The 140,971-nt window shown below is 44.0% G+C and overlaps 2 protein-coding genes across 3 annotated transcripts in view; both read right to left on the reverse strand.

Moving 5' to 3' along the window:
* Positions 1–30,489: 30,489 nt before the first annotated feature.
* On the reverse strand, positions 30,490–98,871 carry LOC134339260 (C-type lectin domain family 10 member A-like). Of its 2 annotated transcripts, none has more exons than XM_063035625.1 (12): positions 98,015–98,871; positions 97,516–97,629; positions 91,375–91,449; positions 86,134–86,190; positions 81,280–81,354; positions 63,166–63,231; positions 54,896–54,967; positions 51,284–51,340; positions 44,817–44,888; positions 42,562–42,707; positions 35,749–35,858; positions 30,490–30,852 (listed from the first exon to the last, which is right to left on the reverse strand). In XM_063035625.1, exons 1-12 carry the CDS (start codon positions 98,103–98,105, stop codon positions 30,711–30,713), a joined length of 1,077 nt encoding a protein of 358 aa, XP_062891695.1. In that variant the 5' UTR covers positions 98,106–98,871; the 3' UTR covers positions 30,490–30,710. The 2 variants fall into 2 exon arrangements, with proteins under 2 accessions (XP_062891695.1, XP_062891694.1); XM_063035624.1 differs by having other exon boundaries at positions 63,166–63,237; positions 98,015–98,869.
* Positions 98,872–135,627: 36,756 nt separating this feature from the next.
* The window catches only part of LOC134339286 (asialoglycoprotein receptor 2-like), a 9,356-nt gene continuing 4,012 nt past the window's right edge, over positions 135,628–140,971 (reverse strand). The window contains exons 2-4 of the mRNA XM_063035662.1: positions 139,809–139,960; positions 136,786–136,895; positions 135,628–135,748 (exon numbers count right to left, since the gene is read on the reverse strand). Coding sequence (XP_062891732.1) covers positions 135,628–135,748; positions 136,786–136,895; positions 139,809–139,960 — 383 coding nt within the window. The remainder of the gene's footprint in view (positions 135,749–136,785; positions 136,896–139,808; positions 139,961–140,971) is intronic.

Raw genomic sequence — 140,971 nt, forward strand, 5'->3', positions numbered from 1 at the left:
CCTATATTGTTCTGAACCAGGCTCCAGCAGAGCCAGCGTCCAGTGGGAGAGGGATCTTATGATGCGAAGGTGACTTACTGTATCAGACGGTCCCGGGCATGATGTTAGGTTGAGTCTGGATGCACTGATGTCGTCTCAGTACGGAACTAAAAAACTGCAGGAGCTAGAAATGCAAACCAAAGGCAAGGAATGCTGCAAATTCTATGCAGCTCAGGCATCTTCTGTGGCGAGAAACACAGAAGTAATAATTCATATGGAATTACTTGTGCTTCCGTTTTGATAGAAGAGGGCTACTGTGATTTGCCTTATACTTTATATAATTATAATTGAGCACAATTTCAGCATTTATCCAGTTATTATCTTCTGTGCGGTGGTGTGCTGGGGCAATAGCATCAACAGTGCTATGCCAACAGGCTCAATAAACTGATTAAAAAAGCTGGCTCTGTCACAGGAGTCAAACTGGACACACTAGAGGTTATGGCAAAATAAAGGACCCTCCGGAAAATGCTGGCAATTCTGGACAATATTTCTCACCCTCTGCATGCCACCTTTTCTGAAGAGAGGATCACTTTCAGTGGTAGACAAAGAGAACTGAGCTCTTCCAAAGAACATTATATGAGGTCATTCTTACCCTCGGCCGTCAGGCTCTATTATAAATCACCCTAAGGCCAGGGAAGTGATCTGGTAATCTTTGACTTGTAAATTTTGTATATCTCATTTTAAGCTAACATTTTCATTCTTTCTTACTTTTTTCCAATACTTGTATATCTGTACTTGTAACGCTGCCGTGACACTGTAATTTCCTTTGGGAACAAGAAAGTATACATTTATCGTGTTATCTGTCGATTAGTCCCCTATTAGGATAAGATAGGCACTTTACAGAAATTTCCTCCAACTCTGATTTGGTCTCATGCCTTTTTTGGGCTCCATTTGTTTTCCTCCTTGTCGCCCTTCTTTCCACCTTCTCACACGTTCATCTGTTCTATCCCTGTCCACGCAAGTGCCCTGGTTGTTGTCTGTCATATTCTTTTATTCGTCTGATTTAAATTACCTCATTTATCTATCCCGATAAGTTTCCCTCCCCTCAGAAGTGCTCGGCATTCCCCTGAATTTGTCAGATCTGGAGCATCGACAGCCTCACGGACAGACCTAAAGTTTCATATCGTCCGATTCTGTGGTATGTCACATGGAATGTCCGTTTAATACGACAGAGCCCAATCTGATCGTTTTACCCGAATTTTCACGGCCTACCGCATTCTTGGAAAAAAAAAGTAGTATTTACGTTGTGGAAGGTAAGGTTTCTGCCTGCCTCCGTTCTCATTATATCCTACCCTAATGCACACAGTAATTTCCACAACAGAAGACAGTACAAGTGTTAAGGATGCATGCAACCATGACGTTACTGATGTCTGTGAACTAGCTGATGGATAGGTCACGTAGAGCTCATATCTGTTGAATGTCGTAACGACCAACAAGTATTTAGCTAAAGCTGTACATCTAGAAAATTGCCCCTGTGTTCAGTTGTTCTTATTCACGGATCTGTCACTTCCTGCTACGTTGCATGGCTGCAATCTATATTGCTGTCTTCCAGTTAAGTTGAAAAGCATGCACTATAATGGAACTCTGGACTGTTGACGTGAAATGTAAACCAACCTTCACGATTATTTTAATGTATATATTCGACAGAGAGTGAGACTAATGGTAGCGCTAATGAAGACCGCAGTGGTGAACTTTAACACTCACTGCTTTAACCCTTACATATCCTCCGACTAATTTTGACCTTTGACCGCGGTGAAAACTCCCTAAACACCGTTTTTCCAGCCGAAATTTTATGACTTTTCCTAAAGTGACCCAAAATGCTCAAAAAATAAAAGATGTTAAAAAAATTAAACTTCTGTACAGGTGCTACAATTTTTGCAACACTGAAGCTGTTCCGAGTCAAATTTTACCCGTACCGGTTGCAAGCCAGTGAAATATGGGATAAAGGTATGGGCAGCCTGTTATGCTTGGAATATACAAGTGTATACTGAGAAGCCAGCTGTGGGAGACCAGGAGAGAAAGCAAGGCATGCGCGTCGTGTTGGACATGACAGAAGGGGCTGAAAGGACACAACGTGATCTGTGACAACTTCTTCACCTCACATGAGCTTGGTCAGGCGCTTCTGAAAAAGAAAATCACGATGGTGGGTACTGTGAGGCAGAAGAAGCCGAAGCGGCCACCTGCTCTGACGAAAAGAAGGGGGAGAGACGTCTTGTCTTCTAAGTTTGCGTTCACCCATGACAGCAAAGTTGTGTCGTATATGGCAAAGAAGAACAAGAATGTAATCCTCCTGAGCACTTTACATAAGGCTGCTGAGGTAAGCGATCAGGGGGACAGAAAACCAGCCATCATCCTGGACTACAATGTCAACAAAGGGTCGGGCGGGGGGGGGGGCGGCTGACAACCTTGACAAAGTCGCAGGCACATACAGGTGCAAGAGGCGAACAGCCCGCTGGCCTCTCGCTATATTTCCTAACAACATTGACATTTCCACATACAATGCTTTTGTCAGCTGGAGTGCCCTGAGCCCTACCTGGAGGGCAAGCAAGAGGAACAGGAGGAGGTTCTTTTTGGAGGAGCTTGGAAAGGCCCTTGTGACTCCTTCTGTGCGAAGGCGAGAACACCTTCCCTGCGCGGCATTCTCAGCAGCACTGGTAAGGGCAGTGCAGCAACCTGAACCTGGCCCTGCTCAACAAGTCCCCAAGAGGCCAAAACAGGGGTAGAAAAGAGAAGGAGATGCAACTTCTGTCCTGCAAAACATCGGCTACTTGCAATAAATGTGCAAGAACTATATACAAGGGCCACACACACAAAGTTTCCCACTACTGTTTTGAATGCAAAGACTAGTTTGCAAATAGCAACTACTTTTTTGTTTAGTTTGTTGGTTAAATATTATTCAATGTTAAATTAATAGTTAATAGTTATAATTAGATAGTAGGCAGTAGGATGTTTTATGTTATAGCAGTGAGGATAGTGTTTGCTGATTGTAATGTTTACAAATAGTTATATAATAATGGTTACATAATTTACCCCACAGTTCCAGAATGTTCTGGCCATTTTCAGTTTCAATAAAATACATTTAATTCTTTTTGGCTATTTTTTTTCACGTCTTAGATACAATAGGATATTATATTGTGTGATAGTGTATGTTTTTCTCCAACGATGAGTGATGTAAAACCTAACAAATCTCTGATACATTAATTAAGGATTAATCACACTTTTATTAATGTCAGATAGGCTATTTTGACATTGTAAATAGATAAGTGGCTCAAAATTTGGTATAGACACTTGTTACAGGGGGACTATTGGGCCAGGGTCAAAATTGACCCTGACCATACTGGGAAGGTATAAAATCTGCACAGTGTGTAAGGGCTGATGTCTCAATAAGCTGTGGATATTCAGTAACAGAATGCGGTCATGGTTGAGAATGGTTGGTCAGATCGTTCAGTGGAAGAGTGCAGGTGTGCAAATGGAAATAATACCCCCTTTACAAACAAGTTCCCCTGAGAATGCCGACACCTAGCAGCCCACGGGCTCTGCACGGCAAATGACCCAACAGCTGTACATGTGGTAAATGCTTGCTCTAAACAGCTCAAGTTTTCGATCCTGAAGTCTGGCAGAAGTAAAGACTAAGTGCACTTTAAATGCTATTTTCCACATAAAATCTTCCAACTAGGTGTTGCCGAGCGCTTTGCCACCTATGAATACATTCGTTTTTTTTTGAATGAAAAGAGAAAAGTCATCAATGTGCGCGAGACCCCCATTACTTACCAATCACAGATCGCAAATATACTGCACCACAAAAAATATATATATTTTTTTCAGAACTGTTAACCTCGGTTTCACCGAGTCCTCCTACCTGTTCAAGCACAAGATCATCCACCACCAGCGAGCTGCCCTCCACCTGCCCCAAATGCAACATGGACTGCAACCGCTCCTGCAGCGTCCCTCATCGGAAACGAGCAGTTTTAGTTATTTAATTTGTTTTATTTAGATATTCAATCCAGTTATTTAAAAACAGCAATGTTCTCTTAACCCCCTAAATAGTATCAAACCCCAGACAGTTTGGCAAGTTTAACGACGTTACAATGTGGGATAGGAAGTGAGATCTGGCTCGCTTCCAGGTCTCAACGACGGTGAAACAGTTTGCACTTTTTATAGAAAAAAAACTTATTCTATTAATAAGGCGCATCCTTTGACTTGTAAGATCTTACCGTTCGAGATGAGGCCTTGCCTCGTAATATCCCTCACATTCTATGTGCTGAAATGCATAATTTCACCACCTGATCACTGCAGCGTCGGCAGTGGAGCCAAATCACAAATAATTGACCCAATTAATTTTTTGCCAGGGAATGACAGACCGGAGTCAGGCGGGGAGCCCTCCAAAAGCAGTTTAGCCTTCTGATTCCACTCGGCAGTAACATTCTCAGTCCGTTTCCAGCTGACACATAATCTTTCTAATTAATCAATGCGAGAATATCGCGTTAGCTATTGATACGACCGCGGTCACGTCCAAATGATAGGAATGCAGAAACACTTAATTCATTTGCACCTTACACATAAGTAGGAAACTCAGTGACCCGCATTCGTACCGGTCCCTGTCACCAAAATGTCAGCACCAATTACAGCCTTCAGTGAGAATCTATTGCACTCTAAGAAAAGTTACGGTGATTGACTCTGACTTTTTTTTTAATACACGTAGTGGCCGCTTTGTTAGGTACGCTTAATAAAGTTACCACTGAGGGTTTCGTCGTCTTCTGCTCCTGTAGATGATTCTCTTCAAGGTTCCACGTGCTGTTGTTCAGAAATACTATTCTATACACCGCTGTTGTAATTCCTGTGTATTAGAATTACTGTCGCCATCCCGCCAGCTTGAAACAGTCTGGTCATTCTCCTCTGACCTCTCCATTAACAGGAAGTTTCCGTCCACAAAGCTCCCGCTTACTGGATGTTTACCATTCTCTGCAAACTCGGGAGACGGTTGTAGGTGACAGCTTCTGAAGTACTCAAACCACCCTGTCCAATGTTAGGTCTGAACAACAATCGAACCTGTTGACAATGTCTGTATGGTTTTATGCATCATGTTGCTGCCATATGATTAGCTGATTAGATATTTGCACTTACAAGCCTGTATATTGGGGTACCTAATAACGTGGCCACTAACTGTATATTGTGAATACATATTGTTCATCTACTTATGCATGGACGTAGAGAAATACGCAAGGCACCGTGCATTGTTATCAGACAAAACTTGACAGTTCCACAGAAGGAGATATGGGTACAAATGACGAATACTTGAGCAGTGGTCTGGAGGTAATTTCAGACTTTTAGTAACGAGCTAAATATATACAGTATCAGCCAATCTTCTGCCAATCGGAATTGAAGAAGCATAAGTATGTCAAAATCTTACTTGCAGGAGGATATTACTCGGGAAGAGCTGGGTTTGGGAGGGTCATGAGAGGTGCTGTCCGTTGTAACAGATAATGCATTGGAAATGCGGGTGCTGCAATCTATAAAACATCACCTTCATAAATGACGACTAAACATTTCTTGGTTCTATTGGAACACGTTCTCAACCGGATCTCTATTGGGTGTCTACTTGTGTTAAAGTTCCTGTCTGTGATATTGAGGCTTACACCTTCTAACTACAATACTTATAATCTTAATATTAATGAATGCAGAATTTCAGATTAATCAGAGACCTAAAAATGAAACCAACAAATCTGTCTTTCCGAGCAATTTAAAATGACTCTCGCTAAAACGAGAGAGCAGTCCCAATGTAACATGAAATCACATATAATATAATTACCGTTAATTTGGAAAAGAATGGAACACACAATCAAAAGGAAGAGTTTAAAATTTTGCACACTATCCGGCATATTATCCAATAAATTTCTGACTATTGGCTAACAAATTTTCGAAAAGACCATAAAGCATGCAAAAGAAATATACCTTCATCATAATGATTATTGCTTCCAACTCAACATCCAGAGATCAATGCTTGAATATTTCCAAATCTCTCATAAATGCATGGTTCAAAATCAAAAATATTTCACACCTACTCATGTTAGACTCTGAAGCTACTTTGCAAAATATCTATGTTCCCATCTTGGTTATCGAGGAAAACACAGTGGAAAAGAGAGAACAATTACGTCTCATAACCATCAGACGTCCGATGTTTATTGGGTAGTTTCTTATGTTTCATTTATTCAGCTGAATAAAGACGAATTAACGTCAATGGAAGAGTTAGTACTTGTTGGATGAGAGAATCAATATCAAAAATTTCTGACGGCGGAAATGAAATAATGACCGGCAGAGCTGAATGCGAAATTAAATACCGAAGATGAAAAATGTCACCTGATCATCTCTTTAACGCACGAAATAACGCGGTACTTCCTGAAATCTCGAAACTAAGCGTATTAAAGTCTCAGCATAGAAACAGGCGAGAACAATTTCAAGTAAAGGAATGGCTAGGTATGAGGAGAGATGTAGTCTAATGAAACTTTTAACATAATTTAGTATTAATGGTGAATGCCATTTATTCTTTATTACTTGAATTAATAAACTGTCCATATCTGCAACAACACGTCCCCTGCCCAGCTTAGTTGAATATGTTATGGGCGATTCTATTTTTAACATTACACACTGCGCTCATCATCAGGAGCATAAGGCCTGTGCGCCATCGCAAGTGTGTAGCATGTTCTCTCACTGCACTGTTGATCAAATAAGTGGGAGGACCCTGGGTTAATGACGAATATAGAGCAAAAAAAAAATATTGGATGAAAAATTCATCTGTAAATCTGGGGAAAATTGGTCATGTGAAAAATTAGTGAACAATAGGCAGGGCGAAGTATCCTATAAATAACATACGAGTTCAACGCTCTGCGTTCATATACCTAACTTGCTATATCTCATTTGTATGGACAATTGCATAGATAGCTGGAGGAACACTCGATAAACACATCTCTATCCTCACCCCAATGGGCAATGCGTACGTCTCTGAATCAGTTGACTGAAATATTTGCAAACACGTACAACAGCCAGAAATAGCAAGTGGAAAATCTCCTCTCCGAGTCCTTGTCGGATCCACGTCATCAGAGAATCAGTGTTTCTTCAATTTGATTCATGAGATGTGAAATAAAAATGATGAGGCTGTTGTGTCAGGACAGAACATTGCAGGGGCGGATATCCCAACTGTAGTAGTGGTGCTGCCATTGGTCTGGAGAGCAAATGTTACTCACTTCCTCAAGAAAGAGGAAAAATTTGCATCCAACAACTTCAAGTCTTAGATTTGCTCGATGATGAGAAACAAATTTGGACACAATGACCTGTGGCAGGATAAATCGGGCAAAATAAATTAATTAGGGAACTTCAATGTGGAATTAGGGAACTTAAATTCTGTTTAACCGATATGAAGGAAGTGATTTGGTGATGTAATAGTGAGAGTGAAAGAGGGAATTGCGGCCAGCAGTCATTTTCGGAGATTATGATGAATTGTGCACTTCAGGCCTACCAGAAATGTTGAAACATGTGCAATGAAAAGGACCCTGCTAGAATGAAATATGGTCAGGTAACAGATACTGCAGGGTCATCGTGATTTTTTAAATAGAGATGGGCCGATAACTGTGTTCAAGAACGATTGCTCTTCGGGCTGCTGTCTTTCTCCACCATTGACCTTGTGCGCGCAGCCAGGTTTACTAAATTTATAGATGACTAAAAACGGCTGTTTTCTTGATGAAGTTCATAGATTGTGGTGTGATTAAAACAGACTCCTGAAATCTGCAGCTATATGGCAGGTCATATTCATGAAGGTTCATACTGAGAAATGTGACGCAGTGCAATTTTTGTGGGTAGGATAAGCAGGAACAATATTGAATAGTGGATATATTTCAAGTATATATTAGAGCAGAAGGATTTGGGAGTTCATGGACGCAGGTGATTGGAAATGACTGGATAGGTTGAAAATATTGTGAAGACACAGCATATAAAAGCAATGAATTTAAATCCAAAATTTTGTTTCAACTGGAAAAGACAATGTTGGTCCTCACGTTATGGAAGAACAATGAAAGCATTGGAGAAGTTCAGGGCGGATTTATGAGAATGATTCACAGACGAGGACCACCGTTACAACGACAGATAAGCAAAAGTGAAACCGCTTTCTTTGCAAAAAGAAATACTAAATTGATATTCCGAAGATGATAGAATGCACTGAAGTCATACTGTAAAAGCGTACAGATCGAGCAGGCGGACTTCATACCTGATTTAATATATACCACAATGTTTATTGTAATTAAGTACTCTATTAACGTATTAAACAATCTAAACCCGGGGTCATTAATTTATAAGCAACACACACAAAAGCCTGGAGGAACTCAGCAGGCCTGGCAGCATCTATACGACCTCCAGGTTGCCTTGCGCCAGCTGTCGTAAGGAGGATCCCAGAATCGCTCGTGTCAGGTTGTCGTCGCACTACTGAGTAACTCCATCTTCCGACCCTGGAGAGATGTGGTCATGGACCGAGTTCTTGCCGCGGCTGCTTCACAAATTATTCGTTAGTGTTTAAACTCCAGATGTTCCGGTTTCCTATGGAGCGCGGAAAGATTGCCTACATGTCCTCTCCCCTGACCGGGAGAGCTTTGGCTTAGGCGACTGTGCATTGGGAGCGGAGGGCGGAGATTTGCTCTGTTTCAGAATAATTCAAGAACGCCATGAAGAGGGTGTTCCATCATACCGGCGGGGCTAACAGATCCTCGGACCCTTTGATGAAGAAGCGTCAAGGTAATCGGTAGGTAGCCGGATACGGAATTGAGTTTCGGACTTTGGCCGAAGCTAGTGGCTGGAACGGGCAAGCCTTGGCCACTCGTACTGCCACTGGATCCGAGGCGAATTAAAGGATGCCCTTGCTGTGGGAAAGTCGGTAGAAGACTTGGAGGCTCTGATATATCAGTTCATCTGCCTCGATAACCACCTGGCGGAGGGCAAGTGGCACAATCCCAAGAAGTCGAACAGGACTCCGCTAGCCCATGTCCGGTATTATCGTATCGTAGTTCCACTTGCCCACCACAGACAATGACCAGCCCATATCCTGCACAAGATCCTGTGCAGCCAAGGCAATTCGACTTCAGATGACTCCCCGCCGATAGGAGATCGCGGCGTCGGAGTCAATGTTTCTTCTGCTAGTGCAGGGAAGCAAGTCACCTGCGGGCCGAATGCGCGAAGCTGCAGCCGTTGGAAACTGATCAGACAGTCCAGTGTCTCTAGGACTGCGACAGAAGTTGCTATTACTCCCAACTTGACAACTTACCCTGTCATGTTGAAGACGGAGATTTCCAGGGAAAACAACCAGCGAAAGGTAAATGCTTTTGGGGACTCTGGGGCAGCTGGTAATTTCCTGGACTTGGGTACAGAGCGTCGGCGCAACATGCCTCCGCAAGAGGTGAACAAGCACTGGCCAACAACTGGCCTGGACAGACTACCACCTGGGTCCGGGCTGGTCCTGCAGCAGACATCGGTATTGCAAATTAGGATAGGGTGACATGCGGATGAGATTTGTTTAAATATCATAGATTCTGCTCACTTACACTGATCCTTGTACACCCTAAGCTGTCCAAGCCTTCCGTGAAATGGGAGGAAGGGAGAATTATCATATAGTCAAACCTTTACAAGAAGGAACATTTTCGGTTTGGTCGACTGGGTCCCAGACTCTGCGGAGACCAACGGTACACAAAAAGGTATCGTTTTGTTCGGGGTTAGCCGATGCCTTCGGGAAATCCAGACCCTGTCTTGAAAGGCGGACAAGCTGGGCGCAGTCAATAGGACCGAGTATCGTTGCTGTCTAGTCGGTGGTAAGCTGGAACGGGAGAAAAAGGGTCTCCAGCTCAGAAACAAGCTAAGAAGCCCGCCAAGGAGTTGTCTGACTCTTTCTGCAGCCGTAGCAGCCAAGTCTAAGGTAAACAGCCGCAGCATACCGTCTGAGTGAGGCCCCAAAACGTAGATACTCGGAGCCTAATCTCAGGAGGACAAAGATTATTCTGACGTAGGGTTCCGGCCCGAAACGTCCACCGAGCTTTTCCACGGATGCTGCCCGACCTGCTGAGTTCCTCCAGCGTGTTGTGAGTGTTGTGTTTGTGTTTGTGTTTAAAGATTATGCGTATCGCCTTGTTACCGCCACCCGATGAAACGATGAAGATTTATACTCTGATGTGGTAAAGTCTCTGGAATCACATAAGGACTAACACTTGGATTCTGTTTCGACAATGGACTCTGGTGAACTTACAGAGGAGACTCAGAGGCCTGGTGAATTACCGCCGATACCTAAGGCGCATCAGGAGTCGTCCTTGGTGGGATGTTAGTGAGTAGTTCCAACACCCAAGCCGGTCGGAATGCCCTCCGTCTACAAGGATTCGGATAAGGTCTTCAGCAAGGTAAAGATCCACGTCTCCATGGACTTTGTAACGCTTTCCTTGGAAGGTCTTCCGCCTGCTAAGGGAAAAACCGTCATCATGGTCATTGTGGATCGCTGCCCGAAAGCCTGTAACTTCATAACGTTGGCGAAACTACCGTCAGCGGCCGAGCCGGTTGAGTTTGCCCTTCATCAAATCTTCAGAGTCCATGGATTACCGGTGGACTTCAAAACAGTTTTGGGAGGCAGAATCTGGTGTCCGTCATGGCTTCTGTCATACTCCATTGTAGTAAGTGGAGGTATGGCAGCCTCTTGAAAGGTGCGAGATGCGGTTAGCACAGAAAAAGAAGAAGAAGGTTTAATTCCCAATCCTCATCTCATTTGGTAGCAGCAGGGAGACAGAGGAGCAGATTGGGAGGCAGATTTTGGAAAAGTGCAAAAATAACAGGGTTGTTATCATGGGTGACTTTAACTTCCATAATATTGATTGGCACCTGATTAGTTCCAAGGGTTTAGATGGGGCAGAGTTTGTTAAGTGTGTCCAGGATGGATTCCTGTCACAGTATGTGGACAGGCCGACCAGGGGGAATGCCATACTAGATCTAGTATAGGTAATGAACCAGGTCAGGTCACCGATCTCTCAGTGGGTGAGCATCTGGGGGGGACAATGACCACCGCTCCCTGGCCTTTATAATTATCACGGAAAAGGGTGGAATCAAAGAGGACAGGAAAATTTTTAATTGGGGAAAGGCAAATTATGAGGCTATAAGGCTAGAACTTGCGGGTGTGAATTGGGATGATGTTTTTGCAGGGAAACGTACTATGGACATGTGGTCGATGTTTAGAGATCTCTTGCGGGATGTAAGGGATAAATTTGTCCCGGTGAGGAAGATAAAGAATGGTAGGGTGAAGGAACCATGGGTGACAAGTGAGGTGGAAAATCCATTCAGGAGGAAGAAGGCAGCATACATGAGGTTTAGGAAGCAAGGTTCAGATGGGTCTATTGAGGAATATAGGGAAGCAAGAAAGGAGCTTAAGAAGGGGCTGAGAAGAGCAAGAAGGGGGCATGAGAAGCCTTGGCGAGTAGGGTAAAGGAAAACCCCAAGGCATTCTTCAATTATGTGAAGAAAAAAAGGATGACAGGAGTGAAGGTAGGACCGATTAGAGATAAAGGTGGGAAGACGTGCCTGGAGGCTGTGGAAGTGAGCGAGGTCCTCAATGAATACTTCTCTTCGGTATTCACCAATGAGAGGGAACTTGATGATGGTGAGGAAAATATGAGTGAGGTTGATGTTCTGGAGCATGTTGATGTTAAGGGAGAGGAGGTGTTGGAGTTGTTAAAACTCCCGGGGCCTGACGGAATATTCCCCAGGCTGCTCCACGAGGCGAGAGAAGAGATTGCCGAGCCTCTGGCTAGGATCTTTATGTCCTCGTTGTCCACGGGAATTGTACCGGAGGATTGGAGGGAGGCGAAAGTTGTTCCCTTGTGCAAAAAAGGTAGTAGGGATAGTCCGGGTAATTATAGACCAGTGAGCCTTACGTCGGTGGTGGGAAAGCTGTTGGAAAAGATTCTTAGAGATAGGATCTATAGGTATTTAGAGAATCACGGCCGGATCAGGGACAGTCAGCATGGCTTTGTGAAGGGCAGATCGTGTCTAACAAGCCTGATAGAGTTCTTTGAGGAGGTGACCAGGCATATAGATGAGGGTAGTGCAGTGGATGTGATCTCTATGGATTTTAGTAAGGCATTTGACAAGGTTCCACACGGTAGGTTTATTCAGAAAGTTAGAAGGCATGGGATCCAGGGAAGTTTGGCCAGGTGGATTCAGAATTGGCTTGCCTGCAGAAGGCAGAGGGTGGTGGTGGAGGGAGTACATTCAGATTGGAGGATTGTGACTAGTCGTGTCTCACAAGGATCTGTTCTGGGACCTCTACTTTTCGTGATTTTTATTAACGACCGTGATGTGGGGGTAGAAGGGTGGGTTGGCAAGTTTGCAGACGACACAAAGGTTAGTTGTGTTGTAGAGAGTGTAGAGGATTGTCAAAGATTGCAGAGAGACATTGATAGGATGCAGAAGTGGGCTGAGAAGTGGCAGATGAAGTTCAACCCGGATAAGTGTGAGGTGGTACACTTTGGAAGGACAAACTCCAAGGCAGAGTACAAAGTAAATTGCAGGATACTTGGTAGGGTGGAGGAGCAGAGGGATCTCGGGGTACATGTCCACAGATCCCTGAAAGTTGCCTCACAGGTGGATAGAGTAGTTAAGAAAGCTTATGGGGTGTTAGCTTTCATAAGTCGAGGGATAGAGTTTAAGAGTCGTGATGTAATGATGCAGCTCTATAAAACTCTGGTTAGGCCACACTTGGAGTACTGTGTCCAGTTCTGGTAACCTCACTATAGGAAGGATGTGGAAGCATTGGAAAGGGTACAGAGGTGATTTACCAGGATGCTGCCTGGTTTAGAAAGTATGCATTATGATCAGAGATTAAGGGAGCTAGGGCTTTACTCTTTGGAGAGAAGGAGGATGAGAGGAGACATGATAGAGGTGTACAAGATAATAAGAGGAATAGATACAGTGGATAGCCAGCGCCTCTTCCCTAGGGTACCACTGCTCAATACAAGAGGACATAGCTTTAAGGTAAGGGGTGGGAAGTTCAAGGGGGATATTAGAAAAAGGTTTTTTACTCAGAGAGTGGTTGGTGCGTGGAATGCACTGCCTGAGTCAGTGGTGGAGGCAGATACACTAGTGAAGTTTAAGAGACAACTAGACAGGTAAATGGAGGAATCTAAGGTGGAGGCTTATATGGAAGGCAGGGATTGCGGGTCGGCACAACATTGTGGGCCGAAGGGCCTGTACTGTGCTGTACTAGTCTATGTCTATGTCTATATTTAGTTCACTCTGTGGTTACGTTTTGGATTTCTGACTCGTTTGGGTTCTCATGTATCATCTAGACAAGAACCCTGTTCTCCTCACAATCTCAAAATCGTGTCGAGTGTCGTCTCGAATACCTCAGCACTTGGTCCATACCACCCTCGTCTAGGATTTTCGTCACAGAAGGGATTGGGCTGAGCCAAATGTTATAACATACTGTACATGGTTGTTTGAATGGAAATGCACACTCAAAGGTTTGAATGTACGCTGTCATTAAAAGGAAGCACCCACTTCCTAGTCTGGACCATCGAATTGATTTGTATGCTTGATAGAACGCTGGGCTTAAGGGAGCTCAGCCATGCACAGCCAGAGCAATGGGGTACACCTTGCGTGGAATAAAATCCGATGCTCGTTGCTTAAATACGTAATACCTAATGAGTAATCACACAAATTATGAACTGTATATCAGGTTCAATTACGTTGGATATTCGTTCCATGAAGTGTGATGTTTATATCGATGGCATCAGTGATATGTACAACTGAATTTGTTTTAATTAAATGGTTACACATACGTCATGTACTGGGTAGTACAAGATACCAAATTAATGGTCCGGGGAAGAAAATAAATGGAAAATATTTGCACAGTTTATGGAATAATACCAAACATTTAATGGAATATGGAATAAGACGAAATTCGCATCTCACTCACTGGAATGAAATATTTTCTTACTGGTGTGCCGTACAAGCTGGTGGAATGGAGTGCACTCTTCATAGATAAAAATGACATACTTAATAGTATTGACCACATTATTGAATGAATGGTTTACATAATATATGGAATAGTTAATAGAATGCGATTCTAATTTCAATTGAAATGGAATAAGCAGTCAGTGGAAAATTGTGCCCAATCGACAGTATTGCGTGTATAGCGTTAAGAGCTGACAGTACACGCTCATTATTTAAATGGTACCGCACGATTGGTAAGATGGAGAACACAATGGATGGAATGTGATTACACGTTCATTGAGCACATACACAGGTAACGAAGGACCTGAATCCAATTACTCACTTGGTTGAAAGAAATTCATTTGGTATGATGCGGTTACGCAATTGAAATAAATCCACGATCCGTAGTATGCAATTACATAATTAATGGAATGTATGTGCACACACACATACACACACACACACACACACACACACACACACACACACACACACAAAGAAGTTTCCATGCATCTTAGCGTTATTCAATCTTAATGAGTTTGTTTTCAAATCCTCTTTCTGATGTAATTTATATTTAGAAACTTCATGCTCCATGCGCAGATCATTTGGTCCAATGTGCGTACGCGGGATTTTCCAAATTCATCTCGATATTCCATTATGTTTAAGATTTGCCATGCCAGAGCTTTGGAGATTTATATACACTAAAGTTTCTTTGTGCCTACTTGGAGCGCGGTATTATTTTGTGACGTTTTGCTCCTACCACAGCTGTATTCTTTTTTTGTGAGGTAAATCTCTGTTTGGAGTATTTGTCTTTGATGCCAATTGACTGGCACCCACCAGACCTTGTACAATTCTCTTGGTATCAAGGGAAATCACTCTCTCTACTGTATCTTAGGTTTGTTATCCACAGTTCGACGAAAACTGTGTCGAGGCCTGGACCCACGTAGTGTCCGCAGCAACCTAAAGAACATTTTGTCGATTAATACATGTCCCTCGATAGCGAAATCTCTGATTCCTTCATCTTGTTTGAACGTCTCCTGATTGAGTGCAATCAACAGGACTGGTACTTTCTCCCCTGACGTTTTGGCACAACAGATACACGAGTTTATTTTTTTCTCTCTGTATAGTCCGGTGTTTTAGAAACAGAAATCGTTTAACTCGAGCTGAAGTTCATCCTTTAGAAGTATCTGAGAATGGTTAGGTATATACTCTATTGATCCCAAAGGAAATTACAGTGCCAGAGTAGCATTACAAGTGCACAGATATCCAAATAAACAAATATTAGAAGAGAAGTGATAAAGAATTTAAAAGATAAGTTGCATCAAGCCGTCTAACAGGAGGGCGTCATCGCATCCCTGGATGTAGGTTTGCTCATTATCGAGCCTAATGGCCGAGAGTAGGAATGTCCTCATATAGTGCTCCTTGGAGCAGCACAGTTGTCTTAGTCTACAAATAAAATTACTCCTGTGTTCAGCCAAGGTGGCATGCAGAGGGTGAGAAGCATTGTCCGGAATTGCCTGGATATTCCTTCCGATCCTTTGCTCTTCCACATCCTCCAGTGGGTACAGTTTGACTCTTTCTATACGGAAACTAAATGGGAGGAAGTTCTTTGGCGTATCGTTTCCGTTCCCGCTGCCCCAGAACAAGTCTTTCGTTCCATTTCTTCAGCCTTATATATACATATACATATACATATACATACTCACACACACACACACACACACACACACACACACACTGATTGGATTCAGTGGCCCAATAGTATTAATGTCAGTTGAATTGTTCTCTTTCTTCAAGATGTGTCAGTTTTAATTGAATATATATATTATTGACAGAATTGCATACTTTTATAATCGTCCCAAATAGTCAGATGCCTTTGGACCAGCCACGGATATTTATAATATCCCAATGCACCCTGTCAAACGAAATTCGCTGCCAGTGCAAATATGTAATTCTGCAATGTTGTGTGTCCATACCCAAAGAATTGAAACAGATCATTAAAATTATATCACCGCTGATAAAAAATCAACATTTTGGAGAAGAAATAAGAGCAGTCTGGGAACGTATTCGTACTAATGACCTAGGAAGGAAAAACAAAGAAGTCCTGAAAAGAGAATTTAGAGAACTAGGTAGAAAGCAGAGCAGCAGGAACTCCCGGGTAGTAATTTCTGAATAGCTGCCGTTGCCACGCGCCAGTTAGTGTAGAAACAGGATGAGATGCAAACTGATGCGTGGCTGAGAAACTGGTGCAAAGGGTGAGGCTTCAGGTTCTTGGATCATTGGGATCTCTTCTGGGCGAGATATGACCTGATCAAAAATGACGGGTTGCACCTGAATCCGAAGGGTAACCAATAATCTCGCGGGCAGGTTTGTGACTGTTATTGGGAAGGGTTTAAACGCATTTGGCAGGGGGGCGTAAACCGAAGCAAAAACATTCACGATAGGACAGATGCTAAAAAAGCAAAGATACCTTGCAGTCAGACTGTCAGAAAGGGCATACAGATGATAGGGAATAATTCCAACCACCAGAGTGAGTATCAGTGCATTAGCTATGCAGAATCAAAAAGGGTCCCAAATGCAGCACTCAATGAGTTATATCTCAATGCACCAATGCAGTTGGGAGCTGAATGCCCAAGTTTACACGTTGTTTCGGAGGGATAGGAAGGAAGGCAGAGGGGTGGCGTGATTCTGCTGGTGAAAAAGGACATGTAGTCAGTAAAGAGACGTGACATAGGATCGGAAGATGTTGAAGCCTTGAACGTTGCGTTCAGAAACTTCAGGGGTAATAGGACCCTGAAGGCAGTTATATACAGGCATCTCAACAGTAGCTGGGATGTGGACCACAGATTACAAACGGAAAGAGAAAAACTGCGTCAAAGGGCATTGTTATGATAGTCATGAGAGATTTCAACATGCAAGTCGATCGGGAAAATCAGGTTGGAAATGGATCCCGAGAGAGTGAGTTTGTTGAATGACTACCAGATGGCTTTTAGGAGCAGTTTGCCGTTCAGCCGACCAGGGGATCAGCTATACCAGATTGGGTGTTATGTAATGAACCGGAGCTGATTAAGGATCTTAAGGTAAAAGAACCTTTCAGACACAGTTCTCACAATATAATTGAATTCAATTTGGAATTGTGTAGGGAGAAATAAAAGTCTTATGGAGCAGTATTTCAGTGGAGAAAAGGAAATTACGGTGGTATAAGAGAGGAGTTGGTAAAAGTAAATTGGAAGGAATTGCTGGCAGGAATTACAGAAGAGCAGCAGTTTCTAGGTAAATTGGGGAAGATGCAGCATAGATGTATTCCAAAAACAAATAAATACTGAAATGACAAACTGGTACAACCATGGCTGACAAGGGAAGTCAAAGCTAACATAAGAGCAAATGAGGGGCCGTACAACAAAGCAAACACTAGTGGAAAGAAAGATGATTTTAAAATCCTTCAGAGAGCAACGAAAAGAATCATTAGGAGGGAAAAGATTAAAGCAAGCTAGCAAACAATATCAAAGTGGATTGTAAAAGCATTTTCAAGTATGTAAAAATAAAAAAAGCGATGAGAATATATATACAACCGCTAGAAAATAAGGCCGGAGCAATAACAATGGGGGCCATGGAGATGACAGATTGACTAACTGAGAATTTTGCATCAGCCTTGACTATGGAAGACACGAGCAGTGTGCCAGAGCTGACAGGTGTGACGGAAGAGAAGTGAGCACAGTTGCAACTACAAGGGAGGAGGTGCTCAAAAACCTGAAAGACCTAAGGGTATACAAATCACCCAGGTCAGATGAACTGAAAGAGGTAGCGGTAGAGATTGTGGAGGCAGTAGTAATGATCTTTCAAAAATCATTGGAACTGGCATTGTGCCAGAGGTCTGAAAAATTGCCAGTGTCACTCCACTTACAAAAAGGAGGAAGGCAGCAGAGAGAAAATTATGAATCAGTTAGCCTGGTTTCAGTGGTCAGGAATACTATGGAGTCAATTGTTAAGAATGAACTTATGGAGTACTTGGTGACACAAGAGCAGATAGGTTAAGTCGTCATGGTTTCCATGAGGGAAAATCAAGCCTAACGAACTTCTTGTAATTCTTTGCGGAAATTACATGTAAGATATATAAGGGGCATGTAGTGGATGTTATATATTTAGACTTTCAGGAGACCTTTGACAAGATGTCACACATCAGGCTGCTTACCAAGTTAAGGCCCATGGCATTACAGAGTAGTTACTGCCATGATTATAGCATTGGCTGATTGATAGGAGGCAGCGAATGGGAATAACAGGATTCATATATGATTGGCTGACAATGACTAGTGGTGTTCAGCAGGGGTGGTATTGGGACAGCTTCTTTTTATGATGTACTGTATACCAGTGATTTAGAGGATAGAATAGATGCCCTTGTTGCCAAGTTTGCAGATGATATGAAGACTGGTGGAGAGGCAGGTAGTGTGGAGGAAACAGGTATGCTGCCGAAGGACTTCGACAGATTAGAGGAATGGGCGAGAGAGTAACAAAGGAAATGCAATGTTGGGAAATGCTTGGTCATGCATTTTGGTAGTAGGAATAAGTGTATAGACCATTTTATAAAGGCGGAGAAATTCCAAAAATCTGAATTGCAAAGGGATTTGGGAGTCCTTGAGCAGAATACGCTAAACGTTAACTTGCATGTAGAATCGGTGTTGAGGAAGGCAAATGCAATATTAGGATTCGTTTCAAGAGGTCCAGAATACAAGTACAAAGATATGATACTGAGGCTTTCAAAGGCCCTGGTGAGGCCTCACCTTCAATATTGTGAACAGATTTGGGCCCCTCATCTAAGAAAAGATGTGCTGATATTAGAGAAGGTTCCAAGAGTGAAATAGTTATCATACAAGGAAGGATGAGAGGGGTCGCACTACAACCTTTTGAATATTGAAAGGCCCAAATAGAATAGACGTGAAAGGGATGTTTCCCATGGTGGGGGAGTCTAGGACAACAGGGCATAGCCTCGGAATAGAGGGCGGCCATTTAAAACAGAGAAATTTCTTTAGGTAAAGGATGGTGAATTTGTTGAATTGATTATCACAGGCAGCTGTGGAAGCCAGGTCGTTGGGTATATTTAAGGCAGAGATTCATCGGTTCCTGATTAGACACTGCATCAAAGATTACAGGGAGAAGACTGGGAAGTGAGGTTGAGGAGGGTAGAATAAGGATCTACTATGATTATATGGCGGAGCAGACGCGATGCTCCTATATCTTATGCTCTTAAGGCCTTATGGGTTCTGTTACGTACCCCGTAACTGGGTTGCCAAACCAGCAGAAATGGATCACTCAGTTGGAGTCTGGAGTACTAGAACTAAGAAAGTTTTATTAAAGAAACAAGCAACACATTAATCGAAAGGATAATAAATGCAACAGTTCAGCGATGATAAACGCACATGTGCACAGAATTAAGATAACAGCATCAATCAAGCTCTATCGTTGTCTAGGGGTAAATGACCAATTTCAAAATGACTCAAAGTTCAGTCCAGTTTAGTAGTTCAGTTCGCAGTAATCGTTGCCATGGCGGTGGACAACGTGGGGGAAGAGAGAGATAGAATAGGAACAACTCATCATTCAGAACGGCTTCACTCACAGACCAGCAAGATGGCTCACAGACCAGCGAGATGGCTCACAAACAGCTTTTGGGCGGGTCCTTGGTGATGTCACCTGAGGTCACCGACTGTGACCCCTCCTCCAGATGCGGTCGATCCTCTGCAGTGAACCCGGCACCCAGGCAAGGGCGGACACACACCGGGTTCCCGCTGATCGTACCTTTCCACCCTGTGCGTTGTCCGATACTTCTCACCACTCGTGAGAGGCGCACCGCTTCCAGGGTCTCGTTACCTCGGGTGGCGTGTGTGTCTGTCTTAGCGAACCTGTCCCTTTTTATCCCCCTGCTGGGGTATCGCCTGTCCATCACTTCAAACAGTTCAGGGTTCAAAGGGGGGAGCCGCTCCAGACAGCTCTTCCTCCCACATCCCTTCATTACACATCTCCAGACGCTGCTCCATTGTTCCTTATCTCTCCTTCCCCTGAGGGCAGGTGGCAGACCAACTGCTGATGCCACTGATGCTAGCCCAGGCCAGCAAACATCTTAATTTTATGTGTATTCTCCTAACACTTCCCCCCTTTAAGGATTTTTACCGGGAGGTAAAAATTACAAACATGACTACATTATCTGATACATACACAATATACATCGTTAACAGTTATTTAGCTAATACAGAGAATTTGAAGCTGTCAACACCTTGACAGACAGTCATCACATTTTCTGTTCCTTTTACACGTGTTATTAATAATCCCTTAGACCAGGCTCCAACTCAGCAAACTTCAGAGTGGCCAAAAACACTGATGAATTGCGACCAATGTAACCTCTCATTTGGTTTTGTCCCGGACCACAACAACAAGGGTCGTCCCATTCCGACTCAATTTTCTCTCGCAAGGGCTTAGTAGGAGGGGGACGGGTATTGACCGCAGAGTTATTGCAAAACTTCCTGCAGTACCCCACCATCTCCAAAAGCCTTCTGAGGGCCCTCTTGTCTGTCGGGGTTGGGAGGTCAGCGATAGCCTGCACTGTAGCTTGCATCACTGCCAGCTGCCCCTGTGTCACCACAATTCCCAGGTAAGTGACTCTCGTGTGGCCGAATTCCTTTTTTTCAAGGTTCACTATCAAACTGGCTTCAGACAGCCGTGTTAAATTGCCAATACACACCTCTGTGTTCATCAGCCCTTTAGTCACTGAATTACTCGAAAAATATGGGTGTTGTTTACTTGGCTGCCCTATTGTAACAGACATAACCCAACGTCCCAGTTCTTTGCATTTCCTCGGGACAATCAAACACATAGGTGCGAGTCGTTTAATTACTCCTTCGGGGATTAAGGGAGAGACCTTATCAGTAGACCTGGCCAAAAGAATAGCCTTCTCCCATCTGACCGATCCCATCCTAATCTTTTCAAAATGGTTTTTTTTCTCTTAACAAGGGGCCCCTAGCTTCATTGATTTCCACGCTAACACCGACTAGGTTTGTTAGCATATCAAAAGCCGGTGACCGTCTCAGTTCGCGTCGGTCATGATCAATAACATTCTTCCCCCTGGGCAGCCGGTAAATCTCTTTCATGATTCCACCAACTGTTTCCTCCAGCACCGCAAAATGTCCACCGGGGGGTACCTCGTGGGCCATGTTAAAAACCTCATCCCCGTAACTCTTTTGCACCACCCCCCACTCCTCATCTGCGGATGCTGTACTTGATTTCCCTTTCTTCCTTAGCACTTCCTCATCCGCACAATAGCTTGTCAAGGCTGTGTCAGAGAGAGCGGTCTCGGCAAAAACCATCAGCCCCTCGTCTCGCTCCTGCGTCTGCACAAATTCTTTCCTGGCTACTGCTACGTCCGTCCCAGCTCCCTCACTACCTCTTATCTCACTACACCCTGTCTCATACAAGGTTGGCAGAAATGTTTCAGCCAAATTCACCATCGCGGGCGGGGCCTCCATGCTGGCAGGCTGACCCGTCAATCTCACGACTGGGAACACGATTCCTCCGGCGATGTCATTACCGAGCAAGACTTCCACGTCTTTCATCGGTAATTCGGACCTCACCCCGATCGTGACTAGTCCAGAGACCAGGTTGCTCTGTAAATGTATCTGGTGCAAAGGGACTGACTCTGTCCCTTCCCCAACACCTTTGACCTCTACCTCCCCAGTCTGGGTCTCTGAGCTAAACTCTAATACACTCTTCAGTATTAGTGACTGACACGCTCCCGTGTCTCTCCAGATCCGCACTGGAACTGGTTTTAACCTCTTTTTCATTGACACCAGTCCGGCCGAGATAAACCTCTCGCGCCCTTCCTGGACTTTTTCAGACCTGTCCTTCCCTAGCGGTTCGCTTAACAGCTCGATACAGCCATTCAAAATTTCCGCTTTTCCTTTCCCCGTCTCCTTCCTTGGGGCAAAGCACCTGGACGCAAAGTGTCCGACTTTCCCACAATTATAACAGACGACCTCAGGAGACTTCCGACCAGACTGCTCCCGGTCTACCTTATCCTTTTCACTAGTCCCCGGCTTACTTTCTGACTTTTCCGGTGGACTCTCCCCGCCGTCCTGACTACCCTTCTGGTAGCCTTTACTCGGGGCAACCTTCATTTTATGCGTCAACGAATACTCATCCGCTAACTTAGCAGTTGCGGCTAACGTGGCTGCCTCTTTCTCATCGAGGTAGGGTCTCATACCCTCAGGGACACAACCTTTAAACTGCTCAATCAGAACCAGTTGCAGCAGTCTGTCATAATCCCCCTCTACCCCTTTCGAGGCGCACCAACGCTCACAATATGTTTGCATCTCACGAGCAAACTCCAAATACGTGCGGTCCCACCGCTTCCTCGCATTCCGGAACCTCTGACGGTATGCCTCCGGGACCAACTCATAAATCCTGAGGATGGCCTCCTTCACCACCTCATACTTCTGGGCATCTTCCGCGGATAAAGCGGAGTAAGCTTGTTGGGCCTTCCCTTTCAGTACACTCTGAAGTAAGACAACCCACTTATCCCTCGGCCATTCCTGACTTATGGCCACTTTTTCGAAATGGAGAAAGTACCGATCCACATCGGTATCGTCAAATGGGGGAACCAGCCTAACCTCCTGGGTCGCCCGGAACCCTCCACCTTGGTTCGGCACGAGCCCCTGCTCGGCCCTTATCTTTAACTTCTCCAGCTCAAATTCCCTTTCCCTCTGTTTCTCCTCTCTCTCCAACTGTCTGTCCCTCTCTCTCTTTTCTCTCTCCAACTGTCTGTTCCTCTCTCTCTCTTCTCTCTCCAACTGTCTTTCTCTCTCTTGCCTTTCTACCTCTTTCTCTCTCTCCCGCCTTTCTAACTCTCTCTCTTTCTCCTGCCTTTCTAACTCTCTCTCTTTCTCCTGCCTTTCTAACTCTCTCTCTTTCTCCTGCCTTTATAACTCTCTCTCTTTCTCCTGCCTTTCTAACTGCCGTACCCGGAACTCGTGCTCGAGTCTCAGTTTTTCAAGCTGTACCTGTACCGCGTCTCCAGCAGGTTTTTCAATAGACACCTCCCCCAGCTCACCTTGGGGAAACACACCTTTAGATACATAGTGCTCTACAATAGCTCTGTGTATCTCCTCTCTCCTCATTGTCGACTTCACCTTAGCAAGATTCACCCGTTTTGCCACAGCTATCAATTCCGATTTCCTGGCATCCTCTAATGCCTCCAAGGTCGGCGCCTTTATAAATTCCTCAACCTCCATTTCTGCTGTTTGTCTTTTCTTTCTTTCGGGAATTTTAACCCAATCAATTTACTCCGTCCCAAATTTAGCGTTCAAAATCCCGGACGAGCCCCCACTTATGTTACGTACCCCGTAACTGGGTTGCCAAACCAGCAGAAATGGATCACTCAGTTGGAGTCTGGAGTACTAGAACTAAGAAAGTTTTATTAAAGAAACAAGCAACACATTAATCGAAAGGATAATAAATGCAACAGTTCAGCGATGATAAACGCACATGTGCACAGAATTAAGATAACAGCATCAATCAAGCTCTATCGTTGTCTAGGGGTAAATGACCAATTTCAAAATGACTCAAAGTTCAGTCCAGTTTAGTAGTTCAGTTCGCAGTAATCGTTGCCATGGCGGTGGACAACGTGGGGGAAGAGAGAGATAGAATAGGAACAACTCATCATTCAGAACGGCTTCACTCACAGACCAGCAAGATGGCTCACAGACCAGCGAGATGGCTCACAAACAGCTTTTGGGCGGGTCCTTGGTGATGTCACCTGAGGTCACCGACTGTGACCCCTCCTCCAGATGCGGTCGATCCTCTGCAGTGAACCCGGCACCCAGGCAAGGGCGGACACACACCGGGTTCCCGCTGATCGTACCTTTCCACCCTGTGCGTTGTCCGGTACTTCTCACCACTCGTGAGAGGCGCACCGCTTCCAGGGTCTCGTTACCTCGGGTGGCGTGTGTGTCTGTCTTAGCGAACCTGTCCCTTTTTATCCCCCTGCTGGGGTATCGCCTGTCCATCACTTCAAACAGTTCAGGGTTCAAAGGGGGGAGCCGCTCCAGACAGCTCTTCCTCCCACATCCCTTCATTACACATCTCCAGACGCTGCTCCATTGTTCCTTATCTCTCCTTCCCCTGAGGGCAGGTGGCAGACCAACTGCTGATGCCACTGATGCTAGCCCAGGCCAGCAAACATCTTAATTTTATGTGTATTCTCGTAACAGTTCACACAGACGATCACGTAGCGATTCAAGCTTTTTGTACTTTCCAACTTTTGTCACAGACTCTTCTGCACCTTTCCTTTCCATGTAACTCTCCAAGTATCTTTTTTAAATATTGTTAATGCTGCTGTCCCAACTATGTCCTTTGGCTGGACTATACATGTATTAACCACGTTTCTACTGGAAAAAAAAGTTCCTGCTTAGGGTCCTATTAAATATCTCCACTCCCAACTTAAATCTATGGCTTCTTGTTCTTAATGCTTCAATGCTGCGGAAACAATATACATCTTCCCCTTACTTAGACCCCTCCTGATTTTTCCCACCTCTAGAAGATCGCCCCTCATTCTCCTACACTCCCAGGAATGATGTCCCAACTTGCCCAACCTCTCCGTATAACAACTCTTTGAATCTGTTAGTATCGTCCTGAATTTTATTTTACATTCTCTTCAAATTAATGTAATCTTCACTTTAAATGGACAGTCAAGAGTCTGCACAATATTCCAAATGCCGACTCATCTACGAATGTCATGTTAAGTCCCAAAACATATTCTCTATGCGATGATTGATTGAAGCCAGTATGCCAAGCACTTCCTTATCCCCTTTCACTGGCCCATCAGGGAACCATGCACATGCATTCCTGCAGAATACACCACAAGTCCCGACCATTCACTGTATTAATCCTATCCTGATTTGATTTGCATAACTGCAACACCTCGCGTTTATCCAAATCGAAAGCCATTTACCAACCTTTGGGTCAATTATGATCAGATCCTCCTGTAGTTTTAATAAAATTCTTCAGATTCTTCGATACCACCTATCTGGTTTCATCCACAAACTTACTATTTATGCAGTCTATGTCACAGCCTCGGACACTGCCCTGGAGTCTGTGAACTCTGTCAGACAGTCTGCTGGAAGTGGACGACAATATTGCAGTAATAATGCTCTCATTGCAGTGAAATACTGTTTCTTTGTAATTGCATTTGTAGTAATTCTCTTCAGTTTGTTTCAAACTTATGAAATCTTGACAGAACACAGCGAAGTCAAAGCTCCCTGCTTAACTTAGTCCACGTGGAGGGAAAAGATAGGTTAGGGTTTTTGACAGACGCTGTTAAAAGAACGGTATTAACTTAATACCGTTAAATTAAGGAGGGAGGAGAAGATGGCGGCGCGACGCAGCACGCGCGGCCGTTTCGAATGAATATCGATATTTGTAATTAGGGGTGCCGTGCACAATCCGGATTTGATGGGGACAGCCGTGAGAAAGCGCAGTGGAATATCTAGTGAAACTTCTGAAATGCCTGCTTCGCTGCCGCTGCTACTGTGCGATCGAGAATCTCCGGAGACGAAGTCCCCAAATCCTCGGCTTTGCGTATCGTCTGTTGCCGGGGCCGGGGTCGAAACGCTCGGCAGAGATGGTGCTTGGTGCACGGTGTCGAATAGGTAGTCGAAGGCTCGGAGTTTTTCGGATGGACTCGGAGTCGAACCGTGGTCGGACGCTTCCGGGATGCTGCATCGGCAAGTTGGCGGCACTGGTGGTTTACGGTCTGGTGAGACGATGGGACTTTCGAGAGACCCTGAGAATTTTACTGTGCCATGGTCTGTTCTTATCAAATTACGGAATTGCTTTGCACTGCTGTAACTATATGTTATAATTATGTGGTTTTTGTTAGTTTTTAAGTTACAAAGTTGCAAAAAAAAATAGGAATTTATAGGCCGGTGAGTCTGACATCACTGGTAGGAAAGTTTGTGGAAGGTTTTCTAAGAGACCGGTTAGAGGAGAATTTGATTGTGTTCCCATTCGCTTCTTGGGATAAGCCAGATACTGGTCGTGAATGGTTGCCTCAGACAAGAGGCTTGTGACTAATAGAGTACCGCAGAGATCGGTGCTGGGTCCGTTGTTGTTTGTCATGTATATTCGTGATTTCGATGATAATGTGGTTAACGGTATTAACAAAGTTGCGCATGGCGCATACAGAGAAGGTGTAACGGAGAGCAAGGAAGGTTCCGTGTGTTGCAGAGGGATCTGGACTAGCTGGAAAAATAGGCTGACGATTGCAGCTGGAATTTAATGCAGGCAAGTGCAAGGTGTTGCACTTCGGTAGGACCAGCCTGGGCAGGTCATGTACGGTGAAAGATAGTGCACTGAAGAGTGCGGTAGAACAAATTGATCTGGGAATACAGGTCCATAATATATTAAGTAGCGGTAGAAGGTAGATCGGGTCATAACGAACACCTTTGACGCGTTGGTTGAGGGTACCAGTTCCAAGTACAGACTTTGTCATGTTATGTTTAAGTTGGAGAGAATGCTGTGCGGGGGGGCTAATTTGTAGTATTGTGTGCAGTTTTGGTCACTTACCTACAGAAAAAATGCAAAAAAGTTTGAAAGAGAACAGAAAAAAATATGCAAGGATGTGACTGAGACTGGAGGACCTGAGAAAAAAAAATTGAATGCGTTGGGACTTTATTTGCTAGAACTTAGAGATGGAGGGGAGATTTGATCGAGATAGACAAAATATGAGGGTATAGATAGGGTTAATGCAAGCAGGATTTTTTAATCACTGACGTCAGGTGGGACTACAACTGGACGTCATGGATGAAGGGTAAAAGGGGGTAAAAAGTTCGACGGGAATATGAAGCTAAATCTTTTCACTCTGAGGGTTGTGAGAGCGTGAGGAGGTGCATGCGAGTTCGATTGCAAAGTTTAAGAGACGTTTGGATAGGTACATGGATGGTAGGGATACAAAGGATTATGCTCCATGAGAGTATGTTGATTAAATGAATAGGCACAGACGAGACCGGCGGAATGGCCTGTTTCTATGCTATATGTTTCTATAACTTTATGACTCTACCACATGGAGCGACTGTGTTTTGGTAAACGATACATGCTTCACTCGGGGTATGGATCTGACGATGAACGATCTACCCGGCCCTCCTAGCGAACAATCAGCCCTCTGTTGAGCAATCACATACAAGGATTCACCATTACTGAAGGTAAGGATTTGTTCATGGCCTCTCTCCGCTGCTAATTCTTTATTTATCCACTGTTATGTGTACTGTCGAGATTTGCTGATTCTGTCAGTTTTATGGTACTTACGATTCACGTATTTCATTGTCCCCGCAGTGGAACAAAGTAATAGGGCCAAAAGTGTTCTTGTCCGATTGGGAACGCACTGGATTTAATATAAAATAAAGTTGTTCTGTGAGGGGAGGGTGAAATTTATATTTCTAGCTGTACCTTGATTTTAAGCAACACACAAGCGGCATTTCTAACAGCTGCAGACTTCCTCGTGTTTACGCACACTGATCTTTCCTGGGAAAATGATTAGAAGATCTCCAATGTAAACCTACTCCAAAATGCTGAGTTCAACCAGCACAGTGGACGATCAGCGGCAACAGAAATATGAACAATCACAATCTTTCTACTTCCCCCTCCCCCGCCCCAACAATCTTATTTTTTTTTTCTTCTGCCTTTATTTCCAGCCCTAATGTAAGGTATCCTAAAACATCGGATATTTATTCCTTTCTATAGACACTGCCTAACTGCTGAGTTTATATTGCATTTTGCGTGCATTACTCTGAATTTGCAATATCTGTAGAATGTTTTGTGCTTGTAACAAAGGAAGAAGATTTGGGCATCCCTTTGGATTTTCGTGTCATTAAATTTTGATTTGAATAACAAAACAAATCTTTATATTCATTTGTACAACTGGTCTTTCAGAAAAAATTCTGTGAAATAATAGAGCAACGTTATTCTATAGTTGAATGAAGCTGCTTTTTAAACGTAGTTGTGTGTTTCAACCTGAATACTGGCTAAAGAAATTTGCCGCTGGCTGTGGCACGAATTAATGCAGGGTGGCTGGATTCAGCAAAACGGCGATTAGAGTACACTGCAAAACAGACATTAGATACAACAAAAGTTTTACTCTATTCTTCTGACGTCAGTGAATGGTTTAATGGAACACCCGAGATTCAGATCATGGAATCATCATTTATCCTTTCTTAAGCATCTTATCAGCAGAAAAAAGGAACATAAAGATTCTGCAGATTATATGCAGTACTTCAAGTTCCCAGAGATCGAAAAACACCGCCGTTAAATCACTAAACCGCCAAAATCCAAATGGTCACACACAAGCGGAGAAATATGGGAGTATACAAGTGGGCTATAAGTGCGATAGAGAAGACATTGGTGATGTTACTATCCTTCAGTAGAAGATGTTCTGCTTTAGAGATTTTAAATGTGCCTACGACCTCCAGTGTTGGGCAGCTATATTATATAACAGCATATACATAGAAATTCATTAAAGCAACGGATCCGTAGGATATGCTTTATTTGAAGTCCACCTCGACAGAATTTTGTCATTATTAGCCGGCAAAAAACAACAAATTCTGGAGGCACAACGGGAAAGAGATGGGACTGCAGAGAAAAGATGGACTGTCCGGCACTCGGAGTAACACAGCCCAAGTTCAGTCTACTTTCCGCCTATGGTCGACTGGATTAAAAACTGTTTAGAAACTATTCCAAGTCTTAAAGAATGAAGAGGTTGATTTGAAGTAGCACTGGAGTTTTGGGATTCTCAATGCATCATAGCTAAAAAGGGCAGAGTATCCAAATATGGCGAAGCCAGAAAGGCCAATTACGATGTATTGCGCTGGCATCTAGCCCAATTTGTTTCTGTAAGTCGAAATAAAATATAGTCCAGTTTAATGCAACGTTCTTACACTGGGACTCTATTCTTAAATGCCAAGGTTCCTTGCGTACAAACCTTCTGTTTTCTGAAATTCCGAAAGGGTTTCTGCATCTTGCACCCTTTCAGATAACGATTTCCCCCGCGCATTTGTTCGGAAAAGAAGTATTTTCAATTTGAAATATATGTCATCTAGTTCTACTTGCTGCAAAATGCAAATAGTTCCTATGTAATGACAGTTTGATTGTACTTCCTAATTTAATATTACTCAATTAATTATCCAATCTGCCTACTCTATTCCAAGGCAAATTTTTGAACAGTCCAGGTAGCTACAGTTCTAGCCCTGACTAGATCCTGTTTACTTCCCCTAATCTGAACAATCATATCACACATTTTATATCCGGCATCTGATGTGCAAACGATGCTCAAACGGAGAGGCAAATCGTTATTGCTATTCCCAGTGCATCTTGCATTGCTTGTTATTCTTGGCTAATAGATAAACACAACCAGTCTGATTATTTTAACCACGTTTTAACTTCACTTGCTGTGATTGGGGATCTATGAAAATATACTTCCTCCAAAACACGCAGAGTTTGAGGAGATTTGTAATACGACCAAAGACTTACAAATTCCTCAAAATGTAAGAGAGAGAGCACTCTGACTGGTTTGGAGCCTACAATAAAAAGGATCGCCAGAAGACGAGGAGGAATACAAATTTAGCCAGCTGTGTCACGGTACAACCATCTCCACTGTCGAGTACATCTTCAAAAAGGCGGTGCCTCAAGGAGGTCACATTGATTATTAACAGCCTTCACAATTAGGGTATGCCTCGTTACTATCATCTAGGGGGAGTTACAGGAGCCTGAAGAACTATACCTAACGATTCAGTAACAGCTTCTTATGCTCTGCCATCAGATGGCTGAACGGTTATGAGAGCCTGACAAATTTCAGAGTTGTATATGTATGTATGCTTTGACGATAAATGGCCCTTTGAGCCTTTGAACTTTTGAACCTGAAGATTATCTCGTTATTGTTTCTTTGCAGAATTTATTTTCGTAACTGATAGACTTTTATGTCTTGTACTTCACTTCTGCCTCAAAACGGGAAAAAATCACGTCGTTTATCACTGTTAATTAAAAAAAAAATTATTTCTACTTAACCTCAAATTTCTCTGCATTGTCTCTTATCCCAAATACATAATGTCAATCTTCTTTTCATTATGCTTATGTGCCAGTTTCCCGCTGAAGTGATCAGGACATTCATATCTGTCTCCAGTCTAAACGTAGCTACTTTCTGGTAAAGTACATTTCAGGCTCAAAGGGTTTACTGAGGAAGTTAGAGTAGGGGTTCATGCAGCAGAACGTACTGGGTGATCCGTTTAAACTGCACACCGTTCTTCAATTTCAGGTGGGTTGAGACCACGAAGCAACTCCCAATACTGGATAACTTAAAGCCGTGAGACACTTTCCAAGAGGTGAGCAAAGGATGAAGAATGCTCTAATACTTTGTAAGTATTCATGATCTAAATTTATTACAGCTGGAGTGGAGGAAAACGACAATTGTAGATTTTTTCGGAAAAAGACACCACAGAAAAGACGCGAATGAGTAACTGGATTACTTTTTAAAACATTAGCACCCTTTGGATGGACTAAAATGTGCTCTTATAAGATATAACATCTGTATATCATATTCAATCTTAAGAAAGTCGGTCATTGTTCTTTTCGTACCAACTGCTATATTAAGGCGGAATCAATGCAGATTTCTCACAGATCCAATGCTGAATGTTACTACACGGCAAGTCATTCCATTTTCCATTGTCAAATATCTCCGCACAGTCTTCACCGTGGTCTCCATCATTAGGTTCCCCTTCACTCCAGTATCTAAAGTAAAGAGTAAGGGAAGTAGTATTATTAATAGGACGCCTACCTCAATATCAACTTTAGTTCAATATTTATGCTACTGGCTATGGTGCCGCCAGAAGACCAGCAGATGCTGCCTACCTTTCACCCATCCTCTGAATTTCCAGGTGGAAATACTCTAAATATGATAATCCTGTACTGAACCGTTCCCATAATCGGTTTGGTTTGGAGTTTGGGATTCCATTTCAGTGAAAGGAAATTAACTGTATTGATAGTTCAGTATGGATAGTTATTGCAGCAGTGATATGAGACAAATGCTACTTGCTACATTAGTCCCTGCACTGCATTCGTCCTTAGAACAATTGGAGAATAAAGACGCATATGTAAGTCTCCTTTTCATTGACTATAGATCTGCCTTTAATACCATCATTCCAAATAAACTGATTCCTAAGCTCCAGTACCTGGGCCTTAGCAATCAGATCTGCAGCTGGATCTTCAACTTCCTCACCGCCAGGACCCAGGCTGTAAAAATAGAGGACAAGCTCTCCTCTACAATCATTCTGAGCACCGGTGCCCCACAAGGCTATGTACTCAGTCCCCTGTTGTACTCACTGTACACCCATGATTGTGCAGCCAAGTTTCCATCGAACCCAATATATAAGTTTGTTAATGTCACCACAATTGTAGGCCGTATCTCGTGTAAAGATGAGTCTGAGTACAAAGAGGAAATTAAGAACCTGGTGGCATGGTGTGAAGACAATAACCTATCCCTCAACGTCAGCAAGACGAGAGAATTGGTTGTTAACTTCAGACGGAGTAGCGGACCGCACGACCCCATTAACATCGGTGGTGCGCGAGTGGAATACGTCAAAAGCATTAAGTTCCTCGGGGTCAACATCACAAATGACCTGACTTGGTCCAACCAAGCAGAGTCCACTGCCAAGAGGGCCCACCAGCGCCTTTACTTCCTGACAAAGCTAAAGAAATTTGGCCTGTCCCCTAAAACGCTCACTAATTCTTATAGATGCACCGTAGAAAACATTCTTCTAGGGTGCATTACAACCTGGTACGGAAGTTGTTCTGTCCAAGACCGGAAGAAGCTACAGAAGATCGTGAACACAGCCCAGCACATCACACAAACTAATCTTCCTTCCTTGGACTCACTTTACGCTGCACGCTGTCGGAGCAGTGCTGCCAGGATAATTCCTCTTATTATCCCCTTAAACTGTTCACCTTTCACCCTTAATCAATGACCTCTAGATGTAGTCCCACCCGACCTCAGTGGAAATACCCTATTTGTACCACTCATAGTTTTGTATACCTCTATAAAATCTCCTCTCAGTCTTTTATGTTCCATTAGATAAAGTGCTAAGCTATTCATCTTTTTCCCAATAACTGAGCTCCTCCAGTTCTGGCAACATCCTTATAAATTGCCTCTGTACTCGTTTAATCTTTCCAATAGATAGGTAACTAAGATTGCACACAATACTCCAAATCAGACCTCACCAATGTCTTATACAACTTCAACATAACATTCCATCTGCTGTATTCAGTACTTTTATTTATGAAGGCCAATGTGACAAAAGCATTCTTTGCGTCCCTGTTTACTTGTAATGCCACTTTAAATAAATTATGAACCTGTATTCCCAGATCCCTTTGTTCTACAGCACCCCTCGGTGGCCTACCGTTAACAATGTAAGGCCTACCCACGCTGGTCCGACGGAAGTGTAGCACCTCGCACTTTCTGCCATAAATTCCTTGTCGCATTTTTCAGCCCAGTTTTTCAGCAGGTCCAGATCCTGCTGCAAGCTCTCAGAGTTTTCCTCGATGTCTACTACACCCGCAATTTTGCTTTCATCTGCAAAAGTGCTGATACATCTAACCACGTTACCATCAAGATTATTCACATAGGTGACAAAATACAACGCACCCAGCACCAATTATTGTGTCACTCTGCGAATCACAGCCCTCCAGTCGAGGATGCAACCATTTACTAGCTTCTCCCACAAAAACGATGTCTAATCCACAGCTGAAGTTTAAAAATTTCAGCTCCTCACGGCAGTTTTCAGAGTAGGACTGCGCCCAGTTAGTGAACGGGATTCATTAGATAATGAGAATAAGGATAAGGCAGGGGCAAACAGAGCGGCTATTGTGTGAGTGGGCCAATGTTAGAGAGGCTTTAGTTTCTCGGGCTTGGGTGTGGTAAGTTTCTTCTGTCTCTTCATTTTTCTTTCTTTGACTGTTATGGCACAGGCAGTGCAGGGAGAATGGCTTTTTGGAGATATCTTTTCTCCCAGATAAGCAAATCTGCAGCAGATCCCTCGAGCAACAGCTCCTCAGAGAAAGTTAAGAAACTGGAGCAGCAGCTCGATGACCTTGTGCTCATATTGGAGAATGAATAAGTTGTAGAATTAGCTATAGAGATGTAGTTCCCCTTAGATTTCAGGAGGCAGGTAACTGTGTGAACGTCAGGAGAAGAAAGTGGCCGTTCCCTCTATAATTTTTGGATACTCTTGAGAGGAACGACCTCTATTTGGGGAATCGCAGCAACCAGGTGTCTGGCGCTGAATCTGCCGCTGTGGCATACAAGAGCAGAGAGGTGAGATTCTATTATTAAAGGAATGGAGACAACATCCTGTGGACGCGATATACACACGCAGATAGTATATTGCCTCCCTGGTGCCAGGTTCAGTTACGCCTTGGATAGGGTCCACAACATTCTACAAGGTTGTCGGAGGTCCTGCACTTTAACTTAGCTTCTATCGCCCTGCATTCACTTTGCAGAACTTCTTTACTCATTCTACTAATGTCATTGGCACCTACATGTATCAGGACCTCTGGATTCTCACCTTCCCGAGGTACCGACGACGGATTCGGATATATGCCGAACACTGGCACTCGGGTAGCAACATACTATCCGGGAATCTCAGTCTCGTCCATAGAACATCCCTTCTGTTCCCCTAACGAACGAAAACCTGATCACCACATCTCGCCGCTTCTCCCTCCCCTTCCCTTCTGAATCACAGTGCCAGATTCAGTTCCAGACACCTGACTGCCATAACTTTCCAGTACTCCGGTATCCCCCTCAACAGTCTCCAAATTGTTGCTCGGGGGATAACCACAGGGATACCCTGCACTGGCTGTTTAATCCCTTTCCCTTTCCTGCCTGCTATCTAGTTAACTGTATCCTTCACCTGGGGGTTAACTATCTTTCTATATGTCCTATCCCTCACCACCTCAGTCTCCCAAATGATCCGAGTTCATCCATTTCCAACTCCATGTTCGGAGCTGTAGCCGGATGCATTTCTCACAGGTGTAGTCGTCAGGGAACCTGGAGGTCTCCCTGCTTTCCCACAGCTCCCGCAGGAGCATTTATCTACCGTGCTTGGCATCCCTACTGTTCTAACTAGGCAAGTATAAAGAAGGGAAAAAAACAATAAACGGCTATGGGGAAAATTCTACCAACATCATTTAGATTTTTCTGACTGAAGCCTCTCCTCGTTGAAGTTTCAAAGAGATAAAACCACAAAATTCCCTCTCTAACACTGGCCGCCGTAACAATGGTCGCTTTGTTTGCGCTGCCCTATTTTATTTTCTACTTGCCGATAAAACCTGAACGCTGATTGGCCGCTGTTCAAAAACACCAAACTGCCACGAGTCCATCCGTTATGTACTCAGCGGTCAGACCTGGGTGAATTACGTCTTCTCACCCTTAGTATCTCCGAATCTCCGCGGCTCAGAAAATGAGCTCCGATCGGGGTAATCGAATCCTCGGTTACAATCGATATTTTTTTATGAGGCAGCCTGGCTTTCACGATTCTCATGCTTGTCCTTCATCATGTTTTCCCCACAGGACTCGATCATTCCGACCTCTTGAAATCAAGGTGTTCCTGCTAAAGCGGCTCGCAACGCCGGCATAGGTCGATGGTGCCGATTATTCTCTCTACGGCACCGCTCACTGCCTGCTACTGAGGCTCGTTTTCAGAGTGATTTTTTTTCATATTCGCCACTGCCGTTTCCAGCTGCTGGCTTTTCTGTCTACAGGCTCCAATATCAGTAAGTCAATAGCCTGGCTGTCCGCACACCAACTGATTCCAGAACAGACACACAAGTTTCTACAAATTTCAATTTTCTGCCCAAGCAATAAAGCCGATTATATTGCATACACCCCATTAATTCTTCGGGACCCTGCGGACAGCCGATGTCCAGTACAAATCAATGCTCTCTTTATTACACCAGTTTATGCAATCTTTTCAAAATTCTCAGCGACCACAGATCCACACTTCGCTCGGCGTAGCCCCAGATCTCTGTTCTAGTCTTAAATCTTTGTACAAGCTGCCGATTGGAACAGCTATATGCACGCACATTCCTGGAAAAATCTGTTTTTACGCGAATAATGCCGTCAGTAAAGAAGACCTTCAGTCACGAGACACACCACAACAGGGAGACATAATGTAAAAGCATGTAAAATGTAGAAACAGAACGGCAGTCTATATAAATAGTAGAGTAACTGAGATGTTTGCGTCAGATAGCAATGGTGAGGGCAATGCGGTCAAACTCTTGTTGAGCCGAATGAGCTCAAATCCGATAAGTAAGAATGACGTGAAAAAGACCCATTAAGAAAGATAAATGGAGGACAGCTAGTTGTAGGAGTGAACTGTGTGGTTTGTAGGTGGGTGTTAATAGGAGAGCAGGGGATGTAAAGGAGCGAAGAGGGGCTAGAGAGGGTATGGGAAAGAGAACAAATATGGGAAAACAACTGATGAATAGCTAGCAGCGTAAGGACTACTTGAAATTAGAAAATCGAGTTATATCATTATGTTGTAAATAACTCCCGGAACATGAAGTGATGAGGTATTTTGATTTTCGTTTATCATTCAACGCCAGAGAGATGGGATAAACTGGAAAGAAACTCACGTTAAAGAGGAAGAATAATCGGTTCCGTCCACCCAGCGCCAATCACCTTCAGACGCAGTATCACTGAGGCCAATCCAATATCGCATTTGAAGGGTCCGTCTTAAAAATTCCTGCCATGGAAACGGAAATGCCTCATTGTATGTAGTACCAATAACTAGTTTAATTGTATTGAACAACTGTGTAGTTGATATACTTATAAAGAAAGCCCAATTACTCATTTCAAGGCGTATAAATGGCTAAATGAAAGTGGGTGAGAATGGCACTGGATCGTCTATTTATTTACATATATCTTTTCTCCGTGGGGGCGTATTTGGCAGCTACGGCAGCACGAAGTTTCAGCAGAAATGACAGGGAATGACTAGAGGGCGTACCTTAGCTAGCCTTTCGTAGCAGTGCTGAGACATCGCATTTGGCTTAAACTGACTCCATACGGTCACTTGTCTTAAATCTCCAACCCTTTCACCACGTTTGCTTTGCAACTGACAACCTCTACATTTTCTCACTTGTGTGGGAGAGTGCCGGTCCCGAACCTTTAACAAAGGTTTCTATTTGACTGTCTGTCCATTGAGCACCTCTATTGTAGATCCAGGGGTTCTAAGAAGTTACATTTGAAGTCATTTCTTTGAGTATTTAGGGGTGTTTGTTAAAATTGTTTGCGTCCCCTACATCTGCTGATTTCCTCCCGACAACTTCACCAGGAATATAGCAATTAGAGATGTTCATTTGAATGAATGAACTGTTGATTAAGGACTCTATTTCACGCACTGGTGCTGAATTCTTTGTGTGTTTTTGGAGCTGCAAGATAAGAGAAGATTATTCTATTACAGACCTGTTTTTTGTCTTTGTATAATGCCTTGGAAAAACAGGAAGTCGAGGCACTCAAAACAGAATACAAAGCATCAAACTTACACATTACATCGATAATCCAAATATGGCTTGTGCTCGATTTTCTAGTCGGAGATGACTCCCAGGATATTGATTGTTGGAGGGATGTTCATTGCTGGTAAGGTCATTTGTTTTCAAAAGTTGGCCACTTATCGCACATGCCGGATTATTGATGCATGCATATCCGAATTGAATTATTCGCCGAGGACTTGAAAAAGCTTTTGAATCTTTACGAAACCATAGAAACATAGAAACATAGAAAATCTATAGCACAATACAGGCCCTTCGGCCCACAAAGCTGTGCCGAACATGTCCCTATCTTAGAAATTACTAGGCTTACCTATAGCCTTCTGTTTTTGTAAGATCCATGTATCTATCCAAAAGTTTCTTAAAAGACCCTATCGTATCCGCTTCTACCACCGTTGCCGGCAGCCCATTCACGCAATCAACACTCTCTGAGTATAGAACTTACGCCTGACATCTCCTCTGTACCTACTGCCCATCACCTTAAACCTGTGTCTTCTTGCGGCAACCATTTCGGCCCTGGGAAAAAGCCTCCGACTATCCACATGATCAATGCCTCTCATCATCTTCTACACCTCTATCAGGTCACGCTTCATCCTCCCCCGCCCCAAAGAGAAAAGGCGGAGATCACTCAACCCGTTTTCATAAGGCATGCTTCCCAATCCAGGCAACAGCCTTCTAAATCTCATCTGCACCCTTTCTGTGGCTTCCACATCCTTCCTGTAGTGAGGCGACCAGAACTGAGCACAGTACTCAAAGTGGGGTCTGACCAGGGTCCTATATAGCTGCAACATTACCTCTCGGTTCCTAAATTCAGTTCCACGATTAATGAAAGCCAATACACCGTATGCCTTTTTAACTACAGAGTCAACCAGTGCAGATGCTTTGAGCATCCTATGGACTCGGACCCCATGATCCTTCTGATGCTCCACACTGCAAAGACTCTTTCCATTATTTCTATATTCTGCCGTCATATTTGACCTACCAAAATGAACCACTTCACACATATCTGCGTTGAACTCTATCTGCTACTTCTCAGCCCAGTTTTGCATCTTATCAATGTCCCGCTGTAACCTCTGACAGCCCTCTACACTATCCACAATGCCTCCAACCTTTGTGTCATCAGCAAACTTACTAAACCATCCCTCTACTTCCTCAGCCGGGTCATTTATAAAAATCACTATGAGTAAGGGTCCCAGAACAGATCCCTGAGGCACACCACTGGTCACCGACCTCCATGCAGTATATGACCCGTCTACAACTACTCTTTGCCTTCTGTGGGCAAGCCAGTTTCGGATCCACAAAGAAATGTCCCCTTGGACCATGCCTCCTTACTTTCTCAATAAGCCTTGTATGGGGTACCTCATCAAATGCCTTGCTGAAATCCATGTACAGTATATCTACTGCTCTTCCTTCATTAATGTCTTTAGTCACATCCTCAAAAGATTCAATCAGGCTCGTAAGGCACGACCTACCAAAGCCATGCTGACTATTCCTAATCATGTTATCCCTCTCTAAATGTTCATAAATCCTGCTTCTCAGGATCTTCTCCATCAGCTTCCCAGCCACTGAAGTAAGACTCGCTGGTCTAAAGCTTCCGGGGCTATTTCTACTCGCTTTCTTGAATACAGCAACAATATCCGCAACGTTCTGATCCTCTGGGACCTCTCCCGTCCCCATTGATGTTTCAAAGATCTTCGTCAGAGGCTCAGTAATCTTCTCCCTCGCCTCCCACAGTAGCTTGGGGAAAACATCCTCCCGTCCCGGCGACTTATCCAGCTTGATACTTTCCAAAAGCTCCTGCACATCCTCTTTCTTAATGTCTACATGCTCAAGATTTTCAGTCCGCTGCAAGTCAGCACTACAATCACCAAAATCATTTTCCATAGTGAATACTGAAGTAAAGTATTCATTAAGTACGTCTGCTATTTCCTCCAGTTCCATGCACACTTTCCCACTGTCACACTGCATAGCTTCTATTCTTTCAAGCCCTATCCTCTTACCCTTCACATAACTGTAGATCGCCTTGCGGTTTTCTTTAATCCTGCCGCCAAGGCCTTCTTATCTCCCTTTCTGGCTCTCCTAATTTCCTTTTTAAGCTCCTTCCTTTTATTTTATAATCTTGTAGATTTCTAACATTACCTCGCTCTCTGACCCTATTGTAAGCTTTTCTTTTCTTCTTGACTAGATTTATTACAGCCTTTGCACACCACAGTTTCTGTACCCTACCATAACTTCCCTGTCTCATAGGGACGTACCTATGCTAAACTTCACGCAAATACCTCCTGAACATTTGCCATATTTCTTCCGTACCTTTCACTGAGAACATCTGTTCCCAATTTAAGCTTCAAATTTTCTGCCTGATGGCCGCATAATTCCCCTTACTCCAATTAAACGCTTTTCTAACTTGTATGTTCTTATCTCTCTCCAATGTTATTGTAAAGAAGATAGAATTATAATCACTATCTCCAAAATGCTCTGCCACTGAGAGATCTGACACATGACCAGGTTCATTTCCCAATACCAAATCAAGTATAGTCTCTCCTCTTGTAGGCTTATCTACATATTGTGTCAAGAAACCTTTCCGAACACACCCAACAAACTCCACCCCATCTAATCCCCTTGCTATGGGGAGATACAAATCGATATTTGGGAAATTAAAATCCCCCAATACGACAACTCTGTTATTATTATACCTTTCCAGGATCTGTTTCCCTATCTGCTCCTCGATATCTCTGTGACTATTGGGCAGCCGATAAAAACACCCTGTAAAGTTATTAACCCCTTCCTGTTCCTAATCTCCACCCACAGAGACTCCGTAGACAATCTCTCCATGACGTCCACCTTTTCTGCAGCCGTGACACTATCTCTGATCAGCAGTGCCGTGCCCCCACCTCTTTTGCCTCCCTCCCTGTCCTTTCTGAAACATCCAAAACCCGGCACTTGAAGTAACCATTCCTGTCCCTGAGCCATCCAAGTCTCTGTAACGGCCACCACGTCATAGCTCCAAGTACTGATCCACGCTCTAAGCTAATCCGTTTTGTTCACAATACTTCTTGCGTTAAAATAGACACATCTCAAACCATCGGTCTGAGCTCGTCCCTTCTCTATCACCTGCCTATCCTCCCTCACACACTGTCTCCAAGCTTTCTTGATTTGTGACCCAATCGCCTCTTCCCCAGTCTCTGTAGTTCGGTTCCCACCCCCCAACATTCCAGTTTAAACTCCCCCCATTAGCTTTCCCTACCCTTCTGAGCCACAGGGCCGGACTCTGTGCAAGAGGCACGGCCACTGTTGCTTCCCCCATGTAGGATGTCCCCCCAACAGCCCTCAAACAGGAGTACCTATTGTTCAGGGAGACAGCCACAGCCGTACTGTCTAGTACGTGACTCTTCCCCTTCCCTCTCCTGACTGTTACCCACTTGTCTGCCTTCCGTGGCCCCGGGGTGACCACCTATCTATAACTCCTTTTTATCACCTCCTCGCTCTCCCTGACCAGACGAAGGTCATTGACCTTCATCTCCGGTTCCCTAACTCGTTCCCTCAGGAGCTGCAGCTCGACACATCTGGTGCAGATATGGCCACCCGGGTGCTGGCAGACTCCAGGACCTCCGACATCTGACACGGAGCACAGAAAACCGGCCTCGCACACATACTAATTCCTTTCCACAATTAACACAGGTAAACCTGCCTCGCCACGTTACCGCCTATGCCCGTTGAGCCAAAGCCCTGTCACTCTGCTACCTCTTACTCCGCTGCCCGCTGGATATGGTGGTCTTCTTTTTAAACTGTTCCCGCTCTCCTGGTTGACGTCACACGCCTGCTCATTCTTGCCTCTCTTTTACACCGAGTAGTAAAGTGCCTTCGCTCCGAAAATTCTCAGCTGTTCGACTCGCAGTAAATCAACAGTAAACATCCTCACTCCTGTCTCAGCTTGGAAGAAGATTAATGAGGAAATACGTGAAGGTGGTGGAATGCTAGTCTCTGCTGTTTGGGATTCTACCACAATGGCCTGATGCTGAGATGACTGACTTCCCGCAAGCTAAAACTCTGCCACACTTCTCCGTGCATGCAGGGACTTTGTCCAGCAGACAGGGGGTGGCGGCGAAACCACCAAATATTGTCTTGATGTTACGACAGTCTCTTTCACATCAAATTACAAAATCTTGGGGTTTGATTGGTGATGGCTGCATTACACTGTGGAGCAGCGTGTTCCTGATGAAACCCAAAATAACTAACAGCGAATACATTATTGATGAGTAAGCGTTACATATGAACAGTGCTTTGGACTTTTCGCGTACTTGACGAGAACAAATAAATCAGTTAGCTGAGAGTTGATGACAATATTTTCTATATTATTGTGTATGGTTTACATCGAACAATACAGTAGATGTTTGTACAGTAGATGGCATTGCCGCACATTTCTTGGAACAACTTTTGGCTCGGGCACAACCAGTTCACGAGCTCAAACGTTTGGCACTTTCTTGACGTGCGAGCAATGCCCATCGTCTTCTATCACTTCGTGCACTGCAAGGACTAGTAATTCTCCGAATTGAAAGAGTACTCCTGTGAAACTAAACAAATCACGGATGTAACTCTCCGTGCGAAAGGAACCTGAGGAAAGTAAGCAAAATTGATACACGCTGGAGAGCTAATCATTTTAAAGGATTTGGGAAAGAAGGTGGATGGACGTTTTGAAAAGACGGCACTGGAAGAGGGCAGTGCCGCCATGGGCTTCATGGACTTCAGTTCCAGAATAATTCAATGATTTCAACACTAGAACTCAATTATAGCTCTGTTAATTGATTGCTGTTTACTGGTCGGCTCTCCTTGCAAGTAAGTCTGGATATTTACCACGCAGTGCACCCGCGCCTCTGAAGTTCACAATGGCCGGAAAACACTTTGAACATCCTTAGGCTGGAGAGAATGTGGTAAAGCCTTTCCCTTACAGAGCGAGAGACACAAGTTCGGGTTCGATCCTGAACTTCGAACTTTCTGTATAGAACTTGTCAATTTACTTTGTTACCTTCTAGATGTTGCTTAAGTGTTAAAATTTCTCTATTTTACAAAGATATGCAAATAGGTAGTTTAGCTCAATTTAAATTGCCCTTTGGTCTGTAGGAACATATCGGCAAATTGATATTAATGTTGAATTAACTAAGGGGTTGGTTTTGTTGATGGGCAATCGTTTGTGGATGGAAGGGTAAATTTCTCAATGACTAGTCAGAAGCCGGCACTGGAATCTACACAGGTTCCATAAAAACCAAAGACTGAATAGCCAGGGGCAACGAATTGGTGCCACACATTTTCGATCAAAAGAAATTCCAGCAGTTGCCTGGGAGTTAAGCAATTCTTCTCTTAGAAGATCTAACCAGGAACGGAAAAGATATATCAGAAGGAATCTTGCCCAGAAAAAAAAAATCCATGGTTAAATAAAGAACAAATAAAATCGTGCCCCTTATTCTGGAAATGAATATTGAGGTGAGTCGGGTCTTCAGAAAGCACATTAGCTGTGGTGTGCGTATTTTTGGGATGGTCAGTGAAAGATTATAATTCCATCTAAGTTAAAATAGTGCGTGCCTGCTCCCAGCTACATTTCTGTCTGTGCATACTGACGTACCACACCGTTTAATGCCAAGGGGAACTGACGGAAGATCCTGACTTGGAATACCAGAGAGCTGGATTTTTCAGAGGTTATAACATTAAATGAATAGCAACACGTTGAAATAAGAATGTGGAAATAAATAGAAATAGAGCTGTCATTGATCTTAAACGAAGATTTATCCAAAACCTGGCGAACAACAGCCCAACACTGAGTTATTCATGGCTTCTCTCTGCTTTTGTGGTTCAACTCTATCACTCCGAATCTGCTGGTCAGCGTGACCATTCAAACAGATCTCCTACCTGCTCTTCTTCATTGTTAATGACAACAAGATGGGCATCTACCGATGCACAGTGTCTCTGGGACTCCGCCCAGATTTGTGTTCTTGAGGAAAATTGATAACAGCTTTTCCTGAACCGAATCCAATCTGTGGGGCATTGCGGAATATCTGTGAAGAAATTGAAGTACTGTAAATATAAGAGGGATTGTCCTGTTTTGAATGGACATATTTCAGGGATACTTGGATGCGGAGTGTAATGGGGAAATCCCTGAATGTATGACGCCTCAAAAAGGTGGCATCCATCATTCAGGATCCCTGTCACCCAGGACATGTCCCCTTTTCATTGTTGCCTGCAAGGAACAAGAACACTAGCCCGAAGACACACACTCAACGTTTTAGAAACAGGTTCTTCACCCCTCCCCCCACCTCCGCCATCATAGTTCCGCATAGAAAATTAATCCACGGGCACTTCATCAGCAAAATTCACCTCCTTTTTTGCAGTACTTATTTAATTTAGTGTTATAAATACATTTTATAATTTATACTTTTATTACCATATATTGCGATGTACCGGCCCTACAGAAACAAATTTCACGACATGTGCCAGTGATATAAAGCCAGATTCTGATTCTGATTCTTGTTCATGTACGGACATATATCAGAGATACCTGGCTGTGGAGTGTAAGGACGACATCCCTGAATGGATGCTGCCTCCGGAAGTTGGCATCCATCATTCAGGACCCCCATCACCCAGGACATGCCCTGTACAAAAAATGCTAGTGAACGCAGCAGGCCCTGGCAAGAGGTATAGTCGACGTTTCGGGCCGGGGCCCTTCGTCAGGACTAACTGAAAGAAGAGATAGTAAGAGATTTCAAAGTGGGAGGGGGATGGGAAGATCCGAAATGACAGGAGAAGACGGGGGGAGGGGTGGATCTAAGAGCTGGAGAAGGGACAGGATCATGGGACGGGAAGCCTGGGGAGAAAGTGACAGGGGAAGGGGAGCCACCTCCATCGCGATCCCACCACCAAGCACATCTCCCCCCGCCCCCTTCTTCTTTCCGCAGGGATCGCTCCCTGCGAGACCCCCTTGTCCATTCGTCGTCCCACCCCCCATCCCTTCCGACCGATCTCCCTCCCGGCACTTATCCTTGTAAGCGGAACAAGTGCTACACATGCCCTTACACTTCCTCCCTCACCACCATTCAGGGCCACAACAGTCTTTCCAGGAGAGGCGACAATTCACCTGTTAGTCGGCTGGGGTGATATACTGCGTCCGGTGTTCCCCGTGCGGCCTTCTATATATTGGCGAGACCCGACGCAGGCTGGAAGACCGTTTCGCTGAACACCTACGCTCTGTCCGCCAGAGAAAGCAGGATCTCCCAGTGGCCACACATTTTAATTCCTCGTCCCATTCCCATTCTGATATGTCTATCCACAGCCTCCGCTACTGCCAAGATGAAGCCACACTCAGGTTGGAGGTACAACACCTTATGTTCCGTCTGGGTAGCCTCCAATCTGATGGCATAAATATTGACTTCTCTAACTTCCGTTAATGCCCCTCCTCCCCTTCACACGCCATCCCTTATTTATTTATTTCATAATTTTTTTTTTTGCTTTTCTCTCTCTCTCTCTCTCTCTTCTCCCTCTGTCCCTCTCATTATAACTCCTTGCCTGCTCGCCACCCTCCGGGTTCCCCTCCCGCCTTCTCTTTCTCCCCAGGCTTCCCGTCCCATTACCCTCTCCCTTCTCCAGCTCTTAGATCCATCCCTCCCCTCCTGTCTTCTCCTATCACTTCGGATCTCCCCCTCCCCCTCCCACTTTCAAATCTCTTACTATCAATCCTTTCCATTAGTCCTGACGAAGGGTCCCGGCCCAAAACGTCGACTCTACCTCTTCCTACGGATTCTGCCTGGCTTGCTGCGTTCACCAGAAACGAAACGTATCAGTGTCCGGATAGTGTTGCTTTGGGGGTTGCTCCAGCGTTGTTTGGGCAAGGGAGTTTGAAACCCAGTTTTTTTTTTAATAGACGTTGGCGATGGTGATTGTAGGAAAATCTCGCCGCAGGATAGATGGAGAATGGGTGTCGTTAGGAAAGGCGAATACAGTCGAACAGGAGACTTTGTAGCAAACAAAGTTTAGAGTATGGTCTTTGCGGTGTACGTAGGGGTAGATAAAGCAATTTTAAAAAACAACGCCGCTCTGTACCGGATCAACATTGATGTAGTTTCATGCTTTAAAACTGGGCATATATCTATAACTGATAATTATTAACTTACTGTTATTCAGCTGCAAAATGTCGTTATGAAGTTCAGCGATAGAGCTGCCGATCTTCTTGAAGTTTTCTGCAACTGAAAGAGGACAACACATCACATCCTAGCGTTTTCAGTTGCATCTATGTCTTGAAGAACGATTAAAATCGCCATCAATATCATTGAAAATAAAGTAAAGGTGAAAACGTGTGTGGCGCACAGCTACGCCTGGTGTTGAATCAGTCAGAGAAAGACAGTCAGGCACATTACATTGTTTCGTTCTCAATGAAGGTGAGACATAACCAATATTGCATCAGATATGCGTGTTCCTCGCAAGACGCAGAAATTGCTGGAGGAACTGGGCAGATCAGGCAGCATCTGTGGAAAGGAAAATACAGTGGACGTTTCGGACCGAGACCCTACATCAAGACTGGAAAAACCGACGCGAGGTCACTTGAGAAGGTGGGGGGAGAGTCAAAAATCTACAAAGTGGCAGGTGAATGGTGAGACTAGGAGGTGGAGAATGGTAAAGTAAAACTCTGGGAGGTTGTGTGGTGAAAGAGAATAAGGGTAGAAGGGCAGGAAGAGGAAGAATCTGATGAAAGAGGGTAGAAGACCACGGAAGAAACGGAAGGAGCAGGGCACCGCGGGGGGGGGGGGAGCGGTGATAGACAGGCAAGGAAAAAGGTGAGAGAGGGAAACAATAATGGGGAATAGTGTTGAGGGTGGGATGCAATGACCAGAAGTTCCAGAAACTGATGTTCATGCCATCAGGTTGGAGGCTGCCTTGAAGGAATATAACGTGTTGTTCCTCCAACCTGAGTGTGGCCTCAACACGGCAGTAAAGGAGGACATGGACTGACATGTCAAAATGGGAATTGGAAGTAGATTTAAAATGGGTGGCTAGAGGGAGATCCCACTTTTTCTGGTAGAGGGAGCGCAGGTACTTGATGAAACGGTCACCCAATCTACTTCGAGACAAACAGATGTACAGGAGACCACAGCAGAAGCACCAGATAGAATAGATGACCGCAGCAGATACACTGCTGAAGTGTCAACTCACATGCAAGGACTATTTCGTGCTCTGAATAGTAGTGAGGGAGGAGGTGTAGAGGCAGGAGAGGCAATTGTTCCGTTTGCAAAGCTAAGTACCAGGAGGGAGATAAGTGGGGAGGAATGGGTAGACATTGCAGCCTCGTAGGGAGCAATCCCTGAGGGAAGTGCAAAGTAAAGGGGGGGGGGAATGAGGGCAGGAAAGGATGTTGCTTGGCGGTGGGATCCTGTAGGAGATTTCGGAAGTTACGAGAATTACGTGTTGGATGCCCAGGCTAATGGACTGGTAGGTGAGGACACGAAGAATCCTCTCGCTGGTTGTTGGCGGGGGGATGGGGTGAGACGGATGTGGGCAAAATGCAAGAGATACGAGTGAGGTCAGCATTGATGAAGGCTGAAGAAAAACCCCATTCTTTGAAGAAAGAAGACATCTCATTCATCCATTGATGGAATGCCTTATCCTGAGAGCAGATGCAACAGAGACAGGGAAACTTACGGGTGACAGTGCGGAAGAGGTATAGTCCAGGTAATTATGAGAATCAGCGGGTTTATAAAAGATATGGATAGATAGACTGTCTTCAGGGATAGAGACAGAGAGATCGAGAAAGGGGAAGGAGGTATCGGAAATGGACCAAGTAAATTTCAGGGCAGAGTGGAAGTTGGAGGAACAGCTGATGAATTGGACGAACTCACCATGGGTGTAGGATGCAGAACTTATGCATTTGTCGATGTAATGTAGGGACGCATTTCCTTTAATGCACATGAGAGCTTGAAAGAACCTCAGATTTCCTTTCCTGACAATGAAACTAGGATTAAGCTAACAGAGGCGGTGTAAAATATATTCAAAACACAGTGCTACTCGGCTGCCGTGTCATAAAAAATTGCAGGAGGAGTTCGTGTTCAAGTTCAAATACAAATTCATTGTCATTCGTCACACTCATGTATACAGCTAAAGGAAACATCTTTCCTCTTGGGCCAAGATGCAAAGCGTAGGGCATACTGTATCGTCACACTCAGCACATCGTCTCAAAATAACACAAGCAGAATTCCCTGAGTGACATGGTCTGAAGATTAACAGGTTGATATGAAGTGCAAGGTTCAAGAGTGGATGTTGAGGGAGCAGGTGTGATCGCCGGTAACCAGCACGCTGAAGTGCTCCTGGCCCTTACAACGTCGAAGCCATTGATGTGCAATTTGGTGTATCAGCCTGCACCTTTCTGAAATCCACAATCGTCTCATTAGTCTTGGAGGGAATGCTCTACCTAGTTTCCAAGAGTCAACTTTCCACCTGGTGTGGCTGTTCAGAAATGGCGGGCCTGCTGATAACCTGTGAAGAAATAAGTCTGCTAGCTCTCCTGGAACATGATGCTGACCGTGAAACTAGCAGAAACCAGTTCAATAATTAGAAGCCAACTGTAATCCTGGAGTAAAATACTAGTACCTACTCTGCTGATGGTCCTACTCAGAGAAAATTATGTGAAAAGCATATAAAGCCATTCTCGGTGGAAAGAGAACATTAATGGTATCCGAAATGCAGACATGAAATTCAGTGGGACAGCTTGACGTGCCCAGAATAGTTAAGAGTTCAAAATTCCAGTATCACCACTCGTCTGCAAGTGAATCGGGTCAGCAAAATGTGGTGGATCCACGTCATGACCATAAAACATTACAACATGAGCATATGGCAACCTGAGAGTGTGCTCGATCTTTTAAATCTCCCTTGTCATTCACCGGATCTGAGAAGATCTGCAGCCGGCCTCAACACTGCTTTGCATCATTTCCCATAGCGCGAGTTTCCCTTAACTTCTAATAATTTATTTTTTTTCAATAAAATCATTCGATGGTCCAACTCCCAATTCAATCTGAGGTCCAGAATTCCAGAGAATAAACACTCGGAGTGAGAAGTATCTACGCAATTCAATTTTAAATCGCACTCCCTAATATTGCAACAACGTCCCCTTATGTGTATCTCTTTCACTTCATTGAATGCACTTCAATATCCATCAGTCTTTCTTCCTCGGGTGCTTCCACAAAGTCTTCCCTTGTTCTTGTAAACTTCAAAGGATTCGGAAGTTAATGACGCAAAAACTCATGACAGGAACGCTCTGTAATTCCGTGTAGTGTCCTAATGGATAACGTGTTCACGGTTTCAAACGCCAGGGTATTATTTTTGAAATAGGCCAACCAAAACGCGGCACAGTGAACCGGTGTTGTTCTGTATTGTGCTGCATAATTATCAATTACAATTATTGTAAAATAACATATTCTTATTGTAAAATATTTTCCCATCTACTGTCAGCAGATGTCGACTACTGGAATCATGGACACTGAGCAGCCTAGCTCAGGATCCATTTGTCTTAGGAGAGCTAGAGAAATAAATGTGGTTCTTGATCCTGGGTCATGGATCTGCACAACGAATACACAGATCTCCAAGTATGGTTTAACCAGAATTTGCACAGCTGCAGCAAACAAACAAACAAACTCCAGATCTATTTAATCCCCATTTCTGGTGTCCTCAATGGGTCGGTGTTGAGACCGCTTCTTTTCATGTTATATGCGTGATGGAGTTGATGGCTATGTGGCTAGATTTTTAGGGAATGCGCAGATAGGTAGAGGTGCAGATAGTGCTGAGGAAGCAGGAATACTGCAGAAGAACTTAGACGGATTGGAAGAATTAGAAATAAGTGCAAATGCAATATTTTGGAGGGAAATATATATAACAATTCACTTTGGTGGAAGGAATATAAGTGTAGACTATTTTAGAAACAGGAAGAAAATTGAAAACTACCAGATGTACAAAGAGTCTAGGGAGTCCTTGTGCAGGATCCCCTGAAGTTTAACTTGCAGGTTGCGTGGGTTGAAGCGGCAAATGCAATGTTAGCATTTTTCCATTGAGAACAGTGGAACGGATTTGCACGGATGAAAAACGTATTGTTCAGACACAGAGTAATGGAAGCTGCTTTGGGCCCCTTATCTTGGAAAAGAGGTTTTGGCATTGGACAGGTCCCAGAGAAGATTCACAAAATGATTGCAGAAATGAAAGGATCGCTTGTTGGCTCAAGGCCAGCACTCCTTGGAGTTTATATCTCATTGAACCTATCGAATATTGGAGACCTAGAATCTACCAGCTTCTGCTTTAATGTGTAGAGGATGTTTCCTTTAGTGGGCGAATCTAGAAACAGAGGGCACAGCATCGGAGTAGAAGGAGGTAGATTTAGAGCAACGATGAAGGAGAATTTGTTCACCAAGTGGGTGGTAAATCGGTGGAAGTCATTATCAATGCCATCTATGGAAGCCAAGCCATTATGTATTTTAAAGCGGATGTTGATGGATTCTTGATTAATCGGGGCATCAAAGGTTACCACAAGCAGGCAGAAGAATGGGTTTCAAAGGGATAATAAATCAGCCAGTGTGGAATGGCAGAGCACACTCTACGTGCTGAAAGGCCTAATTCTGCTCCAGTGTCGTGTAGTCTTATTGTCTTTTGCCAGAGAACAGCAGTATCGCTAATGCTGTGCAACTGTTCGAAAGGAGAATAAGCTAGGTCATTATTTGCAGGTGACTCTTACAGCAATAGCGGGTAAATTATTTGAAGATATCCTATAGGAAATGCTATATAAGGACTAGAATAAAAAGGCAGAGTTAAGGTGAGTAAATATGGTTTCGTGCATGGTAGGCCATGTCCAGCTAATCTTATAGAGTTTTTCGAACAGTTAACCAGAACCACTGATGAAGTAAGGCAGTGGATATTTCCAGGTGGTTTTTCAAAGATCCGTACAGAACTTCGTTGGTCTAAAGGTTGAAACTGGATACAACATTGGCTTAGAATTAGAAGCCAGTGTGGCATTAGATATTTGTATTTTGTTCTGACAATAGGCCTGTGATTCGTCGTGCGCAGAGAGAATACGTTGGGTCTGTTGTACTTTAGCATTTATGTAACTGATGTGGACGATAACGTAATAAAAATTGATCAGAAAATCTTCAGACGACTTGAGGAATAAGGACGCTGGGAGAGTTTGTCAACGTTTCCTGACTCATAACTAGCTGAGAAAATATATTTTAATGAACGCAAGTGTGAGGTGTTAACTTTAGGAGGACAAATGAGTGTACGTGTCCTGATTGAATAGATCAGATTACTCTACTGTAGAGGAGGAGAGATTCAAGGACTATTAAGTTGAGAGAAATCAAATATAACGGTATAGATGTATCCAAGTTATAGATATATGATATATTCAAGACATAGATATATTCAAGATACAGATACAGATCCATGAATAGAGGAATCGAATACAAAATCTGTTGATTTGAAATAAGTACTAAATGGGAGTGAAGAAAGATTAAATAAAGAGGGGTGTTTGGAACGTGGATATCGCTGCTTGAAGGAGTGGGAAAGTCAATGCGCATTTCATCGACAAGTTAAGGATGAGATAAACTGTAATTAAGGTTTGGAACTGTTTCTCAGCAGGCATAGACATGGTGAGTACAGTGGCCGATTGCTTAATACTGAATTATCCGCAGTAAACTATGTCGGTGTGGGCAACGCAGAATCACTTTCTCCACGCCCTGCTCTGCAACATGTATTACAGAAAAATTTGCATCTCCACTCCCTCAAACACGTTATGCAAATTTGGTGTTTGGTCTGTCAGCAAAGCTACATCTTACAGCCAGGATCCTGACTAGTTCTTACTCTGCCAATTGCAATAGTACCGCACACTAACTCCGTGTACCAATAACCCGAGTCGCACTCCGCCAAAAGCGTTAAACTTTCAAATCTCACAAGGCACCGATATTTTGAGTTTAATGCAGTCTGTATCTCTATCAGCTACTGAACTAATTGCCAGCTCTTAAACTGTATGATCCCACTCACATTTCTTTCACCAGATACACTACTGTATTCTATAAACGACCAGAGCTCCAAATGTTGATGTCAGAAGCTAACATATTACTGACGACTACAATGCAATGTTTCATTGTGTGTGTGTGTGTATGTGTGTGTATGTGTGTGTGTGTGTGTGTGTGTGTGTGTGTGTGTGTTTGTGTGTGTCTGTGTTTGTGTGTACAAACTGGGACTGATATTATGCGGCGGCACAACTTTACAACACAGGTGAGTAGCAGCAGGTTTACACGTGCGATAGGATTTACACCAAATTGCGGGCAATATTGTCACACAAAGAGTTCGAGTAACGTCCCGAAAAGGGCTGGGACATGACGGCAACTATTTCGATAGGATGGGTGGATAGAGTTTAGTGAGGTGGGACATGATAGAGTAAACGTTGTAGTGATACTGACGCTTTCGAACTATCTCTCTTTTCTTCCATTATCCACAGGAGGAGACAGTGTCCTCCAGCCTAAAAGAACAAAAGGCGAGATTATGGAGGCCTAATACAAAATATGAGTACTCTGTATGTACAGCAATTCAACAAGTTGTACTTCAGACTCACCATTGCTCTTCCACTGAGAAAGTTCATCCCTGACACCACCGATTGAGGTCTCTGTGTCTGAAATGGAAAATAAATGTTCACCCTCACATAGGAACATGGTCAGAGAGGAAAATCTGTCTCCTATCCCAAAATATTTCGTCATTCCTTATGAGGCGGGGGGGGGGGACATTTGAGTTAATGGTGGCCTAGAAAACGTTGTTCACTGCATTATATGCAATATATTAATAATTGAAACGGATTGGAAGATGATTCAGAAGCCTATTGCTCAGAATTGGAAATAATATCTTTCAAGTTTGGAAAGGCTGCTTTATGCAATAAAAGGAAGATCAAGTAGATATTTAAACCTGGAGTATAACAGCTGTGAGCGGCACTCGAGAAAAATATTGAGTGTCTACCACACAAGCAGCCGTGGAGTCTGACAAACAAAGCTTAAGTGGAGAATAATTCAAGTAATTTGGGGGGTTCAAGGAAGCAGGGTGAAAACCTTCTTGCCCATAGTACAGGGCGGTGTTGAATCGACAATCTAAACTGATTAAAAAGCCAGAAACGCTCAACTTATTTTAACAGCCCTCTGGAAAGTGCTTCAAGAGACCTGGTGTGATATTTCAAGTTTAAGTTTGGCACGTTCGAAATTTTTCGATCCTCTTTTTGTATCCGGATATTTGACGGTGGTGCGACCTAATGTCTCTGGCATAAATTCAACTATCCTTCTCCATCCCGGTAATAGGATTGCTGTGGCTCTTTCTTAAGGTACTGCAATACTTCGAGGTTGATTCAATAAACGCTCATTCGGTAAGTTTCTTCTGGTTCTTCTCCAATCAGTAAACATCCTTGGCTCTAACCTAATAGCTCATCGTATGTGTCCGTTTATACATAAACAGTGAATTGTCGTTTCGGCCGTTTGAGAATAAAGACGTAGAGTCTCTGCCAATGCCGAGAAAATGCTGAGCCAATGTAGACGACTTATAGGATAAATGGACAACTCAGATGCAGTCATTAAGATCAATTTTCTAACAGTTTCAGATTTTGATTATGACTCTGGAGGATTCATTCTGCCAGAGAAAAGGGGCAGGCTTTCTCTTGTTTCCATTTGTAATTATTTTCCTCATGCCACCAGTATTTGGAATTGCTTTCTGTCACGGTCCCGATGGTTAATTCATTCCCTATCTTTCTACTAATTTCCTTTGATTTTGCCATGGTTCCGACCATTAATTTCCCATTTGCTTCTCGTTCTCTTTGATGATGGCACACCTGGATTCCATCAAGACCTGCAGTATCAGCACCCAGACGTTGCAACCACGAGTCGCCAGATCGTTGGTTTTGGCTGTGTGGTAATTAACGTCCCCCGGCCACTTAGAACCCCGTGTTCTAAGTTCTGCTCCAGTTTCAAGGTTTACCTATGAAACTCCGTCTCTCTGTGTCAAGGTTCTGTATCAAGGCTCCGTGTCAAGGCTCCGTGTCAAGATCCCTCCTGTTTGTTGTACAACGTTCACATCCGCATAAGCATCCTACCTCAATATCCTTGCCTGTGTTCATTGTATCAGAACGATCTGGCCACAATGGACTTAGCGGACACGAATACCCTGCAACAAGCCCTCGCCAGCCAGGGCTCTTTACTGGGTCTGCACAATCAACTTCTCCGGGATGTCATGGATAACCTCCGTTCTCTGTCCACTAACGTAGTGAAGATCGGTGACTAGGTGTACCGTGTATCAACTCATTTTATCACATCCACTCCTTGAATTCTGTCTAACCATCCCAGACAGCCTGTAGTGGCAATCCCCTACGTGTTAGCAACATCCCTCCAAAGAATCCGCATGTACCTGAACCAGAACACTACGCTAGGGATTTGGGGAAGTGCGGGCCTTCCTTCTGCGATGCTCCTTGGTGTTCGAACAACAGTCATCCTCGTACTCCACGGATAAGTCAAAGATAGCTTATATCATGGGGTTGTTGCGGGGAAGTGCCTTAGCGTGGGCTACAGCTGTTTGGGAGATTGAGAGCGGGGGGTGTCTCTATTGCGGCCAATCCGGCCACTTCCATGCTACCTGTTCCCTTTGGCCAAAAGGGAAGGCTCGCCAGTAGAAAGGGGGACCCTGGTGAGCCAGACAACATTCCCTTCCGTCCCCCGAACCCAAATGCAGATCCAAGCTACTTTACGTTACAACCAACAGTCCCTGCCTCTGTCAGCTCCAGTGGACTCCGGCGCTGAGGGAAAGCTTTTGGATGAAAACATAGCTTCCCGGGCCAGAATTCCTCGGGAACCGTTGAGTAACCCTCTGGAAGCCCGGGCACTGGACGGCAGACTTCTGGCCCGAGTCACAGGTTTTCAAATTTGCCTGGCCGGTGGTGAGGCACAGGGATAACATGCTGGCGGCAAACAAAGCTACTAAGTACTTTATTCTTCACACTTCTCCTCCAAAACAATCTCTGCAACCAATAACTTTCCGTCACGAGTCCGGCTTTTGTACAGCCTGTACAACCTGATATTTTTGAGATATGAACTGAAGAACGTGGTACTTGGAGACGAGAGGAATGGGCAGAACCGAGACGAAGCCGTAGCACCACAGCCGAGAGCGAGGAACAAGCCGATGTTTGACCGATTTAAGTGCCGGGCCTAGTGGAGATGAAACGCCCTGAGTAAAAGTTCCAATGTAAGCGGCAAGAACCGGATCTGACAGCAAGGAATGCCTCGCTGTTTGACGGATTTAGGCACATAGACATTTTGAAAAGTTAGGGGTTTCGTTCGGTGTCGGGGCGGAAGTTGGTCCTCATTGTGCTGAACTGAGTCTCTGCATGTTGAACTGAATGTTGTTGGCTTTCCTTTATTGTTTTCACAATTATTTTCTGTACGGTCTTCTTTTTAATTGGTTATATTGTTTTTTTTTGTTTGTTTTTTTTTGTTTTGTGGCTGCCTGGAAGGAGAGGAATTCAAGATTGTCTATTTTATACATACTTTGAAAATAAATGTACGTCGGACTTTTTGACATTTGAAAATATCCACGAGCTTATCATTTCGCAGCATTTTTTTTTATTCTATGCCCACATTATGACTACCCGCTTACTGTCATTAACAGGTAGATTAACACATGGCGAAACGTATTAATAACATGTCTTCCTATAACCCTAGCTGTGGCAAAGTTCACTCCATTGTGGACAGTCCCTTGAACCTCAAGATCACTCCTCCAGTGTCTCTGCAACTTAGAATGAATCTGTGTGTGCCCGTCTCTCTTTCGCAATACTGATGAATGGTCTTCATCAACTACTTTTTTTCTATTTCCACCATAAATGTTTGACGTATCACTATTTCAAACATTATTTTCATGAAATGAAAATCTGTTTTCATTTATGATTTTCAGCTCTAACTTTCTTCAACTTGAACCAATGTAATTGTGGAGTGATGTGAAGTAGCTACTGTTGAAGGCATTGGGTGAGATAAGTGTCTCGAAGATAAGCAAATAAGTAGGATTGAGTTGGACTCTGGAGTTTGGGATATACATAGGGATAGGCAAAGCAACTTCCGCAATCTATGCCGCTCTGCACCAGATCAACACTCATGTAGTTTCACATATTAAAATACGACATAATAACAATGATAATTATCATCCTTACCGTTACTCAGCTGCAAAATCTCGTCCTGCATTTTGGCGATGGAGCTCAGAGTCTGCTTGGAGTTTATTACTTCTGAAAGAGGGCAGCATATTAGATTATTATTTCACTCTTATTTGAAAATATTCAACTCTTTCATTTATTCGACCGAAGCACAAGACCAAACACTTCCCGACACGTTATTCCAACTCCCATTTCTTTTCCCACTCTCCCTATCTGCCTATGTCCATCTGTAGCCTCTCTACTTCCTCAAAATAAACTGCCCCTCCTCCTTTCATTTCAACTGCAAACTTTGTAACAAAGTCATCAATTCCATCGTCCAAATCACTGACATATAACACAAAAATAATCGGTTCTAACCCAGTCGAATGTCACTAGCCACCGGCAGCTGTCCAGAAAAGGTTCGTTTTATTCCCACTCTTTGCCTCCTGACAATCAGCCACTGCTTTAACCCTGCTCGAGTCTTTTCTATAATACCATGGGCTCGTAACTTACTAAAGAGCCTCATGTGTGGCACCTTGCCAAAGGCCCTCTAAAAATCCAAGTACTCAACATCAATCTTTTGTCTATCTGCACGTTATTTCTTCAAACACTTCCAACAGGTTTCTCAGGCAATATATTCCATGAGAAAACCATGCTGACTACGGCCAATTTCATCATGCGCCTCCAAGTACCATGAGACAGTATCCTTAATAATTGATTCCAACGTCTCCCCAGCCATGAAGTTTGATTAACTGCCCTATAGTTTCCTTTCTTCTGCCTCAATCCCTTCTTGAACAGTGGAGTTATATCTGAAATATTCCAGTCTTCCAGAACGATTCCACAATCTAGTAATTCGTGAAAGATCATAACTAATGCCTCCACAATCTGGTTTACCACCTCGTTCAGAACTCTGGAGTGTACAGAATCTGGTCCAGGTGACTGACCTACCTTCACATTTTTCAGTTTCCCAAGAACCTTCTCTCTAGTGATGATAATTTTTCGCTCTTCATGACCCCTAACACATGGAACTTCCACCATGCAGCTAGTGTCTTCCACAGTGAAACTGATGGAAAGTACTTTCAGTTCATCCATCATTTCCTTTCCCCCCAGTAGTACCTCTCCAGCATCATTTTCCAGTGGTCCGATATCCACGCCCGCCTCCCTTTTACACTTCATGTATCTGAAGAAACATTTGGTATCTTGTTTAATATTACTCGCTAACTTATTTTCGTATTCCATCTTTACCTTCCGTCTTAGTTATTTTAGTTGCCTTCTGTTGTTTTTGAAAGCTTCCCAATCTTCTAACTTCTCATTAATTTTGCTCTATTATATGCCCACTCGTTGGCTTTTATGTTGGCTTTGACTTCTCTTGTTAGCCCCACTTGTGTCATCTTGCCTTTAGAATACTTCCGCCATTTTGCAACTGTATATACCCTGTGCCTTCGGATTTATTTCTAGAAATTCCAGCCATTGCTGCACTGCTATCATCCCCACCGATGTTCTTTTCCAAACAATTCTGGCTAACGGCTTTCTCATGCCTCTTTAATTCCCTTTACTCCGCTGTAATGCTGATACATCTGACTTCAGCTTCTCCTTCTCAAATTCCAGGGTGAATTCTATCATATTACGATCACTTTCCCCTAAGGGTTCTTTTAACTTAAGCTCTCTAATCAGTTCCAGGTTTTGCATAACTACCAATAGAGACTAATTGATTCCTTAGTGGTCTTAACCACGAACCGCTCTACAAAGCCACCTCGTAGGCACTGAAGAAATTCCCCCTCCTGGAATGAAGCACTAAACTGATTTTCCCAATTTACCTGCATTTTCAAATCCCCCTCGACTTCTGTAACATTGCTCTTTTGGCATGCGTTGTCTACCTCCCGGAGCCGATCAACTTTTTGATTTCTAACTTTGTTTGTGGTCATACCAACATTTAGCCGCAAATTCTCTCCAACTGCTCTGATATTCTGGCTCCCATCCCCGAAACTCTAGTTTAAACCGGACCATGTTGCGTTAACAAACCTTCCCGCTAGGATATTAGTTTCACTCTAGTTCAAGTTCAAGTGCAAACCGTCCCATCTGTAGACGTCTCTAATCTGGAAGAGAACCCAATGATGTAAAAATATTATGCCCTGCATTCTGCGCCAACTGCTTAGCCACGTGTTAAACTGTATAATCTTCTTAGTTTTGTACTCACTAGCACGAGGCACGGATAGCAACCCTGAAGGTCCTGCACTTTAACTTAGCAGCTAATTTCCTGATATCCATATACAGAACCTCGTCGCTCGTTCTACCATGGCACATGTACGAACATGGTCCACGACTTCTGGCTGTTCACCCCTCCACTTAACAATGTTCAGGACTCGATCCGAGATATCTCGGCACTGGCACCGGGAGGCAAATAACCATCCGGAATCTCCTTCACGCCTACAGGACCTTCTGTCTGTTCCTCTAACTAATGAAACACCTATCACCACAACGCGGTTCTTCTCTCCCCTTCACTGCTGACTGGCAGAGGCAGACTTCCTCCTACATAGTCGACCACTGTGACTTTGCACAGTTACGTCAATGCCCCCGCCCCAACAGTACCCAAGGTGATATATCTGCGCCTTAACCCTTTTCCCTTCGGGGAGACTGTCATCCAGTCTCCTCAGTCCTGAACCTGGGGTGCAACTCTCTCTCCACATGTCTTATCTATCATCTTTTCAACCTCCTGAATGATCCGGAGTTTGTCCCGTTCGTGCTCCAATCCCTTAACGCTGATTGTGAGAAACTGCGGCTGAATGCCCTTTCCGCAGTTGTGGTCGTGAGGGACACGGGAGGTCTCCCTGTCTTCCTACGTCCCGCAAGAGGAGCATCCCATTATCCTGCCTGGTATCTCTACTATCCTTGCTAAGCAGATATGAAGAAGGGAAGGAAACAAAACTTAACCTTGAGATTTTCATTCTATGATTTCTCTGAATCGAGCTTGTCTTCACTTCGCAGAGCTAAAGCCTTAAGGTCACCAGTCTAGCTATATCCACTCAGACGACGGCTGGTGCGAAAATACGTTTGCCCCTGCCTTCCTTTTGTTACATATCCCGTGAGCATGATGTAATTATCTTGTGAGCTTGATGTATTTTTCTTGTTAGCATTATGTCATTATTCGTGATGGGCATGATGTAATTGTCTCATGACTGTGTAGTGATGCTACGTCATGTCATGGCATGTTTCAAACGATATTTAAACGAAGCCTGCCACTGTGACATAGTTCTCATTTTTTATTTTTGATGTAACGTGGTTGTTTCCGGTCGGATGTTTGGAGACACCACCGGTTTTGTTTGTTGCACTTTTATTTTTCACTTACAGTCCTGTATCGTAGAGTGAAGGCATTACCTGTCATGGTCCGGTCCGTGAAATCGGCATTCCATTTCACAGTCCGGTCCTTATTCCTTATTCCAGGTTTTCCGGTTTTCCCCAGTTTCTGTTGAGGCAGCTGATTCTCGTTCGTGCTGGCTTCATAAATAGCTTAAGGATTCAGCCTCTGTTTGCTGGATTGTTGCTGTCCTTACTCCCTGTCTGAATCTCTTCCCTTCCCCTGCCATCTGTCGCCTCGCCTTGCCTCATCTGAAGCCTTGCATCACCTCGCCTCGCCTCGTCTCGTCTGAAGTTTTGCCTCACCTGTAACCCTGTCTGAAGTTCTATCCCCGGAGCAAGACAAGGAACTGTCTATTGTTGTTTTGAACTGCCTCTGTGTCCCTGCCTTTACTAGGTAGGTCTGGCTGTTGGCTGGTAGCTAGGAATGGGATCTGTCTTTGTGTCCTCGACCTCGCTGGGTAGGTCCGGCCATTTGCCGCTACCTAGTGTTGGGAACCGTCTGTATCTAAGCCTTCGATAGGTAGATCCGGCCGTTTGCCGCTACCTAGTGTTGGGATCCGTCAGTGTCCACGCCTTCGCTAGGTAGGTCCCGCCGTTTGCCGCTACATAGTGTTGGGACTGTCTGTGCCACGGCTTTGTGTTCTCGGCTTGTCCATGTGTCTCGCCCAGCCCAGGAGTACCTTGCACAGCCCGGTGCTGGTGTTCCCTCGTCGTGTGCTGGGGTTCCCTTGTCCCGTCCAGGAGTCTCAAGTCCAGTCCTGTTGCCACTCTTCGTCCTGTAGCCATGTCTTGTCCTCGCCTAGTTTTGGAGTCTGAGCCCGAGTCAAGTCCCAGGTTGTGGGTTTTTGCCCAGTCTTTGGCTCGGAGTCCATACCCAAGCCTCGAGGTACCCAATCATCGTCATGTCCTCGCCTAGCTCCGGGGTCTGAGCCCGAGTCAAGACCCAGGTTTCAGGTCCTTCTCCAGCCTCTGGCTCGGAGTCCAAGCCGAGACTCCTAATTCCAAGTTCCATGTCCTAGTTCCGCGATCCTAATCAAGTCCTAGCCCAGGCCCTGCATCCTAATTCCCTATTCCCTTACTTCCTTGTCACGCCTAGTCCTGTTCCAGTACTTTAGTGTCTGTGTCTTGCAATCTAGTCCGTCATCAGCGTCCACATTATGCCAGCCAGACTTGGACCCAGCATCACAGACACTGTCGTTTAACTCTCGCTGTACTGGGTTCTTTCCAATTGAATGCCCCCAACCCCACACACGCCTGTGTCATCCATAGTCTGGGGAAGCCTTCTGGATCGCCAGAAGGCTCCCATACAGCGGGGGATATTGTCATGGTCTGGTCCGTGAAATCCACATTCCGCTTCACGGTCCTGTCCATGTTCCTTATTCCAGGTTTCCCGGTTTTCCCCAGCTTCTGCTGGGGCAGGTGACTCTCGTTTGGACTGCCTTCATAAATTCCTTCAGGATTCAGCCTCTGTCTGCTGGATTGATCCTGTCCAAACCCCCTGTCTGAATCTCTTCCCTTCCCCTGCCTTCTGTCGGCTAGCCTTGCCTCGTCTGAAGCCTTACTTCACCTCGCCTCGTCTGAAGCCTTGCCTCGCCTCGCCTGGTCTGAAGCCTTGCCTCGCCTCGCCTCGCCTCGCCTTGCCTCACCTCGTCTGAAGCGTTGCCTCGCCTGTAACCTTCGCCTGCACAGCTGTCAAGTTACATCGCCGGAGTAAGATAAGGAACTGTCTTTTGTTGTTTTGAACTGTCTCTGTGTCCACGCCTTCATTAGGTAGGTCTGGCCGTTTGCCGCTACCTACTGTTGGAATCTATCTTTGTGTCCTCGCCTTCGCTAGCTAGATCCGGCCGTTTACCGCTACCTTGTTTTGGGAACCGTCTGTGTCCACGCCTTCGCTAGGTAGGTACGGCCGTCTGCAGCTGCCTTGTGTTGAGAACTGTCTTGTCATGTTCTGCATTCTGTGTATGAATCCCGGCCCTACGTCCTGTTTCCAAGGAGGGGTCCCGGCTCTGTGTTCCATGTTCATGTCTCTCCCTTGATCAAGTCTCTGTGTTCCTGCCTCTCCCTTGACCAAGACTCTGCGTTCCTGTCTCACCCTCGACCAAGTCAAGGCTTCGGGGTCTTGTCTAGTCCTAGCCACGATCCAAGAACCTTTTCCTGACGAAGTCTAGGCTTCGGGGTCTCGTCCAGTCCTAGCCACGTCCAAGAAACGTGTCCTGTCCAAGCTACGGCTTTGTGTTCTCGTCTTGTCCATGTGTCTCACCCAGCTCAGGAGTACCTTGCCCCACCCGGTGCTGGGGTTCCCTCGTCGTGTGCTGGTGTTCCCTTGTCCTGTCCAGGAGTCTGAAGTCCAGTTCTGTTGCCACGTCTTGTCTTCTCCTAGTTCTGGAGTCTGAGCCCTAGTCAAGTCCCAGGTTCTGGGTCCTTGCCCAGTCTTTGGCTCGGAGTCCATACCCAAGCCTCGTCATGTCCTTGCCTAGGTCCGGGGTCCGAGCCCGAGTCAACACCCAGGTTTGGGTTCTAGTTCCAAGTTCCATGTCCTGTTTCCGCTATCTTAATCAAGCCCTACCCAGGTCCTGCATGCTAGTCTCATCCAGGGCCTGTGTCAATGTCCAGCGTCCCTTTTCCCCTGATCCCTTGCTTCCTTGTCACGCCTAATCCTGTTCCTAGTACTTCAGTGTCAGTGTCTTGCACTTGAGTCTGCCACCAGCGTCCCCCATTGTGACATTGCCACAGTTATCCGAGTTCAAAGGATTGGGTAAAGTTAATGTCGTTCAGCGTCTTGGGAATGATCGACTTTTTTGAATCTTCGTTTGGGTATGGTGGCATGCACAATTGAGTAAAAGCCCTGCAAGGTCTGGAAAGTTTGTGCAGTGACCACCCTCCAGTCAAAAGTTCAGTTCCTTTATTTCTTCGTGATTTCTTCGGAGAAGGCATCTCTCGTGTGTGATAGGCAGATGCATCATTACTTCGAAGGAATTGTTGTTTCGGTGAAGTCTCTCCTTAGTGACTGCATCAATCACATGGACTTTTGAATTTACCACTTTAAGTCTGTGCTTGGATGATATCTCGTTAAGAACAGTTTATAAGTTTGTCTGCTTGTTCGATATAGTCGCCTAACTGTTAACTTCAGATTAAGTTAGTCGTTCGTTTACTTTTCGGTGTTTTGAGCAGAGGTTAACAAATCTGGTGGTTTATTTATAAACCCTGTCTCTGTCTCCTGTCCATCGTTGCTGATTCATAACACTTCAATCTAGTCTTAATAATTAATCCCAAACGCCGAGTGCTGGCTGGTCATTGTTCTTTTTTCACTTTGGCGACTCGCTGCTGGCTTTCTCTGCTCTTTCAGTGGACCTGAGTGAAATCCCCTCCTTTCAAAACTTTCGACGTCCGTATTCGTCGCTGGCCAAAGCACCTTTTCGCTGTAACGACCCACTGCTGGCTTTTCTGCTCCGGATGTGAACCGGAGCGAAATTTCGTCCTCTCAGAGCTTCCGGTGTCCGGATCGGTCGCTGGTCAAAGCTCCTTTCCTGGATTAACATATGGACAAACATATTAATGGCATAACTTCCCGGTCTTCTGGCCATACGGGCAGTACTTTCGCCCTCAAGATTGCTCCTCCGGTTTCTCTGGAACTTCGAAAGTATCTGTTTATTCTCCTGTGTCTTTCATAATTCTGATGAATGGTCTTCCACATTTATTCTTCTACTTCGACCGGAAATGTTTAACACGTCAGTATTTCTAACATTTCTGCTTTCATTTATTGTATTCACACTATTTTACTTTAAGTTGAGTATGTGGTGTGATGTTACTTACCAACTTTTGGAGGCATAGAGTGAGATACTGTATGTGTTTGGAAGATAAGCAAGTGGGCAGGATTGAGTTGGATTTTGGAGTTTGAGGCATAAATAGGATTAGCTGAAGCAATTTTAGCAATCTGTGCCACTCTGCGCCCTATCAACATTTATGTAGTTTCCAATTTAAAAATAGGACATGGTATTTTGTCTCGCAAACACGAGGAAATCTGCAGATGCTGGAAATTCAAGCAACACACATCAAAGTTGCTGGTGAACGCAGCAGGCCAGGCAGCATCTCTAGGAAGAGGTACAGTCGACGTTTCGGGCCGAGACCCTTCGTGAGGACTAACTGAAAGAAGAGATAGTAAGAGATTTGAAAGTGGGAGGGGGTGGGGGAGATCCGAAATGATGGGAGAAGACAGGAGGTGGAGGGATGGAGCTAAGAGCTGGACAGTTGATTCGCAAAACATATATGAGAGGATCATGGGACCGGAGGCCTAGGGAGAAGGAAAGAGGGAGGGGTCCGCCAGAGAAAGCAGGATCTCCCATTGGCCACACATTTTAATTCCACGTCCCACTCCCATTCTGATATGTCTATTCACGGCCTCCTCTATTGTAAAGATGAAGCCACACTCAGGTTGGAGGAACAACACCTTATATTCCATCTGGGTAGCCTCCAACTTGATAGCATGAACATTGACTTCTCAAACTTCCGCTAATATCCCCACCTCCTCCTCGTACCCAATCCGTTATTTATTTTTATCCATATATTCGTTTTCTCTCTCTCCTTTTACTCCCTCTGTCCCCCTCACTATACCCCTTGCCCATCTTCTGGTTTCCCCATCCCCCTTTTCTGTCTCCCTAAGCCTCCTGTCCCATGATCCTCTCATATCCCTTTTGCCAATCAACGGTCCAGCTCTTGGCTCCATCCCTCCCCATCCTGTCTTCTCCTATCATTTTGGATCTCCCCCTCCCCCTTTCAGATTTCTTACTAGCTCTTCTTTTAGTTAGTCCTGACGAAGGGTCTCGTCCCGAAACGTCGACTGTACCTCTTCCTAGAGATGCTGCCTGGCCTGCTGCGTTCACCAGCAACTTTTATGTGTGTTGCATGGGATTTTGTCTGATAATTATTAAACTTACTCTTTGACAGCTGCGAGATCTCGTTCCGAAGTTCAGCAATGGAGCTAGCGGCCTCATCATAGTTTCCTGCAACTAAATGAGAGTATCATATCAGATCGTGTGGTTTTATTTCCCAGCTAGCTTAGTCTCGAATGACTTGAAGAATGATATTCTTCATCAATGTGATTAAAAATAATGGTAAAAGTGAAACGTGTGATGAGCACATCTAAATACGTCAGATATTAAATCAGGGAGCGGGAGAGACAGTCAACCTTTTACACTGTTTCGCTCGGAATTAAAGTAAGAGAAAAACAAATATTCGGCCATACACGCTTTTCCCTTACTACACATCAAAAAGTTTGAAAGAATCTCACGATATTTCCTTTCACAACAATGAAAGTGGTATTAAACTGACAGAGTCAATGTAAAATACATTCATATCAGTCCTATTCAGCTGTCCTCCAATGACAAAAGACAGGTAGTGTCACATTATATCTCCGAACCCAAAAGAAGGATCACAAAAGGACTCGAAAAAGTTCAACTAGGTATTTAATTAACTAAAGAGACAAAAGGAAACAGTAGAACTACAAGGTCTTGGATAATTCGCAATAACTTGGACAGAGCTTTACTAGAAAAGGATCAGGACTACCGAAAAAAAAAACAATTATTTGGCACTGGCTCTTTAAGTACAATCCAGGGCACGAAATAATCTCTGTCCATCTAATTAAACCCCAGTCTACTGACAATTTTACAAGTAACCATTCTGAAAGCAGATAAAAGTCCAAGGATACTTAATTGGACACCAGAAAAGTTCTGAGGAGAATAAACCAAAACTATCAAAGTCCATATGTATTTTAGAGATAAAGGTGTAAACGATGGAATTCTGAAATAAGATCAATTACAAAAATATCCCTGGAAGGTACCCAACACCATAACACCGGACAATATCCCCCTCCCCCACAGTCTACCAAGTATTGCAGATGTCCCCTTAATTTCCGTGAATATCCGTGTTACATGCTCAAGAGATCTGTGGTTTTTTTTGGTGAGAATGATGTAATGGTCTTTTGGAGGTCACCTGATGTGATTTTGCCGCCGGCGTGAGGTCATGTGATGACATGTGACCCATAACTATATAAGGGTCGACCCAGGTGATGGAGTGGTTTTTTTAGTTTGTAGATTTCCAGGTGAAACGTGCGGTATCTCCGTTTCTGTTGCGTGTTTGTTTTTGTGACACAGTTTCATTTTTAAAACGGTTGTGCGTTCTGTTGCAAGATACCATTATTATTTAGACTGGAAATTTTTGCTAAATGTGTTGATTTACTCAATTCCAACATTAGAAGGGGGAGTGAAGAATTTCTCGAGTTACAGGATCGAGAGGAGTCGGCATCGTTTGGCAGTTTCATAAAGGATCGACGTTATTGAGTCTTCGTTGGAGGAGTAGCTACCTGCATCAGAGATAATCCTTGACAAAAAGAGCAAGGAGTTCATGCAAAAAGGTGCGCTCTCTCTCTCTCTCTCTCTCTCTCTCTCTCTCTCTCTAAAGGAATTTAAGGTCAGTTGATTTAAACTGTTTATTTTCGGCATCGTGAATCCTGTGGACAGAAACAGCAGGAAAGTTGCGTCTGTGAAGAAATCCTTCTCCAGAGAAGTCTCTCCCAATTGAACGTGTAAATCTGTTGGACTTTCGAAGTTATCGCTTTAAGAACTATATCTAACTGTATCACTTTAAGAACTGCTTTCGCATTTAACGTTTTAAGAACCAGAGCCGAGTAGTGAGTTCGTGAACGGCTGCATATCTGTTAACTTCCGGTTAAAGTTTCCGTTTGTTTTTTTTTTCCTTATCGTTTATCTGTGTTTAGTAAATGTTTGGTTGTTTTTATATAACCTGTCTCGATTGATATTTATTGTTGCTGTTTACGTAACATAAACTGTGCGGGCTTGGCCAGGAAATGTTCCGATTTTGAGTTTAAGTGCTGGTAATTGCCATTTTGATTTGAAAAAGGGAAATACCCGATTTTTTTTTCTTGGTGTGAATGGTGTGTGTGTTGTATTCGGCAACAATGGACATTGACGGGTTTTTGAAGACGCCTGACTCGGGATCTTTAGAAAATGCGAGAAAACCTGTGGTATTGGAGATTGCTAGGAAGTTGGATATTAAAGGAATTAGGAAAATTTCCACCAAGTCTTTCATACAAAGAAAAATCGCTGAACATTATATTAATTTGGAATTGTTTGATGCTGAGGTGTTAGAGAAGTTTCCAATGAGTAATCTGGAAATGCAGCTACATCTTGAACAGTTAAAGTTTGAAAGATTAAAAGTGGAAGTGGCCGAAAGAGAGGCTAATAAAATAAGGGAATTCGAAGAAAGAGAGGCCCTTAATAAAAGGGAATTTGCAGAAAGAGAAGCTGATAACCATAGGAAATTTGAGCTAGAGATTCAGAACTTAAAGTTCAGGAGTCAGTCTTCTGGTTCTACGAAACAGTTTATGGCTAGTCGTGAGGTTATTTTGGCTCCTCCATTTAATGAAGTTGATGTGGGCACATATTTCCAACATTTCGAAATAGTTGCTCTGAGTTTAAAGTGGCCAACAGACCAATGGCCAGTGATGTTACACAGTGTAATTAAAGGCAAGGCACAACAAGTTTATACAGCTTTAAATGCTGAGCAATCACTGGATTATGATATTGTTAAGCAGCAAATATTAAAGGCATATGAGATGGGTCCGGAAGCATGAGGGGAAAGATTTAGAAGTTTGAAGAAATCAGTGGAAAAAACTTATGTGGAATTTGCCTATGAGAAACCTGTGTGTTATGAGAGATGGTTTTCCTCTAAAAATGTGAATGGGGAGTATAATAAATTAAAAGGGCTGATTTTGCAGGAGAAATTTAAAAGAAGCATTCCTGTTGAAGTGAGAACATACTTAAATGAACGGGACACTGCTACATGGCAGGAGATTGCTAAACTGGCTGATGAGTATGTTTTAATTCACAAGAATAAATTTTCTCCAGGTAAAATTTTTAAAAGGAAAACTAGCACAGAGAGTCAAGGTAAACTACAAATTAAATCTGAAGTTAGTGAGAAAAATAAGGATTAAGGGAGACATGTGAAGGAAAGACATTGTGGTATGATTTGTAATTATTGTAAGAAACCTGAACATGTAATAGCTAATTGCTTCTGATTGAAACGGAAAGAGAATGAAGTGGTCCCAGATGCTTGTGTGCAGCATATTGAAAGACCTGTAAAACCACAGGGTTTAGAAAATATTAATGAAGATGTGTCAGAGTCTGACCAAGTTAAGAAGGAATATGAAGCTTTTATAACAGAAGGATTTGTATCCTTGAAAGAAGGATCCAATTCAGTACCAATAAGGATACTTAGAGATAGTGGAGCTTCACAATCACTAATATTAGACAGTGTGCTAGGGTTTAGTGATGGGTCTGACACTTGTGAACTAAATTATATAAGAGGAGTTGGGAGTGCCCTTATGCCAGTACATTTACATGGGGTAAATTTAAGGTCAGGATTAGTTACAGGGGTTGTTAAAGTAGGAATATAATCCAGTTTTCCTGTGAATGATTACAATCCAGTTTACCTGTGAATGATGTTTCTCTTTTGTTAGGGAATGGTTTAGCAGGTGGACAAGTTTTTCCTGAAGTACATTTGACAATCAATTCAAATTCTGAGGAACCACAGAGGGATTCTAACACAGATTCTTCCTGTGTTGTAAAAAGAGCTATGGCTTAAAAGACTGATGTAAAGGATGAGGTTGTTACCCATGACAGTTCAAATCAAGATTCGAATTTGAGGATGTATCAGAAACTTTCTTGCCTACATTATTTGATCAGAATTTTGATGGTAAGTCTGATCAGGAAGATTTGTCTTTATCTCAAAGAAGTTGATAGCAGAGCAGGATAGAGAACCTGAGATAGTAAAATTAAAAAGAACAAGCTCTTCCAGATAGTGAAATTGAAAAAGTACCAGTTGGATATTATTTTCAAAAGGGGGTATTAATGAAAAAGTGGAGATTGCCTACAATTCCTGCTAGTGAGGAATAGGAAGTTAATCATCAGGTAGTAGTTCCTAAAATTTACCGAAATGGGATTTTGACTATGGCTCATAGTATTCCTTTGAGTGGTCATTTAGGGGCAAAGAAAACTATGATCAAAGTTTCTAAACATTTTATTGGCCTAATTTAAGATGAGATGTGGCGACATTTTGTAGAACGTGTCATACGTGTCAAATTGTGGGTAAACCTAATCAGGTTACTCCAGTGGCCCCACTGCAACCAATTCCAGTATTCGGTGAGCCGTTCTCAAAAATCATTGTAGACTGTGTAGGTCTTTTGCCAAAAACTAAAACTAAACATCAATATTTATTAACTATTATGTGCACAGTGTCTAGGTTTCCAGAGGCAGTACCTCTTAGGAATATAACAGTGAAAACTGTGACAAAGGCTCTCATAAAATTCCTTACTTATTTTGGGTTTCCTAAGGAAATACAATGAGATCAAGGTAGTAATTTTATGTCTGGGTTGTTTCAGCAGATAGTTTATAAACTGCGAACAAAGCAGAGTATTTCCTCAGCCTATCATCCAGAATCACAAGGAGCCTTGGAGAGATTTCATTCTACACTAAAAACTACGATTAGGACATATTGTGTGGAAAATGAAAAGGACTGGGATGAAGGTATATATTCACTACTTCTTGCAGTAAGAGAGGCAGTGCAGGAATCTTTAGGTTTTAGTCCTTTTGATCTTGTGTTTGGACATAAAGTTCGAGGACCTTTGGCTTTGTTGAAGAAACAGTGGATTAATAAAGAAGTACACACTAATTTGCTAGATTATGTTTTGAAATTTAAAGAGGTTGTACAAAGCTTGTAGCTTGGCCAAGGAAAATTTAAAAATAGGTTAAGAGAAGATGAAGACGTGCTATGATAAGGAATCTAGGATGAGGTCATTTAAGCCTGGAGATAAGGCTTAATTTTCCAGTGCAAACGAACCCATTACAAGCCAAATTCGATGGTCCTTATCAGATTAAATCTAAGGTAAATGGTGTGGATTATGTGGTAAAAAGCCCAGATCGGAGGAAGACAACACAGCTGTGTCTTATAAATATGACAAACCCGTATTATGAGAGAGAGGTTGCTTTGTGATCAATAATGAGTCTGATCTTGATGAAAACGTACTGGAGGATTCATCTGAATCTCATTTTAAACCCAATATTATTTCAGCCAGGTTACCAAATTCAAAAATTCTGGAAAATATTGATGAAAAATTAGCTCATTTACAGCCAGAGCAGAGAGAGCAGATGAAACAATTATTTTTTAAATATAGAGATTTATTTCCAGACTTCCCTAGAAGAACCACCATAGCTACGCATGATGTAGATGTTGGAGTTGCAAAACCCATGAAACAACATCCGTATCGAATGAACAGGGAAAAATGTGAACTGGCTGAACAAGAAATTAATTATATGTTAGAGAATGATACTATTAGACATTCTAATTCGAATTGGAGTTTACTGTGTGTTATGGTGCCTAAGCCAGACCATAGTATTAGGTTTTGTACAGATTACAGAAAGGTGAATGCTGTGACAAAAACTGATGCGTATCCAATCCCTAGGGTAGATGATTGTGTGGATAAAGTCGGACAGGCCAAACTGCTTACAAAAATTGACTGTTAAAAGGTTATTGGTGTGTTCCATAACCGGATAGAGGTAGAGAGATTTCAGCATTTGTAACCCTATCTGGGTTATATGAATATAATGTTCTTCCATTCGAGATGAAGAATGCACCAGGTACTTTTCAGAGGATGATTAATGGCATGATTCAAGCATTAAAAGATACAGATGCCTATATTGATGATTTGGTTACGGGGAATACTACGTGGAAAGCACATGTTACGGCGGTGGAGAAATTATTTGAGAGACTTTCAAAAGCTAACTTAACTATTAACTTAGCTGAAAGTGACTTTGGTCATGCCACTGTGACAGTTAAGGAAAAAGGTTAGGGAAATTAGACTCCAATTTAATACCACAGACTAATTTTACAGGAGTATAATATTTTGATCACTCATATTAAGGGTAAAGATAATGTGATCGCTGATTGTCTAGGTGCTAAATGTATAATAAAAATTTATTTTTTGGAGTGATATTTTATCAATTGTAACACTCCTACTGTGCATTAGTTTGTAAAGGGCTGAGAAATAACATTGTATATATTGTGTATTTTGTAATTTTTATACCTTTGTATTTTTTGTATAAATTGTTAAAATTTTGTACTTCAAAAGACCATTTTTTTTTGGAGGGAGGTGTTACATGCTCAAGGAGATCTGTGTTTTTTTTTGGTGAGAATGATGTAATGGTCTTTTGGAGGTCATCTAATGTGATTTTCCCGCTGATGTGAGGTCATGTGATGACGTGTGACCCATGACTATATAAGGGTCGACCCAGGTAACGCAGTGGGTTTTTGAGTTTGTAGATTTCCAGGTAGAACGTGCGGTATCTCCGTTTCTGCTGCGTGTTTGTTATTGTGACGTAGTTTCATTTTTAAAACGGTTATGAGTTCTGTTGCAAGATACCATTATTATTTGGACTGGAAATTTTTAGTAGATGTGTTGATTTACCTAATTTAAATAGTAGAAGAGAGAGTGAAGAATTTATCGAAGTACAGAATCGAAGGATCGAGAGGAGTCGGCATCGTTTGGCAGTTTCATAAAGGATCGACCTTATTGAGGCTTCTTTGGAGGAGTAGCTACCTGCATCGGAGATAACTCTTGCCAGAAAGAGCAAGGAGTTCATGCAAAAAGGTGCTCTCTCTCTCTCTAAAGGAATTTAAGGTCAGTTGATTTAAACTGTTTATTTTCGGCATCGTGAATCCTGTGGACAGAAACAGCAGGAAAGTTGCGTCTGTGAAGAAATCCTTCTCCAGAGAAGTCTCTCCCAATTGAACGTGTAAATCTGTTGGACCTTCGAAGTTATCACTTTAAGAACTATATCTGACTGTATCATCTTAAGAACTGTTTTCACATTTAACGTTTTAAGAACCAGAGCCCAGTGGCGAGTTGGTGAACGGCTGCATATCTGTTAACTTCCGGTTAAAGTTTAAGTTTGTGTTTTTTTTCCTTGTCGTTTATCTCTGTTTAATAAACATAGAAACATAGAAAATAGGTGCAGGAGTAGGCCATTCGGCCCTTCGAGCCTGCACCGCCATTCAGTATGATCATGGCTGATCATCCACTCAGAACCCTATACCAGCCTTTCCTCCATACCCCTGATCCCTTTAGCCACAAGGGCCATATCTAACTCCCTCTTAAATATAGCCAATGAACTGACCTCAACTGTTTGGTTATTTTTATATAACCTGTTTCGATTGATATTCATTGTTGCCGTTTACGTAACAATCCGTGACAGTTTCACCATCCGGGGGGGGCGGAGTGCTGTTTGGGCATCGGGGCAAAGGAGCTACAAAGTAAAGCTTCCAGTTTGGATAAATGAAAGTTGCGATTAATTCTCATCGGAGGACAAGTTTGTAACTTGTGTCATGCCCTCATTCATACTTTTATTGTTGCCCTGTATGTTTTTATTCAGCAGTACCGTTTCAAAGCAGTCTCTTCTGTTTTCAGATTCGCTGGGTTATTGTTGAAGATAAGATTTCGGAGAAATGTGCGTATTCCAATTAGGATGGTCGAATTAAGGGGAGGTTTCTCGGGTGAGGCGCGATTAGGTTGATCATGGGCATGCGTTCGGCGGGAGATGAAGAGAGAAGACACTGGGGAGAACTGCTTGTAGCATACAAACCGTTGAGACACCCGTTTGAACGAGACAGATTACGAGCACCGTTTGGAAGGTGGTGTGTGTTTTCAGGTTGACCGAGGGGCCAGCGCATGAGTGATAGAGAAGTTCAAGATGAGATCTAACTTGTGCACATATGACTGTATAATTACATTTTGTCCTTTCTTTTTGTTATTCTTTACTAACCCTTTAGTTCAGTTAAGAGTCCAGGAGCAAGTTTAAAAGGCGAATGTTTCGCGGAATTGGTCTATAACCGGAGCACCAATCGTGAGTTGGAGAGCTACGAGACAGGAGGTGTGTTGGAGAAAATTAAGGTTCAGGCATAAAAGAAAGACACTGCCTAACGGAGCGGTCATCGACGGAGTGGTCTGAGACAGAGTGGTAGGGCTTTGGGTCATTCGAGCTTCGGTAAGGTAAGTGTGCAAGTGGACTTCGGCTTTCCTTGCATTTTTAAGGAATAGACAGCATGGCTGTAGGGTTAGTGCTTCGCTCTGGATGTCAGATTTGGGTATCCTGGGAAGCTTCTAGTCTCCCAGATGGCTACATCTGTGCTAGGTGCAGCGATATGCAGCTCCTGAGAGACCGTGTTAGGGATCTGGGGCGGCGGCTTGATGACCTACAGCTTATTCGGGAAAGTGAGCAGCAGATAGAGCTACAGGGAGTTAGTCACCCTGAGGCTGCAGGCTACATGTGGGTGAGTGTCAGGGAAGGGAGGGGAAGATCTCAGATAGTAGACAGTACCTCTCTGGCCATCACCCTCAGTAATTGTTATCTTGTTTTGGATGATGCTGGGAGCGGGGGGAGGTGACCTGACAGAGGATGATCACGGCAATCGGGACCTAGCACTGAGCCTGGCTCCGTGGTGCAAAAGGGAGAGAAGAAGATGAGGAATGTTGTAGTGGGAATGTGGTTATTCCCTTGTGCCTAAAGGGATCGGGGATATGAAGAGAAGGCTGATAAAGGGTTCTGAGTTGGATAATCAGCCATGATCATACTGAATGGCGGTGCAGGCTCGAAGGGCCAAATAGCCTACTCCTACACCTATTTTCTATGTTTCTATGTGTAGATGCTCTAAGGGTTGAGTTAAGAAGTGGCAAGGGTAAAAGAATCCCAATGGCACTTGTATAGAGGCCTCCAGACAGCAGCCAGGATGTGGATTACAAATTACAGCAAGAGATAGAAAATGCATGTCAGAAGTACAATGCCATGATGATCGTTGGGGATTTTAACATGAAAGTGGATTGGGAAAACCAGGCCAGTACTGGACCTCAAGAGAAAGAATTTGTAGAATGTCCAAGGGGTGGCTATTTAGAACAGCTTATTGTTGAACCCAGTAGGGTATTGGCTGTGCTGGATTGGGTGTTGTGCAATGATTCTGAGCTGATAAGGTAGTTTAAGGTTAAGGAACCCTAAGGGAACAGTAAACACAATATGATCAAGCTCACAATAAAATTTGAGAGGGAGAAACTAACTTCCATTGTGTCGGTATTTCAGTGGAATAAAGGAAATCAAAGGGTTTGGGGTGAAAGCAGGGGAGTGGGGATGACTGGAAGAATAGGATCAGTGCATGATTGAATGGCGGAGTAGACTCGATGCACCGAAACGCCTATTTCTACTCCTATTTCTTATGGTCTTATGGAAATTACAATGTCATGAGAGGGGAACTGGCCAAATTTGAAAGGAACACTAGCAGGAGGGACAGCAGAGCAGCAGTGACTGGAGTTTCTGCGAAAAATGAGGGAAGGGCATTCCAAATATATATTCCAGACATATTCCAAATAAGAATTTTCGAGTGGAGGAAGGACACTACTGTGACTGACAAGTGAAGTCAGACCCAAAGTAAAAGCAGAATTGAGCGCACACAAGGAAGCCAAAGCTAGTGGGAAGATACAAGATCGGGACGATTTTAAAAACTTGCTGAAGGAAACTAAGAAGGTCAATAGGAAGGAAAAGATGAATTATGAATGGAAGCTGGTGACTAATACCAAAGAAGATACTAAAAGTTTTTTTTAAGTGTATAAAGGGTAAAAGAGAGTCAAGGGTAGATATAGGATCAATAGAAAATGGCGCTGGAGATATTGTAATGAGAGAAGCAGAGATGACAGAGGAACTGAATGTGTATTTTGCATCAGTCTTCAAGATAGAAGGCATCTACAGTAAACCACACATTAAAGAGTATCAGGGAAGTGAAGAATGCGCAGTGGAAAATCGATTGAAAGGGTTCACAGGAAGATTAGTGCTCTGAGGATGGATAAATCTCCTGGACCTGTTGGAATGCACCCTCCGGATCTGATGAAGTAGCTGGAGCGATTGCAGAGGCAATAAAAATGATCTCTCAAGAATCGATAGGTTCTGGCATTGTACCGTATGATGGAAAATTGTGAATGTTACTCCGCTATTTAAGAAGCGTGGGAGGCAGCAAAAACGAAACGATAGACCTGTTAGCCTGACACCAGTGTTGGGAAAATGTTGGAATCTATTGTTAGGGATGAGACTACGGGTACCTAGAGGCACAAGTCGAGATAGGTCAAAACCACCATTGCTTCCTGAAAAGAAAATTCTGCCTGCCTGACTGCAATCCAAATACTTCAATTTTTGGAGGACATTACAAGTAGGATAGATAAAGGAGATGCAGTAAATGTGGTGCACTTGGATTTTCAGAAGGCCTTTGACGAGGTGCCACACATGAGGCTGCTTAGCAAGATAAGAGCCCATAGAATTACAGGGAAGTTACTAGCTAGGGTGGAACATTGGCTGATCTGCAGAAAACATAGAGTAGGAATAAAGGGATCCTATTCTGGCTGGCTTCCGGTTACCAGTGTAGTTCCACAGGAGTCGGTGTTGGGACTGCTGATTTTTGTGATGTATATCAATGATTTCGAATATGGGATTACTGTATTGGATTTGGGGCTAAATTTGCCAATGATACAAAGATAGGTGAATGAGCGGGTACTGTTGAGGAAACAGAGAGCTTGCACAGAGACCTAAATAGTTTAGAGGAATGGGCAAATGAAATACAATGTTGGAAAGTGTATGGTCATGTACTTTGGTACAAGAAATAAACGAGAAAACTATTATTTCGATAGGGAGAGAACTCAAAATGCAGAGATGCAAAGGGATTTGGGAGACCTTGTGCAGGATACCCTAAAGATTAATCTCCAGACTCAGTCGGTAGTACGAAGACGAATGCAATGTTGGCATTAATTTCTAGAAGTGTAGAATATAAGAACAGGGATGTGATGTTGAGGCTCTATAAGGCACTCGTGAGACCACACGTGGACTATTGTGTGCAGTTTGGGCTCCTTAGAATGGATATGCAGACATGGTAGAGGGCTCAGAGAAGATTCACGAGAACGACTGCAGGAATGAAAGGGATACCGTATGAGGAACATCTGGCAGCTCTTGGGCTGTATTCCCTCGAGTTCAGCAGAATGAGGGGGAGAGCTTATTGAAACATTCCCAATGTTAAAAGGCCTGAACAGATTACATACGGCAAAGTTATTTCCCATGGTAGGGAGGTCTAGGACAAGAGGGCACGACTTCAGGATTGAAGGACGTCCATTTAGAACAGAGATGCAAAGAAATTACTATTGTCAGAGGATGGTAACTCTGTAGAATTTGTTGCCACCCGCGGCTGCGGAGGCCAAGTCATTGGGTGCATTTAAGGCAGAGATAGTTAGGTTCTTGATTAACCAGAGCATCAAAGGGTATGGGAAGAAAGCCGTGGAGTGGGGATGTCTGGAAGAATTGGATCAGCCCATGATTGAATGGTGGAGCGGACTGGATGGGCCAAATGGCCTATGTCTGGTCATGTATCTTATGGCCTTATGGTCTTATTTCTCAGCATCCACACAAACAAGCCGTCTCCATCTCATGTGTTTGGCAGGACTTGAGAGTGTCTTCCCTCGACTTACTCAGCCAAGGAAACCAGAGCGTTTCACGTGTATATTACCGGGTTAATTTTACTAGGGTACTAAAGAGACAGATAAGGCGAGGGGTTAGTGTTTGTGATTCTAGTTTCAGTGAAAATTCTTTATTTGAAAGCCAGACCTGCTGTCCAATATAGAAACAGAGATCCTAACTCCTTCTGTTGGACTTGTCCTATTGTCAAACCAAACTGTCGTTCGGAGTCTTAGAACCAATTTGAAGCAACTTTGATTGTATATCTGAACAATTGTTTCCGGGCCTCTGCCTCTTCATCAGGGAGGAGAGGAGGCTGAAACCCAAATAGATTTTCGAAAGGGGTCATACATAATGATAAATATTGATGCGTTTTATGGGTGAACACAACCTTGGTTAAACAGTTAGTCGAAGAGTGTGGATTGCCGGACACTAGACAGCGAACGGTTCGTACCAGATCCTGGTTCCTTCTCTCAATCTGTCCATTAGTCTCTGGCTGGAACCCCGAAGAAAGACTAGAGGTAGCCCCAAAAAGTTTGCAAACTGCTTGCCAAAATTTGAAATTGAATTGCGGACATCTGTCTGAAACAATATCAGAGGCAAAGCCATGTATACAGACAGAAAACCTGGTGCTCAAGAACTTCTGCGATCTCTTAGTCTAATGGTAGCTCCGTTAGAGGGATGAATCGGCAAGCCTTGGAAAACTTATCGACAACTAAAATTATGTGAAAGGAAAGTGATGAAGGCAGACAAGTAAAAAAAAATCTAAAGAAAGGTGAGACTGGGGGCAGGAAATAATGGGTAGATGTTGAAGGCCTTGAGGAGAATTCTGACTTTTGTAAGGCGCACAAGCCTGAACGAATGTTTAATGTGTTCACATAGACCGCGCCATCAGTATTTTATTTTAGTGAACTCTAGAGTCAGCGAGATTCCGGGGTTATCTTTTGTTTTAGAAGTGTGAATCCATTTAAGAACCTCATATCAAAACTCAGGCGGAACCAACAATCGACCAGGAGGACTACCTTCTGGAACCCGGTTGCTCAGTTCCAAGCATTGCCTAACTTGGGAATCTACATCCCGCGAGACGTGGCCATTAACCTTTCACTCGGAATAATGGTTTACAACCTCTCCACCGTATCTGCGGGGCTCGAATTCTCTCGATAATACATCAGCTTTCTAGTTTTTTGAAACCACAGTGCCAACCGGGGGTCTGCTGAGAATTTAATCTATTCTCTTCCTGAATATAAGCCAAGTGCTAATGGTCGGTCCAGAAAATGAATGGATGCCTAGCTCCCTGAAGCCAATGCCATCTTTCCTCCAGTACTGGCACCACCGCTATTTCCGATGTCTAATTCACCTCTGTTGGTGACAGACGTCTTGGAAAATACGTACAGGAATGTATATTCTAGTCGGCAGTGGATCTCTGAGATAAAGTGGTTACTTGTAAGCGTCGACAGATCCAATTTGGTGAAAGTAGATGCTCCTTGCAACAACTCGCACACGGGGTTAACTATGAGCAAGGGGCACCGATTCCTAACTGTTAATTTGTTTGATCCTCTATATTCCATGCAGACTATCAAGATTTTGGGTTGAAAAACTGAACCCTGCTCCCGCCGGGTATGTTGTTGACCTGAGGCGAGTCCCTTTTGAATATAATCGTACATGGCCAACTCTGGGCCACTGATAACGAAAATTGTCGTCCTCGTGGTGGCTGGGTCTCTGGCCATAACTCAATAGCCTTATGGCGCCGAAGGTATGGTTAGTGCGGCTGCCATTTGTTCAGTAAAGACCTCAAAGCGGTAGAAATACTCGTGCAGGAGGGGGTCAGGACTTTTTTTGAGATCACCAGAGGTCACAAACTTAGGGTGTGAGAGGCAGTCTCTAAAACACGGCTGGCAGACTCGAGAACTCGGTAACTCGGGAAGCTCCTGGGGGCCATGCTGCGATAACCACGGAGACCTTAAGATGGGAGATATTCCAGGGGAATGGATAAGGTGAACTCTGGAAGCACAGGGGTCTGATGCCTGACACACCTTTCCTGACTCAAGTAGTCTCACATCAAGAGCGGTGGCTGTAAGGTATGATTCGGTGGTACTGACACGCTGCATCTTCAGACCTAAGCGCAGGATTACACCGAGACTCGGAATAGATAAACATTTGATTAACAAAGGAGACAAACCAATAAAAAGTAGAATGTACTGCGAGCATTGGATAACTCGCAGTAACTAGGAATAACTCAGCCAGAATTTCACGAGGGAAGAAACGGGGCCATCGGGAAAACGCTGAGAGGTTGGTACTGCACCTTTAAATACATTTCAAGGCACGAAGGAATTCGTGCCCACCGAACGAAAACCCTGGAATCTTAACAAGCTGACGGGTAACTATTCTCATATGAGACAGAGGTCCAACGATATTTAATTGGACGGCTGCAAGGGTTCGAGTAGAATAAACTGAAGCATCTGTGGATAATGGCAACTTTAACGCAAACTAAAGAAGACCTAACTATAACAAGTAAAAACACTGAAAGTGCTATCATACATTATGAACGGAGAGAATTCAAAAATCCACAACAGCAAAAATAACAGAAAACACTACCAACGACCTACGTTTGTGACAGGTCATCATTTAAGTCCAAGTTCAATTTCTTACTTGTCACTCAGTCATACACGTGTAAAAAGCTCAATGAAACATCATTCCCCGGAGCCAAATTGCAAACATATGACACACTGTATAGTTATAAATAGCACATTTAATAACACAACAATACAGTCACAAAGTAACATTATGCGAATTCTGGAGTGGCAAGGCCTGATGATTAACAGTTTGCTATGTAGTGGGAGGCATATGTTCATGTACAGAGGCAGGCAAAAGTTTGGGCACTCCTGGTCAAAATTTCTGTTACTGTGAATAGGTACGTGATTAGAAAATGAACTGATCTCCAAAAGTCATAAAGTTAAAGATGAAACATTCCTTTCAATATTTTAAGCAAGGTTAGAGTATTATTTTAGTTTTCTACAATTTTAGAATGAAAAAGGAAGAGGTGAACCATGCAAAAGTTTAGGCACCCCAAGAGATTTGAGCTCTCAGTTAAATTTTACCAAGGTCTTAGACTTTAATTAGCTTGTTAGGGCTATGGCTTGTTCACAGTCATCGTTAGGAAAGGCCAGGTGATGCAAATTTCAAAGCTTTATAAATACCCTGACTCCTCAAACCTTGTCCCAACAATCAGCAGCCATGGGCTCCCCTAAGCATCTGCCTAGCACTCTGAAAATTAAAATAAATGATGCCCACAAAGCAGGAGAAGGGTATAAGAAGATAGCAAAGCATTTTTAGATAGCCGTTTCCTCAGTTCTTAATGTAATTAAGAATTGGCAGTTAACAGGAACTGTGGTCAAATTGAGGTCTAGAAGACCAAGAAAACTTTCCATAGAAACCATAGAAACTACAGCACAGAAACAGGCCTTTTGGCCCTTCTTGGCTGTGCCGAACCATTTTCTGCCTAGTCCCACTGACCTGCACACGGACCATATCCCTCCATACACCTCCCATCCATGTATCTGTCCAATTTATTCTTAAATATTAAAAAAGAACCTGCATTTACCACCTCGTCTGGCAGCTCATTCCATACTCTCACCACTCTCTGTGTGAAGAAGCCCCCCCTAATGTTCCCTTTAAACTTTTCCCCCCTCACCCTACACCCATGTCCTCTGGTTTTTTTCTCCCCTTGCCTCAGTGGAAAAAGCCTGCTTGCATTCACTCTATCTATGCCCATCATAATTTTATATACCTCTATCAAATCTCCCCTCATTCTTCTACGCTCCAGGGAATAAGGTCCCAACCTATTCAACCTTTCTCTGTAACTGAGTTTCTCAAGTCCCGGCAACAACCTTGTAAACCTTCTCTGCACTCTTTCAACCTTATTTATATCCTTCCTGTAAATTGGTGACCAAAACTGAACACAATACTCCAGATTCGGCCTCACCAATGCCTTATACAACCTCATCATAACATTCCAGCTCTTATACTCAATACTTTGATTAATAAAGGCCAATGTACCAAAAGCTTTCCGAGAGAACTTCTCGTAGGACTGCTAGAAAGGCAAATCAAAACCCCCGTTTGACTGCAAAAGACCTTCAGGAAGATTTAGCAGACCCTGGAGTGGTGATGCACTGTTCTACTGTGCAGCGACACCTGCACAAGTATGACCTTCATGGAAGAGTCATCAGAAGAAAACCTTTCCTGCGTCCCTCACCACAAAATTCAACGTCAGGCGTTTGCAAATGAACATCTAAACAAGCCTGATGCATTTTGGAAACAAGTCCTGTGGACTGATGAAGTTAATAGAACCTTTTGCCGCAGTGAGCGAAGGTATGTTTGGAGAAAAAAGGTGCAGAATTTCATGAAAAGAATACCTCTACGACTGTTAAGCACGGGGGTGGATCAATCATTCTTTGGGCTTGTGTTGCAGCCAGTGGCACGGGGAACATTTCACCGGTGGAGGGAAAAATGAATTCAATTAACCTCAAGAGGCACAGGCTGAAGGTTTTGCCATGTCCCTCACAGTCCATCGACCTAAACATCGAAAATCTGTGGCTAGACCTCAAAAGAGCAGTGCATGCAAGACGGTCCAAGAATCTCACAGAACTAGAAGCCTTTTGCAAGGAAAAATGGGTGAAAATCCCCCAAACAAGAATTGAAAGACTCTTAGCTGGCTACAGAAAGCGTTCATAAGCTGTGATACTTTCCAAAGGATGTGTTACTAAGTACTGACCATGCAGGGTGCCAAACTTTTGCTTCGGGCCCTTTTCCTTTTTTGTTATTTTGATACTATAAAAAGAAGGACGTAAAAAAGCAATCTTGCCTAAAATATTAGAGAAATGTGTCATGTTTAACTTCATGCCATTTGGAAATCAGGTCCTCTTACTCGCTTAGCTATTCACAGTAACAGAATTATTGACGGGGGCACCCAAACTTTTGCATGCTACTGTAAGACAGTATGTTACTCATATTATTAAACTAAAAACAAGCAGTAGTAGCATGTCAAACAACAGCAATAAAAGATAAATTATATGACCAGTGTGTGACGAGACTGTGTCTGTGAGTCCAGTGCTGGGGTGGGGGGAAGGGGTTTAATAGTAAGGCATTCAGACAGAGTATAAACGCTTACTGTGTCGCAACAGGGTTCTAATCTTCTAACAACCTGACAGTTCTCGTTCTTATGCTATGGTATCAAGTGGATTAGCAACGTGTAGGTGACAGACTTTATGGCCATAAAAGCATTTCAACATAAGTATGTAGTAACAACAGAGTCTACTTAAGCTCTTAAATTTTCACCGCTATTCAGCAAATCAGAGCTGATCTGCCCAAGGCCTCCAATCCACTTTCAACGTTTCTCATAGCCCATGTTTTTCTTATCTTGCAATAATTTATGTTGTGTTTTTATAAAAATGATTCGATGGTTCTTTCACTTCACTCTGAAGTGCAGAATTCCGAAGATTCAGCACACTGAATAAGTAGTATCTACAAATTTCAGTTTTAAATCTCACTTCCTAATATTGCTACAACGTCCCCTCTCCCACAGCTGAACGCACTTCAACATCTACCAGTGTTACTCTCCTGGGTGCTTCAACAAAATCAAGCCTCATTCTTCTGAATGCAAACGGTCATGACAGGAAGCCCCTGTAATTTCAAATGGTTCCCCAAGGAATAATTTGTTGACCGTTTCCAACACCAGTATATTATTTTGAAAATATTAAGTTTTGGGAGAGTGCTCCGGTGTGGTTCGATATTATCCTTTGAAATTATTGTAATTACACAAATATTATTGTTGTGAAAAGCCCCATTCTCCAATCTTATGAAGTTCAGAAATCACTGGAAGAATGTATTCTGGGCATCCTAGCTTGTCGCTGTATCTTGAGTCATCCCCTCTCCTTCGCATCACCTGTGCATTCTTCCCTATCTCTCACATTCATTCCTCTTTTGACACAATCGCTGTCCCTACCCTACTCTTATTAACTTCTCTCACATTACCTCACTCTTCTCTCGCAAAGGTGACAACCTGTTCGCTCCAGTAATCCTCTCCATTCTGCTTTCTTCTGCCACCATGTGTCTCCCTACAATATCCCTCTCTCCATCTCTCACTCGCTTTCTCTGTGCAGTATCCGTAAAACGTCTTAGTTACCTACCTGCACATCACGGTAATCTCCATAACCCAATTTTACACACCAAATTATCGAGCTTATGCTTATCTCTTCCTCCAGTACCTAGCTAATTCACTACATTCTACCGCTTTGCCAACTTTTATGTTGCACAGCTCAGAACTGATATAAATTTCCTTTTCCTCTAGAGAATCATCAGGACGACCTGAGTCGTTGAACCATGAGAGATTCCTCAGAGCTGAAGGTACAGAGTGCATAAATCCTCCTGGTTAGACTTTACACTCACCGTGGCTCCTCCACTGGGAAAATTCCGTCTGGAGTCCAGCAGCTGCCGTCGTTATTTCGCTGAGTATTTGTGTTACTGAAACGGAAATAAGATTTGAGACTCATATAGTAACTTCGAGTGCAAGACCCCACTTGCACCAACACCTTCTCTACGCCAACATTCAGTTAATAGATGCACAAAATTTAAGGGTTGTAAAGAATTTTTAGACTATAGCATGGGCACTCTAGTCACTAATCAACAGAAAGGATGTGATTGAAACAGAGTGGGGGGTCACGAGAATGTTGACAAGAACAAAAGGAAAGCTTTCTTTACAAATGATTTAATATATCGAGGTACATAACTTTGGATCAGGAGAGTTCCATGGGAGATTATTTGAAATATATAAAGTGACGTTCGGCACGGTCATATATCCCTCAATAGTGTAATTAACAAAGTACGTTCTGTTGATTTAAAACAATTGGCAAAAAGATGAGAGACGAGAGGAGCTACCTCTTCATATACAGAGTGCCACAGTACTGTGGACATCGCTGCCTGATTGTGCAGGGAACAGAACGTGTTCGGTTGCGTGTTTCAAGAACGCTGAAAATCGGAATTAGGATTGGCAGTGCTTCTTCAAGTGAACTATTTCATCTTTGTCAGTTATCTGTAGTAACTTATGTCGGTTTCACCAGAGAAAACTATTTTCCCACGTCCATTGTCCTCTATACACTGCTGGGATTGATGAGTCAGCAGCCCCTTACCCAGCTCATACAAATTGGGGATGGACTCCGTGGTTCTTTAACAAAGCTGCAGCTCTTAGACTAAGCCCACCGACTCAGTTTTACACATCTATCTGAAACTATGCCCCAAATAAACCATCTGAGGGGCAGCAACCCCCATCTCATTCGGACAACAATGTGTGTTGCAAGCTACCAAATGTCCTCACTTTTAGTGTGTGTATTATTAAACCTTCTGCCACTCACTCAAGCACTCACAATACCAACCACAATTCTTTCTCCAAATGTGCCAACCTATTCCATGAATCATTCAAGCTTTAAAATTCGACAGCGTTCTTTAACCTATGACTGTCACAAGAGGACTGTTACAATGTGGTGAGGAATGACCAGTCAAGCTACGTCACTTGTACTACGACGGCCAGGTATTATTTCAGTGTTTCGATAATGAACTTTGATCATCTAATCCCTTCCACAGTTGATGCTTAATATAATTTCATCCAGGACTTTTATTCTGCAACTGACATCACGGCACACAGACTTCACAAGTCTGGCGAGGAGCAGTAAGACAATACAAGTGGAACAGCAGATGCTGGAAAACTGAAGCAAAGTACACAGAGGTGTAAAGGAGCCTATCAGGTCAAGCAGCAGCTGTCGAGTTTAATGAACAAATAACATTCTGGGCCGAGCCCTTTCATCGTGTCTGGAACAGGAGAGTGTTAAAGCCAGAATGAAATGTTGTTGTATGGAGATGAACACGGCTGAGTGGTGCTAAGCGAATGCAGATGAGATGCGTATTTAGCTCAGTGTAAGGGAGGGAGCTGAAAAAGAATGTAGAAAGAAGCTGGAAGATTATAGGTGGAAGAGGAATGTCGATGAGGAATCTTAAAGGAGAGGACATTAGACCATGCAATAAATGGAAGGAAGTAAATGATCAACGAGGTCACCTCGTGAGGGAAGGGTAAGAGGTAAAGGGGGTCGATGTATAAGCGAAATCGATGTTGATGCATGATCGAATATGAAGTGATGTTTCTCCAACCTCAGTCTCGCCTCAACAAGGCAGCAGAGAAGACCGTAATCAAGTTGACAGCGAATAAGGCCGTGGAGAGGTATATAAGTGTAAGAATGTGAAGTGGAATTATAATAGTCGGCCATCGGAATATCCTGGCCTCTGCGATGGACGGATCAATTGTTTTTAATGAAGCGTTTCACCAATTCGTGTTTCACCGCTGAAAAGGAGAGCACTGGATGTAGTAAAGACACCAATGGATTCACATGTAAACTGCTACCTTATCTAAAAGAACTGTTTAACTCTCTGTATAGGAGCTGTAAGCACAGGCATAACACTTAGCATTTTTCAGTGATAGGTATCTGAATCGTGAATTGCGCGAGGGCCGGCCGAGTGCAAAATGGAATTTCGGGAAGCGCGATCACGACAAGAAGCAGAGAGTGGAAGGGGTGGGGAGATGGGCCTGGTGGTAGAATCCCGTTGGAGATACCGATAGTTTCCAAGGGGTTAGATGAGAAGGCTTTTTGGTTCTAGGTGAGGACAGGGGAAACCTTCTTCCTGTTATGTTGGGTGATGGAGTGAAGGAAAGCATGCATTAAAATGCAGGAGACGTGGAGAGAGAGAGCTGAATCAATATCAGTGGAGGGGAAACATAGTTTGAAACAAAGAAGACATCTCGGATATCCTGGAAATTTAAAAATAATCATCATGGAATAGATGTCTGCGGAAAACAAGCATCTTAGATTTTATACTGTATAAATTCTCTGATACTAAATGGAACTATTGAACTATTGACTATTGATAAGTAGGGGCCACAGAAATTTAGAGAAGTTATTATCATACCTGCAAGTGAATGGGTTGACATTAGTTACTGTCAACGTAACCATGGGCGTCAGAGTTTTTGCAAATGATGACTGTAGATAATCAGTCTCTGGAGAGGGAGAGAAAGACAGATCCAGAAAGGGGGAAGTGGTGTCGGAATTCGACCGCGTGAATTTAAAGGCAGATTAAAAGTTGGAAGTGAAGGTTGTGAAATTGACGAGTACAGGAAGTACATAGGCACAGGAAGTAACACCACTGCAGCGGTCAACATATCAGAGAAAGACTGTTGTGTATGTGGGCTTGGATGATTCACTATAACATGTCGCGAACATGAAAGTAGACAACGCCTGGGTTCATAAGGGTGCCCATGGTTATATTTTGATCAGGAGAAAGTGGGAAGAGTCTAAAAAGAAGTTTTGAAAGCCAGAGGAGGCTGGTGGTACAACAGAACAGGTTGGATCTCATGTCGAGAAAAAAAAAGAAAGCCTTAAGCCCTTCACGATGGTGAGAGGGTGGAAGGGTTAGAAATGTAAATGAACTGGACAATCATGTTGAAAGTGAGGTGGTCAGAGCCAGAGGTTGAAAGTTATTGACGCGGTGGAGAACAGACAATGTGTACTGTCACGTACCCCGTGACGGGTTAAAGAACCAGCAGAAATGGAAAACAGCTGGAGTCTGGTATTGGTATTAACATAAGCTATTTTTATTAGTAACTACATAATACAGTCATATATAACCGGCTAAATCAAACATGTTAGCAGTGTTACGTGTATATATGTGTGCAAATATAACTCCCAAACTATTGAGCTTGGGAAAGCAAGGCTTACCGCCTTGAGATGGTAAAGTTTGAAAGTTTAGTCCATCCACGGAATAGCTGATGGGACAGAGATATTTGTAATCCAGGGTAAATGTCGAGAGAAGGCAATTACGTCGATATTCCACAGATTCTACGACAACAATACAAAATAACAATAGTAGTAGGTTTTATCTCCGAAGTTGCCCACTCCACACACGAAATATCATCGACAGTGAACTTCAACGATTATCCTTTCAACACAAGTGGTACCACACGCAAAGTCAGCTACGGGTCATCCCAAAGTGGTGGCCACAGGATACTCAACCAGAATCCACATATGGATTATCACCAAGAGTAGCTTATCACCGAGGTACCGTCTTCACGTGGAAAAACTACCAATTCAGGCAAGGATTATCACACACAGGTAGATTCCACAAGGTTACCCCAAACACACAACTGTGATAGCCACTTATCCAGTTCCACCACATACGAACTAACTCCTACAGTGATTTGCCACAGGGTGCCTTTCTTCAGTGACCTACCACACCCAGACAAGAGTAACACACAAGTGGTATTCACAAAGGTAGTCCCCTCACCAGAGAACCCACTCTTGTGGATAGCTACGTGACAGTCACACCTTCATATTCGAATGGAACTCAAACTCACCCTTACAGGTTACTTAGAGAGACAAAGAGTCCAAACAGTGACCTCTTTGTCACTAGGTTTCTTCTGTTTTAAATAATCTCCTCACCTCTTCTCTTCCTTTAAAATCACCGAATCTGACCACAACAAGGGGACCGTTATCTGTGCTGGAGATATTAACCCAGGCGAGGGTTGGACACACGAATAACTCCCCACCAGTTACACCTTTTTCACACTGCGAGAGCCACTGATCGATCCTCCAAAACCCCACCTTTCTGCGGCCACAACAAAGCTCATCCAGTGTCCAAAACTATCTGTCACCATGTCTACCAGCTGACCTTCTATTTATCTCACTATGCTAAACACCAGCTGTCCATCAAGTAGCTCCTCCCTTCTCTCTCTGTAAGAACACAGAAGCTGGCAGTGTCCTTGCAAAAATGTAAACATGCTGCAGAGAAACCATAACACCATATCAAAGCAGATTTCGCCTCTTTCTCTCTTAATAACAAGGCGCTTGTGTTGAACAACTCCCTCTCTCTGTTTTTAAAGGTATAGTCCATAAAAAATATGACCCCTAGGGGTACATAACAGTACGTGGGAAGAGACTCAAGCAAGAGCGACAAAATGGGCCCAAGATACTAGGACACAAATTCAGTAGGGCAGAATTTTTTCTACTGAGGTAGATATTTTTGTGGACCTGGGCAGGAAGAAACAAAAAGAAAAGTCCATGTTCGTTGCTAGATTTCAGTGTCCAACATAAACCAATGCCGGGACTAGAATGCAGAATTAGTTCCAGCATGTTTCAGAGAACAAGGGAACAACCGTTTGAATTGGTGACACAATAACACATTAACTTAAATTTTACAACTCACGATTACTCCTCCACAAGGAATTTTCCATACAAAGATCCGCGTCTGAAGTCTCCAATCCTGGAATGGAAGAAAAGTTTTGACACTCACTCTTTAATATAGATGGGAATCGGTCGTTCTATCCCAAGAGTTTCTTAGCCCTCAATTAGCTGACACTTTGTTGAAGATCTCATTCTGCACTTTGCTTGAGATTGATGTCGGAGTGCAGATTCAGCAGCCCCGGAGGGTTATGATTTATGAGTCACCACTCTCACGAAATTACTAGAAGCCCTGGGTAAGCATACTATGACTCCTTGGACAACACCGATGCTGCATTTGTAACAGTGACAAAGGTTGCTCTGCAAGACTCAGAACGAATGACAGAGAGTGTGTGGCTTGTCAGGGGGTTAAGTAGAGCAAGTTGAGTGTGAGCATGTAGTCATGGTACAATCTAGTCTTTCAGACTCTGACTATGGATCCTTAGGGAGACAATGAGCTTAAACAAATATTTTATATATATTGCATTATCGCTGCACAGGTTAACTCCAGTGAATATCAGGGGTTCCATTCGGAAACTACGACTTAATTTCGCATGTTACGTTTATTCTCAGCAATGGGGTCTGCGCCGACTGAGCGGGCGTTTCAAATGTCTGTTTCCATTGTTACGTACCCCGTAACTGGGTTGCCAAACCAGCAGAAATGGATCACTCAGTTGGAGTCTGGAGTACTAGAACTAAGAAAGTTTTATTAAAGAAACAAGCAACACAGTAGTCGAAAGGATAATAAATGCAACAGTTCAGTGATGATAAACACACATGTGCACAGAATTAAGATAACAGCATCAATCAAGCTCTATCGTTGTCTAGGGGTAAATGACCAAATTTCAAAATGACTCAAAGTTCAGTTCGCAGTAATCGTTGCCATGGCGATGGACAACGTGGGGGAAGAGACAGAGAGAACAGGAACAACTGATCATTCAGAACACTGCTTCACTCACAGACCAGCGAGATGGCTCACAAACAGCATTTGGGCGGGTCCTTGGTGATGTCACCTGAGGTCACCGACTGTGACCCCTCCTCCAGATGCGGTCGATCCTCTGCAGTGAACCCGGCACCCAGGCAAGGGCGGACACACACCGGGTTCCCGCTGATCGTACCTTTCCACCCCGGGCGTTGTCTGATACTTCTCACCGACTCGTGAGAGGCGCACCGCTTCCAGGGTCTCGTTACCTCGGGTGGCGTGTCCCCGTCTTAGCGAACCTGTCCCTTTTTATCCCCCTGCTGGGGTATCGCCTGTCCATCACTTCAAACAGTTCAGGGTTCAAAGGGGGGAGCCGCTCCAGACAGCTCTCTCTCCCACATCCCTTCATTACACATCTCCAGACGCTGCTCCATTGTTCCTTATCTCTCCTTCCCCTGAGGGCAGGTGGCAGACCAACTGCTGATGCCACTGATGCTAGCCCAGGCCAGCAAACATCTTAATTTTATGTGTATTCTCCTAACACTTCCCCCCTTTAAGGATTTTTACCGGGAGGTAAAAATTACAAACATGACTACATTATTTGATACATACACAATATACATCTTTATCAGCTATTTGGCTAACACAGCGAGTTTGAAGCTGTCAACACCTTGACAGACAGTCATCACATTTTCTGTTCCTTTTACACGTGTTATTAATAATCCCTTAGACCAGGCTCCAACTCAGCAAACTTCATAGTGGCCAAAAACACTGATGAATTGCGACCAATGTAACCTCTCATTTGGTTTTGTCCCGGACCACAATAACAAGGGTCGTCCCATTCCGACTCAGTTTTCTCTCGCAAGGGCTTAGTAGGAGGGGAACGGGTATTGACCGCAGAGTTATTGCAAAACTTCCTGCAGTACCCCACCATCTCCAAAAGCCTTCTGAGGGCCCTCTTGTCTATCGGGGTTGGGAGGTCAGCGATAGCCTGCACTGTAGTTTGCATCGCTGCCAGCTGCCCCTGTGTCACCACAATTTCCAGGGAAGTGACCCTCGTGTGGCCGAATTCATTTTTTTCAAGGTTCACTATCAAACTGGCTTCAGACAGCCGTATTAAATTGCCAATACACACCTCTGTGTTCATCAGCCCTTTAGTCACTGAATTACTCGAAAAATATGGGTGTTGTTTACTTGGCTGCCCTATTGTAACCACAATCACCCAACGTCCCAGTTCCTTGCATTTCCTCGGGACAATCAAACACATAGGTGCGAGTCGTTTAATTACTCCTTCTAAAGATTCGCTTTGTTCGGGGATTAAGGGAGAGACCTTATCAGTAGACCTGGCCAAAACAATAGCATTCTCCCATCTGACCGATCCCATCCTAATCTTTTCAAAATGGTTTTTTCCTCTTATCAGGGGGCCCCGAGCTTCATTGATTTCCACGCTAACACCGACTAGGTTTGTTAGCATATCCGAAGCCGGTGACCGTCTCAGTTCGCGTCGGTCATGATCAATAACATTTTTCCCCCTGGGCAGCCGGTAAATCTCTTTCATGATTCCACCAACTGTTTCCTCCAGCACCGCAAGATGTCCACCGGGGGGTACCTCGTGGGCCATGTTAAAAACCTCATCCCCATAGCTCTTTTGCACCACCCCCCACTCCTCATCTGCGGATGCTGTACTTGATTTCCCTTTCTTCCTTAGCACTTCCTCATCCGCACAATAGCTTGTCAAGGCTGTGTCAGAGAGAGCGGTCTCGGCAAAAACCATCAGCCCCTCGTCTCGCTCCTGCGTCTGCACAAATCCTTTCCTGGCTACTGCTACGTCCGTCCCAGCTCCCTCACTACCTCTTATCTCACTACACCCTGTCTCATACAAGGTTGGCAGAAATGTTTCAGCCAAATTCACCATCGCGGGCCGGTGATGAACCTGTGAGTCCATGGGCGGGGCCTCAATGCCGGCAGGCTGACCCGTCAATCTCACGACTGGGAACACAATTCCTCCGGCGATGTCATTACCGAGCAAGACTTCCACGTCTTTCATCGGTAATTCGGACCTCACCCCGATCGTGACTAGTCCAGAGACCAGGTTGCTCTGTAAGTGTATCTGGTGCACAGGGACTGACTCTGTCCCTTCCCCAACACCTTTGACCTCTACCTCCCCAGTCTGGGTCTCTGAGCTAAACTCTAATACACTCTTCAGTATTAGTGACTGACACGCTCCCGTGTCTCTCCAGATCCGCACTGGAACTGGTTTTAACCCCTCCTTCACTGACACCAGTCCGGCCGAGATAAACCTCTCGCGCCCTTCCTGGACTTTTTCAGACCTGTCCTTCCCTAGCGGTTCGCTTAACAGCTCGATACAGCCATTCCAAATTTCCGCTTTTCCTTTCCCCGTCTCCTTCCTTGGGGCAAAGCACCTGGACGCAAAGTGTCCGACTTTCCCACAATTATAACAGACGACCCCAGGAGACTTCCTACCAGACTGCTCCCGGTCTACCCTATCCTTTTCACTAGTCCCCGGCTTACTTTCTGACTTTTCCGGCGGACTCTCCCCTCCGTCCTGACTACCCTTCTGGTAGCCTTTACTCGGGGCAAACTTCATTTTATGCGTCAACGCATACTCATCCGCTAACTTAGCAGTTGCGGCTAACGTGGCTGCCTCTTTCTCATCGAGGTAGGGTCTCATACCCTCAGGGACACAACCTTTAAACTGCTCAATCAGAATCAGCTGCAGCAGTCTGTCATAATCCCCCTCTACCCCTTTCGAGGCGCACCAACGCTCACAATATGTTTGCATCTCACGAGCAAACTCCAAATACGTGCGGTCCCACCGCTTCCTCGCATTCCGGAACCTCTGCCGGTATGCCTCCGGGACCAACTCATAAATCCTGAGGATGGCCTCTTTCACCACCTCATACCTCTGGGCATCTTCCGCGGACAAAGCTGAGTAAGCTTCTTGGGCCTTCCCTTTCAGTACACTCTGAAGTAAAACAACCCACTTATCCCTCGGCCAGTCCTGACTTATAGCCACTTTTTCGAAGTGGAGGAAGTACCGATCCACGTCGGTATCATCAAATGGGGGAACCAGCCTAACCTCCTGGGTCGCCCGGAACCCTCCACCTTGGTTCGGCACGAGCCCCTGCTCGGCCCTTATCTTTAACTTCTCCAGCTCAAATTCCCTTTCCCTCTGTTTCTCCTCTCTCTCCAACTGTCTTTCTCTCTCTTGCCTTTCTACCTCTTTCTCTTTCTCCCGCCTTTCTAACTGTCTCTCCTGCCTTTCTAACTGCTTCTCTTCGTGTTCTAACTGCCGTACCCGGAACTCGTGCTCGAGTCTCAGTTTTTCAAGCTGTACCTGTACCGCGTCTCCAGCAGGTTTTTCAATAGACACCTCCCCCAGCTCACCTTGGGGAAACACACCTTTAGATACATAGTGCTCTACAATAGCTCTGTGTATCTCCTCTCTCCTCATTGTCGACTTCACCTTAGCAAGATTCACCCGTTTGACCACAGCTATCAATTCCGATTTCCTGGCATCCTCTAATGCCTCCAAGGTCGGCGCCTTTATAAATTCCTCAACCTCCATTTCTGCTGTTTGTCTTTTCTTTCTTTCGGGAATTTTAACCCAATCAATTTACTCCGTCCCAAATTTAGCGTTCAAAATCGCGGACGAGAACCCCACTTATGATCCCTTGCACCCCGTGATGTGATGATACATCCACGTTACTGTTTAGGAGAAATTTCTAGTTTTTGACGCACTGGCGATGATGGGTATATTTCAAATTCAGAATAGGGTGTTGCTCGACGAACAAAATATCGGTGGTGAAGTTCGTCTGCCTTGCCCTGCCCTTTTTCTTATAGCGAGTGGAAGGTGAGAATTTGGTGGGTACTGTCTAAGGAATCATATTACATTGTTTGAATCGAATGAGTCGTAACATATTGGGGCACTTCAGTTGGGGATGAGATGTCACTCAGCAAGATGCAGAAGATATATCATGGATGAGGGTATTGTGATGTGGTTATTTACACTGACATTAAACTGCAGGACACGGTGTAGTTAAATTCCAAGTTTCATTTGCAGGCACAAACCAAACCATGGAATAACACAGAAAATGTTTTTCTTCTTGTGAATTTCACTCATCCTCTTTTGTTCCAATTTCTATAAAGGGGTCGAGAAACCTTTCGCCTGAAATTTGGTTCCAGGAGATATCAACGTGAGAGATTAGAAAATCACAAAACAGCAAAAACACGGTGAGCACACAGACTAGGAAATCAATGAGTCATAATAGATTTCACACTCACCGTTAGGCTTCAATTGAGAATGTTTCATCCAGAAACTATCATCTGACCCCTTCGTTTCATTGAATGTACGTGTCACTGTAGCAGAAACAAGTACTTTACTCTCATATCTCTGGGGAAATTTGATTGCACAATTGCCTCTTAGCTGAAGCAGAGAATATATGAAAACTGACGTTCTGCTGACATTGTTTATTGCATTAGTTAAACATCCGACTTGCAATGGAGTACCTTTCTGATCATCCCGTTACATAACGATTTGTTGTATCAGGAAAAGTGCAGAGAATTACATGGATTTCTTTTTGTCTTTGTTGAAATTCGGATAGTCTAGTCTCTTAAACCGTGGAAAAGATAAGAATGGGCAGTTAAGTCGTGAATAACCTCACACTAACGTACGCAAAATCAAAGAGATGATTATTGACTACCGGAGAGAGTAGCAGGAGATTCGCCACCCAGTCCTCATTAGGGGATCGGAGGTGAGAGGGTTAGTGATTTTAAATCACCTGGCGTTACTATATCGGAACATATGCCCTAGGATCAACACGTAAGTACTAACACAAAGAAGACATGATAGCCTTCTTAGAGGTTGGCATGGATTCGGCACGTCGTCTAACGCTTTGACAAACTTCCAAAGATGCACTGTAGAGAGCATCCTGTCCATTTGCATCATGACCTGATATAGAAATGCCATTATCTGTGAACCGAAAAGTCTGCAGAGAGTGGTGGATAAAACCTAATCCATCACAGAAAAACCCTTCACATCGCTAAGCACATTTCCTATTAGCAATGGCATAACAAAACAGCATCTATCACCTTGGCCCTTCATCATGCAGGCTACCTTTCCTCGTTACTACCATCACGAAGGAGGTACACGGGGCTTAGATCCCACCCCATTAGGTTCAGTTGTTCACCAGAAACTATCAGACTCCTGAACCAGCGCGAAGAACTTCAGTCGCCTCAACACTGAACTAATTCCAAAACTTATGGACTCATTTTCAATTACTTAGTATAGAGAGCTTGGTAGGAAGTTGAAAAGCAGGACCTCAAGGGTGGTAATCTCAGGATTGCTACCTGTGCTAGGTGCCAGTGAGGGTAGGAATAGGATGCTCTGGAGGAGGAACAAGTGGCTGAGGAACTGGTGTAGGGGGCAGGGATTCAGATTTCAGGATCATTGGGACCTCTTCTGGGGCAGGTGGGACCTGTACAATAGAGACGGGTTACACTTGAACCACATGGGGACCAATATCCTTTCAGGGAGGTTTGTTAGTGCTACTGGGGAGACTTTAAACTAGATTTGCAGGGGGATGGGAACCAGAGTGCCAGAGCTGACAGTGTGGCTGGGGTGAAAATAAATGATGTTGAAGGTTTAAGCAAATCCGCTGATAGAAAGGTTGTGAGTGGTGGTAAAAATCTTCTGAGGTGTATATATTTCAATGCTAGGAGTATTGTGGGGAAGGCGGATGAGTTGAGGGCGTGGATTGACACGTGGAATTATGATGTTGTAGCAATTAGTGAAACTTGGCTACAGGAGGGGCAGGACTGGCAGCTTAATATTCCGGGGTTCCGATGTTTCAGATGTGATCGAGGCAGAGGAATGAAAGGTGGGGGAGTAGCATTGCTTGTTAGGGAAAATATTACAGCAGTGCTCAGGCAGGACAGATTAGAGAGCTTGTCTACTGAGTCCTTATGGGTGGAGCTGAGAAACAGGAAAGGTATGGCCACATTAGTGGGATTGTATTACAGACCACCCAATAGTCAACGAGACTTGGAAGAGCAAATCTGCAGAGAGATAGCAGGAAACTGCAGGAAACATAAAGTTGTGGTGGTAGGGGATTTTAATTTTCCATACATTGATTGGGACTCCCATACTGTTAGGGGTCTAGATGGTTTAGAGTTTGTAAAATGTGTTCAGGAAAGTTTTCTAAATCAATATATAGAGGGACCAACTAGAGGGGATGCAATATTGGATCTCCTCTAGGTAACGAATTAGGGCAAGTGACGGAAGTCTGTGTAGGGGAGCACTTTGGTTCCAGTGATCATAACACCATTAGTTTCAATTTGATCATGGACAAGGATAGATCTTGTCCTAGGGTTGAGGTTCTGAACTGGAAGAAGGCCAAATTTCAAGAAATGAGAAAGGATCTAAAAAGCGTGGATTGGGACAGGTTGTTCTCTGGCAAAGATGTGATTGGTAGGTGGGAAGCCTTCAAAGGGGAAATTTTGAGAGTGCAGAGTTTGTATGTTCCTGACAGGATTAAAGGCAAATTGAATAGGAATAAGGAACCTTGGTTCTCAAGGGATATTGCAACTCTGATAAAGAAGAAGAGGGAGTTGTATGAAATGTATAGGAAACAGGGGGTAAATCAGGTGCTTGAGGAGTATAAGAAGTGGAAGAAAATACTTAAGAAAGAAATCAGGAGGGCTAAAAGAAGACACGAGGTTGCCTTGGCAGTCAAAGTGAAGGATAATCCAAAGAGCTTTTACAAGTATATTAAGAGCAAAAGGATTGTAAGGGATAAAATTGGTCCTCTTGAAGATTAGAGTGGTCGGCTTTGTGTGGAACCAAAGGAAATTGGGGAGATCTTAAATAGGTTTTTTGCGTCTGTATTTACTAAGGAAGCTGGCATGAAATCTATGGAATTGAGGGAAACAAGTAGTGAGACCATGGAAAGCGTACAGATTAAAAAGGAGGAGGTGCTTGCTGTCTTGAGGAAAATTAAAGTGGTTAAATCCCCGGGACCTGACAGAGTGTTCCCTCTGACCTTGAAGGAGACTAGTGTTGAAATTGCGGGGGCCCTAGCAGAAATATTTAAAATGTCGCTGTCTATGGGTGAGGTGCCGGAGGATTGGAGAGTGGCTCATGTTGTTCCGTTGTTTAAAAAAGGATCGAAAAGTAATCCGGGAAATTATAGGCCGGTGAGTTTAACTCAGTAGTAGGTAAGTTATTGGAGGGAGTACTAAAAGACAGAATCTACAAGCATTTGGATAGACAGGGGCTTATTAGGGAGAGTCAACATGGCTTTGTGCATGGTAGGTCATGTTTGACCAATATGTTGGAGTTTTTTGAGGAGGTTACCAGGAGTGGATGAAGGGAAGGCAGTGGATATTGTCTACATGGACTTCAGTAAGGCCTTTGACAAGGTCCCGCATGGGAGGTTAGTTAGGAAAATTCAGTCGCTAGGTATACATGGAGAGGTGGTAAATTGGATTAGACATTGGCTCGATGGAAGAAGCCAGAGAGTGGTGGTAGAGAATTGCTTCTCTGAGTGGAGGCCTGTGACTAGTGGTGTGCCACAGGAATCAGTGCTGGGTCCATTGTTATTTGTCATCTATATCAATGATCTGGATGATAATGTGGTAAATTGGATCAGCAAGTTTGCTGATGATACAAAGATTGGAGGCGTAGTAGACAGTGAGGAAGGTTTTCAGAGCCTGCAGAGGGCCTTGGACCAGCTGGTAAAATGGGCTGAAAAATGGCAGATGGAGTTTAATACTGACAAGTGTGAGGTATTGCACGTTGGAAGGACAAACCAACGTAGAACATACAGGGTTAATGGTAAGGCACTGAGGAGTGCAGTGGAACAGAGGGATCTGGGAATACAGATGCAAAATTCCCTAAAAGTGTCGTCACAGGTAGATAGGGTCGTAAAGAGAGGTTTTGGTACATTGGCCTTTATTAATCGAAGTATTGAGTATAATTTCTGGAATGTTATGATGAGGTTGTATAAGGCATTGGTGAGGCCGAATCTGGAGTATTGTGTTCAGTTTTGGTCACCAAATTGCAGGAAGGATATAAATAAGGTTGAAAGAGTGCAGAGAAGGTTTACAAGGATGTTGCCGGGACTTGAGAAACTCAGTTACAGAGAAAGGTTGAATAGGTTAGGACTTTATTCCGTGGACCGTAGAAGAATGAGGGGAGATTTGATAGAGGTATATAAAATTATGATGGATATAGATAGAGTGAATGCAAGCAGGCTTTTTCCACTGAGGCAAGGGGAGAAAAAAAACCAGAGGACATGGGTTAAGGGTGAGGGGGGAAAAGTTTAAAGGGAACATTAGGGGGGGCTTCTTCACACAGAGAGTGGTGGGAGTATGGAATGAGCTGCCAGACGAGGTGGTAAATGTGGGTTCTTTTGTAACATTTAAGAATAAATTGGACAGATACATGGATGGGAGGTGTATGGAGGGATATGGTCCGTGTGCAGGTCAGTGGGACTAGGCAGAAATTGGTTCGGCATAGCCAAGAAGGGCCAAAAGGCCTGTTTCTGTGCTGTAGTTTCTATGGTTATGGTTACTTTATAGCATATTCTATGTATTATCTATGTGTCTGTTTATTTAATTCCACGATTTGTCTCCTACTGCACATTGTCTCTTCAGCAATCTTTGCTTATATATATATAAATTTTGCATACATTCGATTGTATTTGTTTACTTCCCTGTAAATGTCACAATAGAATAAATCTCAAGTTAGTATATGGAACCATAAACGGGTACGTAGTCGATAAATTTACTTTGACTTTCACTTTGAAATGAGGGAAAAGCTCTCACTCGGACAATGGCACACTCCGAGATGTCGCCTGGAAGAGAGAGGCAGTCTGAAATCCTGAATAATTGATTCACACGTCTACCCACCCCACACCTACAGAACTGTCACTTGTCTTCTCGCCGTTCCGTATTTTGTACTTCAGCTTTCTTATTTCCCCTCGGAAAACTGTGTCAAGAACCGTGAACAAGGACTGTAAGGTATTTGCGATTTGGCCGCACTCTTTCGACTGTCAGTGACACAATGAGCTGCATTGTCTCGTTCTGTATTGAGAAATTTCTGCGGGGAGCAGGATGATGACAGCATAAATTCAACTCCAGTTCCTCGCTGCCAAATTCCGCTAGCCTCTATTGGTATTGCTGCGACTCTACCCTCACGCACTAAATACAGGGTGTAGTTCTCAGCTGCAAGCTAAGTTCATGGCCAGGGTCTCAAAGCGGCTCCCTGCCAAACTTCCGGCATGGCCCGCTGAGTTTCTTGTGTACTGCTAGGAAAGTCCCTTTGCACTTTAGACTCTTGCCACCATAATTCATGCAGCATAGTCCAGAGATTTGAAAGTGTCATTTACTCTACAGAATTTGCCCAATCTTATGAGCAAGGTCAAGAGCCCTGTGCTGTAGGACTGGATATCTACCGAAGAGCAAATCACCAGCAAATTAATGTCATGGGTGTCCACTGATCATCCCAAAGAGAGGGAGCTGTGGAAGACGGCCGTTCAGAGAGGAAACCTGCAGGAAGCACCGGCTGGCTGAAGTTGCATGAAGTCGAGAGCAGCAGCGGAAGTTAATGGGCAGATATCGATAAGGGGAATTGTGCAATGGGATCAGGTCGAATTAACATGTCATTGTTGATGTGTGATGGACGAAGGCTGAAGGTTCGGCACCACGCGCTCAGAAGTACGTAGTGAACATGTAACCGTGTTCACTCTAGTCTAACCTGGCGAGGACATTAATGCACACTCTGTACTGCTCTAAGTTGGACTCCTGGAAAACCCCTTTAAGCGCTGCTGTTGAATCAGTGTAACGTAAGAACTGTACTAACCCAGAGCTGTGTTTTGAGCAGGAAAGCAATGAGTAAAATTATAACGAGTTGCTGAACCGAAGACCTCTGACGCTATGTTTAATCCAAAGTGTCCCACCTATACCTCACTGTCACCATATTTTACGTCACTGTTCCTCGCCGCCACTGAATTAATGTAAACCATCCTACTGATGGTTGCAGATTTATGCACATTACTCGTTTAACTTTTAACATTAAAAATACAGGAGCTGAAAATCTGAAATAAAAATAGAATATTCTAGGACAAAAGTAATTTTGAATGCAGAAATTTACCTGGACTAATAAGCATTAGGGAAAGGAGCTTTGTGCCCATTTCAATCCATGTATTTTTACACTCTAGACTATTTTTTATCCATTGCCCTCCGTAGCTTCGCATCTATCTAGGCCAGTGTTTTTTTCTCATCCTCAGTTTTCATGATGAGTGTTCGGCCTAAGTATTTAACTTCATATTTCTTTACATTCACCGACAGACCTATTGAGCTCTTCCAGCATTTTAAACTTTTTGCAATTGACGTTGTAGGATAGTTTTCAATGTTAAAACTTACTCAGAGTCACTATAAGGACAGCAACTGACAGTAGGATGCAGAAGCCCAGGAGAGTGTAGATTAGCATTGGTGAGAGATTTCCTGGCACAGACATCGCTGGTTGTAATCTATTTCCTGCAGATTTCAAGGAAATCACATTATTGAAAGCACGAGAGGGAATAATCAAGCGAAACACATTCCGAACTTCTAGTTTTGAACTACTGAAGGCGCAAGGAAGCCAAGTGTTGTTTTGAACATTGTAATTTGAAAATCTAAAACAAATCGCTTCATTTTAAGAACGCTTACCCGAAGCAGGTTAAATATACAACTGGGCAGAGAGAGGGAGCATTTAATGTTGGACGCGATTAATCCAAATTACTATGTGCATCGCTAAATTCAAGATTGTTGGAATACAGAACACTTGCTCAATTATCCCTTTTCGCGATAACATTTTATCATCCCTCCTGGAACCTTTATTGAAAATGGAAAACTACAAAAAGGAGTAGTTCAGTCGTAATACCTGATTTTCGCCTTTCCGGCTTATGTCCTTCTGCACTTGGATCATCGGTCTGATTCTCACAGAGATTTTCATTTTTGGTCATCATTTCCATGGTGTGAGTCTGGAGATCTTCTTGACCGTGGGGAATATGAACGAGTTAGAAATATAGTCTCCCTAGTTCCTCATTCTGCACTTTCACTCTTCCGTGGCTGAACTGCCCGATTTCACCGACATCCGAGAAATGCAAAAAAAAAAATCTGCTTCGAGATCCTGAATCAGAGAGCGCTAAGGGCCAAGCACCTAGATTTGCCCCTCGAAGGATACCAGGTGAAACGAAATCATCAAGCAACGACATGCTCCTTGCAGTTTCACCATTGTACTTAAAGCTCAGTCTGAAATCCTACCGTGGTCGATAATGGAGGGCAGTCAAAGCGCCAGAAACTGTTGAAACAGAATAGTGTAATAATAGCCACTATCCGTCGTCTGGACCTAGCACACTACCTCCAGTGTCTGAGTGCACTTTCTTCACTATCTCTGGAGAATGTTTTAACGGCTAACCGAGATGACGACGGCCCTTTTCTATGGATTCATTTTCAGTCCCTACACTTCCACATAATACTTCATTTACAACCCCAGTACAGCTCCTCCGCAATACAGTGCTTGATCATTTCTTGGCCGTGGAATCGCGTTTTCCGAGTTGGCAAAGACACGCTCCAACCAATAAGTATCCCCGAGTGACTCCGATAGCCGTGGGAAAGAAAGGAAAAAACGAATAGGCAATTTGAAACTGAACTGGGATTTTAATTCTCTGCCCCCTCACTTACGAGGTGATGGTATTTCAACTCTATACTTGCCCTCTCTCACAAGCCTTCTTGGCAAGACAACACGTCTGTCTGTTCTTTTTTGTCTCTTCCGGCGTTTCACTGAATTCTCCAGATGGCGCTTCTCGAACGCGATTATACGACAGGAGTTTTCATACTCATCCTGGTTTCATAATCAACAAGAGAGGCAACAGCAACAACGTAGATTCATATCACATCTCAAGGCGCTTCATAGAGGGAGGAGGGCAGGTTACAATCAAAGTAGATTTAAAGTCAGTTTCCAACACGCGCACAGTTGGCCTAACAATCTCGAACGCAGAAGGTTTCATCAATCACAGACAAAATGCTTCGTAGGGGAAAAGTGGGTATTCACTTACGAAGAGGCCCGGTTGACGGAAGGTTCAAATAGAACTTAGAGCCTGGTCAGCTGAAGGATTGGGTTAGAAAACCTCAGGGCCGAAACGGGCCCTCAGACTCATCAGTTCCATGCGGAACAAGTTGTCTACTGAGTCCTGTCGAATTCCCCGTGACTGGAAACTATCGCCCCTAACCTCGGTATCTGTCGACCACGTGGAATCCTGTCAAAGCTTCACTGATGTCCATATACGTATATAAAATCTATACCTCAGCCTGCATCCACATCACGTTCTCAAATAGCTCAATGAATATTGTAAAACGTGACTTTTCTGCACAAAACCACTCTGACAAACCCATTAAGTGCATACTTACGCAGAAGAAATAAATCATGTGTCACAATAGGTTCTCGCACAGTTTCTCTGTCGCTGATATAAGGGTCGCTGGCCAGAGATCTGCTTCCTTCTTCCCATTACCCGGGAAATTGTCATAACCACACAATACATCCACAATAACCACAATATCCACAATAACCGTCAGTGTTTGGACCCACGTCCAAATTTCAGGAACGTTGCATAGTCCAGTGTGGTGTGTCTTCATCACGGCTTTCTAATCCCTCATATCTCTTCAGCTTCTCCACTTAGTAACAAAACAGCCCTACGATTCTCAAAACTGCAATGCTCTTTGGGAGCAATGATTTGTTCAAAAGAATCACCGTGGTATAGTTTTCGTTTCCATCAACACTTAGGGCTTCAAATGAAAGACCAGTGAGCTGTTCCATCTATATTACAGCTAGTCAAAGAATGCCTCTTATTCTCTTATCCTTGCTTATTTGACTTATTTCATCTTTCTATTCTGCTGGAGAGTTCATGAAAAGTTCACTTCTCTTCTTAGAAGTTCTGTAAAATTGACAAATTTTTCGATCTTTCTGCACGAAATAGTTTAACTGTTGGCCATACGACAGCAGGCAGCCCAGACCCTTTGATCCAGAGCTGTTTAACAAATTCAATCACAGGACATCTTGATGTATTAACAAGTCCCTTCACTGAGAACTTCAATTCCAAACTGTGGTAATTGCAAGCACTTGGGCAAAAACCTAACTTTGGTATGATACTCATTGAGGTTTTCTGTCTTTTTTATTAAATGCTGTGTCATAAAGGGGGGCGCTGAGAGTGGACCCAAATGCAAGACACAGATGCTCAAGTACTAGGAACAGGACTAGGTGAGTCAAGCAAAAAAGAGAAGTGGGGAAGAAATGACGCTGGACAAGACACAGGCCCTGACCGAGACTAGGATGTGGGGCCTGGGCTAGGACTAGACTAGAAAAGCGGGACCTGGACGAGAAACTAGGAACTTGGAACCTGGACCAGGACTCCTAGTCAGAGACTGGACGGGGACCCGGAACTTGGGTTTTGACTCGGGCTAGGACCTCGGATCTAGGAGAGGACAAGACGTGACTATTGGACTGGACATGGCTTGGGTTCTTCGAGGCAAGGACATGACGAGGCTTCGGTTCTTTGAAGCGACGACATGACAAGGGTTGGTTTCGGACTCCGAGCCAGGGACTAGACAAGCACCCAGAACCTGGGTCTTGATTCGGGCTCAGACTCCGGAACTGGGCGAAGACATGATGTAGACTTGGGAGACAGGACTAGGCGAGGCTACAGGACAGAACGAGAGACTCCTGGAAGAGACGAGGGAACTCCAGTACAGGACGAGGGAATTCCAGCACAGGAAGAAGCACATGGACAGAACGAGAACATGAAGCCTTGACTTGCTACTCAGGAAAAGCCAAGCCTTGGACTTGGGACGACAGGAACCTCGGAACCTTGGACTTGGGACGACAGAAACGCAGAACACAGTGCCTTTCTCTTGGGGAGGACAGAAACACAGAGCCTTGGTCTAGAGCACGGGAACACGGAGCCTTGGACTTGAGAGACAGGAACAAAGGACATGGAACACAAAGATGGGACCCATCCTTGGGAATAGGACTTAGGGCCGGGACTCGTACTCGGAACAAAGATCTAGAACCTCTCCTTGGGTACAGGACTTGGGGTCGGGGCTCTCCATAGAATGCTGAACACGACGAGACGGTTCTCAACACTAGGTAGCGGCAAACGGCAGGACCTACCTACCGAAGGCGTGGACACAGAGACAATTCTCAACTCAAGGTGGCGGCAAACGGCCGGACCTACCGAGCGAAGGCGTGGACACAGAGACAGTTCCTAACTCATGGTAGCGGCAAACGGCCGGACCTACCTAGCGAACATGTGGACACAAAGTGACAGTTCCAAACAACGAAAGACAGTTCCTTATTCAGACATAGCAAGACATTGGTCTTGCTCCTGAGGTAGAACTTGACAGCGATACAGGCGAGAACGCAGGCGAGGTAGCAGACAAGCCTTCAGGGTAAGGCTTCAGGCAGTGGTTGCAGGCAAGGCTACAGGCAGAGGCTTCAGAATGAAGGGGAAGGTAAAGGAGCAGTCCAGCAACTGAAGCTGAACCCAGGGGTTGTTTATGTAGCCAGCCCAAAATGGGAAGCATGTGCCTCAATTAAGGCACACAATAGGACAAGCAAAAACTGGAAAACCTGTAATAAGGAACAATGGACCAGACCGTGAACCGGAATGCGGACTTTACGGATCGGACCATAACATCCTGACATATCTCTAAAGAAACTTGATCGTTTTCTGCATATCAAACAATGTTCCTTAGCTATTTTGACTGATATTTTGATATTCCTATAAATGGTACTATTGATAAAAGGACATGATCGGACACCCTGCTAGTATTCTTTAAATAGCGTCATGACAGTTTTTCCTTTCCTCTTTCTACACGATCTTGGCGATGTTAAATTTGAGAGTTGTAGTTTTCCTTTCTCCTTCTCCTTACTGCACCTTACTAAACCCTAACGTTCACTGCGACATTTCCACATCTTTCCAAACTCCTCGGATCTCTATGAGACAACAGGCTCCCTCAGTCAATTTAAATATCCGGGACTCTAAGGGGAACATTGCAAGCTGGAAGCTTTATAATCCGCTGAAAACCTCTTTTCTGGCCCATTTATTTCCTGGCCACCTTAATGTGGATCAAAATAGTTTTGTATTTTTGGGTTTCTGCTCTCAGTGTGTTCCTTGTCAAATGTGAGATGCTTGCTGCACCTAATTACTTGCATGCCTTAAGGTGTCATTTTTCGTCCTATCGGCTGGCATTCTGTAATAATTTTTGCCAGAGGCAACGGTCTGTGCGGAGGGTGCAAGTGTTCAGTCCTATGACCATCGCTCGGACTGCAGTCTAAACTCATGGTCTTTCATAGAGAGTGTTCTATTTCTTTTCTACATGGAAGAACGGAAAAGCTCGGGCCCCCAGTCTGGACGTCGTTGAGACCATTTATGAAGGTCAGTGATTGTCTTTTCGTTACAGAAACTACAGGAGATGATGCTGCGAAGGCTGTGTAAATACTGCCCATACAGAATTACCAGTCACCAATAAATTGCAAACATTACAGCAGCATAAAATTATAAAGAATATTTACCAATTTCAGCTTCATCAAACTGTTATTAAGAGGGAAAAAAAGAAAGGAAAAAAATAAAAGGGCCCTGTTGCGGTTGACCGGCCTAGATGTGCACATGACAGTTGAAGCTCACCTCTTCCAAAAGCTGGATATAACCGTTATGCACGGAGCTGAATCTCCTCACCGATCACCGGTAAAACTTCCTATCTTAGAATGCTTCGTCTCGCAGGGTATTCCTTGCAATAGCACTTACCCGTTAGAACAAATCCGTGGGCGTCTCCCCGATCTTCTTTTCTCCACATCTCCCGCCAAAAGACCACGAATCCACCACTATGTCTCACAAATCTCTCTCTCTGCCCAGCTCTCTCTAGAACCTTCTCCCAATTCCTCCATCCTGATTGCCTGACACAACATTCCTAACTTAAACAACATGGCTCCTTACCTTCAGCTGAAACCAAAATATTCTGTCAGCAGGACACGCTGATTTTACAGAAAGCTACTGGAATTAAATACTTCTCAACATAGCAGAAAACATCTTAACCAGAACATAACATTCCATCCCCGCCCCCCACACCAAAAATGGCCATGTCCTCATGACATTAGGACTTCTTAAACTGTTATTAATAACACAGTATCCATATTAATTTCATGATTTCAGGGTCCACAACCCATTGTAAATGGCCGTAGTATATCTCACTTGGTGGCAGCACGGCCAGACATCAACCGATTTTTCACTAAATGCTGCAAAACCCCGACTTGTGTGGATCTGGGGTCACTTCAGCAACCGAATGGTACTACAGAGGACTTTGCTCTGCTAATGAAGATCTCCCGCTTCTCCATCGTATTTTCCTGCTCTGATCAGTTGACCAAATGAGGGAGAGGGAGGCGTATTATGAGTCATTCGAATGCTTAAAGCAATCACGTCGCGGAAGAGCGTGCCTATCACAACTTGCTCCATCCTTAATCGATTTATCTCAGCTAGCTGAATGGCTCTTTAACGACACAAGCAATGCGTTTGTCGCTCTTGCCTGAAGATGTAGGAAGAAAGTTTCTCTCCTGTCTCCTGAAATGGGTGCCTAAACATCATTATACGCTCCGGTGGGCTGTCCATCGAGCCAAAAACGTTTGGCAACGCCTACACGTAGTCCACGGACGTGACCAACGAGTTTTCGGCCTTTCGGAATCTCACCACCTTTAAATTCTCTACCAGTTGCTGTTTTTTTTTCTCATACTATCTCAGCACGACCACTCATCCTGTAACTGAGATGTCTACTCCGCCCAAGCCTCATATTCTTCCACCCGATCGGAGGTGGGTCTGACCCCAGAGAACATATCAATCTACGATAACTTGGTTTCTCTACAAATACACTTTGGCATTTATTGAGCAGTGATGCGATTGCCGAAGCCAACTCAGAATTTTATCAACCGCTGAAGTACCGATTAGACCTTGCACATCAGACAACTCCTTCCCCTCACTTCGCAGAAGCAAGATCAACTTGTCTTTAAAAACACAAACACGAGAAAATCTGCAGCTGCTGGAAATTCAAGCAACACACACAAAATGCTGGTGGAACGCAGCAGGCCAGGCAGCATCCGAAATGTCCAGACCCGAAACGTCGACTGTAGATGCTGCCTGGCCTGCTGCGTTTCACCAGCATTTTGTGTGTACATCTTGTCTTTAAAGTCTTCGCCCTGAGTAACATACAGTTCTTATTTAACTTCTTCGCCCTCAGCTACATGTACCCTTCACTTCAAAAATGGACTGTCCGTGGCCTCGCCTCTCCAGCATCACAACAGCAGTAACGTCACTGTTAGTCTGGACTAACACGATGTCCTTACCAGCTGACTGGTCAAAACGCCGTTCAGCCAGCTTAATTTTCCACAATACTTTTGCAGGACTCAGCACTCTGATTAGTAATTCATCAGGGCTTCGGACATCTCTCAGAATACCAGCATTATTTGTGGATAACATCTTCGAATTGCATCAAATACGTAATCACAGCGGCGTCCATAATAAAGTATCTTAATCGTTTTCCTCGATACTAGTTTAAACACAGACTTAAGTCCACAAACTGTTCAATCAATTCTTAAATAGAATTCACCCAACTTTCACGAAAACCCGGATGAGCACACCAGAAATGTAACCCCCTCACTGGGTGATGCTGTTGCTCTAAATTAGCCCTCTCCTTCAAGCCTTCATCTCAAGACACAATGGACACGCCCTTCCTTCCTCCCACTTTTGGTGTTTCACTAGTTCAACAGTTCCTTGCCACCAAGTTGTCTCTTTGAGTTTCATCTATTTCTTCGTGACTAACAATTGCTCCTCTTAACTTCTGTATCAGTCTACTGAAAACAACAGTGTCGAAGCTTCACTGAATTATTAAAATACAAAATTGGCAGCCTATTATGTATTCTCATCACATCCTCAATAAACCCAATCAAGACTAAGAGCATGACTTTCCCACACAAATTCAACCTAGTCACACCAGTAAGTGTATTGTTTTACCTATGGTAATAGCTGCTATCCCTAAGAATGTTCACTGGTAATGTCTCTGTCACTGTTATAAGGCTCATTGGCCACAGCTGTCTCTTCCATTCCCTCACTCTCCGGGAAACTGTCCCAAGGTTACATTCAATTTTACTCAGTGAGCAAAGAACTATTTGGGGAATGTGCACAATATCCTTCACTATGGGGACTAATATCCAATTTTTCAAGAATGTTGCAAAGTCCAGTACAGTGTGTCTTCACTATAGCTGTCTGATCCTTCACATCTCTTCCTTTAGTAGCAAAACTCCCCTGCGATTCTCAAACCTGCAATATCCTTTGGAGTTACTGATTTCATTAAAGGAAAGACTTTATTGTAGTTTATACCTGCGTCGACATTTAGAGCTCGAAGTGAATGGCCAGTGATTTGGTTCCACCCATATCATAGATTACAGATTGTCGAAGATGTTCATCTCCCTGCCTATTTGACATCCTTACTCTTTATACTGGTCTAGTGATTTCATGCATTTACAATATGAGTGTAGCAGGCTGAATGACCTCCAGCACAGAAATTTCTATCACTTGTAGATAAAAAGGTTGGTCAAAGAAAGGTTCGTGTTCAATAGGTTTCAATGGATACATCTAATAACAGAGAAATATACATTCTGAAATGATTTTTCTTCTCAAACATCCACGAAAACAGAGGAGTGCCCCAAAGAATAAATGACAGTCAAATGTTAGAACCCCATCTACCCCACCCACGCACAAGCAGCAGCAAGTCAACGACCTACCCCATCCCCCGCCCTGCGTTCCGATCAGCAAAGAAGCATCTGCCAACACAACGCCCCCCCACCCCCACCAAGCACTCAAGCGTGCAGCAAAGTATCAATAAAGACACAGACTTGCAGTACGCCAAAGTCTACTCGGTCACCCGGTATTCAACATAGCACAGGTTCTCTCTCTTCCTAATAAGGGAAAAATAGGTGTTTCACAGCGAGAGGGGAAACATAACAAAACAACTCGCTGATTTATGATGTTAAAAGTTTGTTGTGTCGTGCTCAGTTACTAAGTGGAAAAGTGAATGAGAGTTTCATCGAGAGCTCAGAGCCAGGTCAGCTCAAGGCACGAATTAGATCTCCTCAGCACCCAAACAGGCCTTTAGGCTCAAAAGTTTCTTGCCAAACAAGCTGTCCATTTGAATTCTATAGGAAGAGGCGCAGTCGACGTTTCAGGACGAAGGGTCTCGGCCTGAAACGTCGACTGCGCCTCTTCCTATAGATGCTGCCTGGCCTGCTGCGTTCACCAGCAACTTTGATGTGTGTTGCTTGAATTTCCAGCATCTGCAGAATTCCTGTTGTTTGTGTCCATTTGAATTCCACCGCTTTCATTGCAACCAGTAACTAACGCGCTAATCATCTTGTTGCAGTCTCAAAAATTTTGTCCACCAACAACCAAGTTGACGAGAAACGTGCACCGTAGTCCACCCCCTCAGTGTACTGTGCAACAGAGTGAGGCCACAATTTAACAAATAGAATTTCTAAGACCATTCCATTCCCTTTGCCATGCAGTTCCACCATAGCTGTTTTCTTCTTCTAAGTGGGAGAAAATAAGCTGCCACACAAACAGAATCTGCAAATGATAAATGGTCTTGATTAGAAAACAAATAGTTCAGGGTGATGAGTTGGCAAAGAAGCAATCTACTAAAGAAATATTCCCCATTGTCCTGATACTTGTGGACTGTGGGGAACAACATAGAATTTTTCAGGAATGTTACCAAATACGAGTGTCATACATAAAAGTTGCTGGTGAACGCAGCAGGCCAGGCAGCATCTGTAGGAAGAGGTGCAGTTGACGTTTCAGGCCGAGACCCAGGTTAGTCCTGACGAAGGGTCTCGGCCTGAAACGTCGACTGCACCTCTTCCTACAGATGCTGCCTGGCCTGCTGCGTTCACCAGCAACTTTTATGTGTGTTGCTTGAATTTCCAGCATCTGCAGAATTCCTGTTGTTTGCAAATACGAGTGTGGTGTGTTTGCATTGCTGCATTCTAGTCCCTCATATATCTTCAGCTCCTGCTCTTAGTAGAAAACCGGCCTGCAATCCTCAAACTTGCAATGCCATTTGCGAGCAGTAAATTATCCAAAGGGAACATTTTGGTGCAATTTCGGCTTATATCAAAGAAGTGCCCAGTGAACTTATTGCATTCATACCATAGCAGGTCACAGAATGCCTGCTTACTTGAGTTATTTCCTCTTTCTATACGGAAGGAGAGTTCATGTAAATTTCACTTCTGTTCTTAGAATTTATGCAGTATTATTTTAACTTATTTTCCCATCATGCGAGAAATATTTTTTCTCTGTTCCATACAACTCCACACCTTCTCCCTCTCCTCCTATCCAGTAAGGGTTTAGCAAAGGCAGTCGCACTAAATTTTGGCAGAATATTATCTTACACAGGATAGACATTTCGTTGATGCTACGTTAATTGTAAATGGTCAGGAAAGAACCAAACTCTGTATAATAATTTTTGATGTTTCCTCTATTATTTTATTATATTCTGATTAACCTCCAAATGTCCCAAAGGGGGACGTTGGGAACGGACCCAAGTGCAAGACACAGACACTGAAGTACTAGGAACAGGACTTGACTAGAGTAGGGACGTGACAGAATACAGACAAAGAGCGGGACAAGAAAGCAGACTTGGGCTAGGACATGGACTAGACAGGGAACCCGGACAAGGAACTATGAACTAGAAGGCTGAGCTTGGGAAAGTGGGACCAGGACTAGGAACCATGAACTAGGAACTTGTGCTTGGACTACGAGCCAGAGACTGGACAAGGACCCAGAACCTGGGTCTTGCCTTGGGCTCGGACCCCAGAACTAGCCAAGGACATGACATAGCTAGAGGACAGGACGTGGTTGGGGTCTTGAGGCTTGAGACTGCTGGTTGGGGTCTTGGAGCTTGAGGCTGCAGGCTGGGGTCTTGGGGCTTGAGGCTGCTAGCTCGGAGGCTGGAGCTTGGAGACAGACTGGGAACTGTACATCAACATAGAGCCGGGACTTATCCTTCGAAAATCCAGGACTCATCTTTAACACGATACTAACATGAGACTGGACAGTACATAAACATAGAGCCGGGACTTATCCTTAGACAAGCCGGGACTCAACTTATTCTCCACACCAAGGTGGGCCAGGTCCATCCGTCGGGTAACGGCAGAACGGTCGGGCTTACGCAACAGAGGCAAAGACACGACAAGACAGATCCCCCCGCAGGACAACGGCAGAACGGCCTGACTTATCCCACGGAGGCGAGGACAAGACAGATCACCCCGCAGGACAACGGCAGAACGGCCTGACTTACCCCATGGAGACGAAGAGAAGACAAGGCAGATCCCCTCCCCTCCCCCCCACCCCCCCCCGGCACAGCAAAGGCAGAATGGCCTGACTTACCCCCACGGAAGCAAGGACAAGAAGAGACAAACACCAAAGAACGACAGACAGTTCCATCTCTGCATTGGGGTTGCTCCAAGTCACAGTTACGGCCAGCAGCCTCGGCCGGATACGGAAACAGCCAGATCCCTACCTAGCGCGGAGTGGCTGACGGCCACTCAGCTGGCCCTGGAAACGGTCGAATCCATACCATAAAGATAGCTCCGACAACCATCAGCAAGGCTGCATGAAGCGATGGTACTGCAACGCAGCCTAATGATGGAAAGTGGCCGCTCCAGCCTTCCACTGGCAGGTTGCTCGCAGGGGATCTTGACAAGACGACCTAGCAGCCCACATTCGACCCCAAGGCTACTTATATTCCTAGATCCAAGATAGGAATCAGGTGCCTATGATTAACCCAACTGAAACAAGGGACAGCTGGATTACCCGGATTGTGGAGTCCACGGATCGGACCGTGACCAGGAATGTGGACATCAGACCGGACCATGACATTAAAGAATGTTTGCCTCTTTTATGCATATAAAACAATGTCCTTTTGCCTGTTCTGGCTGGTGTTTTGAAATTAGTATAAAAGGTATGATTGGTAATAGCATGTAATTGGATGTAGTTTTGGTATTCCTTAAGTGATGTTATTACAGTTTTCCCATATCCCTTTATAAGAAATCTTGACGATGTTGAATTTGAGAGTTCTCGTTGTCCTACCTCGTTCCCTCTACTGTTACTGCCCTAAATCCTACAGATCGCTTCTGCATGGTCCACTTTTTCAGTCTCTCAGGTCTCGAGGAGACAAGCGGGATCTCAAGTTCAACGTCTGGGATTTTAAGTGAAAGTTTGTACGCAGGAATCTTTATAGTGTACTGAAATCTTCTTTTCTGTCATGGTCCGGTCCGTGAAGTCCGCATTCCGGTTCACAGTCCGGTCCATCGATCCCTATTCTGGGTTTTCCCTGTTTTCCCTGGTTCCATTGGAGGCCTTAATTGAGGCACCTGAGTCTCGTTTTGGGAAATACCTCTCAAACCAAGGATTCCCTGCTGGATTGTTTCCTTCCCCTTCCTTCTGAAACCTCGCCTGCATCCCCATCAAGTTCAACCGCCACAGTGAGACTGGAGCCTTGCCACGCCAAGATAAGGAACTATCTAACGTTGAGTTTGGAACTGTCTCTTTGTGTCCCCGTGTTTAGTGTCTGTGTCAAAGAAGAGTCCCTGCCCTATGTCCGGTTCCCAAGGAGGGGTTCCGGCTCTGTGTTCTATGTTCCTGTGTTCTAAGTTCCAGGAGCCATGTTCCAGTCCTGCCAAAATAAAGGCTTCATGTTCTCGTCCAGTCCAGTAGTCCCTCATCCAGTCCAGAAGTCCCTCGGCAGTTTACCTCGACGAGTGTCCTCGGCAGTCATCCCGGCCCTGCGTCCTAGAAAGCGCCCCGGCCCTGCGTCCTAGAAAGCGCCCCGGCCCTGCGCTTTAAGGAGGAGTCCCGGCTCCGTACCCAAGAGCCTAACCAAGACGACTCCAAGAACCGAGCCAAACCTAGACCAAGAACCTCGTCCTGCCCTGGAGTACCTCGTCCAGTCCACATCCAAGTTTCTGTCTTCATGTGCTCCAAGAGCAAGTCCAGGCGCCGTGTTTCAGCCCTGTCCAAATCTGAGCTTCGTGTCCTCATCTAGTTCCAGTGCCTCGCCCAGCCCAGGACTTCCTCGCCCAGTCTTGTGCTGGGGTACCTTATCCTGTGCTGGGATACCTCGTCCTGTCCTGTAGCCACGTCCTGTCCTTGCCAAGATCCTAGTCCGGAGTCCTAGGCTAGTCCCGGGTTCCGGTTCCGAGTCAAGACCCAGGTTCCGGGTCCTTGTCCATGCTCTGTTTCTGGAGTTCCGTGTTCCTAGTCCAGGCTCCTCGTTCCTAGTTCCCCGTCCGGGTCCCATGTCTCTAGTCTAAGTCCTAGCCCAGGCCCTGAATCCTAGTCTCGTCCAGGGCCTGTGTCAATGTCCAGCGTCGTTTCTTCCTTACTCACCTTGCTTTCCTGATAAACCTAGTCCTTCAGTGCCTATGTCTTGCATTTGGGTCCGCCATCAACGCCCACCTTGTAACACTTTTCTATGCAATATTGTTCCTGATCAACTTGATATTTTAACAAAACAATTTTGTATTTCTGCATTTCCATTTTCATTGTGTTCCTTGTCAAAGGCGAGATTCTAATGTTTGCCACAGACCCCAGTGGCCTCTTCAAAGGGGGCCAGTGTTCAATTCTATAACAATTGTTCGGACTAGAAGGAAAATATAACCTGTCTAACCCCATTCCCTTCCGCAAGGAGCATCCATTTGTTTTGGTACGTGAGAGCAAAGAGTGTAACAATGAGTATTTATATTAGACCCAAAGGCATTTCACAGAGGGAGGAAGGATGTCGATAAACAAAGTAGATTTAAGAATCAATTTCCATCAGGAGCGTAGCTCGCTGGATGACCTCCAAAACAGAAATGTCTGTCACTCGCAGATAAAAAGGTTGGTCAAAGAAAAGTGCATGTCCGGTTACTAGGCAGCAAAGAGGATGGGAGGTGCATCGAAAGCTCACAACCGAGACAGCTGAAGGCACAGATTAGATTTCCTCAGAATCAAACAGGCCCATAGGCTCAACAGCCCGTTGCCAAGCAAACTATCTGATCGAGTTCCACCTATTTCCTCGTGACGGCTCTCATTCTCGCTAATCCTCAGTATCTGTCTACCATGTGGAACCGTATCGAAGTTTTATTGAAGTTCACATACACAAAATCGATAGCTTATCTGGCATTCTCGTCACATCGTCTAAAGACACATGATGCTTGTAAAACATGTTTTTCCTGCACAATGCCGCTCTGACAACCCCAATGCGTGTATGATTTGGCAGATGGAAATAGAACCTATCCCTAAGAATGTTCACAGGTAATTACTCTGTTATTTATATAGGGCCGACTGACCAAAGATCTCCCTTCCTTCCTCCCAATTTCCGGGAAAGCTCACCTAAGATGTCTCCTTTATCTCCACACTATGATGCAAACTGCCACTTGGAGAATATCCACAATGTCATTCACTGTCCGGACCAATATCTATTTTTCCCTCAGGGATGTTGCCAAATCCCAGTGCCCTGTGTTTTATTGTTTCTTTGAGTCCCTCATATATACTCAGTTCTTGCCTTTTGGAACAATCTGTCCTGCAATAGCCTTTTGGAGTAGTATTTCAGCCAAAGGAAACACTCTGGTGTAGTTTCGGCTTACATCGACACTTAGAACTTCGAATGAAAGGTCAGTGAACTGGTTCCACTCATATGATAGCAGGTCATGGAATGCCTCGTATCCTCCTCTGACTGCTGACACGAAATACTTCCTCTTTCTACTATCCTACTGGGTTGGATGAAGTAATTATTTCTGATCTCAGTAATATAGAATTGATTTATTTTCCATCGTACTCGAAATATTTTAAACTCTGTGCCATACAACTGCAGATCAAGTCCTCCACCCTTTGATCCAGTGTGCTTTTAGCAAATTCCATCACAATAAATCATGAAAAAATATTATTTCACATTCGATATTCCTTAGTCAGAAAATAACTAAACTTTGGTGTGGTACATTTTATTATATTTCATTATATCCACAGTAACATCCAAAGAATGTTTATGCTTATCAGGCAATGCTGGCTGGTGTTTTGAGATTAATATAAAATGTTCTATTGTTAACAGGACATAATGGGACTCCATGCTGATATTCCTTCAATGACCGCATGTCAATGTTCCCATTTCAGCCTATACACAATCCCGGCGAGGTTGAATTTAAAGGTTCCGATTTCCCTGGACCCTTTGCCTTAATGCCACTGCCCTGAAACATACAGATCACTTCAGCATTAACCACTTTATTCTGAATACCTCAGGTTTCCAGGAGTCCTGTTGAAACCTCTTCAGCCTAAGTCACATGTTAGAATTCCTGAGCACATTAACAGGCCTCTATGCACAACAATTCCTTGCCAACCAAGTTGTCCATTTGAGTTCCATCTATTTCCTCGTGACTAGCAACTATTCCTCTTAACGTCAGTATCATTCTATCATATAGAATAGTGACGAAGCTTCATTGAATTATATAAATACAAATTTCGTAGCCTATTTGGCATACAAATCACATACTCAAAAAAAAAACAATCAAGATTGTAAAACATGAATCTATCCACACAAAGCCAATCTAACCACACCAGTAGGTATATGGTTTTGCCTATGGTAATAGATCCTACTGTAAGAAAGTCCACTGGTAATTTCTCTATCACTTATATAAGGCTCCTGGGCCAGAACTGTTCCGTCCTGGTACCACTCCCTGGGGAATCTGTCTTAAGGTCACGTTCAAATTTGCTCCTCTATCCAAATTCACTGATGCAAAGAACCACTTGGGGAATCTGCACAATATCCTTCACTGTGGGGACCGATATCCAATTTTCAAGAATGTTGCAAAGTACAGTACAGTCTGCTTCGCTACCGCTGCTACTGTGCGATTGAGAATCTCCGGAGGGGAAGGCCCCAAATCCTCGGCTTTGCCTATTGCCTGTTGCCGGGGCTGGGGTCGAAGCGCTCGGCAGAGATGGTCGGAGTCTCGGAGTTTTCGGACGGACTCGGAGTCGGACTGCGGTCGGATGCTTCCAGTATGCTGCATCGGCAAGTTGGCGGCGCTGGAGGTTTACAGTTTGCGTGAGATAATGGGACTTTCGAGACACTTTGACACTTTTACCGTGACATGGTCTGTTCTTATCAAATTAGGGTATTGCTTTGCACTGTTGTAACTATATGTTATAATTATGTGGTTATTGTTAGTTTTTAAGTCGGTTTGTCATGTGTTTCTGTGATATCATTCTGGAGAAACATTGTATCATTTCTTAATGCATGCATTACTAAATGACAATAAAAGAGGACTGCGTGTCCTCATAATGTAATCTAACCTAATCTAATCTAAATCCAGTACAGTGTGTCTTTATTATAGTTTTCATATCCCTCGTATCTTTTTAACTTTGCCGTTCAGTAATAGGATTGTTAATTTCAAACCTGCAAAGACCTTTGGGAGTACTGATTTCATTAAAGAAAAGTATAGTTTATCCCTCTGTTGACATTTAGAGCTTGAACTGAATGGCTGGTGATCTGATTCCACCCATATCTTAGGATACAGATCCTTGCAGGTGCTCCTCTCTCCGCTTACTTGCCATCCTTCCTCCTTATACTATGTTGGTTATTTCATTTCAGGGTCAATTTCCAGCATGAACGAAGTTGGCTCAATTGCCTCTAACGCAAAAATTTCTGTCACTTCCGGATAAAAAGGTTGGTCAAAGAAAAGTGCATGTTCAGTTACTCAAAGACAAAAAGGCTGGGAGGTTCAGCCCAGTCAGCTGAAGGTACGATTAGATTTCCTCAGACCCCAAACAGGCTTTTCAGCTCAACAATTCCTTGCAAGCAAGCTGTCAATTTGATTTCCACCTACCTCCTTATAACTGCTCTCTATCTGCTAATCCTTTGTATCGGTCAACCACGTGGAACCAGGTCGAAGTTTTACTAAAGTTCAGACAGACAATATTTACAGCTTATCTGGCTTCCCTGAAGACAAAGTGAAGATTATAAAACATTATGTTTCCCGCACAGTGCCACTCTGACAACCCAACCCAATACGTGTGTGCTTTGGCAGATAGAAATAGATCCTATCCCTGTGAATTTTCTAGGTAATTACTCGGTCAATGATATAAGGTCCGCTAACCGGAGCTCTCACTCCCTTCTTCCCAGTTTCTAAGTTTGCTCATTTACCTCAACACTGTGATACAAACTACCATTTGGGGAATATCGACAATGACATTCACTGTCGGGACAAATATCTCTTTCTTTTCCAGAAATGTTGCCAAATCAAAGTGCCGTCTGTTTTCATTGCTTCTCTCAAGTCCTTCATATCGCTTCAGTTCTTACCAGTAGTAACAAAATGCCCTGAGATTCTCTATCCTACTGCCCTTTAGGAGCAGTAACTTAGCCAAAGGAAGCACTTTGGTGCAGTTTCTGCTTACATCAACACTTAGAGCTTCGAATGAAAGACCAATGAACTGGTTCCACTCATGTCATAACAGGTCACAGAATACCTCGTATGCTCCTCTCACTGCTAACTTGAACCACTTTCTCTTTCTACTGGGCAGGAGAGCTGATGAAAAAATATATATTTCCGTTCCTAGAAGTTATATAGATTTGACTTTTTTCCATCATACTCGAAATATTTAAACTTTGTACCATATAAGAGCAGACGACGCCTCCCACCCTTTCATCCATTCCTAAGAATGTTTACTGGTGATTTCTCATTCACTGATAGATGGCTTACTGGCCAGCTCTTTCCCTCCCTTTTCTCTGACTCCCTGTGCAAACTCTCCAAAGGTCACATTCAGTTTTGCTCCTTTACCATACACAGTCATACAAAGGTCCCCTTGGGGAATATGCAAAATATTGATGCAAAGAACCACTTGGGCAGTTCATTGTGGGGACATACTTACTTGAGATTTTTCCTCGTTATACTGGGCTAGTGAGTTCATGAAACAAATTACTTCTATTCTTCGACGTTATGTGAAGTTTGACATATATTTCCATTATAATCGAAATCGATTTTATGTTAGCCATATGACTGCAGACACCCTTTCATCCGGAAGGTGTTTAGCAAATTCATCACACTACTGTTGGCATAATATCATCACACACCGTTGTTTGGACTTGGAGGAAAACATTACCGATCTAACCCTATGCCCTTCCACAAGAAGCGTCTCTTCATCAGGGACATGGGTACAGGGACAGTTCTTGTCTTTCAGGGGTTAGGTGATCCCACCAGCTAGGCTTTGGTAAGTCCATATCTGAAGGACAGTGTTATCTTTTGGGTTGAAGACTCTATGGCATATGATGTAGCTTACCTGTGCCAATTAGTGTTGTGAAGGTTTATACTTGGGCTAAATGGTACAGCGAGATCCTGGGAGAGATTAAGAGGAAGATTATGAGTGACATTTCTCACAGGCAGAAGTCTTTAGCTTGTTGCCTATCTCAGAACAGAACATCATTCCAGCGACGACCAAGTTCACAAGAAACCTGCACCCTCATCAGCTTGTAAACCTTAGAAATTCACCCCTTCAGAGTGCTGTGCAGCAGAGTGTGGCCACAATTTAACAAATAGAATTTCGAGGCCCTTTCATTTCCATTCAGCATATAGCTTCACCATAGCAGTTTCCCTGCGATGAACAGAACAAAATAATCTGGAAGATGATCAGAATCTGCAAATGAGGAAAGGTCTGGATGTTGTGGGACTCTCAGTTATTTTTCTGTTAGCCAGATTATTTTAGGAGTCAGAAAGTGGCTTCTTCGGGATTATTCATATTACAGTGTAAACAAAGGAACATATTTAGAGCATTTCAAACCCAGAGAGGAGCTGAGAAACAAAGAAACAAAATGATACAAAGAAGGCACTCCTGCACAAAAAAATGGCACTTTTTATTATTCGAGATAACGCCACATTTGTCACAAACACGGATTTGGCAGCGCAGTAGATATGACAAATGCGCTTGTGAATTTGCACGTGTCAGGTAATTATTATTTAATCGTGATAGTACTTAACTCCATTCTTGTCTTCGTAGAGTTTGTCGACACTTGGACAGAGCATAGCAATATTATGCTGCTGTTTTGCATTCAGCCTTCCATGAGATATTGGACTTTCAAATCTACTGACTCTGAAGACTAGCGGTATCCGTTTAGTGTTTAGATGTTCTTTTCAGCCGCACTGTAGGCTTCGTTTTCCTTTTGAGAATTTTAGTTAACGGCCTTGTTTGGCCTAGCGTTTATTGTTTTATTTTCCCATTAACACTGGGCCATATATGAACACGGTAACAGCAAGTCTCGAACCAACAACGATAGACCCAACAGAGAGAGAGCAGCTGAACATGGCCGTAAGATTCATTGATCAGATAGGAGACAAGCTACAGGCAATAGAATCTGTTCTCAGTGAAGATACGGAGGCAGTGAGGGAGATAACCTCGTGCCGACGAGCTCAGTCTCACTTGGAGGAACAGGTATCGTCCCTAGCCGCAGCTGTTCAACAGCTCACCGCAGACAATCGGACTCAACTCTCTGCGATTTGCGCCCTCACGGCCGCCGTCCACGAACTTACTGTGAACAGCCAGCATCGGCTGGCAACCATTAACGTTCTCAACAGCTCAGTTCGGCAGTTTCAGGCCGCCTCAGTCCCACTCCCAGCATCGTGCAAGTCTTCCGTTTCTGCTGCCCCGACAATCTCTGTTTCTAATGCTCCCGCTCCCGCTCCCGGACCCGGACCACAGCCGACTCCCACGACCGTTCAGGAACCGAATATTACACCGTCAGGCAGATATTCAGGTGATTCCGATGGTTACAGGAATTTTATTACCCAATGCGAACTGACAGTCCAAGCCCAGCCTGGTCGTTTCGGCGATGATGCGCAAAAAGTGGCGTACATGGTCAATCTTCCTGACGGACCTCCACTCAGCCTGTTCAACGCTTTACGAAAGCAAAGATACCCCGCAGCCCAGTCGTCCGACATCTCGTGGCGGAGTTAAGGAGGGTTTTTGATTCTTCCAGTACGGGGTCAGGAGGCTGCCCACCGACTCTTGGACCTGCGCCAAGGCTGAAGAGTGGTGAGAGCCTATGCAGTCAAATTCCGTACCCTTGCAGTAGAGACAGGATGGAATGAGAGATCCCTCATCACTGCCTTCCAGCAGGCTCCGGCATGAGATCGCCGTCCGTGGCGAGCAGGATAGTCTGGATGATCTGATTAATCCGGCTGTTCGAGTTGACGACCGGGTAACTCAGGGGCGCAGTGAAAAAATGTTTCAAACTTCCTAGGCGCTGCCAGATCATCTTCTTTCCTTGCTCTCTCCCCCCTCCTCACCTGATCACCGTCTTTTCACGCCCTCTCCCCCTCCCTCACCACCCAGCCACCAGCCCAGGAAGGGGCTTATGCAAGTTGGGCGCATGTGCTTGTCTCAGGAGGAACAAGAGCGGCGCCGGAGGACAGGTTCCTGCCTTCACTGTGGTGATCCAGGACACTTCCGGGCGGCATGTTCCAAGCGTCCAGTAAAAGAGAATGTCCGTCAGCAAGGATGGGAATCAGTCAGCTTCCCCTAATTCTGTAATGCTCGCAGCTTCCTTGTCGTGGAGTTCTCAGACCCATGAACCTTAGGCGTGTATTTACTCCGGTACAGCCGGGAATCTTATGGACATCTTTCATGCTCAAAGACGGGGAGTTCCAACTGAGGAATTAAGAGAAAAGATCAACGTCAAGGCTCTGAACGGTCGACCTCTGGGAGCCGGCCAGATCGACATTCCTAACCAACCCCTCCAACTGGTGCTCGAATGCAACCATCATGAAGAAATATTTTTCTATCTGGTTAATTCACCTGAACTGCCACTGGTGCTTGGTCTCCCCTGGTTATACCGACATAACCCACGGATCGATTGGTCTCTGAAGGTACTCCAAGAGTGGGGACCGGCATGCCTGACTACCTGTTTGGATCCAGCTCAAGCTTCATCCCATAATCCCCTCCTGTGTCAGTTAAGGATATGGACCTGTCTTGGATTCCGGCTGAATATGTGGATCTCCTTGATGTTTTCAGTAGAAGAAAGGCCACAACCCTGCCTCCACACAGGCCATACACAGGTCTATGTGCCATAGACCTCCTACCTAGCAGTAGTCTTCCCCGGGGCCGGCTGTTTTCCTTCCTCCTGAAACGGTGGCCATGGAGGAATACATTAAGGAGGCATTGAGCATGGGGTTTATCCGTCCGTCAACCTCGCCGGCAGGGGCGGGCTTCTTTTTTGTGAGTATGACAGATGGCAAAATCCGCCCCTGCATCGATATTCGGCCACTGAACAGGATCACTGTGACGAACCGCTACCCTCTTCCCTTGCTGACGTCTGCGTTTGAACATCTCCGGGGACAATATTTTCCAAAATTGATCTGCGCAATGCTTACAATCTGAGACAATTTCGGTGGCCAGCTATGTACCAAGATGTCCACGACTTATCTGCCTGTCTCACCTGCGCTCGGAACAAGACATCATGCTAGGGTCGTGCGGGACTGTTATGTCCACTGCCTGTGCCCCACCTCCTCTGGTCCCACTTCTCAGTAGATTTCATCACTGGTCTGCCCCGGTCTAATGGAAACACCACCACTTTGGTCGCTGTGGATCGATTTTCCAAGGCTGCCCATTTCATTGCCCTTCGTAAGCTCCCATCGGCTCGTGGGACTGCCACACTCATGGTTCAACATGTGTTCAGGCTCCATAGTTTCCCACAAGACATAGTGTCTGATCGTGAATGATATTAAACCTTCTGTTTCCTTACATAATTTCTATGTTCCTTCTTAGTCGTTTTCATACCCTTATCTTTCTTGGTTCAAGTAATGGCATAACTGTTCGATTAATTACCTCATCACTGTCATAATCACTTAAGCTGTCAGAGGTCTCTGTTCAGTCAATGGTAGATTTATTTTGCAGCTCTATAGATTTCCCAAGGTGTCGCTGTTTCTCAGGACTAGTCAGTTTTGGTCGCATTCCAGCTTTAGTGACATCACTGTTAACACCGTCCACTGGGTTACAAGAACCGCCCACTGAAAGCCATTGTTGCCCATGGCAATTCTGCGCAAGACTGCTCTGTACCTTGATAATCAAGGTTAAGTTGCTCAGATAACAAAGCAACTATTTCACTAGAATTCTCATTCATTCTCTCTTTCTCTCTCTCTCTCTCTCTCTCTCTCTCTCTCTCTCTCTCTCTCTCTCTCTCTCTCTCTCTCTCTCTCTCTCTCTCCCTCTCTCTCTCTCTCTCTCCCCACCCTCCCGTCGCTCCTTTGGTTTTGATTTCTACTGCGGGCGATTTTGAATCGGGTGCGGCCTGCGCTGAGCTGAATCTAGCACTGAACTGAAATATGCCTTTTGACTTTGTGGAGTATATTCTGTGCTATTCGCTTATTTTATGATGTCATCTGTGCGATTTTTTTTATTTCGCGTGGAGTGGTGGGGAGGGTATTCGTTGAATGGGTTCCACGAATCTTCTTTATTTTGCGGTTGTTTGTGGGGAAGACGAATCACGGGACTGTATGCTGAATACATCATTTAAGTCCTTTTATATTGAAGATAGCACAACATACATATTCAGACACACAGTCAGAGCACGTGCGGCATATGGTAGCACTTGGACAATGTAAAATGAGAACAGTGATAAACTGTTAAGTAACTGCTTTACAGCTTTTTTTCTGTCAGAAGGTTGAGACAAAGCATAACATATTGTGGAAAATATACGAGTTCGTTAAAAAATGCAAATTGTGCCTTTAAAGTATTAGTGTTGCATTAATTCAGCTAGTATCTTATCAAAAGCATAAAAAGCGACCGAATCCAACAATGGGAAAAGTAATAGCTCAAGTTGGTGAGTTGGCAAATACGCACTTCACCCAAGAAATATTCTCCTGTCCTGATGTTTGTGGAGTGCCTGGAAAAGCTTGCAAAAATGAAGATGGTTTTCCTGCTTTCTTCTACTTACTGCAACTTATTACAGCTCATTTCAGCACTGTCCACTTTCTTTGAATCCCTGAAGTCTACAGGACAAAAAGCAAGATCCTTGAGTCATGTTCAGTGTCCGGGACTCTAAAGATGATAGACTTACCTTGTTAATGTTCCCTCGCACAATGTGGAAGCCAGGTTCTGAAATTGCAGGGGCCCTCACAGGCATACTTAAGTCATTTTTCGCGACATGTGAGTTGCAGGAATATTGGAGTATAAGTCAAGTTGTTCCCCTGTTTAAGACAGGCTCTAAAAATAAACTAGCTTATAAGTTGGTGAGCCTGAGGTCAGTTGTGGGAAAGGTATTGGATAGTATTTTGTTAGTATTTGGATAGTCGTGGACTAATTAACGATGGTCAGCATGGCTCTGGGCATGGTAGGTCATGCATAACTATTCTTATATAATTTTTAGAGGAAGTTACCAAGAAAGGTGATGAAAGAAAGGCAGTGGATATTGTCTACAAGGGCTTTGACAAGGCATTTGACAAGGTCACGCATGGGAGGTTGGTTATTTTCTTGGCATTCAAATTTAGGTGTTTAATTGGGTTAGACATTGGGCTTTGTGGGAGCAGCCAGAGTGGTAACGTATGGTTGCCTCTCTGGCTAGAGCCCTGTGAATAGTGTGCTGCAAGGATTGGTGCTGTGTCCACTGATGTGTATCATATATATGTGTATCTGGATGATAATCTTATTAAATGGATCAGTAAGTTTGAGAATGAAAACAAGATTGGTGGTGTACTGGAACACCATCAGAGCTTACAGTGAAATGTAGGCGAGCTGGAAAAATGGACTGAGAACTAGCAGATAGAATTTAATGCAGTCAAGTACGAGTTATGGCACTTCACTCATACCAACCTGAGTAGGTCTTACACAGTGACTAGAGAGTGCAGTAGGACAAAGGGATCTGTGTGATGGGTAGATAGGATCATCAAGAAAGTTTTTGGAACAGTGGCCTTCATAAATCAAAGTAATGAGTACACGAGATGGGATGTTATTTCGAAGTTGGATTAGACGTTGGTGAGGCCTAATTTGGACTATTGTGCCAGTTTTGGTCAGCAACCTAGAGGAAAGATGAAAATAATTTGTAAGTCTACAGACAAAATTTGCAAAGATGTTGCTCAGACTGGAGGACCCGAGGTATAAGGAAAGATTGGATATTTTAGGACTTCATTCCTTGGAGGAACGTCAAGGATTGAGAGGAGAGTTGATAGATATATGACATTATTAAGGGTGTAGATAGGTAAATGGAAGCAGGTTTTTTCTACTGAGGTTGAGTCGGATTGCAACTAGAGTTCATGGGATAAAGGTGATAAATCGAAGGGGAACAACAGGGGAAACTTCTTCACTCAGTGGTTCGTGCCAGTGTGGAACGAGCCGCCAGCGCAAGTGGTGCATGCAAGCTTAGTTTCAACGTTTGAGAGAAGTTTGGATAGATACATGGGTGGCAGAGGTACAGAGGGCTATGGGCCATGTGCAGATCGATGGAACTAGGCATCTTAAATGGTTCGGCGCTGACTAAATGGGCAGAAGGTTCTGTTTCTCTGCTGTTCTTTTCTGCGACTCTATGACCCTATTGTATGCAGGAAGCTTTATTATCTGATGAAATACTCTCTTAGCCACAATCTCTTTCCTGTTCATCTTTATGTTTCGCAAGAGTTTTCCTTTTCTGGTTTTTCAATTCAATTCAATTCAAAAAACGTTATTGTCATTCTAACTGTACACCAGCTCTGCAGGGCAGAATGAGACAGCGTTTCTCAGGAGCAGTGCAATCATAACATAACAAACGCAACACTAAATAATAAATATAACAATAAATAGTAAAACATAACAGCCACATGTCAGGTAAAATCAAGTTGTAAGTGTCCAGTGCAAGTTAAAAGAGTCCAAAGCAGAGTCAGGTAGAGCAGCTATTTCATAGTCTGACTGCCTGTGGGAGGAAGCTGTTTAGTGGCCTTGTGGTTTTAGTTTTGATGCCCCTGTAAAGTTAGCCTGATGGCAGAAGAACAAACAGTTCATGGAGAGGGTGGGAGGGGTCTTTAATGATGTACCGTGTCTTCTGGAGGCATCAACTCTGAAAGAGGCCTTGGACAGAAGGTAGGGAGACCTCAATAACCTTCTCTGCTCACCTAACCACCCTCTGCAAGGCTTTTTTGTCGACAGCACTGCAGCTGGAGTACCAGGTTGTGATGCAAAAGGTCAGCACACTCTCAACCACATCTCTGTAGAATGTAAAGATGTCAATGGGGAGTGATGCTTGTTTAAGCTTCCTCAGAAAGTGCAATCTCTGCTGGGCCCGTTTCACAATCCCAGTGCTGTTCCTGGACCAGGTGAGATTGTCCGAGATCTGCACCCCAAGGAACTTGATGTTTTCCACTCTCTCCACTGTGGAGCCGCTGATGCTGAGTTTCCCTTGTCAACAGTAAAACACTTGCTGCACCTAATCATTTGCATGCCACCTTTGGGTTGATGGTATTTACGCTCTACACTAGCCTCTCCCACAAGCCTTCATCTTACGATGCAACACGCCCCTCTGTTCCTTCCTCTCTCTTCGAGTTTTTCTAGGTTCTCCGGGTGGTGTTTCTCGAGCCCCAGTATGTAGCGACAGCATTCATTCTCAAGCAGTTTCACAATCAGCAAGGTAGGCAACAGCAATAACATGTATTATTTCAGACCCCAAGGCACTTAACAAAGGGAGGTGCGATGTTTAATAGTACAGTTGATGTAAGAGTCAATTTCCAGCATGAGTGCAGTTGGCCGAATGACCTCTAACACAGAACTTTCAATCAATCGCCGATGAAAAGCCTGGTTAGAAAAAGTGGCTTGTCAGTCAGACGGAGACAAAGAGCATGGGAGATTCAACAAGAGCTCAGAGACTAGTCTGCTGAAGGCACGGGTTAGGCCCTTATGCTCAACAGTTCCATGTCCAACAAATTATCTACTATTTGCCCACAATTGTCCTCTATCCCCTGTAACCTCTCAATCAGTCTACCACGTGGAACCATGAAGAAGCTTCTCTGGTCCAAATACATAAAATCCACATCTTATCAAGCATCCAGATCACATTCTCAAAAAACTCAAAGACAATTGTAAAACATAACTTTCCCACACAATGCCGCTCTGACCACATTAATCAGTATAAGGTTCGGCAAATACAAATAGATCATATCCCTAAAAATGTTCACTGGTAATTTGGATATTGAGCAGAATTAAGCCACTTGGCCCATCGATTCTGCACTGCCATTCAATCATGGCTGATCCACTTTTCTGCTTCTCAGCCCCACTCCCCAGCCTTCTCCCTATACCCTGTGATGTTTGTGTCCAATCAAAAACCAATCAAGCTCTACCTTAAATACACCCAAAGACCTGGCCTCCACAGCTGCCTGTGGCACTAAATTTCGGTGGTTTAATTTTTCATCTGGTTCTGACGATATACAGGTAGCTGAAGAGGGCACCCCGGTGAATGATGCAAGTGACATCTGGTTTGCCAGTGACTTCCAGGAAAGACTGGATGGCGACCGAGAAAAGTCAGGGACGCTGGAAAGAAAGCTAACCTCCTGGAAAGACTAGCATGGGCATACAAAGCTAGCACCTTGTGTGCAGCACTCGAAAGAGGGAGCCATACAAGCTAATGATGATGATGCTACTGCTACTACTACTAATAATAATAATAATAATTACGTTGTTGATCCCGAGTGGGAAATTCTTTCGTTACAGCAGCAACATTTAAAAGCACACAGCAGTGTACAGACTTAACTACTTAACTAATAATAACGTACTAAATAATAATGCACCAATGTGCAATAATGAGCAATAATCATGTACGAAACAATAAAGCATAGTGTATTGTGCTACAGATGAACTAAATACGCAATACCCGCAGAGTTTCCCGAGGGGCAGGGGGAAGATGAGAAACTCAGTAGGACAGACATAATAGCAAAGGCTGGAACTGGAAACATGATAACGAAAAGGCTGAAACACTGTCCAGGGAGGCAGTCATTGCAAAGTGATGGGGGGAAAATCTGGAAAAAATATCAAAGGCTTCAAGATGCACCAAAACAGGTACAGCTGTGGAACAAATCTTACTCATTTGCAATGTATGGACTCAGCATCCGGTGAGACAATGGAGAATTCCGGCCAGGAAGCACCCCACGGAGCTAAAGATCTCTCGGCGCCTGAGCCGCCACAGTGCCAAAGAACAGAACAAGTGAGTGTCCCCTCGGACACGCTAATCCATTCATCAAGGAAAAAGAAGATCTGATGACCGAGGTCTACAGGAAATCAACTCCTTTCAGCCATTATATTCAACTTTGCTAAAGAGAAATTGGACCCCATGGAGAGGAAAGGGGATCTTAAAACATCATGGCAACTAAACAAGAGGCAAAGGGAGGTTCGCCAAGTGAGAAGCGAGATAATGACCCTGAACGCACAATTCAAAAATAGTTCACCTGACCAAAAAGATGGTGTCAAAGATCTAACCAGTAAACTGCGGGAACAGCTGCACAAGCTCACGAGGATGGAGCAGCTGCGAAAGTGACGAAAAGAGAACAAGTAAAGGAGAATGCAGTTTGTTAGAAACCTATTCAGGTTCATCTGGGCTGTTCTCAGCCAGCAAATATCTGGCACCCTAACCGGCTCAAAGAAAGAGGTGGAGGAATTTGTGGAGAAAGCACAGCAATCACCGTAGGAATCAGAGACTAGAATTCAATCCAAAAGTCCCTCCAACCAAGAATGCCAACAACTGAGCAGAACGTGGCAGAGCCCATATGGCAGGAGGTCTAGAATATCATCAAGAAAACAACGTCATCTGCCGTAGTAGGACCACCTGGTATACCCTACAAGGTATATAGGAAATGGCAAAAACTCCTCTAGAAATTGTGGAAGATAATGAGAAAGATTTGGACGAAAGGCAACAGGCTGGAAAATGTCTGAAGAATGTTTTGTTCCCAAGGAAGAGGATTTCTCCACAATTACCCAGCTTTGGACACTCTCGCTCCCTTGCGTTGAGTGCAAGATATTCTTCTAGGTGCTTACAAGAATGCCGACCTCTTAGTTAATGCAGAACCACTATAGCAACACATCCATCCAATAAGGTAGTATCTCGGGTTTCTGGACGCTTTGGACATACCTCAATGCTCAGCCAATTAATCCGCGAAGCCGGGGAGAAGAAAGGCGGCCGAACAGTCGTCTGTTTAGACCTAGCCAACGCCTACAGATCAATTCCAAACATTCTCATTGAGGCTGGCCTGGACCACAAACGTACCCCGCCAGTAACGCGATCTCCAACTACCTCGAAGGATCAAGCTGCGCTGCACTTCAGGCCACTGTACAACCAAGTGGCAAGACCTCCAGAAATGGATTCCAAATGGTTGTACCATCTCCCCTATCTTGTTTGTCATGGATATAAACTTTCTCACATCAGTAGCTGCAGACGTAACCCATGCTCTTTGCTGGAGCCCCACATCCGACAACCTGCAGTACCAGGAATCATTGATAGCATACTGTAACTCATGTCCAAGCACGATGGGTACTAGAAACCCTAGACAACGTAGCTACCTGGGATAGGATGACCTTCAAGACCCAGTAAAGCGTCTGGGAAAGTGGTTTAATGCTACAATGATGGATAGAGCCAATATCACCGACGCTGTAAAGCAGACTGAAGAGTGGCTGAGTTAGTGGAGGAGTTCAAGGTTGCAAGTGTGGAGTTGTGTTAACACTAATGACCTCCGATGATAAGCTAATAAACCAAGCAGGAGTCACAACATGTTCGGGCCAAAGTGGGCCGCAAATTCAGCTATTGATTTGGCAGTGAGCTCCCTGCAATTGAGGGACATTATTGGCAACCCATGCCTAAGACGGCAGGTTCTCGGCTCTGCACACTTCCAATGATGGGGAGAACAAATGCAAAGGGTATTCGTGACATGGTCCAGGCAGAATTACGGAACCAGGAGGACGAGAGGCGGTTATCGAGGACAGTGGAACTGGGGTCACAGGGCGCTTGAACGAAATGGGATCTTCACAAGTGCAAACTCACTTGGGCAAAGCTCTGGAGATTGGAGACCTTCCGCATTACTTGTGCAGGAACAAAGAATGGCAGACGTGGCTAATCCCCATGGAGATCTGCTATAGATCGGCAAGGTCAGCAGGGAGTTTGCAATCTACACTGTGCCTTGATGAAAAGAGCGCAAACCAAGCAGCTTGCAGGATGGGGGAGAATGCAGAGAGCCTCATGTTCGATAAAGAGTAGGCGAGAGGAGTTCAGTTGGAAGTCAGGAGCAAATGGGCAGTTATTTGGCCACCACTTCTGTTTTGCCAACTGGAGAGTGTTGTGGTTAAGGACTAAAACACTCTATGAATGTTCGGCACCACCTGCTGATATCTGCTCCTGGCCTCATCAGAGAGCAGAAAATAGCACCCCGGTGTATGATGCATGATCTTTTGCTAATATAAGGCTTACTGGCCAGAACCCTTCACCATTCTTGACACTTGCCGGGGAAACTATCCAAAGATAACTTACAGTTTTTTGCCTTTATCCTGACCCAGTGATGCAAAGAACCACTTGCAGAATATTCACATTATCCTTCACAGAAGGGACCCAGATCCAATTTTCAGGAATGTTGCAAAGTCCCAATGTGGTGTGGTCTCTCATGTATTTTTTTCACATATGGCCCTTAGGAATAAAACTACCTTATGATCCTCAGATATGCAATGCCCTTTCAGAGCATTGATGTGGTTAAAGGACTGACTTTGGCACAGTTTCTACTTCCGTAAAAACTTCGAAATTAGAGCACTGAAAGGCCAGTGAATTGTTCCACCTATATCATATATGCCCACAGAATGCATCATATTCTCCTCCCCGTGCGTATTTGATGTGCTTCCTCTTCGTACCAAACTGGAGAGTTCATGAAATAATTATTTATGTTGTTAGAATTTATGTTCTATCACCAATAGTACTTTTTGTAGTAATGTCCAAACTCTAGCTAGAATAGGTAAAAGAGTATTGACTTACTGTTTGCTCATTTTTGCATCATGCTCGAGATATTTCATCTGTTAGCCATACCAATTCAGGATCTCTTCCTTTTGTCTGTCTGGTGTTTTGCAAATTCAATCTCACTGAATCTCGACTTCGTGTTATCTCACACTAGATCCATATTCAGTTCCACGCCATGCTACAATTCATTTCTAAAGATTAGAGTCCTCAAAGTACATTTAAGTCATGAATGACACTCTTTCCTATGCATATTTCCTTTAACATTACACACACTTATTTCGGACTGCTTGCTAATTTTACAGTTTTTTTCGTCATTCTTTTACTCTCCATCTATAGACTTCTTATGTGTTTCTACATGTATAGTTCCATATTGAGGTTTCTCAATTTCCACTTTTAATATTATTAAGACGTGTATTCTATTTATTAAAACTAAAGCTGTCTCAATGCTAACAATATCCTTACATAAGTGTTCAGTTATACATTCATACACTCATACCACGGAACCAGTTATCGTTGTACCAACTTGTTTCCTCAATTAAATTCAGTCCTTCTAATTGCCTCAACTGTGAGCTTAAGTAATTGTTTCTTAATCAACTGCAGGTCATCAGACAGCAACCTAACTTCGGCAAAATACTTTTCGCCGTTTCGCCTGTCGTTTTGTTACTTCTTCAATAACGTCCTTTGCTTGACCTTATCATTTATTTCAAATCATACTGTTTTACCTAATTTGGCTGCTTTGTCGTTAATTCAAAAGGTGGTATTTGTTGGTATTTCTTAAATGATGTTATGAGAGTTTTCCCATTCCCCTTTCCATACGATCTTGGCGATGTTGAATTTGAGGGTCTTAGATCTCCTACTTCCTTCTCTTCACTGCAACAGACCATAAACCTACAGCTCGCTTCATCATTTTCGACTTTCTTCTGAATCTCTGAGGTCTCTGGGAGATGGACAGCGCCAACATCACCGACACTGTAAAGCAGATTGAGAGTGGCTGAAGAAGATCGACAAAACCGGACTCCCTGGTACATTTAAGACATTGCTGTATCAACATGTTCTTCTACCAATGCTGCTCTGGCTTTTCAAGGTGTACGAGTTCCCCATAATCACTCTAGAAGGCATCGAAAGGATCATCAATAAGCATCTGCGAAGGTGGCTGCAGATACCCACCCCCCCCCCCCACCCCGCCAACCTTTTCTTCAGTGGGACTCTACGTAAGATCAGGCCAGTTAGAGCGCCCGTTGTCATCGGTAGTGGAAGGGTTCAAGGTGGCAAAGTGTAGAGTTCCTCTAAGAGACAACGGGGTCCTTGATTCAAGTTCAACTTCAATTACTCTAAGTGGAAAGTTGTATGCAAGAAGCTTTATAATCTAATGAAATCCTCTTTTCTCTGCAATCTTGTTGTTTCCATCTTGACGTTTTATTTTCTGCGTTTCGCGTTCTTAATACGCTCCTTGTCAGTGGTGAGATGCTTATGCACCTAATAACTATTTGCGTGCCTTAAGGCATTGTTGTTTGCCATAAATTTCACCACACCAACGGCCTCCTATAAGTAGCTAGCGTTCAGGTCTATTGCCATTGTTCAGACTGGTAGGAAAACATGATCAGTTTAATCCCATGCACTTCCGTGAGCAGCATCCCCTTCCTCTGGTACATGGGAGCTTAAAGTGTTCATTAATTCTGGGAAAAGGGTTGGGGCCACCTGCCTAGCCGATATGTAAGATCATAAGACCATAAGATATAGGAGCAGGGGTAGGCCATTCGGCCTATCGAGCCTGTCCTTCCATTTTATCATCGGCTGATCCAGTTCTCCTCTCAGATCCAAATTCCTGCCCCCTCTCCACGTATCCTTTCATGCCCTGACGACTCAAGAATCCGTCAACCTCTCCCTTAAATATACATAAAGACTTGGCCTCCACAGCTGCCTATGGCAAAGAATATCACATTCGCCATTCTCTGGCAAAAGAAACTGCTCTTTAACTGCGTTCTAACGGACGTTGCTCTGATCTGTGGCTCTGCCCTCTGGTTTTAGATACTCGCACCATAGGAAACATCCTTTCCACATTCACTCTAACAAAGCCTCTCAGCATTCGATAGGTTTCAATAAGGTCACTCCTTCTTCATCTGAATTCCAGTCAATACAGGCCCGGAGCCATCAAACGCTCTTCATATGAGAAGCCATTCTATCCTGGACGCATCTTCGTGAACTTCCTTTAAACTTCTGCAGTTTCAGCAAATCCTGTCCAAGATAAGGGGCCCAAAACTGCTCACAATACTCCGAGTGAGGCCTTTCCAGTGCTTTATAAAAGTCTCAACATTACATCTTTGCTTTTATATTCTAGTCTTCTTGAAATGATTGCTAACATTGCATTTGCCTTCTTCACCACAGAGTCAACCTGCAAAAATCTTTAGGGACACAAGGACTCCCCAGCCCCTTGTATCTCATTTTTTTTGTTTCTTGTCTCCATTTAGAAAATGGTCAACCCTTTCATTTCCCTACCGAACTGCATGACCATGCACTTCCTGATACTATATTCCATCTGCCATTTCTTTGCCCATTCTCCTAATCTGTCTGTCCTTCTGTAGCAGCTCTACTTCCTGATAACTAACTTCCCCTCTACCTTTCTTCATTTTATCTGCAATCGTTGCATCAAAGCCAAGAATCCCATCATCCAAATCATTTGTATATAATGTAAAAAGAATCGTTCCCTATACAGACCCTTGTGGACCACCACTAGTCACCAGCAGCTTGACAGAAAAGGTTCCTTTCATTCTTATTCTTTGCCTCATGCCAATCAGCCGCTGCTTTATCCATGCTAGAATTTTTTCTGTAATACCATGGACTCGTAGCTTGTTAAAGGTAAGGTGGACACCACTGTGACAACTCATGTGTAGCACCTTGTCAAAGGTCTTTTGAAAATCCAAGTACACAACATCAATCAATTCTCCTTCGGTTGCCCTGCTTGTTATTTCGTCAAAGAATTCCAACTGATTTGTCAAGCAGGGTGTTACCTTGCGGAAAACACGCAGACTATGGCATATTTTGTCATGTGCCTCCAAGTATACTGGGATCTCATCCCCAATAATCGACTCCGACATCTTCCCAATCACTAAAATCAGACTAACAGGCCGATAGTTTCCTTTTTCTGTCTCTCTCATTCTTGAAGAGTGAGTGACATTTGCAATTTTCCAGTCTTCTGAAACCATTCTGGAATCTAGTGATTCTTGGAAGTTCATTGTAATACCTCCACAATCTCTTCAGCCACCTCTTTCAGAACTCTGTGGTGCATACCCTCTGTTCCTGGTGATCATTTCACCTTCAGAACTTTCAGTTTCCCAAGAACTATTTCTCTACTTATGGTAACTTCACACACTTCATGCTCCCTGACACTTGGAACTTCCAACATACTCCTAGTGTCTTCAACAGCGAGGACAGATGCAAAATACTTGTTCAGTTCGTTTTCTAATTCGTTGTCCCCTATAACTACCTCTCCAGCATCACTTCAATCAGTCAAATATCCACTTTCACGTCTCTTCTATTCTTCGTGTTTCTAAAGAAATGTTAATCCTCTTTAATATTTTGGCTAGCTGATTTTCATATTCCTTGGCCACATTCCTAATGACTTTTTAGTTGTCTTCTGTTGGTTTTTAATAGCTTCCCATTCCTCTAAATTTACACTATTTTTTCTCTATTGTATGCAATCTCTTTGGCTTTTATCTTGACGTTAACGTCCCTTGTTAGCCACGGATGTGTCCATCTATCCTTTAGAATACTTCTTCCTCTTCGGGATCTACATATCCTGTATCTTCCGTTGCTTCCAGAAAGTCCAGCCATTGCTGCTGTGCCATCATTACTGCCATTGTTTTTACCCCAATCAATTCTGGTTAACTCCTCTCTCATGGGTCTGTAATTCCCTTTCCTACATTATAGTACTGAAACATCTGACTTGGCCTTCATTTCAGATTTCAGAGTGAATTCGATCACTTGTCCCTAAGGGTTCTTTCACTTTAAGCTCTCTAATCAATTCCGGCTCATTGCACAACACCCATTCCAGAGTAGCTGATCTTCGAGTGGGCTCAACCACGAGCTGCTCTGAAATGCCATCTTGTAGGCACTGTAGACATTCGCCTCTTAGGATCCAGCAACAAACTGATTTTCCCAATTAAACTGCCTATTCAAGTCCTCCATGATTATTGTACCATTGCGCTTTTGGCATGCATTTTCTGTCTCCCATTGTAATCTGTAGGCCACATCCTTACCTCTCTTTGAGGGTCTGTATGCAACTCCCATCAGGGTCTTTTTACCCATGCAGTTCCTTAGCTCCATCCATAACAATTCAACGCCTTCCAACCCTATGTCATTTTCTCAGGATTTGATTTCATTTGTATTACAAACACAGCATCGCCATCCCCTCTGCTTTCCTGCCTATCCTTCCATACCATGTGTTTCCTTGGACATTAAGCTACCAGCTATAATCTTTCAGCCATTATTCAGTCATGCCTACAACATCATATCTGCAAATCTGCAACTGTGCTGCAGATTGATCTACCTTATTTCATATACTGAATGCATTGAAATATAACACTTTCAGTGCTGTATGCACCTTTTCCAATTTTGGCCGCCGATAAAGTTGCAGTTCATCCTGTTGACTGCAATTTTGTCCTGTTAACAGCCTCTCCTCAATACACATTGCCTCTGTTTGAAAACCAGCTGCCTCATCTTCAGCACTATTATCTGCCTTTCCTACGATATTTCTTGCCTTGAAATACAGGCATCCCACGACACTAGTTGCACCATGCTCAACCGTTTGATTCCTAAATTTGTCTGAGTTCTTACCAACACCTGACTCTACAACCTCTTCACTGACCGTTCTGGCACTCTCGTTCCCTTCCCCCTGCAACTCTAGTTTTAAGCCCAACTATGCAGCATTAACAAACCTTCCCAGTAGGATATTAGTTCTCCCCAACCCCCCATTTTGGTTCAACCTTCCCTGGAAAAGAACCCAATGATCCAAAAGTCTTCTGCTCAACGCCTTAGCCACGTATTAAACTGAATTATCACTAGCACGTGGCATGCGTAGCATTCCTGAGATCACAACCCTGAAGATCCTTCTCTTTAACTTAGCACCTAACTCCCTTAACTCCCTATGTAGAAACTTGTCACTCGTCCTACCCGTGGCATTGGTACCTACATGGAGGACGACTTCTGGCTATTCACCCTCCCATTTAAGAATGCAGAGGACTCGATCTGAGATATCCGGGACCCTGACACCCTGGAGACAACATACCATCTGGGAATCTCCTTCTCACCAACAGACACTCCTGTCCTTTCCTCTAACTATTGAATCTCCTATCACTACAGCATACCTCTTCTTCTCCTTTCCCTTCTAATTCACAGAGGCACACTCAGTGCCAGAAACCGGACCAATGTGACTTTCCTCTATTAGATCAACCCCTGACAATATCCTGAGATGTACCTGTTGTTGAGAAGGATGACCACAGGGGTACTCTACACTGCCTCTTCAACCCATTTCCCCTTCCTGATTGTAACCCACTTTCCTATGTCCTGCACCTTGGATGTAACTACTCTCTATATGTCCTACAGCCTCCCTAGTAATCAGGAGTTCATCCACTTCCATCCCCAACTCCTTAACGTGGTTTGTTAGAAGCTGCACTTTTCGTCGTTGTAGTCGTCAGGGACACTGGACGTCTCCCTGCCTTCCCGCATCCCGCAAGAGTACCATTTCACTATCCTAACTGTTATCCCTGTCATAGATGAGCAGATATAAAGAGAAGGGAAAATCCTGAGCTTTTCTTTTCTTTACTCTTTCTGAGTGAAGCCTCTTTTTGCAGAAGCCTAGTTCACCACTCTGACTCTGTTCACTCGGATGACGGCTGCTGTAAAGATATGAGGGCTATATATGTGAATGAGTGTGCTTACTCTTTTCTCAGACCCAGTGGTTTGACCCACGGAGTTTATCTGTGCCTAACGGAAGAAGCTGAGCAGCATTTTTTCTGAGGCTGGTGTCTATATCTTGTCACAAGTCTCAGGGCACAGGATTGCCTACCAACGACGAAGTTGACGAGAAGTTCGCATCCTCATCAGTTTGCAAACTTTAGATGTTCACCCCCTCAGAGTCCTGTGCAACAGAGTTCAGCTACAAATCAATCCAAAGTATTACTAAGCCCCTTTCTTTCCCTTCATATTACAGCTCCGCAATAGTTGTTTTCTTGTGATGAACAAAATGAAATAAAATGGCGGAAGAACGGAGGCTGCAAATAATGAAAGGTCTCGATCGGAAAGCTAATAGATCTGGAGGAAGGACCAGACAACATCTCAGCTGCAGTGTCATTTCTGCCAGAGCTGATCAGCAGAAGTTCCTTCTATATGAAGAAGGTTAAAGAAAAATTGATTTGGTTTATTTCATTAATCACAGGAATCTTAATTAACTAAAACAGGCCAGCAGATTTTAAAGTGAAGTAGTGCTTAACCAATCGCATGGATTTTTAAGTACGTTTTAAGTATTTCACTCAGTGACCTGCCCCGCTAACTACTTAAAATGGTGGACTTACCTTCCAGAAGGAATTTTATGCATTACAAAGTAAGAGGCTTATCAGTCCAGCTGAAGCATATAGTGTAAAATAAACAACGGTAACTTAGGAAATGCGCTGGATGAATAACAACAGCGGAAGGCGGAGCTTGATTTCGTGCTGATGTAAAGTGCATAACGGTGTTCTCCAGAAATCAGTGCTAATGCCCCTGCTTTTTGAGGGTCCACGTTAAGCGCCAAAGGAGTGCAAGCTCGGTTTCATTATTCACGGAACACGCATATAGTAGCAGTGTGATGGATAAAGAAGGAAGCTGCGATCCACAGCAGCAGGATTAAACCAGGCCGATAGAACTAGCAGACAGACGGCTTCAGGTTTACTACAGGGAAAAGCAAGCTAACGCATTGTATTGCGGAGGAAGAAGAGAGGCAATAAACGACACTGCTTAAAACATGGGATTATCGCTGAGGTTTTAGGATGAATCGAGTAAACACAGGAAATGAAACACATCTCAGTGCTTTATCGAAAGTGGTGCGAGGTGTAAAAAGCAAAGATATTGTCGCGAACGCTTGTTTAAAAGCTATTCTAACACTATTCTATTCCTGCCGGTGTTCTTCTCATCTGAAAATTGATGTTAGCATTAACCAAATATTCTCTTTAGAAAGGTCCATGCGTTGGGACACAAATTACTGGAGATTACGGTGAGCAACGAAACCATGGACAATGTAAATCAATATAAACGCATCCTCCTTCAGATCCGTTTGAACTCACTGACTGGTGATAATAAACACGCTGACTACCCAAGACCCAGTAATACAAAGTTCCTTTATTCAGCAAACACGAGGAATTCTGCAGATGCTGGAAATTCAAGCAACACACATCAAAGTTGCTGGTGAACGCAGCAGGCCAGGGAGCATCTCTAGGAAGAGGTACAGTCGACGTTTCGGGCCGAGACCCTTCGTCAGGACTGACTGAAGGAAGAACAAGTAAGAGATTTGAAAGTGCGAGAGGGAGGGGGAGATCCAAAATGATAGGAGAAGACAGAAGGGGGAGGGATAGAGCCAAGAGCTGGACAGGTGAATGACAAAGGGAATATGAGAGGAGCATGGGACAGGAGGCTCAGGGAGAAGGAAAAGGGGGATGGGGGGGAAACCCAGGGGATGAGAAAGAGGTGTAGTCAGAGGGACAGAGGGAGAAAAAGGAGAGAGAGAGAAAGAATGTGTGAATATAAATAAATAACAGATGGGGTACGAGGGGGACGTGGGGCATTAGCGGAAGTTTGAGAAGTCAATGTTCATGCCATCAGGTTGGAGGCTACCCAGACGGAATATAAGGTGTTGTTCCTCCAAGCTGAGTGTGGCTTCATCTTGACAGTAGAAGAAGCCGTGGATAGACATTTATCCTTTATTCAGCCTCCAGGTTAGCAGTTGAGAGTTTGCAGAGAAAAGCAAATTTCAGCAGGGTATAAAGTTCACTGTGTGCAAATTTAACTTGCCCCGATGTTCGCGTGATCTCCCAGAGAACCGGGTGGGGAGCGGTAGTGGTGAGGAAAGCAGTAAGAGAGAGCTGAGAAAGGTTGAAATTGAGACGACTATTCTGTGGTGGTGATGTCGTGTAAGATAGATTCCTTGAAAAGATGTGAGGGGTATTGTTCTAACACTTTCCAGTAGCCGAGAGGGAAAACTGAATCGGATTCACTCGCAAGAATGCACGATAATCAATGCTTTCACTTGAAGTTTAAACAGGCACGATGGGAGAACCATAGAGAGAGTTACGATGGAAAAATTTGAAGTTTGAGCATGAAAAGGGAAGGAGTCCGGAGAGAAGTCAAACTATGTACAGGAAGTTAAGAAGCTAAGGGGAGTCGTGGACTTCGCTCTGTGCATCACGGTTATCATGCCGGCTTCTCACAAATGAAGAAATGATTGTCACTGCAGAACCAATCGTGCCACAATCCATTATCGATCACTACAACACAGCCTTCACCACCATCGGGTTGACCGCTCGCCCAGGACCTGAGGCAGGGAAGAGAGGTGGAGCAGAATAAATTGACCGTTGGATAATTTATGCAAGAACAATTTATGACGCACGCACTGCCGGGGTTTCACGAAACACTAGTTGCTAAACATCTAAAGCTATCGGTATACCCTCTATAGTGGCCCAGTTAGGAACCACCGCGGTAACCGCGCATTGCTTCTGATACCAAAATTTGTTTATGAAACATTTATGCCATTTTTTCTCACATGCTAACGTGTCTCCTTTCTTACACCCCACTCTAGACATTCGACGAAAGGCCATGGGACTAGACAGAAAAATATACAAAGGCAGACTACGCCATTGACAATTAGAAGAATTTCTGCAGATCGAGCCAGGAGTGGTTTTATCCCCAAACTACTGGGACTTCCTGCATTAGACCCCATCACTCTGTACCCATCGACAACCTTCAGTTCCACTGTCCTGTCTAAATACTTGCATCCGCTTGTCTGTCAGCGGAATTTTTCCACCTGCCTATTTACCATGCAGTTATGTGCAGATTCACTCTTGATGAAGATGACCAACTTGCTAAGTATTTGTAGAGTTTACTCTTTTTACGTCAGATTTGCATTGTTCTACGTCTTTCTCAGTCTTCCTAGGGCCGACTACATTGCATCCACAGAAACGTTTGTTCTCATTTCACTCTTATAAACATTCGAATTCCTTTCCGTTGTCCCAGTACTAGCATTCCTGCAGGTCGGCTGAGTCAGAAAAAGCCTTCTGTTCTTTATTAAGCTACTTGTGTGACTGACGGTCAGGGCCAGACGTATATGTCCAGCATCGTCGAGGTAGAGGGGTGTAGAGAGCTAGCTTCATATTTACACTGAGATATTTCAATGTGAACTGGAAAGGATACAAAATAAATGCATCCAGGAACATAAGGGGAGGTGAGTGGAAGCTTATTGCCAGCAGTGGAAGGTAATGTCAGACAAAAATCTCGGACGTAAAGGAGGATATCAGCGGACTAGAAAATCCGTAGATAAAACTTCCGCCCTGTGACATACGAAACAGTACTTACTTAACGTTTGAAGTATAATTCGTGCCATCCACCCAAAGCCACGTCTGTTCTTTAGCAGAGTAATGGAGTCCAATCCAATGATTATGTTTTATATTTTGCCGGATATATTCCTGTCGGGTAAATAAAAAGGTACGCACAAGAAATTATTTCCCAATACTAGTGACGCAACTATAAGTTGTTTCTGAGTAGCCACCGACCGAGCAAAACACACACATACACATATTAAAAATTATTGCACAAGCTCTACTAAAGTGGCGATTTGGTTTTCTGTTTATATAAACAGTGCCTGAAATTAATCTAGGGCATCTACCAATGGAGCCTAAAGGATAACCACAGTGCTTTCCTGCCAGACCCTCTACGTGGCTGCTTTGCTTCAGTCTTTTGAGGGCACTCAGAAGCTCGATTCTTCTAGCATTACGCAACCCTGGCCTCTGTTAACCTGATATAATGGTACAGGCAGCAACTGGTCTTGTTTGGCCCAGGCTGGATTTATCTGCAGCTTTTGCTGTTGCCGACATTGAGGACAGATTTTGCAAAAGGAGAAAGAAGAGAAAGATACCACAGGCATTTTCTTGGAAGTGGAAGTTGGACAAGGTCATTTAGAGATCTTGAAGAACGGGTAAGAAAGTAAAGGGCGAATTAGAAGAGGACAAAGGGGTCGACAAATAACCTTGACGAGTTGGATTAAAAGGGAACGTCGACTCAGACCATGAGAGGCTTGCGTCGGGTATTTTCATGCCTTACAAGGTGCAGATTGGAAGTCCGTGTGAGGCGCCACTCCTTGCACAGACGAGAGCAATGTGTGATTAAGTGCCTTGCTCAAGGGCACAAACACGCTGCCACAGCTGAGGCTTGAACTAGCGACCTTGAGCTAACTAGACGAACGCCTTTACCACTTGGCCACGTGCCCAACACAATTAAAAACAAGAAAGTAACTAGCACATGGGTAGGGTAATCATGGCCGAAGGGAGAAATCCATGCCTGGAGCACGAGGAAATGGACAAAGTATTAATTATACCTAATGTGATCTATCCTGTCTTATTGAGAAAATCAAGAAAGGAGGTTGAAGAGGCATTGTTAGAGATTTTTCTATCATTTCTCGCGCCCCAAGGGCGGCACAACAAATCATGATGTTCCTCTATTTAAGTGCAGTTGGGCCAAACAAACTGTTTGAGCCCAGTAAGCCTTACAATAGTAGTGGGAAATATTCCAGAGCATTTTTATTGGTAATGTCTGGATAAGCATGGAGCTTTTGGAGATGGTCGTCTGTACTTTGTGCGGCAAAGGTTTTGTTGAGAACCTCATATTGCTTTAGATGCTTTATATATAAAAAAGAATTGCAGAAGAGGTCCACCGGGATATTGTTTGGATTAAGCAATATTAAATCTGAGGAGGGTTTGAGCAAACAGATTGCTTTCTCCGGAAATTCGGAGGGAGAATTACGATCTGACAGAAGTATATAAAATTCTGAGAGCCGTAGGTAGATAGTCAGAGTCTTTTTTTTTGCCAATGAATCTGTAAAATAATAGGCAACATAAAGTGTGGGAGGTGGAGAGGATTTAAAGGAGATTTACATGACCGGTTTTGACACAAACGTGGCATGTGCACGGAGCGTATAGTCAGAGGCAGTGTGGATGCAGTTACATAAGTAGCCTCAATAATTCTTTCAACAGACACATAGACTAGCAGTGAATCGAGAAATATAGAGCAAATGCAAACAGATGTGCTATATTAGACAGATGTGCTGCTTACATTGCCATCATGATCTGCACAGAAATCGTGGATTAAGAACATTTATTTGTTATGAGTTCTAAATTGTTTGCCAGGCCATAAGAGATCAGGTCAAATGTTGCCTGGCACTGCTAATTACCTACATTGTGTAATCCATACGTTTTCGTTCCTTATATAAACAGACAGGATTAAGAGTGTCTGAACACTCGACCATTGACAGGAGGGGTTACTGGCAGAGAATGGCGTCTCAAAGCACCCTGAGGAACCATGATAACCTATGTTAAACGAATCTCTGCTCCGGGGTAATAGGAGTATGAAATACAAGGGGGCAGCCTGCTCAGATGTAACGTCGGTTTAAAATCTAGCATGGCAGCTAAAGCTAGGCGCTGATTGTGGGAGAGACTGGGGTACAGGTCCTCACAAATGCAACAGACCCCTGCACTCAATTAACCTCCTTTACCAGCGTCTCACAGATACATCAAACAACCCTCCCCACCGGCATGATCTCCTACTCATCACAACCTCCTAGCCTCCATTCATAACATGCTCTCCCCTTCCTATCTCCATCCCGCTGTCCCTAGATCCTCCTTTCCCCCTCCCCCCTCCCAGATGCACACTCATGTCACCGACAACTAGCAAAGAGTCGCTGACTCCGCCTGGCAGCAAGTCGAGTCGAATTTCTTCCAAAACTCCGGAGTGGGCCGCGGCCTGCGGGAATCTCGAGATTCTTCTCAGCTGCGCTCAGGTGGGATCAAAACAGAGAAACGAGGTCTGAACAATACCTGGTTGTAGATTTGGAAAGCCGGGGTAAGTCAGTAAAGGCTGATGGTTTGAGCGAAGCCACCTCTCTGTAAGTCCCTTGTTAATCCGTCTTTTCGTTCGAAAACACGGTAGTGTACAGCTATTATAGCGCCAGTGATTTGGGTTCAACTTTGCAACTGTCTAAAGATTTTGTACCGCCACCCACCCCCCCCCCCCCCACCACCACCACCACCACCAACCCTGCCCATAACCGTGTGGATTTTGCTCCGGGTGCTCCGCTATCCTCTCACATTACTAAGACGTACAGGTTCGCAGGTTAATTAGTCACAGGGTGTAAATGTGCCGAAGGACCTATTACCGTGCTATATCTCTAAATTAAGAGACCGCTTTTTGTTCATTTTTACTGAATATGCGGTATGAAAGTCCTTCAAATCCTGTTCCTAATACACAACATACAATGAACCGTTTTTTAAAGATATGCCCGAATCCAACAGAAATATAAGTGTATTAAATAATTAAATGGTCTCTACCTGTTCCTCCCTACTGTTAATGACCACAAGTTTGGAGTTCACTGAGGCGCAGAATTCGTGAGCTTCATCCGACGTTACTTGCAATAATGAGAAGTAATACAGTTTGTGATTGAAGAATTTCCATCGGTTGAAAGACTGCATAGCAGGCAAATCTGCGAAGAAATAAATGCAAATTTGAAATAGTTTGGTCACTACAAATGCTCATAATTCTCCTTGTTCATATAGATTTGCACGTGGAATATGTATATACATATTATTTCAAGCATACGGACTATATCATAATAAGTTACTAAATTGTATAACTTAAAGGGACATCACCGATCTAAACTGTTCTTCCAGTGATTCCCAGGAACCCCTGTCTCCGATTCTTCCTGTTGCTCACAGACCCGCATGGGTTCTCGACCATACAAACCTGAGTTTCAGACTTCTCTTCCTTGGCACCCAACCTCGGCAAGGCCTAACATTCCCATTCTCGGTAATCTCCTCCTCTTTACAGCCTTCCGGGATGTCTGCTATGCTTTAGTTACGGCATCTTGTTCCGAACTTACATTACAGCTCCCTTTTTGTTTCCTTCTCTCTTGGACACGTTCCGTTAAAGATTGCTCTGTACAATGATTCAGTCCGAAAGTCGCAGGCATTCTGGTTGAGAGTAAGGCGTATTGTCTAATCTGCTCGTGTTGGAAATCGCTTCTTATGTCTACCTACACCGAACACACCAGGCAATACTACATGGACAAAGTATGATGCAGAGGCGTCGACTTCCTCTTCCCTCGAGAACGTCCTACCACATTCCACGAGGTCTTCTGACCTTATCTTGTAGAAAATTCTAGTTAGCAACCTTTGATTACGGGGACACTGCACATTCGCCATTTGCTCATTTCTGTATGACTACTTAGAGATTAAATCGTCTCTCTGATAATAATTGAACTTACTCTCCCTCAAATGTGAAATCTCAGCCTGAAGTACTGCGAGTGACCGGTTTATCTTCTCAAAATTTCCTGCAACTAAAGAGAGGCAACAGTTTAGATTGTGGAAGCCAGTTTCTGAATTAACTTAATTCTGCTCCGACCCTCCTTGCCCCTTCAATAAGTCACCTGAAACCTACCTGGATGGGGCGGAATTTGATATCATTGAACACGGTGGGTATGAGATCTAACACAGAC

The sequence above is a fragment of the Mobula hypostoma genome, chromosome 29 (genome assembly GCF_963921235.1).
Source record: "Mobula hypostoma chromosome 29, sMobHyp1.1, whole genome shotgun sequence".
Taxonomy (NCBI): domain Eukaryota; kingdom Metazoa; phylum Chordata; class Chondrichthyes; order Myliobatiformes; family Myliobatidae; genus Mobula; species Mobula hypostoma.

Excerpts from the sequence above, each read along its gene's own strand:
- LOC134339260 (XM_063035624.1), bottom strand. The coding sequence starts at position 98,105 with ATGGAAATGATGACCAAAAATGAAAATCTCTGTGAGAATCAGACCGAT. Across the intron at positions 91,450-97,515 it reads TGTCCTTATAGTGACTCTGA|TGACACGTACATTCAATGAA; the intron begins GTAAGTTTTAAC and ends TTTCTGCTACAG. Across the intron at positions 51,341-54,895 it reads GATTTTGCAGCTGAGTAACG|ACACAGAGACCTCAATCGGT; the intron begins GTAAGGATGATA and ends TTTCCATTTCAG.